The sequence below is a fragment of the Miniopterus natalensis genome, chromosome 1 (assembly GCF_054644295.1).
Source record: "Miniopterus natalensis isolate mMinNat1 chromosome 1, mMinNat1.hap1, whole genome shotgun sequence".
NCBI classification, from domain to species: Eukaryota; Metazoa; Chordata; class Mammalia; order Chiroptera; family Miniopteridae; genus Miniopterus; species Miniopterus natalensis.
The window spans coordinates 197633627-197747487 of NC_142081.1; the positions used below are offsets into that span (position 1 = coordinate 197633627).

At 52.2% G+C, this 113861-nt stretch overlaps 2 protein-coding genes across 4 annotated transcripts in view; one reads left to right on the plus strand and one right to left on the minus strand.

The window, feature by feature from the left end:
* The first annotated feature begins 34718 nt into the window (after positions 1-34718).
* SLC2A9 (solute carrier family 2 member 9) lies at positions 34719-90514 on the plus strand. 3 transcript variants are annotated; one of them, XM_087817057.1, is made up of 13 exons: positions 36990-37106; positions 39344-39369; positions 39606-39744; positions 48545-48705; positions 54545-54669; positions 57929-58074; positions 66899-67031; positions 71309-71496; positions 74594-74704; positions 76925-77026; positions 77663-77738; positions 84301-84428; positions 90213-90514. In XM_087817057.1, exons 1-13 carry the CDS (start codon positions 36990-36992, stop codon positions 90465-90467), a joined length of 1707 nt encoding a protein of 568 aa, XP_087673183.1. In that variant the 3' UTR covers positions 90468-90514. The 3 variants fall into 3 exon arrangements, with proteins under 3 accessions (XP_016059199.2, XP_087673183.1, XP_087673184.1); XM_016203713.2 differs by lacking the exons at positions 36990-37106; positions 39344-39369 and adding an exon at positions 34719-34784 and having other exon boundaries at positions 39646-39744; XM_087817058.1 differs by lacking the exon at positions 39344-39369 and having other exon boundaries at positions 36990-37100; positions 39646-39744.
* Positions 90515-113733: 23219 nt separating this feature from the next.
* DRD5 (dopamine receptor D5) overlaps positions 113734-113861 on the minus strand; it is a 1416-nt gene continuing 1288 nt past the window's right edge. Inside the window, exon 1 of the mRNA XM_087817059.1 lies at positions 113734-113861. This exon is cut by the window's right edge and continues 1288 nt beyond it. Coding sequence (XP_087673185.1) covers positions 113734-113861 — 128 coding nt within the window.

Here is a 113861-nt window from a genome sequence, read left to right on the forward strand (position 1 = left end):
AGAAAAACCAAGGTAGGCCTCCTGCCTCCTGGAGCAGGTGGTCCCTCAAGGTTGGGGCAGATGCTTAGAAAGCCAAATAAGACTCGCGATGTGGCAGTCCTGGAAAAGGGCCAAGGCAGGGTTTACTGTCACCCAGTGTTCTCGCTTGGACTCCTTCCCTCTGTGGAGATAAACAATTACAACCTTGCATTCTTTGACGTAAAAAGCTGTTTTTCCATTAAGCCCTAGATTTCTGGGAGTCTGTGGTTTTCTGACCGACCCCTCTGGCAGACACCAGTACTAGTAACAATTTGGACCAGACGTGCTCTGTTGCAGCATCTGTCTGTACCTCGCAGGGGGTTGGGCAGTGTCCCTGCCCTCCACACACAGGTGCCATTGGCACCCACTGCCCCAGCTGTGACGACCAAAAATAACTCCAGACACTTCCGGTTCAGACAAGAGGGTCCCTTCTCGTTTTGAAAGAGCCAGGGAGGGTTTTGGTGCAGTAGGTACAGCACTGTGATACCTAACAGCTTAATTCTCAAAAAGCACATACGGGAGTTACCTACTTTCACTTTGTTCATTCAGAGTCCACGCAGCATTTAGTTGCTCATATTCAACTAAATACTCATAGATTCTGTTATGAACCAACCACCACACTCAGCTTTGGGGACGCACTCAGCCTTGAGATGAGGCAGGCTGGCCTTGTCTTGTTGCACAGGGTTTACTATGGAAGGATTTAAACAAGTGTTTCTGTTATGGCAGGGGAAGCTGTGGGAAGGAACCTGAATAATGCACATGAGACCCAGCCTGGGGTGGGTGGGTGGTGGGGATGACAGCTCACCTTGCAGGGCTCAAGACATCCTTGATGTGCCCGGCCTCCCACTCCTGCCTCCTCCCCGTGGAAGGCCTCTGGAGACACTGGTTGCTGAGGCCCCTGGTTGTCATGCTCAGCTAAGAACAGCAGAGAGCAGCCTGCGATCAGGTTGGGTGATTAGGCTGGGCGGAGGCTGAGCCAGCCTGCTGGCAGCACTTGAACCTGGAAGGGTACCTGGCTCCTGGCAGAGGGGCCAGGAAGCCCAGTGGCCAGCACAGCAGGCAGCCTCCCCAGCCTCCACCAGCAGGGAACCTGTTACCTGGCCTGACCTCAGAGAAGCGTCTGCATCTGTGTGGAAATGGCCTGTGGACTGAAGAGGACAGTGTCCTCACCACCGGCCTTCACTGTCACCCATTCTGGGCCCAGCAGGAGCTCCACTGAATCTATCACCTGCAAGCCACCTTCAAGAGCAGGGGGAATCCGCTCTGCTGTGAGCTTGTCTAAGATGAGAGGGAGGGAGGGTGCTCCCCACCGGGGTGACCCAAGGCCCCAGCATATCTCCTTTAGCCAGCATGTTAGGTAGAGCATTTCACATTACTCTCAGTGGACGTTATTCTAGCCCAGGTTTGGGATGCAGGGGCTTGGGGAATGGGGCAGTGTCCGGCTTCTTCCCTTCTCAGCCCTTTCAAGGCTTCCCCTTTTTCAGCTGCTGCTCGGAGGCAAAGGAAGTAAATCATGACGATCTGCTCCAAACAGGCGCCCATGGAATATTAGCCTCTCATTCTGTCCTGTTGCCCATGTCACCTGCCCAGCATCTCAGGTAAGTGAGCTCTGCCCCCTGGTAGCCCAAGAAAGGGCAAAGTAAAGGGAATATGTTTGCTCGCAGAGTGGAGTTTCTAGCTTTGTGGTGTTTCTCAAAGTGCATCCCCAGGCCGCCTGCACTAGACACTCCTTATAAAAATGTAGGTTCCTGCTGCGTGGCCGGGTCCACAGAGTTCAACACACCTGTGTCCCGCGGCTCGTGTGTCTGAGAGAACGAAGTGCGTGTGTCCAGCAGAACATCCGATGAGAACATCTGAGCAGCACCGCTCAGGAGAGCCCCAGACGCCCGTCAACAGGACGGCAGGGCTCATCCACACTCCGCCACCCCTACAGAAACCCCGTGGGAGTCGTCTCGTGAACAGGCTGCCGAGCAGGACCTAGGCACAAAGGGGTGGTTCCCTTTGCACGAAGTTTAAGAACAGACTAAACCGATCTTTGCTGACAGAATAATGGTTACCTGGCGTGGGGAAAGGGGTTCTCGAATGGGAAGGGCCTTCGGGTGTTGGAACTGTTCCATTTCTCCTTGTACTGGGATGATGCTCTGACCCCCTGAGCTACCTGAACTGTCTATAGCTTGATCTGAAGGGTTGTCATACAAGTATATACATGCGTGAACAAATATGCAAATACAGATATATACTTAGGTGTATACCTACACATTAGTGTACCATACAGTGTACCAAATATGCTGGGTATATACACATGCATTTAGCTCTATGTTAAGATTTATTAACTTTCCTATGTCGCGCACACACACCAGACTCTCAACCTGGGGCCTGAGAATCTGCACTTCACTTCCTTGATGTGTTTGGTAACATCCGAGACCAGGGTTGTAGGCTGTGTAGACTGTGAGAGAGGTGCTTTTGTCGTTTCCCCCACCCTCAAATCATGCCAGACCCCATTCCCCACCTGGGTTGAAATATTACAAGATTTTCATAAGTCCATCACTGGGAACAAGATTGGCGTGAGATTTCTCACCCATGAACACGATTGTCACACCCAAGACAGAAGCCACACTCTCATGGAAATACACAGAGGCAATTCTTTCCTGCTGGTCTTTAAAAAATGAAAATGAAAACCAACTGCCTTCTTCTAAATCTTACTGGAGAAATACCTATTTTAAACTTATAATCAGTCTGTAGGTGATTTTCGATTCTGTCCCCTTCGCTCCATGGACTCCGGAATCCCCACCACATTCAGCATAATTAACAAAAGGAGGAGGCAGGTGACATTCCTCAAGTGTCCGGAATACACAGGGCTATTGTGTGTGTCTGATCTCATTGGATCCTTAACACAAATCTGTGAGCAGAACTGAGTCTCAAAATGACTCAGCAACTTCCCAGAGGTCTCAGCAAATAGGTGAGGTCACTGGGATTGGACGCCAATCTGTGCCACTGCATAAAACATTGCTGTGGGTGGGAAGAGTCTACTACAGGACTGCGGGCTTGTTGTTTGTCTTACAGCCACAGAACTTATTGTTGTCATTAAAAACCATAGCAAACATCCCTTAACGGTCTGCCTTTACCCAACAAGTGGATTAATTTATTTAAGCACTCCCCTGATATTTATCGCTTCCGTCTTTGCCGGTGCAAATGTCTTGCTGAACATGTTTTAAATCCACCCTTGCATTTAGGATTGTTATTTAGGATAAATTATTATAAGTGGGTAGCTAGAACAAATGTACATTTTTAAGATGTAGAGAGTTTTGCCAAACTGCTCTCCAAAAACATCCTACTCATTCGCCTTCCCCTCTGGGCAAGTGTGTCTCTGCACCCTTGCCAACACTGGGTGTCATGACTCAAAAACAAATTCTGCCAGTATGGCACCCCAGTACACTCTGCATTAGTGAGGGGATCATTTTTCATGTATTTATTATTTTCGCTTTTTCTTATATGAATTTCTTAGTCTTTGGAGTGTCGTGTGAGCCCTCGATCTATATCTCAGCAAGCTGACATTGCTTCATGTTTCCTGGTTAGTCTTTGTCTTCTCATTTTGTTTCGTTTGCCTTCTGATAAAATGAGCTCAGTCTTTAGGTAGTCAAATCTATCAGTAAATTTCTCCATGACTTTTCACTGCTTTTAGGCTTAGAAGTCAGAGGAATATTCCGCTACATCTTCCTGTATGTGGTTTCGCTTTCTACCTACACATCAATTAATCAGGGGTGTGTGTGTGTGTGTGTGTGTGCAAGATAGTGTGTGTGCAAGATAGTATGTGTGTAAGATTGTAAGATAGTGTGTGTGTAAGATAGTGTGTGTAAGATAGCGTATGTATAAGATAGTGTGTGTGCAAGATTGTAAGATAGTGTGTGTGTAAGATGTGTGTGTGTAAGATAGTGTGTGTGTGTGTAAGATTGTGTGTGTGTACACAAGCAGGCCCATTCTTGAGCGCAGACGGAAGCATGGTGTGAGGGGAGGCTCCAACCTCCTATCTTTTCATCGCCAGTTTACTGAAAATTCAAAAAAAGTCACTGTTCATGATGTGGCCTTTAATTTCCATTAGACACTGGGCGCAGTCGGCTCTGTTTCGGGCATCTGCGTTCTGTTTCCTCCCTCAGTCCCTTCTTGCAGCAGGATTCACCGCTTTATTACTCTGGCTTTACCTTATCTTCTAATATCTCATTGGAAAACCCACTTCACGTTTTTTCTTTTTCAAGACTTTCTATCTTATGCTCTACTTATTCTTCAAGGCCAAGTGAGAAGTCACTTCGTGGAGTTAAAGCCGTTGGCCACTTCCTTATCATTATTACAGAGTTAGGTGCGCGCTTGCTCTTGGTGGTTCCAGACCAAACGTGCTGCTGCGTGGTGCTCCGTGGACCACAAAGGAAAGCGCAGGAGGCGCCAAACAGAAGCAGGACAGCGCTTGCTTCTGCGGGGGGGCAGGAGATGTGGTTGGGAAAGGCCCACGGGGGATCCTACGGCGGCGCTGGCAATCTTCTGTGGCTTCATTTGGGTGGTGGCGTATTAGTTATCTATTTTTTGGTAAATAACGATATTACCAACAATTTAGCAGCTTAAAAAATATGTGGACTGTGTCAGGTTTCTGGGCAGCTTAGCTGCGTCCCGTGCACAGCTAAAGTCAAGGTGTGGGTTGAGGCTGGAGCTCATCTGAGGCCCGGCTCGGGAGGGCTCTGCCCCAAGACCAGGTGGCTGTCGGCAGCACTCAGCACCCTGCAGCCTGCTGGACTGGGGGGCCCGCAGGTCCTGGACGCGCGCCCTCCATGGGCAGCCACGGCGCGCGCATCACGGGCTGCAGCCTTATGCCCGGTAAGCGTGCACGGCCATCGCGTGCGTCCCCTCCCGTTGCCATGTCCTCTGTGTCTAGAAGCAGGTCACAGGTCCCACCCACACGCAAGGGGAGGGTCGCACAGCACATGAAAGCCACATAGGATGGAGCCACCTTAAGAGTTTGTCTGCTGTGTCCTGGCTGTTGCGGCTCAGTTAGGTGGAGCATCATTCTGTGCACCAAAGGGTTGTGGGTTCGATTTCTAGTCAGGGCACATACCTAGGTTGCAGATTCAATCCCCGGTCAGGGCACATACTGGAGGCAACCAATCGATGTTTCTCTCTCACACTGATCTCTCTCTTTCTCTTCTTTTTTTGCCCTCTAAAAATCAATGAAAACAAAACATATTCTCAGGTGAGGGTTGGGGAAAAAAGAGTTTTTCTGCCTAGGTAGTTATGCAGGCATTTATTCAATCATTTGTTAAATTATATATATATATATATATATATATATACACACACACACACATATATATGTATGTGTATGTGTGTGTGTGTATATATATAAAGGTTATATATAATGTAAAGATTATATAAATTATAATTATAAAGATTATATATAAATTGTATAATAAATAATAGATTATATATAATTATATAATACATATGCAAATATATTTTTGTAAAATATATATTTTTATACTTATATAATTTTGTAAAAATATAAGCATATAATATTGTTTAATATATAATTGTAATATATAATAAATACATAAGCATATTTTATAAAATGGAATAGTTATAAAATATAGAATACTAATCTATATTATATGTTTATATATTTTATAGATATTTTTAAACCTATGGTGTGTTTGACAGTTTAAAATGTTTTAAACCGTGAATCCATTTTTTTGGTAAATGGGTTTGGAAACGGACGCGCCCAGGCACAGCAGAGCAGGGAGAACCTTACCGCCCCGGGTGGCAGAGTAAAGTGCGCCCTGCGGCTGCTCGGGGTCCCCAGAAGGGCAGACGCTTTACTCCTCAGCTACTGGCAGTGCCGTGAACCCAGAAGTCCCTCGATGCATTACACTCTGAGATCTTTGAAATTGTTTCGAAATTACCTCAATGCCTAATTGTGATTTGAAAAAAGGAGGGAATTATTTTACCTGTAACTAATGTGCAGAGAATGGACGTTTTCACACTGTCCGCCACGCACACAGACCGTCCTCCCAAGGCCCCTGCCTTCTTCAACCCCCTTAGCGCAGCCTGCGGGCACCTTCCTCCGCGCCCCACCTCTCTTGCTAAATCTGTTCCTAGGTGTTGGGTGAGTTTCCTCCTGCTGTGAATGAGCCCTTTATTTTCAAATATGATTTCCACTGGTGGTTGCTTTATTCTAGGAGCGTGACTGGTTTTTGGATATGCACCAAGTCTTCACTAAACTCCCACACTGATTCTGAAAAGGTTATTTTTATTTTCTGAGGTTTCCTAGGTACACAGTGGTGACATCTGGAAACGGGCATTTTTGGCTTCCTGTTTCCCAGTGGCCATGACTCTCTGCAACTTACGTCTCCTGGAAGCAAGGTACTTAAAAAGCTTTAACCATGCCCGGCCGGGCGTGGCTCAGCGGTTGAGCATCGACCTAAGATCCAGGCGATCAGGGTTCGATTTCCGGTGAGGGCACATGCCCGGGTTGGGGGCTCGATCCCCAGTTGGGGGCGTGCAGGAGGCAGCTGATCAATGACTCTCTCAGCATTGATGTTTCTCTCTCTCTCTCTCTCCCTCTCCTTTCCTCTCTCTGAAATCAATAAAGGTATATTTTTAAAAATTTTAAAAAAAGCTTTAACCCTGACTGTCGGGAAATACGAGACTGTTAGTGCCTGCCTTGTGCAAGTCGCCTAACCTCCCTGAGTCTCCATTTCCTTATGTGCAGCCTGGGACTACCATAGAATCCTCCTTGTTGGGTCACTGTGAACATTAAATTATGCTGCTTTTAGCACAGTGCCGGTCTCCAAGCTCTATCAGTGTTAGATAAAGCATGTTTATTTTTTTATCTTCGCCCAAGGATATTTTTCCATTGCTTTTAGATAGAGTGGAAGGGGAAGGAGAGGGAGAGAGAAGGAAACATCGATGTGAGAGAGACACATTGAGTGGTTGTCTCCCACACTCGCCCCAACTGGGCCAGGGATCGAGCCTGCAATCAAGGTACAAGGTACGTGCCCTTGACTGGGCATTGAACCTGTGACCCTTGGTCCAAGGGCTGATATTCTAACCACTGAGAAAAACCAGCCAGGGCAGGCATAATTATTATTAGAGTTTAACAGGAACTTAAAACAATAGGGCAGGGACACCAGGTTGCTAACACCAAGTGGGTGGTAGGAGCAAGCACACAGTGACATGTGACATATGTTGTGTCACCTCCCTCCTGGGGGCTATTAGGTGCTTTCCAAGCATTTTCTTCTCCTTCTCTCTCCCAGCCTGAGGGAGGTATAATGGCCATCCCAACATCCAATAACCCACTTGAAGGGAAGAGAGATTCAAGCCCAGTCCCCCTCACTGTAAAGCCCGTGCCCATCTCTGCTGGTCTGTCCTGGGCAGGATGAGACATTTATTCAGCCCAGAGGCTCTCACCTCTGGCTGCAGGTGAGGACCACCTGCAAACCCCTAACAACCCAATCCCCACCTCACACCAAATGGATCTGACTCTCCAAGGACAGCTCTGACATTTGTATCTTTTCAAGATTCCCCAGGTGACTGTTATGACCAGGGATGAAAGCCACTGGTGGCCCCCATGTGGCATCTATAGCATTGACATTTCAGACAGTAATCATGGAAACCGGGCCCACGTCCCTCTCTTTGTCATAAATTAATTCACCATCACTGCCTGTAATGATTTGTTTTATGTGTCAGCCTGGCTGGGCCACGACTTGCCTAGATATTTGGTGAAACATTATTCTGGATGTTTTGGCAAAGGTGTTTTTTGGATGAAAATCAATATTGAAATCTGTGGATTCTGAATAAAGCAAATTACCCTCCATAATGTGGGTGGGCCTCATCCAATCAGTTGATGTTCTGAATAGAAAAATGACTAACTTTCCCTGATCAAGAAGGAATTTCTCAGCAGACAGCCTGTGGACTCAGACTGCAACTCTGCCCTGGGTCTTAGGCCTATTGGCCTGCCCTGCAGATTTTGGACTTGTAATCTCCATGAATTGTACGAGCCAATTCATTAAAATAAACATATTTTTATACATGCACGCATCCTATTAATTCTGCTTTTCTGGAGAACCCTGACTAATACACTGCCATGATCAAAACTGGCCTCTTGGGGGTAGAATAAGATGGTGGCCCAAGTAACAGCTGCACCTGCCGCCTCCTGCAACCGCATCAAAATTACAACTAAATACAGAACCACCATCACTCAGAGCCTCCTGAGATCTGGCTGCACAGAAGCCCCACAACCAGGGATCTGAAGAAGCACCGAGACCGGGAGGAGGGGCGGAGATGCAGGCGGATCGGGGCTGGATCTAGGAGACGTGGCCCCAGGCCCACATCCAGTGCCACTGTTGAAACCCAGGAGGAAATCTCAGGGTGGAGGTTTCCCAGAGGAAGGAGGGGTCCCAGCCCCCCAGCAGGCCTCCAGCCCAGGGCTCCAGGACTGGGAGGAGACGTCCCCATGGCTTCGGGCTGTGAAACCAGCCCCTGAGGGTCGTGGGGGCTGTGGGAGCCCCAGCAGCTCCTCTTAAAGGGCCCGCACACGGACTCACTCGGACGCTCCCTCTGAGCCCAGCGCCGGGCCGCAGCCTGAAAGGACCTGGGACACTCGGGGAGGAACTAACCTGCCTAAGATCCGGGCGAGAGCTGGAGGGGCGGCTTCCTCCCAGGCAGAAGGGCTGGCAGAGGCCATGGCTCCTTTGGCGAGTCCTCCCCACACACAGCCGGCAGGCAGCCGCCATGTTTGAATCGCCAGCACCTGACTCACACCTTTGGCCCCGCCCCGTGATTCCCGGAGGCCCCCCCCCACCTGCAGGCTCATCCGGGCCATTTCCAGGGGCTTTTCTGTGCAAGTGCCCTCTCGAGCCTCATGCTTAGGACTTTCCTAAAATCTCTCAAACAAGCAGCAGCGGGCCCCATACAGCTTGATAAGCGGCCCCAGGCCTGGCACTAGCGGCAGCTGCACTGGTTCATAGCTTGGCCTCTCCTGAGCACCTCCAAGCCCAGCACAAGTAGCAGCCAACTACGGTTTGCTGTGTAGCTCATGCTGGGTAGCCCTGGGCAAAGCACTGGCACAGGCTGACTTTGCACCTCCAGGGAGACAGTGCACCTGGTGGTCAGACTCGACCACACTGTGGTACAACCCTACCACATCCACGAGTGACACACTCAAGGGGCACACTTGGTGAACACCAAAGCCCCACTAAAGTAAATCCTGCTCCATAGGAGTGTCTCCAGCACAGCAGCTCTTTGGCTGTAGTTGCAGCTGGTCCTCACAGCCAATTGGCAGGGAAGTCAATTCCTCCCAGTGATGCCAACAGCAACCAAGGCTCAACTACCACAGGACAGTGCACACAGCCCACACCTAGAAGCTCTAGGGGAGCACCTAGAAGGTCCAGCTCAGGTGACGGGGGAGACTGAGCCACTGGACCCTACAGGACACCTACTACACAAAGCCACTCTACAAATTCCAGGAGGCACAGCAGCTCTACCTAATACATAGAAACAAACACCTGGAAGCAGCCAAAATGTGGAGGCAAAGAAACATGTCACAAAGGAAAGAACAGAAGAAATCTCTAGAAGAGGAACTAAATGAAATAGACCCAAGCAAGCTAACAGATACAGAGTTCAGAATTTTGTTTATAAGGGTGTTTAAGCTGACTGTTAGGGAAATAACTGAGAAAATTGATAACATAATAAAGTACCAATTTGAAATGAAGGCTACACAAACTGAAATGAAGAATAATTTACAGGGAATCAACAGTAGAGTAGAGGACGCTGAGAATCCAATCAACAATTTGGAATATGAGGAAACAAAAAACACCCAACCAGAAGAGCAAAAAGAAAAAGGAATCCAGAAATATGAAGATAGTATAAGGAGCCTCTGGGACAACTTCAAGAGGCTCAACATTCGAATTATTGGGGTGACAGAAGGGGAAGAAAGAGAGCAAGAAATTGAAAACCTATTTGAAAAAATAATGACAGAAAACTTCCCCTACCTGGGGAAAGAAATAGACTTACAAGTCCAGGAAGCACAGAGGGTCCCAAACAAGAGGAACCCAAAGAGGCCCACAGCAAGACACATCATCATTAAAATGCCAAAGGCTACAGACAAAGAGAGAATCTTAAAAGCAGCAAGAGAAAAGCAGTTAGTTACCTACAAGGGAGCACCCATACGACTGTCAGCTGATTTCTCAGCAGAAACCTTGCAGGCCAGAAGGGAGTGGCAAGAAATATTCAAAGTGATGAAAAACATGGAACTACAACCAAGATTACTCTACCCAGCAAATCTATCATTTAGAATTGAAGGTCAGATAAAGAGCTTCACTGATAAGAAAAAGCTAAAGGAGTTCATCACCACCAGACCAGCACTACAGGAAAAGTTGAAGGGTCTTCTTTAAGAAGAAGCTAATGAACAAAAGAATCTGATGAACTAAATAGATCCAGAAACATTGATGCATGTAACAGACAATCATATTTCAGAGGAAAGAGGGAAGAGAGGTGGAGGGTGGGAAGAGATTAATCAAAGAAGTTATATGCATATATGCATAACCCATGGACACAGTCAATGATGGGGTGAAGGCCTGGGGAAGGGGTGGGAGCAAAGTGGAGGGGTCAATTGGGGGGGGGGATGGGACACCTGCAATACTCTCAACAATAAAGATAAATTTAAAAAAATAAAATAAATTTTTTAAAAAACCTGGCCTCTTGTTGACCATGTTCAACTGGCGAGTGAGTGGCTAGAAGCACAGGATTCTCAGTCCCAGGCAGATCAGTACAGATCACTTGGCCTAACTGAAATAGAGTTGCAGAGATGGAAACACGATTTCCTGAAGCTATTCCATAAACAGGGACAAGACTCAGTGGGATTAAGACAGTGGCTCCCACCTGGGGTGATTTTGCCCCTTGGGGACATTTGGAGAGTTTGGAGACATTCTCGGTTGTCATGATGGGTTGAGGGAGGGGTGGTTCCCTGCAACAGGAACACCCAGCCAAAAATGTAACTATGCCGAGGTTGAGAAATCCTCGGTTTGGATGGGGAAACACTTGATCGGTAAGGAAATTAACTTCTTACCCCATGGAGGGAGGAGGGTTGTGCTCGAATCAGGAAGGAGCCTGAAAGGGCAACGGGAATCTGACCGACAGACTGGAAAAACAGGCCGGGGTTGGGACGGGGGCGGGAACACTGCTTAAAAGACCAGGGAGCTTCGGGAAGTTCTTAAGAGGCCTGCCCTGGAGGTAGGACCAGGAATATAGCCTGTGAGAGTGTCATGGGGCCTTATGTGGCTTGAATTAGGCTCCTCACACGGAGCGTCCTGGCTCCACGTCAGCGGGGGACCAGAGGTGGTGAGTAGCTGTCGTGTGTTTTGTGGCTGCAGCTGTTATTTTTAATTTGGGAAGCAATCTGATAAACTTGTGGGGGTGAGGGGTGCTCCTTGGGGGAGCTAGGAGGACAGAGGCCTGGCCCTCTCTCTGCCATCAGTGATCTTCAGTACTGTCAGTGGGGAGTGGGTGTGGGGAACTCTGGTGCAAACTCTCTCATAGTTCTGCTTCTGGGGACACGAGCAGAACATGCTCTCCCGAAGGCCCTGAGGGGGCAGGGGCCATGTATGAGAACACCTGCTGTGTGGCAGGGCTGCTGGAGGTGTCTGGGTCTCCATCCTTGTGTAATGCTCTCTACGGGCCATCAGGGTTCCTCTCCTCCCTTCCAGTGACACTGGCATTCTCTCCCCATTTGACAATGGAATAAATGGACAGTTGTGGGGTTAAGTAGCTTGGTCAAGATCCTAGTGCTTCTAAACGGCAAGGCTGAGAGTCAGTCCAGCTCCGGTCTGCCAGACACCTGCGTCAGCGTATTTGCCCACGAGACCACCCCCTTCATAATGAGCAACAAGGAGGGGGGAGCTGGAGAAAATCCTTTGCCATCACTATTGACGATCCTTCCATCCTGTATCCCTCCTCCTTCCTCTCTAAAGAAAAGCAACAGAAGAGATGGGTGCTACAGAAAAAGGTCAGCGGGCGCGGGCTCAGGACTCAGTTTGAGCTTCTAGAATTCTGACTTTAGTTCAGGTGCTTACCCGGCCCCACCATGATATGCTGCCGGTAACAAAACTTCTTAGAAGAAAAACAGCAGCTGACATGGTAATGCCAGGCACCGGTCCAAGGACATTACTTGTGTTAGTCAATCCTCCGGGCAACCCAGGGAAGCAGGGAGGATGTTTACTGTCTCCACTTCCTGGACTAAGAAAACCAGAGAGGTGAAGTGACCTGCCCACGGTCATTCAGCTGAAATTGGAGCCCCGGCGGCGTGAGTCTGGGCTCCACAGGTCCAGCTGTGAGAACTATGTGAGGCTGTGTGGAGAGGCCACTGGCTGGTTCGACTCCTGCTCTGCCCACCGCTGGCCATGTTTTGGGTGGATCACTGAACCACTCTTGGCCTCCGTTTTCTCACTGCAAAATGTAGATAAAAACTACATCTCCCTCCTGGGGTTTTGTGAGGTGTAACATCTGCACAGTCATCAATGTCATTGCCATTAAAATTTCATAATCGCCAAATCGCACATCTGCCCCTCTAGGGATCAATGCTGAATGCCCAGAGCGAACCTGGGATGCTGTGTTTGGTGCTTGGCCCCTTTGGGATGGCCAGGGGATCCCTGAGGGGGGGATGTTGGCTGGGGATTGGGAGGGGGGGAGCTGCGTTTTAAGAGGAAAGAGGAGGGTAGGCGAAGACCCTGGGCCTTGGCAGGGGGACATGATGAGCTCAGCCAACTCACCAGGGGCCTGGAAAACCCAGCCAGGGACAGGTAGAGGAAATGGGAGGATCCGGATGCTTGAATGGGGGAAGGGAAGACACGGGAGAAACCGGACTTTGGAACCGGACAGATCTGAGTTCAAATCTCACCTCATCTACTCTCTGCAGTGTGACCTTGACACAGTCCCCAAGCTTTCCTTGCTCAGACATGGGTTCTCGGTGTCCTTGCAGGGCAGTCAAGGGCTCTGTGAGATGGGCTCAGGAGTGCCCTTTGCAGGGTGCCCAGCACGGAGCTGTCGCTCAAGAAGCCACGACCTCCTTTCCCACTGAGGCCCAGGAGCCCAGGGGTGTGGGTTCCGCTGGCCTTGGGACACACTTCCCCTTGTGGTCACAGGCAATGGGCCCCATTTACCTGCCTCAGTTTCCCTATCCTTTACAAAGACAGAAACGAGAACTAGAGATGCATGCTTGGCAAAGGCTCCCAAATATGATCATTAAAAAAAAAAAGTAATAAAATCATATTCTTTTTAAACTTGACTTTTCTAAGATCAGAATAGGTTTCTTTAATGAAATGGTAAAAATAAGCATCAGAAGAAAATGCCAACAGATGAAAGAGGCGAAGACGCTAACATTTTATTTCTTCATTCCCCCGTGCAGACAGCAGGAACCCGACGCGGCAGGAGAGCCTGCAGCTGGCCTTATACATAGAGCCCTGGTCTCCGGAGCCCTTGCCACCTTTTCTCTCCAAGAGGTACCAGTCCTCCATTTTCACACGTGAGTGTTTAAATGGGGGGATGAGAGGAGAAAGGGAAAGGGGTGACCTGAAGCACCTTGGGGAGGAAGGCGGCCTGGGACAGGGCCACGTTGTGGTGAAAGGTGGTCAGGCCTTAGCCAGACGGGCGATGAGGTGAGTTCCCTGCATGTCAGCCCCGGGGCTTCAGGGCAGACTTGCAGGGAAGCCCGGACTTCGTCCCCTGGCCGAGGCCTGGGCTCTGCTCCCCGCTCAGGTTTGCGGGATGACTGCGCAGTCGGCGACCTCTAGCAGCCCTTTGAGCAGACCTGGCATAGAGGTCGTCTCAGCGCGGGCTCCTCCCCTGGCGGCGCCTCTCCTTCCTGTGCCCCCGGCACTGCGCTTATTTTGATGTGTTTAACTTCGTCAGCCGGTGTTTTGGAAACACGGGTGAAGTGCTCGATTCTCGTGGCACGGCCGGGAATCGAGCCCCATTCATGTCTGAGCTCCACGTGAGAACCGCCCCGGGCGGGGGGTCCGCCTGCCGTCAGCGGCGCCTCTGGCACGATCACCAAGCTTTATGGAGAGCTTCCTATGGGCCGGACACCGTGCTGGCCGCTGGGGCACTTCAGTGAGCAAGACACAGTCCCTGCCTGGGGGAGACAGCGAGTACCACGCCGACAGAACGGTTGTGAGGAGTGACACATACCAGGAAGGATGCAAACAAGGAGTGGGTGGGACTAAAGCATAGTACAAAGTGTCCTCTAAGTGCCACAGGGAGCCACCGAGTGCTGGTTCCACAGGAGAGGTGCAGAGAGCTGGGGGGCAGCCAGCCAGAGGACAGAGGGAGCTGGGGGACCGTCTGGACCTAGAATCAGTAAGTGTCACTGATGCATCAATGAGGTTGAAAAGGAGGCAGAAGGAACCCAGCATGCTGCTCAGGTTTCTAGCTAACTGAGGAAACTGGTGGGGCTACTTGCTCAGATACGGGGCAGTTGTGGGGCTGGGGTGGGGAAAAACTTGGGGGAGAAACTCAAGTGTCTGTGAGTCATTAGCTGATAAGAGCAGGTGCTGCTGAACATTCGGGCCTGGAGCTCAGGGGGGCTTCTGGATCAACAGGTGCATTCTGGAGCTGTGAGCCCACGGATGCTGTGACCTGCAAGGTGCATGTGACCTGGTAGGAAACTGTTTGCAATGAACTGCACTGTCACATGACAAAGCCAAGGTTGATATTAGGTACAAAACACCCAGAGAGCAGAGGGAGAACCACTTATTCTGTGAAGGTAGGCGGTGTGAGGAAGGAACATTTAAACTGAGTCTGGGGGGATGAGCTGACATTCTCCCAGTGGGAGAAGGCATCTAGGCAGAGGGACATCCAGGGAAAGACTTGTAATAGAGAGCGACAGGGAAACGAGTGTGTGTGGCATGAGTGGAGAGCCAGGCGACCCGGTGCTAGAGTTAGGCAGGACCAGCTCATAAAGGAGCCTGGTGCACCATGGGTGTGCCTGCACCTCAGGCCACAGCGGGAAGGAAGCTCGGGCCATGGGAGATTTCCTCCAGCCCCTCCCTGTCAGGCCACCCCCAGTGGCTGCCCTGCAGGAGCAGGCCATTTCTGCCTGGCACCCGTACCCGCTGATGCACCCATGAACCGAGCTCGGATCACTTTTCCTCCCTGAGGGAGGCACTCCGTCTCCCTCCCACTCAAGCCACAAAGGCAGGATGGCTCGGAGTCACTTTCACCACTGGGAGAGACATAATAATGCCTGTGATGAGGCCAGCAGCCACGAAATACTGTACGTCACAGTTTTGCTTAAAATGTGTTCAGGTGGCTCCTAACTAACACAGTGCAGTCAATCCCAGGGAGAGAGCATAGCAACCCCAGGCCACTCTCTTGTCTCTGGGGGGCAGCTTGGTGTGGGGAAGATGGAGGGCAATCAGTGCCAGTTCTGGCTGTGTGACCCCAGGCAAGTCACCTGACTTCTCTGAGTCCCGTTTGCTCATCCCTAACCTGGGAATGGCTTGCGGCTGCACTACAGGAACACATGAGACCCCGAAGACAGCACCTGCACAGAGAGGTGCGAAAAGGCCGCTCTTCCCCCTGGGGCGTGAGCCAGCGTCCAGGAAAGCTGTTAATTAATGGCAGAGTGAGGTGTGTGGCTTCCCTTTCAGTTTCCTCCAGTGGCATTGGCCTACTTAAGAATTCATCTTGGAGAGTCATGCAAACGAAACAAACAATTACCATTAAATCCTGATCAATATTAGTTCTCCCAAATAAAAGCTGACTGCCAAGTACTCTTTCAACACCGGTTGGCCGGGTTCCTCTTTGGGCCTGGCCCCAGGCACTGGAATTGAGCATTCTAGGCTCCAGAGGGGAAAGAGAACTCTGCCCGAAACTGCCCCCTGCAGGCTGCTAGGAAAAATAGGGTGGGAGGCAAATCCTAAAACTGGGTAGAAATTGGTCAGGTGGCAAGAGCGGGCTCAGGGCACGCATGGGGGACACCCACGCAGAGGGAGACATGAGTGAGGAAGGACACACTCTCTGTGCCTGGAGTGGGCTGTCTGCAGGACACATGCCAGAAATGAGGCAGGGGCAGGGCAAGACCATGAGGGCTCCGAGTGTCACGGGGTGGGGGCTGGGGAGCCGAGAATGAGAGGGCACAGCGATGCACAGTGATAAGATATTTTCATACACCCCCCGCATGCCGACACTCGGGTCAGGCAGTGTGGAAGGGTGTTTGTGTAGCTCTTCTCTCTTCCAATGAAGGAGGAAGAGACGCTGAGTAGATGAGATCGGCACTTTCTACACTTTTTTCCTACCTTGCAGGTGAGGAGCACAGTCCTCCCTTGATTCTGGTCCTGTTCTAGCAGCACAGCCCTAGTATTGCCTTAACGGCCGAGCTTCCTTGGTCATAGCTCCAGGGATTTAATACTCCCCTTATATGCTTTCTTAGCACTTTGTGTCTCCTTTTAAGCGTTCATCACTGGCCTGGTAGTTATAGCCAGGCGGGTCTCCCGGATGAGACTGTAATCTCTGTGTGATAAGGGACTGGTTCCTTTTTGTTTTATAATCTTCATTTATCCATTCACCAGGTCGTGCATTCAATCAGCCAACATTTATTGAGTGCTTCCTCCGTGTGCGATACCGTGATAAGTCACTGGGCAGATAGAGGGCCTCAATAAACGCCTCCTTTTTTTCAATTGAGATGTAATTGACATGGACTACTGTGTCCGTCTTAGGCACACAGCATACTGGTTTGACACATATGTCCCTTAGTTAGATTCATCACCTCACAGGCACAAGGTATATTTTCTTGTGAGAACTTGTAAGAGAGGCTCCATGATCCCTGTTAATTTTTTTTTAAATAAGCCTCATTTATTTATTTATTTATTTAGATCCTCACTGAAGATATCTTTTCCATTGCTTCCCAGAGAGAGTGGAAGGGGAGAGAGAGGGAGACAGAGAGGGAGAGAGAGAAACATTGATGTGAGAGAGACACATCAATTGGTTGCCTCCCCCGTGCACCCTGACAGGAGCCAGGGATCGAGCCTGCAACTGAGGTGTGTGCCCTTGGCTGCAATCGAACCCAGGACCCTTCAGTTCACAGACTGACTCTCTAACCACTGAGCCAAACTGGCTAGGGCTGAAGTTACCTTTTCAATGTTACAGACGAGGAAACTAAATCTCAGATGAAAGGAAACTTGTCAGGGTCACACACCTTGTAAGCAGTGGGGCTCAAGCTTTTGCTAGCTCTCATTTCCATCCTCATAATTGTTATGCTGTGTTTTTTTCTTTATTACCAACATTGTGAACATGGAAAGGGTTGGGTTCATTGTGAGGTCTGGTTGAACAACAACAGCTCACATTTATCCACATGCTGTCCTTGTGGACTGTGTGAGGCAGTCACGCAGCCGACCTTCCCAAGGATCCCTAAGTCCCTCCCAAGGGCCCATGAGCTGGGGTTTCCTGCTTTTATTCCCATTTCACAGATGCAGATGCCCAAGTTCAGAAAGATGCAATAATGGCTTAGGGCCCAGCAGCCAGGAGTGACGGGGACTGGGACGCCTGCGGCTGACCCAGGGCTGTGCTCCTGACAGCTCCATTCCCCAGGAGGGCGGGGCTGAGTGGGCCCAGGGCCAAGGTAGGCGGTGGGGGGCGGTGAGCCTCGGCCGTGGGAAGGAGGGCTGAAGTCTGAGGTGAGTCACTGGAGGGAGGTGGCACATGGTACCTGAAGGCTCAAAGACCAGGCATCTCGGTGCCACAGCAGAAAAAGCCCAGCCCAAGTGCCTGGGATGCTGCTTGGCACGCCACCTCCCTGCTGCCAGGCCTCGGACCTCAGATATCTGCCGGCCAGCAGTGCTCCTCAGGGTGTGGGGCCCAGGTACAAACCAGATGATTGATAAAAGCAGGCAAAAGGTCCTGCACAGGGCACGAGGGTTTTACACTCAGCTTCACTTATAGGACAGAATACTCTATGCAGAAGGCTTCTGGGAAGGTATTGAGGGTTTCTTGGAAATGGCGAGGCCCAGGTTGGGCTCTGAGAGATGAGGGTGTTGGGAGCAACAGAATGGAGGGAGGAGGAACGCAGTCTGGGGCTGGGGGACAGGGGATTGGGTTTCTTGGCAGAGCCTGGCAGGTGCAGAACAGCAGGGCTGGGGGAGAAGGTGGGAAGACACAACCTTAGCTCTTTGCAGTAATGTCATCCAGGATAACACACTCAAGTCAGCTATAAGAAGCCACTGAGAGAAGACATTTGATGTTCACAGGACACAGGACAAAAAAGGGACATTGAGCAAGACATTCAGAGGCTCTCTGGCACTTGGGAAGGAGGGACAGAGGAGATGGGGTACCCACAAGTGCCAGACTACACACATCTTATTTCACTGTAGCGCTCCACCTGCAAAGAGAGATTCAGATCTTTCCCAAAAAGAAACCATGGTTCGGCATGGCTCCATAACCTGCCTGGGGTCACAGAGTAAGGTCATCAGAATTGGGGGCCTGCCTGGCGTGTCTCTGAAGCTAAAGTCCCTGTGCTACCCACTGCACCACACTGTCTTTCCTCAGGGACTTCCTGGAGAGGTTGAAGGAACATAGCCATGGTGGCCTCTCCAGCGTGGTCCGAGGGCAGGGCAGGCTAACAGGTGACAGCAGCTGAGCCGGGTGTCCTGTCCCCATGCGCCAGGCACGTGTGCCGGACTCAGCGATGTCGTCCCATGTGAACTTTGGAATCATCTCGCGAGATGGTCCCTGTTCCCAGCCTCACCCTGGTTGAAGCCACCATCATCTCTTGTATGGGCCAGACTGGGTCTTCCTGCTTCCGCTTGGTCACCACCCTCCATCTCTCCCAACACTAACAACCCAGCTCAAGAGGCCTTGGTGAAGAGCCAACTTCATCCCCCTGCCCAAATCTGGAAACCTTCAATGCTTCCCATGGCTCTCAGGATTCCACCCCGCAGCCCTAGCCTGGCACCCAAGGCCTCAGCCACGCTGGTGTCTCCGATCCTCACACACAAGCCCCTTCCCACCTCGGCCTTTCTGCTCCCTCCTCCTGGGCGGACACCCATGCCCAGCCCACACCCACAGACGCCAGGTTGACTCTCACTGTCCGTAGGTGAGAATCTGCTAGTATTGCCTCTCAGACCACCTTACACCACTTTCTAGAGTTTTCCGTAATTGCACCTAAACATCTATTCAAGGGCACAGTTGTCTAATGCTTGATGCTCCCCCGGGCGCCCTGCGGTGCCCACCCAGAGGGTGCTTTGGGGTCCCCTGTGAGGAGCCTACCTGCAAAACCTGAGCAGAGAGGCCACCTCACTGGCTGTGGAGAACACAGCCCCTCTCGTTGCTCGGTGCTGGTTAGAAACTGTGAAGCTGATTCGGTCGGATCAATAAGCAAAGCATGCAGCTTCCACGCAGTGAGGCTCGGCCGGGAGCCGGGAGCCCCAGGAACCACGGAATGAGGACAAGTCTGAGCATTGGGGTGCTGATTAAATTTGGCTTCTCTGATCGCAGTGGAACTTCATTCCCTTTTCCTAATCCGAGGAGAAACCAGGAGCTAATGACAGGGGCGAGCGTGGTGAAACCAGACGGCTTGCAGAGGGATGTGCTCCCCGAATGAAGGCCCTTGATCCTGACAACAGCCCGCTAGAAATTCTCTTCTCAGCAGGAGTTACAAACTGGTGCACATATGGAGTCCTGTCACCCCTCCACCCAACCCCACTGGAAGGACGGCCACCCTGACATGGGGCGGAGTAGCTGGAGTTGAATTCTCTGCAAGTAACTTCCGAATTCTTAAAGGATCAGCCTTTGAGGGCCTCTAAGCCTCAGCGTCCAAATCTATAAAACAGGCATGATAGTGACCTCGGGCTTCGGGTTGCTGTGGTGGGTCAGAAGGTCACATGTGAAGTGGCCTGGGGGGCGGGGGTCTAGTACATAGGACAGACTCAGTGAGAGGAATTCTATCTCTTTCTAGATGTGGACCCGAAACACTGGAAGGGCCTCTCATCCTGTCCAGGGGTTCTCAAAGTATGGCACCCAGGCCGCTGTTTGGTTGTATGTAGATGAGTGTGCTTGCTTTAGTTTTTAAAAAATATATATTTTATTGATTTCAGGGAGAGGGAAAGAAACATCAATGATGAGAGAGAAATATCGATCGGCTGCCTCCTGCATGCCCCCTGCTGGGGATCGAGCCTGAAACCCAGGCATGTGCCCTGACCGGGAATCAAACTCTGACCTCCTGGTTCACAGGTCGATGCTCAACCACTGAGCCACACCAGCCAGGGTTATTTTAGTTTTTACGAGTATGTTTTCATGTCTATTTGATTTCATGCACATCATTGCTTAAGGCTGTGGTCTTCACCCATGGCCACACCTTAAAATTGTCCAGGAGCTTTTAAAATGCTCCAGCCCAGGGAGGGGCTAGGCTTTGGGATTTTTATACAACACTCTCCAGGGAGCCATTAATCAACAGCCAGATTGAGAACCACTGGCTTAGGGCAAAGCTGGGTAAAATATATAAGCAACTCTAAGTAATTTATATAAGTAATGTATCATTCGGTGGCGAGCTAAGGCTAAAGCCTGATAGTTTGTTTGAAGCTGCAAATCAGGTTGGTCAGGGGTGGGGTGGGGGTGACTTGTGTTAGATTTCAGATACCCTGACCCATCCCAGATCTATTCCATCAGAATCCCAAGGGGTGGGCCTGGAAAACCCCTGTTCCATGGGCCAGCCTAGCCCTGGCCTTATGGAGGGCGTTTACGAGCCACTCACTTGTAAAGGTCAAGACCATGCTCAGCAGGAAGGAGGCACTCCCCGGTCAGCCCGAAGGCGAGACAGGGAGGAAGCTGGCCAGCCTGTGCCAGTCACTCGCACTTTGACACCTGGGAGGTGCTGAGCCAACAGTCACCCAGGCAGCGAGGGGCACAGAGGCTGCGTCCTGGGGGCGCTGGGGCCCTTTGGGGAAGCGCTGTGCTCTGTGCAGAAGGTGCAGCTTCTCTGAGCATGTGCAGCCCGGTTCCCTGGGACGAGAGGGAGACAGAGAGGCAGGGCAAATGCCCAGTCCGGGTGCGTGAGGTGAGGGTGCGTGTGGCAGCTGTGTTCTCGGCTGGTAACTCGCAGGAAGCTTCATGCTCAGACAGACTGCAAGGCGGTGGGTAACTCCCACATCCAGCCCCTCCAGTATGTGCTGCCCTGAAGGCACTGGTGTGAGCAGCTGGGGAGTCCCACACCTACTTACTCCCCACTGTGCCCGCAGCCTGGTCACAACAGGTGCTTGGTGACTGCAGAGAGCTTGAAGGAAGAGAAATCCCTCTGCACCCGAGGGACACCCCTGGCAGCCCTGGCAAAAGTCTATACGTAAAGGCAGAAGGGCCTGGCAGCCGGTCAGCCACCCCACCCCCTGAGTGTCTGTATCCATCTCACAAACGGATTCTTTCAGGGTGATTAGGGAGATGAAAAGCGGTTTATTTGAGGGTCTAGCGTGGGATAGGCCCCTAATATAACAAGTGGCTGCTTATTATCGGACACACTTCATCCAGATTGATTCCCATCTTTGCTCCTGTACCAACCCCAGCGTAGCTACAGCCCCGGCGAACGCATCGCCGTGGCTCTCTCTCCTCAATGCCTTTAAAACGGTCCCCGTGAGTCGATCCATCCAGTGTACTCTGGCTTGAGGCTTCTCCAGGAGGTGATGGTCTCCTGTGGCTAGAAGGAGAGGAGGTAACGGGGGCCAGGGGGTGAGCTCTGCTCCTTCTGGCATCTCTTCTCAGGGTCCCATCCAGTGGAACCCCGCTTGGCTGGCACAGTGGTGGCTTTTGACTTTTTTCAGCCACTCAGCCTTGGAGGTGATACTGGCCAAGCCTCTGTCACAGGTCGTTGTTGAGAATGGATGAGATCGTGTGAACTTAGAAGTAACCAGAATGAATGGTATTTTTAATCGAATATGGCTGTTTATTTACTTAAATACTGATGGATGGGTAGATGGACGGATTGATTGATAGACTAGCTTTGAGAACTACAGGTGGAAGAGCCTCACGGTCATGGGAGAGGTGAGAAGAGGCCTGGACCAAGAACTAGGACACCTGGCTCAGCAGTGACTCGTTTATGACTCAGTGTGACCAGGAGTTACCTCTCTGCCCTTCAGTCTCCTCATCGCAAGTATGAAGCGTGGCTTGGTCCACGCCACAAAATTCTCAGGGGAATTTTCCCTGATAATAAATGTGAAGGTGTTTTGTAAGTTGCAAAGCTCAACCAAAATGATACTTGTTCCAATTATTGTTTAATTTGTATGACTTGCTGATTTTCCACAGCAGCCTGTGAAGCGGGCTTGGGGAGTGACGTCTGCAAGCCCAGGAGGCCTGGAAGACACGCTCCTGCATCACCGGCCCTGGCGCCGCTGGCCAGGGTCCTTTCTGGGCTCCGCCGCATTCTTGTAACGGTGGCTCTGAGTGTGGGCAGTTCCCGGGGAAGGAGTCAGGAGTCCAGGCGCTCAGGGAAACACCGAGTCCTCCGTGCGAACCGTCTCTAACCCAAGGGTTACAGTTACGTGCCGTCCTGCGTGTCGTGGTTCTTAGTCATGACTTATTCATGATTTCTTACAACATTAGTCCTGCTTTATTGGGTTTCCTTTCATGTCTGTGCCCTGGAATCTCCCTGGAATTAGGCGCCCACAGCAATTACACAGGAGTGGCCAAAGTAGGTTACCAGTTGTTCATATGGAGACTATTACAATAAATAATAAAACACAAGAATAAACTCTGTTTCCTATGCTCATGACTGTAAACCTACTTTTGCCCCAGCCTGTGCGTCAGTGGGAGTAACAGACGAGCCTGGGACGCTGCTGTGGGTTGCATTGTCTTCCCAGCAAGAGACAGTGACATCCTAACCCCCACTATCTCAGAGCGCGACCTTATTTGGAAATAGGGTTGTTGCAGATGCAATTAGTTAAGATAACGTCACAGTGGCCAGATAGGTGTGCCTAGTGCACTGCGACTGATCAGTTTATAAGAAACAGATGCTCGGGCCACGTGAGGGTTGGAGTGATGCAGCTGCAAGCCCAGGAGTGCCAAGGGTGGCCAGCAAGTCACCAGAAGCCAAGAGAAAGGCACGGGCCAGGCCCGCACCTGCAGCCTTTAAGAGAGCGTGGCACAGAGGGACTCCTCCGTTTGCTCCTCTGTCCCCAGCAGCTGTTTCTACAGGAAGGAAAGAGGCACAGTGCCCTGCGGGGTCTCCAGTGAGCAGCACTTGGATTCACTGTTTCGTTTTTTCCCCCCAGTCCCCTTGCCCTGACCCAAGCTTTGTCAGACCCAGAAGAGTAACTGCCCACCTTGGAAGGCTAAGATGCTGTGGGTGTCCCCACTGAGAAGAGTTGTCACATGTCCCCAGAAATGACGGCTGGCTGGCTGGAGGTGGGACAAGCGAGGGAGTCCTGAAGAATAGGTGCTCAGGCCAGTGCTCCTGCTCAGGGAGGACGGTCCCCTCAGCATTCCCTGTCCTTGGTGCGAGGGTGTGAGTCCCCGGACTTTCCTGGAGCAGGGCAAGAGTCTCTGCTGCCTTAGGGCGAGCATAAACCTGAACTCTCTCTGCGTAACCTCAGGGGGAAGGTGGGGCTGGCAGCTGGGGCTCCAAGGCCAAGAAGATCTCAGCCCAGCCGGAGTGGCTCAGTAGTTGAACATGGATCTAGGATCCAGGAGATCGAGGTTCGAGTCCCAGTCAGGGCACATGCCTGGGTTGTGGGCTCGATCCCCAGCAGGGGTGTTCAGGAGGCAGCTGATCAGTGACTCTCTCATCATTGATGTTTCTCTCTCTCTCTCCCTCTCCCTTCCTCTCTCTAAAATCAATAAAGATTTTTTTTTTTAAAGAGGGCTTCAGAGACTTCAGCCATCTGGCTGCGGGGAAGTTTCTGTCATCTTGACCCTCAAGGTTTGAGCCAGTACAGGCAACAGACTTAGAATTCTGCTGCCCTGGCCGGTTTTGCTCAGTGGTTAGTGTTCGCCTGTGGACTGCAGGGTCCCAGGTTTGATTCTGGCCAAGGGCACGTACCTCGGTTGCAGGCTTCATCCCTGGCCCCGGTTGGGGTGCGTGCAGAAGGCAACCAGTCGATTTGTCTGTCTCACATCGATGTTTCGCTCTCTCCCTTCCACTCTCTCTGAAAAACAATGGGGAAAAAATATCCTCCAGTGAGGATTAAAAAAACAGAAACAAAAAAACTCTCTTGAGCACAGAATCCAAAGGGATCCATGGATTCTGCTCACTTTTTTATTTTATTTTTTTAAATTTATCCTTATTGTTGAGAGTATTACAGGTGTCCCATCCCCCCCAATTGACCCCCTCCACTTTGCTCCCACCCCTTCCCCAGGCCTTCACCCCATCATTGACTGTGTCCATGGGTTATGCATATATGCATATAACTTCTTTGGTTAATCTCTTCCCATCCTCCACCCCCTTTCCCTCTTTCCTCTGAAATATGACCGTCTGTTGCATGCATCAATGTTTCTGGATCTACTTAGTTCATCAGATTCTTTTGTTCATTAGCTTCTTCTTAAAGAAGACCCTTCAACTTTTCCTGTAGTGCTGGTCTGGTGGTGATTAACTCCTTTAGCTTTTTCTTATCTGTGAAGCTCAGGGTCAAGGTGGGGTGTGGACAGTAGGTAGAATGGCGATGCCATTTACCTGGAAAGGAAAGGTCCTAGACAAGAAGATTTAGGGGGAGGGGAAAGGGGTCTGATGACGTGGGAGTCGTCAGCATACAGATGGAATCAGAGACCCTGGGCAGTGAGCCGGAGAAAAGGGACGGAGGGGTGGGGGTGGGGCAGTGCCGAGGGAGAGAACCAGGCAGGAGCTCAGTGAAGGAGCTCCAGGGAGCCTGTCCAGGTCTAAGGAAGAGCCAAGCTGGCCAGTGTCTGGTCCACAGCATTTCCTTCGACATCTGAACCATGTGCTGAGTCTCCCTGGGAATCACAAGGTCATCAAGACCCGCTCAGGGTGGCCAAAGGCTCCTATGTTTGTCTTAGTCAACTCTGGTCAAGCCGCACAAGCAACTGGGAGGAACCCTGAATGAGCAACTAATTATAAATGTTTATCTTGGACCCGCTCAATTTCATGAATGATTGACTTGCAGTGCTATAAATAGGTCAGATTCGCAAGTCTCTGCCAGGCATTTCATGTTATTTCCACAAATTATTATTCATCTTCCCACAGGGACGTGTTCTTCCGCGTGTGACCCAGGTAAGGGCGCTGAGCTGAGAGGTTAACGGAGCTGCTCAAGGTCGCCCACTGGTTGGTGGCCGAGTCAGGGACTGAGCCAGGTCCCTGTGGGGGCCAAAGCCGGGTCCTTTCCGCTCAAACCAAACTGAAACGCAAGGAGGAGGGTCTGAATCAGAACATCCCACTCCACGTTTTAAAAAACAGGTGGAGATTTTGAATTTGTTTCATAATGATAACTAAACCAAGGCATTGGTCTGTCATGTCCCACCTGTGAAGTTAAAGCAACAGACTGAGGACTCTGGTCAGACCCTGACGGGTGCCCGCTGAGCTTGAGATCGGTGGAGAGTCTCTTTAATCTCCACCCACTTTTCAAAGTTCTCCGTCCTAATTTCTACATAGCATAGAAAGTGCTTTTGCCATTTGTTTTTTTTGGAAAATGTTTTAGGCAGCAAGATAAGACTGCTTGCTTTCTTTATTTCATTTTTATGAGTGTAGTAGCTATACGCTGACTTATTTAAAATTAAAGGGGGAAAACAGAACTGCTCATCCCTGCGGCTCCCATGACTGGAAACTCATCCAACATTCCTGCTTTTTTAAATGACTGAAGTTCTAAGGGAGTCTCCAGGGCTGCGTTGAGTTCACTGACTTCCCTCATCCAAAAGGATTTATTTTGTGTTTCTGTCCAAGTTGCCAAGCCCACATCAGGACTGACCCAGGGCAAAGTTGCCTGGTCCCATGAGCTTTCTGGTTGACCTTCCAGACAAAGGACCTGAATGTGGAGAGGTCCAAATGCAGCACCTACAGGGAGCTAAATGGACCAATTGAATTCCTGGTTACCAACAAGTCAAACCCACCCTGATGGTCTTGGGTAAAAAACCAGTTCAGTTGGTGGAAGCTTATGAGTGAATCAGTGGAGAGACTATGCGTCCAGCTGCTGAAAACATGCAGAGAGCATGGGAATCAAGCAGCAGGAGAGCAGCCAGGTTAGGAGGTCCCTGACCCACCGCTGCAGGACACATGGCGCCATTGCCACCAGACTCTCACTGGCTGCCACCTCTGCAGCTTCCTCAGTGGCCTCTGCCTCTCTGTGTCTGACTCAGGGTCCAACGTTGGTGGAACCGCCCACCTTATTACCAAGGACCTTCATGACCCGCTTAAGTCACACAGCTGGTTGGCAGCACAGCCAGGATTTGAACCCAGGTTGGGGGTGCCGGAGCCTTGTCCCATGAATGAGCAAGGAGGAAGGTCCGAATCTGGGCCAAGAGAGCTGCAAGTTGGGATCTGATTCTAGGAAAGTCGCTGGAGGCTTTAAGCAGGGTGAGTGGGCCATGTGGTCCGATGTTTGCCATAGGAAGTCGCTCTAGATGCCACTGGATGGAACCATCTGGGGAATGGGAATGAGCAGAGACAGCTGTCAGAAGGCTGTGGCAGGCAGTCCCCCAGGTGACAGATGATGTCATCTGCCCCAGATGGAACTGAGAGCAGAATCAGTGAGAGTTTTGATGTCTTGGACAGGCGTTAGGAGGGAATCCAGAGGAAGGAAGGCATCTTGGATATTTGGGCTGAGAAACTGGGGGGTAGGTGGGGCTGGAACACATACATCGGAAGTTCAGTTCACGACCCACTGTGTTTGAGATGCTTCTTAGCCACGTGAGGGCACTGACTGGAGGGTGGACATATGCGCCTGGGCCTTGGGAGAGAGGTCTGACCAGAGGGACAGATTTGGGACTCAGTAGCATAGAGTAGGCCACTCCTGAGAAGAGCTTGGGTAAAACAGAGAGGAGGGCTTTGGGCTGAGCCCTGGGACCCTCCACCATGGAGGTTGGTAGGCGAGGGGAGCAGCTGAGTGGACTAAGGAGTAGTAGCCAAGGAGAAGGAGGGAGGGAAGACCGGGCCAGTGTGTTGGCTGCAAACGACACTTCTAGCAGGACCCAGAGGAAGAGGAGTGGTCAGCTTCATCAAAGCAGCTGGGAGGTTATAGGAAACTGACTATTGATTCTGGATCACAGATGCCCTGAAAAGAGCAACGTGAGTGGGCAGGAGCTGAGGAGAGGGGGGAAGGTGCAAAGTGGAGGCAGTGGATTCTCTTTGGAAGAGTTTTGCTGCAACAAAGAGCATGGAAACCGGGTGACTGCAGGAGGCCATGGGGTCAGCGTAAGTGTAGTTTTAAATTGAGGTGAAATTCACTTGCCATCAGATTCACCATTTTACTTGATTTATTAATTAACCGTTTTAAAGTGGACAATTCGGTGGTGTTTAGCCCACCCACAGTGCTGTGCAGCCACCACCTCTGTCGTCCACCCCAAAGCAAACCCCTATTTATTATTAAATAGAGGCTCCCCGTTTGCACCCTCCCCCCACCCCTGGCAACTGCTCACCTGCTGTCTGCCTTTGTAGTTTTAACTATTCTGCACATGTCATGTATATGGAATGATAAAATAGGTGACCTTCTGGTCAGGCTTTCTTTCACTTAGCGTAATGGTATCAAGGTCCTTCCACATTGTACCATGTATCAAATGGTCATTCCTTTATATGGCTGAGGAACATTCAGTTGTGTGGATAAACCATCTGCTCATTAGCTGGCGGGCATCTGGCTGTGCCCACCTTTCGGCTGCTGTGAACAGCACTGCTGTGAGCATTCGTGCGCAGGTTTTTGTTCTGAACACCTGTTTTCAGATCTCCCGGGTACACACCTAGGCCTGGAATTCCGGGACCGCATGGCAACTCTGTGTTTAATTGTTCACAGCCCACAGAACTCTTTCCCACGGTGGCTAAACCAGTTTACTTCCCCACCGGCAACGTACAAGGGCTCCAGCCTCTCCCCATCCCTGCCTTTTTAGTTGCTTTTCTTTTAAACTGGTGATATTAAGACATAGCCTGGAATAGAGGTGGAGAGACGGGTGATGCTGAAGATAACTGGGATAGTTGCTGCAGGGAAATCCTCGAGAAGGTGCGAGGGATGAGCCCTCATTCCCACAGGTGGGAAGTTCTCCAAAGTGGGAAGTCTGGAAGCCGGGCTGCCAAAAACAAAAAAGAGAAATGTCTCTGAGAGGCTCGCTCTGATGGGCGCGTCCCCTCTGGGGAGAAGCTTCCCCACAGAGCAGTAGGGAGTGGGGGCAGGGGGGCCTGGGCCCGCAGAGTGGCTGGTCTTACTTTATTTAATTTATTATTATTTATTTATCTATTTTTTATCATCACTCAAGGATATTTTTCATTACTTTTCAGAGAGAGTGGAAGGGAGGGAGAGAGAGAAACATCGATGTGAGAGAGAGACACACCAATTGGTTGCCTCCTGAACACACCCTGACGCAGGGCCAGGGACTGAGCCTGCCACCGGGTTATGTGCCCTTGGCTGGAATCGAACCCAGACGGACTGACACTAACTACTGAGCCAAACTGGCTAGGGCAGTGTTTTTACTTTAAACCTCAATTCTCATTCACAAGCCTTGGTGCTTTGGACAAGTGGGGTGACTTCTAGAGCCCAGGTATGCTCAGCCATAGAATGGAGACGACAGAACTTCAGTAGCTGCTTCTAGGAGTAAGCAAGGCTGTTTATAACCACTGCCTGGCACACAGTAGGTGCTTACTGAATGTAGGCCCCTTACATTGGCTCCTCCTTCCCACTAGACTCTGAATTACCCAATAGAAGTCACAGGTTTACCCTTCTCAGTACCTAGCACTACGTTGGCCACACAGTAGGTGCTCCATAAATTTTTGCAAAAGAGTAAATAAAGCTACAAGAATTAAAAATGATCCAAAGAGGGATCTCCCGATAATAGGAGCCATAGTGAACATTTAGGGGGTGCCTGCTTCACGGCAGGCCATTCCAAGGGCAGCGTCTCGTTCGATCTGCACGTGGCCCTGAGGCAGTCCTCCCTGACCCCAGGGTGGCATGGCTGGGGACAGCAGGCCGGAGCCGAGGTCTGACCCTGAACCCTAGGCTCTCTGTCACCCTCTTACACTGTCCCTCTGGACGCTGCCAGACCAACGGCTGAATAGTCCTGGCGTCAGAGAGTGACTCACTGCGGCTGCAAATGCAACCAAGTTCAAGCTTGTCCTCCTTGCCGCACAGGGCCAGGAGGCGAGTGGCAGGTGCTGGGATGCGCGAAGTGCTTTTTTCGGAACGCCAGCAAGCCGAGAAGAGGGTGGATTCGCGCCACCCTAGGAAAGGACAGAACTCAGGCTCCCTTTATGCAGAGGGGAGTAGGACGCCGGAGGGGCTGAGGTCAGGAGGTGACCGACAATCTGAGACATCTAGGTGCCAGCAAGGGAGAGGAGGCGAACTTTGCTCTGGGCCAACAAATTCCAGTGGCTGTGGTTCTGGTCCCCGTGTTCCCGGAAAATCGTGGGCAAACACTCATTGTTTCGGTGCAGGCTACCTTATCTCCACCGCACAGGGAGGCAGCTCTGAATAAGGGGCTGCCTTTTGTTTTGTTGTGGGGTTGGGTGTTTTTTTTAATAAAACTTGAGCAGCAAGCAGCATTCCTCTAATGTTTATTACATCTGCGTTCAAGGCTGAGCCGCTGAGCAGAAGCTAGTCCCCTAAAGGTGACGGAAACCAGGCAGGCTGGAACAGGACGCGGTCAGAGAGGCCAGGCGGTTCACTGTGGTATAGCGAGGCGTCAAGAGCAAGGTTGAGCCCTGGCCGGTGTGCTAAGTGGTTAGAGCATTGGCCCGCGCACCGAAGGATCGCAGGTTTGATTGTCGGTCAAGGGCAAGTACCTCGGTTGCAGGTTCAATCCCCAGCCCTGTTGGGGCGCGTGCAGGAATCGACCAATTGACACATCTCTCTCACATCGATGTTTCTCTCACTCTCCACCTTCCCCCCTCCACTCTTTCTGAAAAGCAATGGAAAAAATATCTTCGAGTGAGGGTTGACAAAAAAATTAAGAAAAAAAAAAGATCGAGGTTGGGTGGCTGCTTGGGGAATGGAGGGTGGGCACCAGCTGGGTGTTGTGGAAGGTTTGAGAAGACAGGAGAGCAGTACCGCTGCTGGGAGGCAGCCTCCATCTGGGGGTGTCTGCAACGCCTTCAGCATAGCTGAGATCCCCGGGCACGGAAAGGTCATCACACTGGCGTGCAGCTTGTGGGACCTCAGAGGTTGATTGATAAGGACCTCTCGGGCAGATGTCTCCCAGGATCAGGTGATTTCTTCCTGTTCACCCGGCCCACCGCTTTGTCACCATCAACCTTGGGAAGGTTGTCCGGATGCTCTCAATCGGTGCCCGGGGAATCAGACGGACTTGTCCATGTTCCCCACACAGCCTTGTCTCCCTGGGCCTGAGCATGTGCAGAAGCCACACGGCACCCCTCTCCCATGGTGGGAGGGATGCCCGGGCACCCATCTTTCTGTGCTCCATCCCAGAACCACCCTTCACTTCCCACGCCCTTCTCTCTCTCTGGTCGGGTGCCCTTGGCCAAGCTTGGACTTGCTCCGGCTGCACAGACACCCTCTTGGGTCCCTACCATCCTCTCCGCCACTCCAGCCTCTGTTTCTCCCAGGGTCCTGGAGGGAGAGTGGGCTTAGCATGTGCATTTTTCCACGGATGTCCTCCTGCATCCACAGAGGAGCAAGCTAACCCCCAGACCAGTCCTCTGGGTTTCGGACTTGAGCAGCCTGCATTCATTTGTGTCCTGCTTTATATGTCCTGTGTGTCATCTCACCTGACCCTCACCACAGCCCGGGCATGTTGGTCCTATGCGGGTCATATCCTCGCATCAGCAAGAAGGGATCCGACACCCACGAAGGTCAACCCATTCGTCATCAGGGCCTTTGCCGGAACACCTCTGCCTTCGACCCCCGGTCCGGACCTTGCCGACCCAAACTTGGGCACGTTTGTTAATCATTTATCGCCTGTCAAGATAGGCATCATACCTTGTTTACAGCAACAGTCACTCTGGATGCATGCCATGTAATCATTAACATTTCACAATTTCCCAGGTCTGTATCTGATTTTACTGGGAGCTATTCTATCTGCAAAGTGCATTGTTTGCTCTTTAGACTGGGGCAGGCGAGGGAAGCTCCCGGGCGCAGGTAAGCTGCACTCACAGACTTGGGCTGGCTCTGGGGATGGTCTCAGGAATGACTGAAACTCCCACAGAACAGTGGGACAAGGGGCTTGGAAACTGAGGGAATTGGAAATCAACTTGGTGAAGGCGAAGCGAGGAAATGTACATGAAGTGCTCAGCGTTGTGTCCTACCGATGCTAATATGGAAATGACATTGATCCTGGGCAGTGCAGGCTATTTTCCAAGGGCTGGTGGCCGGGGCTGGTAAGCTCCCTCCTACCCTCTTCCTCCCTCCCTCCCTCCCTCCCCCCCTCCCTTCCTTCCCCTCCTCTCTCTGTCTCTTTTTCTTTCTTTTAAAGCTGCTGTTTTCCATGTTCCTTTTCAGCCTCTCGTTTGGGGATTAGCTATAGCTCCATGCCAAAGTCAGCAGAGAATTAATCCTGAACACTCACAGAAAGAGGTCACCGTGTTCATCAGAGTCGGGGCCCAGGGTGCGTGTGGCATTTCCTGTTCAGAGGTGTCAGCCAGCGGCGTTGTGCCCACTGGGCATTGCCCAGGGCAGCAGCTCCCGGCACTTCAGGGAGGTGGCCTCCAGCTGGCATGTGCCAGGTCTGGGAGAACCGGGCCCTTGGCTGTCCTCAACCTTCTGCAGGGTGTTGGTGAGCCAGGGCCTGTTCTTGGCATTCATCCTCTTACCCAACACAGGCCAGTAAGTTAGGGTCTGACTTTCAGCTGTGGGGGCTCAGACCTGGGCTCTGGGACAAGTCGGGTGGGTAAAGATACTTCCAGGCTCACTTGCTTTATTTCTTGTTTTGTTTTGTTTTAATCCCTACCTGAGGATATTTTTTTTCATTGCTTTTCAGAGAGAGTGGAAGGGGGAGAGAGAGAGAAAGAGAGATGTGAGAGAGACACATTGACTGCTTCCCTCCCACATGCGCCCAGACCGGGGCCAGGGATCGAACCTGCAACGGAAGTACATGCCTTGACCAAAGTTGAACCCAGGACCCTTCAGTCCTCGGGCCGACGCTCTAACCACTGAGCAAACCCGGCCAGGGCTCGCCTGCTTTATTTCTAACACAGCAGGCCATGGGTCAGGTGCACAGTGTCTGTGAGGGTTTAATTACTGGGAGAAGCAGCAACAGAGGTAGCGGAGGCAGTTTCCTAGGTGCTTAATCCCACCTGCGGCCTGGGGGCGCCGATCCTTCGGGAGCGGGCCGCTCTCTGAACTGCTGGATGGTGGCAGGCGGCCGCCCAGGGGGCTCGGACGTGGGTGCTCACCAGTGAGCATGGCAGCATTTTTACCTTTCAGGGCTGGCAGGGCCACACCCCGGGCCCCAGCGCAGTATTAAGAGTCGTCCAGCGGGCGTGTTAGCATAGTCACTGAGGATCAAAAGGACAGAAAATGCTCATTTTTAGACCCCCATTCAAGGAGCGTGTATTTATTTTGTTATGTTATGTTATTTATTTATTATCCTATTTAAACCTTAGAGAATTATTATTCTGAGGCGGTTTCGGGTGCTCCGGGTTAAACACCAGATGGTTCCCCTCCCCTTTCTTCATTCTACAAGACCCTTATCTGTGCTCCGCAGGGGCCACTGGCCGGCGTCCGGCGAGGACAATAGTTGGTGATCACTTAGCATTTGGCATGAGCCTCACATACATGAACTCGTTTAATCCTCGCCAGAGCCCCGTGAGGCCTGAAGACGAAGGCCCAGTGAGCTGGAGCGTCGGGTGTGCACTGGCATGAGGCGGGCGGCGCTCTCGGGGCCTCGAGGTCACCCTCAGGCGTCGGTAGCAGCAGCGGGGGAGGGCCCCCCCCCCCCCCCCAGTTCTCGCCCGCGGCTCCAGGGACGGCTCCAGAGCCGCGCCCTCTGCCAGAGGCGCATTCTCCCAGGATTCTGCTGTTTAAGTCTCTTTGGCTTCTCGAACATAAGGGCTCCATTCTTCAAAAAACATTTTTGTAATTTAAAGAAATTTTACAAGCTTTTTCTAGTCGTAGAAGTAGTGTTTTGTATGGTGTGTTTTTTTCAGTGTAGGAAATTGGAAAATGGTAGAAAGACAATAAGAGAACAATCAGCTAAAATATCACAGCCAAGTGGTAACAGCGGCTTTGAGGCAGTTTCTTTTCTAGGCACGTAAACCTGTGACCTGTCCTCTGCTCGTCTGCAGCCCGGGCACCCGCTCTTGTCACGTCCTGTGCTGGGACATGTCGCTCACCACCTGTGGGTCCCATGAGCAGCCTGCACCCTCTTCCTGTCTCCCCTAGAATGGAAGCGCCCTGAGGGCGAGGCAAGGGCTGTCTTGCTCCAGACTGCATCGCCATCACCTCCACATGAGGGGCTTAATAAATACATGTGGCCCGGCCAGCACGGCTCAGTGGTTGAGCATTGACCTATGAACTAGGAGGTCACAGTTCGATTTCCGATCAGGGCACATGCCTGGGTTACGGGCCTGATCCCCCGTAGGGGGTGTGCAGGAGGCAGCCGATCAATGACTCTCATCATTTATGTTTCTAACTCTCCCTCCCTCTCCTTTCCTCTCTCTGAAATCAATAAAAACATATTTTTAAATAAAAAAATACATGTTTAATAAATAATTGAAGCTATAAATATTTTGTTTTAAATTTAATTTGAAATTTAAAAATGCACGGACATAGTTTAAGTATATATGTTGTTTAAGAGTGACTGTTAAGAACACTTATTTTTAATGGTGACTAATGTATATTCTTTTATGGATCTTTCCCGTTCTTGTTAAGTAAGAATAGTTATGAGCATTTTCCCATGATAGTAAATGTTCTTGAACGTGAGGTTTTAAGCGCTATGTGTGTTTCATCCTATGGATGTGCCATCATTTATTTAAGCTTTCCTCTTACATGTTTTTTTCTGTTGTGGATGCTATTTTTTCTAACATGAAAAAATGCTTCCATGACAATTCCTGGCTTAAATCTTGGTGCACATTTTTTTACCGTTTTAGGATAAGTTTCTATAAATGGAGTAGTTGGGCAGCAGGACCTAAATGCTTTCATGGCTCTAGAAAACATATTCCCAAACTCCAGGGGAGCGGTACGACTTTTACTTCTGTTGTGCCGGTGATTCGGGTGACAATTTTGGTAACTGTTTCCAGTTTGACAGGGGAGGCGGGCACTTTGTTTTAATGTTCGCAGCTTTTCTTTTCACATCTCGGGGACAGGAAGTCTAGTGTTTACAAGATGTGCCCACCGTGGGAATGACTGAGCGGGAATGTTCCGGGAGGGACCTGTATTTAAAAGCAAAGCAGCCAGCGTGGGAAACACAGGCGTAGTCAACCATCTCACAGATGGAGAAACTGAGGCCAGAGAGGAGCCGGGGTGCCCAGGTCTCCAGGGGAGCAGGACCCCCACGAGCCCAGGGCCACCTGTCTCTGCCAGCAAGAGTCTAATGGCTTCTTTGTTTTTCCTCTCTCTCAGAAACAAAAAGCCCAGTCCCACATCCGAAAAGAAACCATGAAGCTCAGTGAGAAGGACCCACCCGCTAACAAAGAAAGCGCTTTGGAGAAAAAGAAATTGGTCAGTCCTGGTTTCCTTACCTCTCTTATGTGAATATTCCGGTGACTCTGGGGCTGTCCCTCCTGCCCCCTCCCTCCTCCCGGGGGCCAGGCAGCTTGCGGTGGGGTCAGGCCGGGAGCGCAGGGGCTGGAGGCAGGGCTCTGCGGGAAGGAGCCGTGTGAACGTAAAGTGTGCGCACCGAGGCACAGGCCGCTGGTGGCTCGTACTTGGGTTGATAATACTGTCTGCTGGTGTCCTTCCGGATTTGGAGGGGGCAGGTATCTCTGTGCCAGAGGTCATTTCTCTAGAGGGGACATTGATGTTGAAAGCGATGATGTCATCCTCGAGGGTACCCTGAAACCGATCCTCCACCCCACCCCAGGCCCAGGCCAACTGCCCCCTCCTCCAGGAAGTCCTCGGCACTTAGAAAGCCTCTTTCCCTCCTTGGGACCCTTGGGCCTTGTCTTTATACCAGATGCAAAGACCAATAGCCAATCGGCACCCTCCCTGTGCTGGCCTTTACACGGGGCTCTCTTGCGGCTCTCTCGGCCACACTGGGGTAAGGCAGATTCTACAGGCGTGGAAACGGGGCTCAGACAGGGCTGGAGCCACTTGTCCAAGGTTATGTAGCTGGTCCAAGGAGGAGCCGGTTTCAGACCTCCACCCATTTGGGCCTAGTCTCCTGTGACGGGTGTGGAAGCAGCCAGGACTCAGAATATGTGCACATTTATATAAAACCTCATTTAGCAGGGCAAAGATCAACACAAGGATAAATTGCCAGGGAAGTGTGAACTTGACAGGCTGGGCACCATTATCCTCACCTCCCAGGTGTGAAAGGGACGTCCAGGGAGGCCAGGCCACCTGCCTCCGGTCACCCAGACTCCGGTTAAAGAGACACTCCTCTCGGCTGAGTCATGGCTCCACGGTGCAGGTTCTTGGTGTAAGGCACTGGGCTCCCTCCAGCGCCCCGCCCACACCGTGGGCCCCAACCACTCCAGATGACTTCACTCCCATCATACCCTGGACCTTGGCTCAGTGCCCTCTATGCCACCCTCTTCGTGGCCAGCACACTCCCCAGGCTGTCATCCAGGAGCCACCTCTTCCAGGAAGTCTTCCAGGAAGTCTTCCGTGTTCCAGCCCCAGGTTGGGTCAGTGCCGCCTCCATGTTTCCCCTGGGAATCCTCAGCCATCTCGTGACATGTTGTAACCAGGTGTGTCCGTGTCAGTGTCCTGCCCTGGACCACAGCTCCGCTTGGGGTGGGGGGCTGGTAGTGGGCTGCAAATCAGTTCCAGAAAGAGCGGCTCTCCAAGAGTCCACCTGCGGGATTGCTACGCAGAAGGGCCATTGCGCTGTTTCCTGTGCTCAGTGAACAACTAGCCTGATGACTGAGGCCTGGCTTGTCCCTCTGGAAGTCCTGGTTCCCCGCCGGGCAGCTATTTCACTGCTCTTGTGCGTCGGGCCCAGGCAACCTGCCCGAGACACAATTAAAGCTGCTTCTCTGACATTGGGAATTAATTCCCACGCCGTCCTTGTGTGCACCAGGGATCTTCTCGCATGAGTGCTTCCTCTGAGCCGTTTGGGGGCAGGGAAGCAGGAGGCATCTCGGAAGCCAGTGCTGAATGAGCAGGGCCCACAGCCTCCTCATTTGCTCCAGAGCTGCAGGGCAGCCTGAGTCCATCCCCAGCACGGGCTTCATGGTTTCTATCTGAGCCTCGGAATAGCTGTGCAGGACAGTCGGGCCCGATCAGTCTCCCGTTTTGCACTTGCAAATGTGGCAGCTCAGAGGCGCAAAGCAACTTGCCTAAGGACACACAGTAAAATAGTGGCAATGCTAATAGCATCGAAAGAGAAAAAAAGGAGTGGGGTCAGGGTTGGCACCCCACCAGGCTTCTCCTGCTAAGTCAGTGGCCTTTTCTATGGGTCCCCACCCCTGAGGAGCGGCCCTGGGCTTATGCTAGACTCTCTCTCCCCTCCCTGCACACTGGCCTTGGTAGGAAGGAAAAGTTTCCAAAGGCAGAATCCACAGCCGTGGAGATTCTGAGAAGGCAGGTTTCCTTCGGTACCCCAGTTGCCGTTCTGCCTGGGGAGCTGAGGGAAAATCCTTGTCTGCTTCCTGTTCAAACAAGAGAAAATTACCACACTTCCGGCGCGGGGCCCGCCCCTCCGGTGGACTCTGCCTCCTCTCCTCGGGATGCCCTGGCCCGCGGGGCGGCGGGACGCGGGCCATGGACTCCGGGCAGCTCAGCATGGCTCCCCTCATGCGGGGCCCCAGCCCCCCGGGCCCCCCCAAGGGCGCCTGGCCGAGGACCGGGAAGCCACGTGGGAGGAGAAAGCAGGTAAATGTGCCGCGGGCCCTGTCCCACCACGGGGGGCTCAGAGCCCCAGAGCCCAGTGTGGGCCGCAGCGCCGCCCTGCCCCAAGGCCACAGGGCTTTGCCTCCCGGGCCCCGCGACTTTGGCCAAGGTTCTCGAGCTCTGTGGCCGCAGTGTCTTGGGGCTGAGAGCACCTCCTGGCAGTGGCTGTGCTCACGTAATGAGACCGCACTGGGGGGTGGCCCTCTTTTCCTTCCCTGTCTCCACAGCGGGCACCCTCTGCCCCTGGGGTTGGTGGTGAGTGGTGGTGGGCACAGGAGGGCCACACAGGGGCAGGGGGCTCCGGGGATGGCTCCCACCTGTCCTTCTCCACCCTCGGATGGGTACAGGCCAGCAAGAGTGATGGTCCAGGGGACAAGGCAGGCCCGGGGAGGCAAGGTGTCCCGCACAGCCGGGGGGGGGGGTCAGGAGGAGTGAGGTCAGAGCTGAGACCCAGAGGATGCGTTAAAGACAACAGGCGATGGAGAATGCTGTTTGTCCACAGCGTGATTGTTTCCTCAGTGACTCCCCTTAAGTTCAAGCTGCTCTTACTGCAGAAAGATACAGTCTTGCCTCGGTATCCACGGGGGACTGGTCTCAGGACCCCCTCTAACACCCACACCCAAGACCTTTATGTAAATGACGTAGCGTTTTCACATAACCTGTGTACGTCCTCCCATGTACTTTAAATCATCTCTAGCTTACTTATAATACCTAATACAGTGCACATGCTCTGCACATAGTTGTTACACTGTGTTGTTTAGACGTCTGTAACTGTTCAGTACACATAACCGTGGGACAGGTGACTAGCAAGTACACATCAGCAACAACGTAACTTTCGTGGGGACAGCATTTTCAGTTCGTGGTTGGTTGAATCCACAGATGTGGAACCCACGGATACGGAGGGCTGACTGTATTCCATCCTGAGGTCTATAAACCCTCCACTCGCCCTCCGTTCGCTCATCAGAGCCGCTTCTGCAGCAGGCTCAGTGCCTGGAAGCAGAGAGCAAGAAGCGAGACCTCCATCCTTAGAAAGTAAGACCCCCGCACTGGCCAGCCTCTCCTGCTGACACTCATGGGCACCTGACGCAGGACAGGTGAGGCCCTTGCCCGCTTTAACTCCTTTCCTCAGCATGACATCTTAGGAGGTGGGTTTGATATCATCCCCATGTTATAGATGCGGACACTGAGTCACAGAGCAGCTGTGTCATTGGTCAAAGGTTACACTGTCCTAAGAGCTGGGGGTCAGATGGAGTAGAATCAGAGACCAATGGGAAACGAAGAGGGGGAGCTTTCAGGGAGGACACCTGGGCAATTAGACAGATAGTCTCTAGAAGGGAGGACTTCAGGTGGGTGTAGCCACACAGGCCAGGTCAAGAGAGACCTTGGCGCGTCACTTGGGCAACAGCCATTCTGTATAACTGGGTCGAACGCCATGGGGAGAGGAACAAAGAGCAAACACCCTTTCTGAACACTCACTACATACACACCACACTCTAACCCTCCTTGTCCAGCGACACATCGGCCCCTCAGCTGCCTGTGCAGCCAGTTGTCTAGACCCCATTTCACAGCTGGGCAAGCTGAGCCCCAGGAAGGCCCAGAAACTGGCTCAGGTCCCACAGCAGAGGAGTGGAGCCAAGTGGCCTGGAGCCATGCTAGAGGAGGCACCAAGGTGGGCAGAGCAGGGGTTGGCTACCAGGTCCCACTGCCCATTTCCAAAGAGCACTTGACCAACACAGTTCCTTGAACTCTGGACCTTAGCAGTCTTGTTTATGGCTGTGTCCCCAGAGCTTTGTCAGTAGCTGGTACTCAGAACACACACACATGCATACACATTGAATGATGGCAGAGAATGTGCTTTCCAAGGACTCATGGGTCCCCATCTGGTGAGTGGCCCACACTCCCCTGGCCAGCCTAGGATGGCAGCCCTTCCTGTCTCCAGCTCCTGCCAACTAGCCAGCTTTTGCCAAGGGGCCCAGATGTTTCTGCTCCATGGTTCTGTCGTGGCCGTGGCCGTTCTTGTATGGAGCCACAGGGCAGGATTACATGGAGACAAATGCCTGGATCTCTAGGCCAAGTCCTGTAACTCTCTACAGGTCCTTGTCCCAAGGTGCTCCTACTGGCCTGTAAGATTGGCCCCTCTGCCTGGAACAGGGTGTGCATGGGTGTGCGTGTGTCTGTGTGGCTGTCAGGAGCCTCGGGGCCCTAGACACTGTACCCAGATGAAGAGGCAGGAGGGGGTGACTACATGGGGGCTGGAGCCAGACCACCTGGGACAGGTCTGTGCCTCTGTTTCCTCACCTGTAAAATCAGGATAAAATAGCACTGATCTGTGGGATCCATGACATAATTCCCGGAAAGTGCTTAGAACAACGCCTGGCCCATAGCTCTTAGTAAGGGCTAGCAGCGACTGCTGACAGCTTTGGCTTTGCTCTGTGCTCCTCTCTGGGTCAGAAACTGGCCAAATTCAGCTAAAATTAGAGTGTGCAGCCGAGGGCCTGGTCTGACGTGCTGTCCCCTCCTTCCCCAGGACTGGTCCTGCTCGCTCATCGTGGCCTCTCTCATGGGCGCCTTCGGCTCCTCCTTCCTGTATGGGTACAGCCTCTCCGTGGTGAATGCCCCCGCTCCGGTGAGTGACCAAGGCCGTGGGATGTGCCCAGCAGGGGGCGCTGTGGAGACGCAGAAACCCGCCAGTGTCCCCCCCTGGCGCCCGGTGGTACAGGATTTTGCAAACTTGCACGCAGGTTCTGTGCCAGACTCCTGGACCCAGAGGGCGGGGGGCAGGAGCGGGGCAGAGAGGACACCAGCCCCTGCCTTTGGAGGGGAGGTAGAAGATACAGAAACAGACGATGGTGATGGGGGAGGGCATGTCAGTGTCTGGAGGCTGGAGTGTGGTGTCCTAGGATAGCGTAGGAGAGGAGAGGGGCCTCCGGAGGTGCCAGGGGCAGATCCTGAGGGTCTTCTTCCAGGGCCAGGAGCACGGAGTCTGAGGAGCCACAGAAAGGCCTTTGGCATAAACCTTTCCCTGACCTGTTCTGTGTTCATGTCCTTCAATCTGAGCTTGAGGTCACTGGAGACTCTGGTGGTTAAGATCCATCGCTAGCCTGTTTTCTCTGGAATCGGGTCATTAGGTGCAATTCCTCCAGGCCCCCCAACGCCGCCCTGCTGGTTTGCAGGTGAAGGTGTGGTTCTCACCTACCTGTGCTGTTAGCTGTAGGTGCTACCCATTCCCAGGGGTGCTGGCTCCTACTGGACCTGCCTCCACCCTGGGGTCAGGTGGACGGGGTGTGAGGGAAGATTCCCTGGCGGAGGAGATGCCTCACTGTGTCTTGAGGGTGGAGCGAAGGCACAGAGGCCAGAGATGGGAAACATTTGCAGGAAAGCTGCAGGTATGATGCAGCTGCAGCACAGGTGTGTTTTGGAGAGCACTGGGCAAGAGCTGAGGCCGGCAGGAGCCAGGCTGTGGACATCCTGGGTTTTTCTTTTTCTTTTTTTTTTTACTGTGAATTTTGTGTAAGTTCATTTGAAAAGTTGACTCTGATGCTAAAAACAGTTGGAAAACCAGGGGAGCAATGGTTCTCCTGTCTTGCAGCTGTCAGTGGCTCTGATGTTGTCACTGTGATGTCTCCCTGAGATGGGCATATGATTGGTCCCTATTTGTCTGTAAAAGAGGCCTGGGAATTTGTACTCTTGCTTCATGGTGAAAGCTCAGCTGACGCTCCAACAGAGGGTGGAGAACCTTTGCTTTCCTGGCCTGAGGAGCAGGCATGTAACACTCGAACCGACTGGAATGACGTGGGTGGAAAAACAACAGGCTCAGCAAGGGCCACGGGAGCACGAGCAAGGGGCAACTGTGTCATTGTTTCCAATTCTTTTAAATTAATAAACTTTTTTTCCCAGAGCAGTTTTAGGTTCACAGCAAAACTGAGCAGAAAGTACAGATTTCCGCACACGCTTGAGCCCCCACCTCACACACACACACACACACACACACACACACACACACACACACACACGGCCTCCCCCACTGTCCCGATCCCCCACCGGGCGGTGCATTTGTTGCAGTGGGTGGACCTATCTTGATACATCAAAGTCTATAGTTCACTTTAAGGTTCCTGCCTGGCAGGCGTGCATTCTATGGGTTTTGACAAATGTGTAACGACACGAATCCACCACAGTAATACCTTACAAAACAGATTGGGTTTCTTTTTACTTTTAAGGCTCTGTCTAAATATACTTTTTCCCAAAAGATTATTCATATATGTTGTTTTATATCCTTTTTTGGCTTCATATTTACATTGTCAGCATTTTCCCATGTTGTTGAAAATTCTCCGTCCCAGGATTTCTAAGCACTGTGTCTGGCTGCGCCAGGTGGCTGGCCCGCCTCCCTAACACGGCCTCGTAGGCGGCCTTCAATTTTCTCAGGTATGAGATGCGGCTACACTATGAGGTGTTGCTACATTGTTTCAGTTGGGAGCCTGTGTCATTGTTTGGTTTGGTTTGGTTGGAATCTGAGCTGGCAGAGCTGTAGGCTGATTGGGGATGGGGGGTCCTCTCCAAAACTGAGTGTTGGCATCTTGGTGATCCAGACTGTGGGTGCCCCCCCTTCCTGCCTCAGCCCCAGGGCCCCCAGCTCAGTGGAGCTGGGAAGCCTGCATCTTTGATTCAGAATCCTCTCATTTCACAAAGTTCCTCTGGGAAAGATGCCTTTGTTGGGCCTCATGGGGCAAGGACCACGCCCCTGTCAGAGCTCCGGGAGGCCCTGCATAGCGGGCCGGGGGCAGAGGTGGCTGCCGTCAGACACAGGGAACAGAGGATCAGCCCGCCAGCCACTCGGAGGGAGCGTGCTGGTGTGAACACACCCAGACAAGTCGAACTAGAAACGTGCTGTTTCTGACCCACAGGAGAAAGACGCTGGGATTTATTGAGCACCTGCTATGTGCTGGACATCATGCCAAGGACCACACACCCTCATTTAACTCTTCTGGCAGCCCCACCTGCAAGCTAAGGTCGCTATTCCTGTTTTACACATAAGTTATTCCAGGTGCTGGACACCGTCACCCTGCACGTGGGTTGGGTGAGATGCCCTTTGAGCAACTCTGCTGCCTCCAGGCTGATTCTGAGTGGCCGTGAGCAACGTGAACAGAATGAACATATGCGCCCAGGGGCCACACAGGAGGAGAGGGACATGCTGTCCCCTGCGTGGATGCACGGTCCCCTGTGAACACAGCTCTGCCATCTTCCAGAAGAGTGTTCCGGCAGGAGGGAGGCTCTGGGTGAATGTTTCGTTGTTTTTTAACCCTCACCTGAGGATATTTTTTCCATTGCTTTTCAGGGAGAGAGTGGGGGAGGAAGGAGAGGGAGAGAGAAACATCAGTGAGAGAGAGATACGTCAATTGGTTGCCTCCTGCACACGCCCTACCTGGCCTAGAATGGAGCCTGCAACCAAAGTATGTGCCCTTGACCGGAAATCGAACCCAAAACCCTTCAGTCTGCGGGCGGACACTCTAACCACTGAGCCAAACAGGCTAGGGCGGATTAATGGTTTTTTTAAGTAAGAAAGCTACTTGGGAGCATACACTCTGTCTGCTCCTGCCTGGAGCCAAATAGCAAATGAAAATCTCCATGTTCTGTATCACTAAACCCGAGGTCGGGGAGCCTCCCTCAGCGCAGAGGTGGTGGAGGGCAAGGACCAGGGGGCTCAGAGAGTCTCATCCACGTGACTGTCACCCGCAATTGGTGCCTCTTCTCTCAGCGTTTTCAGTTTTCATTCTGAGAGCCAGCAGTGGGAGCCACTTGTTCTCAGCTGTCTAGAAATCTAGAAGCTTCCTTCCCACCAGGCAGTTAGCCAAGGTCCCGGGGGACCCCTGCAGTGGGGAGAACACGAAGCACCACAAACCTGCAAACTGAGGAGCAAGTCAGACAGGAGCTGGATGTGTTCCTAAGGACCTGGGACGTGTGTCGGGTCTGGGACCCCCAGGTTCCATGCCACGCCCGCGGGCTCACGGGGCCGGGCACCGGGCACGCTCACAGCTGTGATCCACTTCAGCGAAAGGACATGAAGCAGACGCAGCACAGGGAAGAGGCGCGTGGGGTGAAGCCCGCAGGAAACAGGGCTCCAGCTTCTCGCGTCCTGTCCCAGCGGAGGCGCACAGGCACACTTAAGGCCCCGGCGTTGAGCTGTGACAACAGGTGTGATGCGTCCATCGGGAAAGCTCGTCGGAGACTCAGCGTCCAGGGTTTTTACTGGGGGCTCGGCAGGTCCTCAGTTCCCGACTTGCAGTGGGGAGCAGGTGATCTGCCTGTGCCAACCTGTGCACAGGGCAGCCCCGGAGCCCATTCTGGGAATGGTGGGAACCCTCCCAACATCCACGTTCCCCGGAGCCAGCCCAGGGCCCACCCTCAAGCCTGCCTTTCAGTGTAGAGCAGCCTCAGGCCAAGTGTTTCTGCAGAGGAGGCCTTAGCTCTGCTGCTCAGGTGGCATTAGGTGGCACTGCCGGGCTCATGGAATGTTGTCCCTGTGTGCTCGTTACCTCCAAGAGCCTGGTCTGGCCGTGGGCACCTCTGTCAGGACGCCCGTGCCGTTCTCCTAGCTGCGCTGGCCGCTGGGGTGGCCTGTTTACAACCCCGCAGGCCCGTGCGGGGTTACATGGTGTGTGCACTCCGGCCCATCCGCCAGCAGGTTCTGTTTATGTGCACTTTTATAGCATTCCTGAGAGTGATTGTAGATGGAGTTGTCACCGGCTCTGGGTGACTCAGTGAGGAACACAAATGTCATAAAACCACTACAGAGCAATTTCCCTCCCATTGTCCGGCAATTTCCTGTCATCATTTGCAGGTGTCCTGAGCCAGTCTGCCTGGTTATAGATTGCATAGTTCCGTGTGTTGCCAGAGGCCTGATCCCTGAGTCCCTGGTCCCTGATGAGGCCATGGTGAATTATTCATGGATGCATAGGCCTGAGAAATAAACAGTCTAGGACCCTTATTGACAGATAGGGACCTACCAATATCAGTCCTCACATTAAATCCCTGTGGAAACTCCTTCAGGGAGGAAAGGATTTCACAGATGAGGAACCTGAGGCACAGAGAGGTTAAGTAACTTACTTGAGATCACCCAGCAGAGAAGTGGCAGAGATGAGAGTCAAATAAAGTGGATTCCCAAGGCCCTTAACCCTGGAGAACCCTGTCCTCAGAGGCAGAGCGACTTGCTAGAGGTCACAGAAGGACTCAGGGGTAGATGCAAGTCTTGAGCCCAAGACTCTTGACTCTTGGCTCAGTCTCCTGTCCTTTAACCATGTAGCCTCTTATTCATTCTTTGCAATTAGAGCTCTAGTCAATACTAATCATAATAAAATATTCTTTGATAAATTCATTAAAAAACTCTGTTAGCCTCATCATCTGACTGGTCCACTGCCTCCAGTCTAAACTTCCTTACGCAGCCTCCACCCTGCACCTACCTTGATCTGACCCACCAATCAGAACTCGTTTCCACGCGCAAACTTTCCAGTCCCTCCCCAGTGCCCACAGGATTAGGCGAGGAGCCCTTGGGCTGGCAGTTAAGACCAGTTATGGCCAAGCCCTGCCTCGTTTCCCAACCGTTCTCCGGCTGCTGGGCCACCCTCCAACTCACCGAGTCATTCACGGCTCCTCCACGTCAGCGCGTGGCTCCCAGCTCTGTGCCTCTGAGGATTCTGACGACTGCCATCAGCCTGAGCCCGCCCCACTGCCCTTCTTGCTCACCTGACCTGGCCACACGGCTGGGCTGCCACAGCCTTTCTTGCCTTCCTGCCACCGCAGCACCTTCCGCCCGTGTTACAATCGCATGCTCACCCTGCTGCCATCTCCACTGGCTCTCAGGCTCCCGAAGGCAGGGGCTGCACAACTGGTGTCTAGAAGACAGGATGGGCCCCTGGGCCTGGGTGGCAAGGAAGCAGGTTTGCTGAGCCAGAGAGAGAGACCTGAGCATTGGCCTTTGTAAAATCTGGGAAAGTAAAACATGGATCCGTGAGTGAGGCGGCCCAGAGGAGACCTAGCGATTAGCTAGGACAGTGGCCTTAACCACAGCAGGCCTTTGACTATGTCGTTTTGCTCGCTGCCCTTTCGTGACATTGATGAGACGCTGTAGGAACTTAACTCTTGCTTTTATCAATTAGGCTCTGGTAAAATTGGTTTCATTTTATGTCATTTTGCTGTAGTCGTAGAAGCTAAGAATGGTGCTAAGTGAGGACTTGCTGTGTAAATAAGATGTATGGGTTACTTGATTTTATTATTATATGGTGACTGACCCACAGCAGAAATTCAGTTTAAAACACAATTAGAGAACCTGTTGTGAGCCACGCACTCCAAGTCAGTGTCTGCATATATTAGGTCCACAAATCTCAAACTCAGTGAATGTTCCTGCAGATAGTTAGCTGAACGACCTTCACCTCCTGGCTTCCGCGCTCACGTAACCTCCAGGCGCCTTTCGCTGAGGCCTTTGCAGGATTCACACTCTCAAAGACGGCCATCTAATCACCCAAGTCATCACTTTGAAGTCAGCTTTCGGGGACTCTGGAGAAAGGTGCTCCCGCAGGCGCACAGGCCGGCAGCCGGTGCCTGTCTTCCAGCCCACCCCATCTCTAAAGAGACCCCCACAGCCACGCCCAGCAGCGAGCCAAAGAAAGCCACCCCTTTCCCCCCAGGCTCCTGAGCGCCTGGGAAGAAAAAGAGCAAGCTCCCTTCCAAGCAGCATCCTTTCAGTTTCTGCATGTTACTCCCAGGAAACCGGCCGCGGCGGCAAGTGTGTCACAAGAGGCTGCAGAGTGGGGATCGGCAAGGCAGCTGCGCTTGCTTGAATCGGTGCAGGATTGCTGTGGGGCCAAGGTCACATCCCAGGGTGACCTTCTATGCGTAGGGTCTCCTGTTGATTGGGTGGCAGGAGGGGTGCCTGTGAGGTCCTGAGGACCTGTCCAGCTTCCCTGAAGAGTCTCCACCCTGTAAATACTTGCTGTAGCCCGTGGGGCCTCCTGCACCCCTGCCTTCCTGCGGCCCCTCCATCCCCTTAACGTGGAAATTGTCACAGTTTCTCCTGCGACACCCTGTGCTCCTTGAGGGCTGTTGCCGCTGCTCTCGCCAGGGCCACAGAGGGAGGGTCCAGCCCATAACGAGGGCTTAACTGATGCTCAGTGTTAAATCAGTAAGTGCGCGTGTCCTCAGCCGCTTAACTCCTTCCCCTCAGCTGTGAAATGAAGAGCCCACCTGTGGTCGTTGCGTCCGGGCCTGAAGCGGGTGGATCTCACACAAACCCTCTCCCCACATCAGCCATGGGCAAGACTGTGGGCAAGTGACGTAGCTCTTGGTTCCCTCGGCTGTAAACAAAGGTTTCTACCGCTAGGGTTGCCATGAGGATCAAATGGGATAATTTATATGTTTTGGCAGACTTTCAATAGTTGTGAGAGACAGCAATTTTGTCTGAGTGGAGCCAAAATAGAAGTTGTTGAAGAAATAATGACCTGCTCGCAGGATCAGAGGGAGGGCTGGCTGGCCAGGTTCCGGAGCTCTGCAGCCTCGGATGGCACCCCAAAGCATGGCCAGAGCTGGTCCTGCGGGGCCCCCGTAGCCACCCCTGCCATCTACTGCACCCAGCATAGGACTCTCAACTCCCATGGGGGCCACTGCCACCCCCAAAGCCAATCCTGCTGTGGACAATTCCCGGCCCCATTTCTTAGCCTCAGGTGCCTCATGCAAAGTCCGGGCCTCTGATTGGCTGAGCCTTGGTCACATGTCCATTTCCAGCTGCAGGGGATGCTGGGAAGGCAGGTGTCTGGCATTTCCAACCTCGGTAGTGATGAGTGGGCTCCGTTTCCCGCGGGGCTCACGAGGCGGGAAAGTGTCCCAGATGGGAAGGGGGCTTCTGACTCTAGGAAGCGAAAAGGATGCCAGAGGCCAGTAGAGTCCATGAAAACTAAGGGTCAATGTCAATGTTAATGTCCAGCCGCTGACAGGGCACAGTCCCCACTCAGAGAGGCTGCAGGGAGCACCGTGGTGAGTGGGAGACAGTCCCTGTCAAGGTGGCCCCTGGGAGAGGGGATGGTCATTGCAATGCTACCACGGACATTCGGGTAGATGTACCCTAGGGCAGGTGGGAAAGAGGCTTTCAGAGGAATTTTCTATAAATGGATTTTGTGGGTTGTAGTTTAGAGTGTCTTCAGTTTTACTAGATGATGTCAAACTGTCTTCCGAGACGGGTGTACAAACTGAACCCCACCGTAAGTGCAGGAGAGCACACACCGCGGATGGGTCTCTGCTGGGTCTTACAGGCCTGCTCATTTCAGGCCCGGGGGCTGTGCGCTCTGCCTGAGGCCTGGGCAGCCCTGCCCCGCTCTCTTGTTTGACCCTCACGGCAGCGCTGAGACATCAGTGTTATCATTCTCATTTTGCAGATGAGGAAACCAAGGTCCAGCTGGCTTAAATTATCAGCAAATTGTGACACTGGGATTCATGTCCAGGTCTATGCAACCTGAATCTACAATTTTCCCAGTGTCATATGCTGGCTATGGAGAGATCTGTGGGCCCACACTGGGTAGCAGTGGGCAACTATGAACATCTCGGGGATGTAACCCGCTTGGGGAATGTAGTGCCAGGACCTCAGTTTTCGGTTCACATCAGTCACCCAGTCCCCATCCCAGACCCACTGCATCAGAACTGATAGTGATGGGGGTCTAGTGGGCGTGAAGTGGTACCTCGCTGGTTTTACTTTGCATTGTTGACGAATGATGTTGGGCATCGTGCCATTAGCTTACTGGTCACTTGAATTTTCTCTGCAGTCTGTTCGAGCTTTTTGCTCATTTTTAAATTGGGTTGTTTGTCTTCTCAATGACTTGTTAGAGCTCTTCATAGACTGTGGATACAAGTTCTTTGTAATATGTACATTGCAACTGTGTTATCTCGGCCCCTGGCTTGTCTTTTCATTTTTTCAAGGTGTCCTTTGAAAAACAGAGCACTTTAATTTTGATGACATGCAAATGAGCGCTTTGTTTTTCTCTTATGGTTAGTGTTTTTGTGCCTTATATCTTTGCCCACCCCAAGGGGGCAGAGCATTTTTAACACATTGCCCAGGTGACCCTCCTGGGCACCAATGTTGGAGAAGCCCAAGTACCATGGTCACTGTAGGTGTGTAGTTAGATCTGAGCCTGACTCCCAGGTTTGCCACTTACTAAGCAAGTCTCACTTTGTCTCTTGGACCCTCAGTTTCTCTATCTGCAAAATGAGGTAAAAAATCGTGTCCATGCACACACTTTGTTAGGAGGGTTCAGTGAGATAAAGCATACACAGAACCTGGCGAAGCCCTGGCCCGGAGACCGTGCTCTGCGCCCCCCGTTTGTTTGCACACCAGCTGGCTTCCCGCGGCCGAGGGAGCAGGAGTAACACAGTCTGTTGTTTGTTTCCAGTACATCAAGGCCTTTTACAATGAGACGTGGGAAAGGAGGCACGGACACCCCATAGACCCGGACACTCTGACTCTGCTCTGGTCGGTCACCGTGTCCATATTCGCCATCGGTGGACTCGTGGGGACGTTAATGGTGAAGCTGATCGGAAAGTGTCTTGGGAGGTCAGTGGGGACTGTCTCTGTTCGGGGATCCCCCCCCTAAGGTTCACGATATGTCTGTGTCTTAGGCAGGATCCCAGCAGACAACAAAATGCCGCTTAGCTCAAGTGGAGAGATTTGAATGTCGGAAGGTCAAGGGGTGGAAATGGGTCACCGAAGGCCAAGGGGAAGTGAAGCCACGGACAAGGGGCTGCCTGCCCAGTGGAGCTGAGAGTGTGGAGAGGCTGGGCTAGGCCGGAGCTCTACCGTACAAACAGGGAGGAACCCAGAAGACACCCTGGCTTCTCTCCTCTACCCCCCAAATCTACTGCTGGTACCTCTCATTGTTCAAACCCAAGTGGAAACCAGAAAACCCAGGAGATTTATGAGTTAGGTCCAGAGAATCAGGGTGCAGGGCTCAGAGCAGGGCTGGAGGGGGGAGATGGATCCGGGAGCCAACAGCAAATAGCACAGTGTCTTTGCGATTGTTTCATATACACAGATATAGAAAAATCAGGTGCGTATGCCCAGCCGGCGTGGCTCAGTGGTTGAGCGTTGACCCATGAACCAAGAGGTCACCGGTTCGATTCCCAGTCAGGGCACATGCCCTGGTCGTGGGCTCAATCCCCAGTCGGGGGAGTGCAGGAGGCAGCCGATGGATTTTCCTCTCTCATCGTTGATGTTTCTATCTCTCCTTCTCCCTTCCTCTCTCTCTAAGATCAATAAGAACATATTTTTTTAAAACCAGCTGCTTAACCAGCCTTCCGTAAGAAGGCTCTGAACCCAAGCGGATGGCGTAGGGAAAGGGTCCCTGGAATTGGGCTCAGGGTGCCGTGGGCCAGAAAGTCCTGACTCCCCGACGTGCCAGGTGTGTGACGTGGGACTTGGCCACCTCCCCTCTCAGCCAGCACTGTTCCCACGTGTACAGTGAAGGCGATGACAGTGGCCTCAGTGGCGTGGCAGCAATAAATGCAAAAAGAAAGCAAAAGAGGAAACGTACTGAGAGACACTCAATTTCCAGGTGACAGATTCCGCTGGTGCAGAGAGATTCGATCAAAGGTGTGGTGGTTATGCCCGAGCAGCTGTCAGCTCCTCTTTCCATCATGACGGGGGCGAAAGCTGAACTGGGTGAAGTCTCAGCTGGAATCGCAGCTCTGGGGGAGGCGAGGCAGCAGAAACTGGACAGGTGCCACTTGTTCACCTCCTGCTACGTGCCGTGCTCGACACGCGGCGCTCCCTACGACCTGCTGTGTTATAGTCGCCATTCTGCAGGTGATGAATCGAGGCCCGAGAGGCCCAGCAGGTGTCCCAGGCTCCAAAGAACGCACCTGAGCCGAAATTCAGACCGGCGTCTATTTGACCACAACCCGCGCTCTTGCTGTCACATGGTGCCCATTGCGATGCTCCTTGAGGCCTCATCATTTGTCCCCCATGGGGGCCGTCGGCAGGAATAGGAGGCTGAGTTCCAGGTGCAAGGCTGGGGTGGGGGCCGACGGAAGGCGCTGGGAGAGAAGGTAGGCTGGAGCTGAGCATTCGGGGTCAGGGGGCGCAGTCACCGGCATGCGGCCAATCCAGCCAGCGCACGTGAAACTCGTCTGTGGTTCAGGGGAGCCCAAGGGGCCAGGGACCATCTCTGGATAGGAGCCACCCCATTATCTGGTCTCAGGGCTGCAGGCTCCTTGTCTCCTGGACTCTCTGGCTTGGAGAATTCTGGCCATAGAGAATAGCTTCTGGGTCCCAGTCCCTCATTTGGGGCCATTTGTCTTCGGCTTGCATGGCTCTAGTGACAGACCCTCCTTCCCTCGTGAGATGGACGATGGCCATGCTGGTGCACAGACGGACCCTGGCTGCAGGCTCAGCTTCACATCTGGACTCTGCGGCCAAAGATGCGTGCCTCAAAGTCTCTCGGCTCCGTGAAGTTCACGGTAAAGTGAAGACTGAGTGATGGGCTATGTCTGAGCCTTGTCGTGTGGAAGCAAAGTGTCCATCTCGCAGAGTCAGCACCGAGCTTAAGTTCGCTGTCGTCCCTGTTCTCGTCTTATTAGCTCTTCCGAAGACCGTCTTCCCATCTCTCGGCAGAGCCAGTGTGAATGTTCTTTGAACTGCACTCAAATGGACCTCCTTACACATCCCTGCATCTGGGTCTTCCCTTGGGAGCAGAGCAGAGAAAACGGAAACACACAGGCTTTGAGATCAGATCCTGGGTCTGCTTCCAGGGCAGGCCAGCGATCCATGTCACCCACTCAGCAAACACTTCTGAGCATCCGTGGGAGCCAGGCCCCGATCCTGGCACTTGGGTCTCAGAGACCGAGGCGCTGCCCAGGGCTGGGGCTGGGGCTGTGGCTGTGGCCGTGGCCAAGGAGGCAGGCCCTGAACGATTCATTATGAACATCGCCCTGACTCTAGGAAGAGCTATAAATGGACCGAAGAGGCAGGTGCCACTCTCCTTAACTTTTAAATCTGTAAATCTCAGGTAAACAGACCCCCCTGAAGGAACCTCTATGAGGGTCAAATGAGAGAGTATTTATAAAATGTCCCATGTCACTCAGAAGGCTGTGACAGGAACCCAAATCAAACTGGCTTAGGCCCAGATTTCAAACTGGCTCCCATAACTGAAATATAATGCAGTTGAATCCAGCAGCTCATATGGTATCATAAGGAAATCTATTTTTCCCGTCTCTAGGCTCTGCCTCGCTCTGTGTTGGCCGCACACACAGGCGGTCTTTCCCCGTGTCAGGGCGAGACGGCCCCGTCAGCTCAGGCAGGCATTGTTCCTGCTGGCACCTTGGCACAAACACAGTCCTAGTGAACGTCCCAGCCTGAATCTCATTTACGTGAGGCGCATGCCCTCGGGGCTTCTCAACCGGTGGCAATTTTGCCCCATCAGGGGACACGTGATGGTGTTTGGAGACATTTCCGGTTGTCGCCACCAGGGGGGTGCTCCTGATATCTGGTAGAGGCCAGGGATGCTGCTAAACACCCTGCCATGCGCAGGACACCACTCGGAATTTCCAGCTCCGCGTGTTAATAGCGTCCAGGTTGGATTCCTGACGAATAACATTCTGATGTACCTTAAATGACTGTAGCACGTGCCCATTCCTAGAGCGGCCATCTGGTGGAGACGTGACCATCTGGGGACCACCGGCCCCACACTGAGAGTTTCCGGGAGGATGTTCAAGGACTCCCGCAGAAGCAGAAGGGTGGATATGAAACACCAGCAGCCAGCACCCTGTATATCACGCCGGGCAAATGGCAGGTTCTCAGAAGCATCGCTTTCCCCCCTCTTTTTCTATTTCCGTCTTTTAAAACGTGCCTTTACTTTATAGCAGCGGAACGAACCTTAGCTCCCCAGGTGCCTGCTGGAGAAGCATGCGCCGTCAGCCAGGCGCCGTAACAAAGGAACGGAGACTGAGTCAGGGGCTGGGAAGACACTAAGTGTCAGCCGGAAAGATCGGAGCAGACCCACCACGAGGGAGACCTGGAAAGCGAGAGAAAGGAGGTGGCCGGCAACTGTGTCCAACGCTGCCGAGGAGCGAGAAGTGGAGAAGAGGCCTGGGCTCCCGTGGGTGGATTTGGCAACACGGAGGTCGCCGGCTGTCAGGACGACAGCCGTTTCAAGGGCACAGTGGGGGAGACGATCATCGGAATGGGTGTAAGAGCGAAGTGGAGATGAAGAAATGGAGACAGTGAGTCAGATGCTGTTCTCCAGGAGTTCTGCACAGGGAGCAGAGACCACGGCACTGTAGATGGAGGAAGGTGGGGGACCAGGAGCATTTTTACATGTTTTCTTTTAAGACGTTAATGAGATGTTCCAGCAGAGAGAGAAAAATTGACAGTCAGAAGCAAGAGGTAAAACTTGCTGGAGCACTAGCTTTGAGCAGGTGACAGGGGGTGGGCAACTAGTAGGTCACTGAGGGGTTGCCCTCGGAGGGGCGAGGGGAGAGTCCGTCGTGGCAACGAGGGGAGGCGGAGTGTCTGGGCGCAGATGCAGGTGGGTCTGTGCACGCGGGAGGAACACTGAAGGGTCCCTTTGGGTTGCTTCTGCTCTCGGGGTGGAATAGAAAGTAGGTCACCCACTGAGAAAGACAACTTGGGGTTCTGAAGGGAGACACGAATTAGTTCTCTAGGAGCGCGGGAGACCGAACGATCCGGGAAACTTCAGAATGGCCGCTGGGGGCTCTAAAGGCCACTCGAAACTCTTATGCATAAATTTCAAGTGACACCAGTCAACAGAGCGGTGTTTTCTCCAGCCAAGCTGTGCTTTGTGGTGCGTGTGTGAGGTCGACCCATATCTAACTAAGGCTGGGACTTTGCCAAGAACACGTAATGAAGGGGGGTGGGTCAGTGGGTCAAGGAGTTGAGAGTGTGTGACTGTTTAGAATAACGGTCCTTGTGACTCAAGCTGGGTGCGCAGGAATGGAAGAACATGAGGAGGGTGACAAATGGTGGAAACAGGGTACCATCCTGGTTTATAGGCTTGGGGCCTGCACAGGCTAAAAAATTGTTGGAAGGGTAGGTGGTGGGAGCCAGTATTTCCAGAGGTTTCCCATTTCACTAGGGCTTCATGAAAAGTAAAAAGTTCCCTTTTCCCTTCTGTCTTCCAGCCACTCAGAGGCAACCAGTGTCATCAGCTTTTTTTATATCTTTTCCTAGGTTTGTGCCTATCTACAGACACACCTTTATCACACAGACTGTTTCACATTCTACACAAAGTTCTGTACCTTGCTCTTTGCACTTAACAGGGTATCTTGGAAGTCTTTCCACATAAGAATATACAAAAGTATCTCAGATCTAATGTTTACATTATGCACCACTTGATAGACGCACCATAATTTATTTAAACAATTCCTTGTTAATGGATACTTGGGTTGTTTCGGTCATTTGCTATTATAGAGGATGTTACAATGAGCAGTCTTTGACCCATCATGGCTGAGTTGCCTAAGTCATTAACTCTGGGATTTTCCAAGAAGATGCAGGAAGGGGGGAAAAATTAATGGAAAGCCTGAGATAAGTCAAACATAGTTAAAAGAGCTCTGGCCTGGAGAGAGCTAACTCCAAAAAGCAGTAACAAAGTTCCCTTGCAAATCCCAAGCTTCTTACAATTTATAAAACAATTTAATATCTGTTAACTTGAGTCTTTAGGGAAAAAATTATTCTACGAGAGGCTAGGATGTTTCCCCAGCTCCTTGACTCACTAGTTGTATGACCTCAAACAAGTTTCTAACCTGTCCGTGTCCTGGTGAACTTCTCTATAAAACAGGAATAAAAACATTCTCTAGCTGACAGAGTCACTTTGAGCAGTAGATGAGCTACTCCTATAAAGAGCTTATAACGAGGTCTGTCACAGAGCAGGAGTTCGCTGCATGTGAGCCATGATGACCACTTTGCAGGTGGGGAAGGAAAACACAGCAGTAAGGTTCAAGGTTGAGAGAGAGAGCTGGTGCAGGAAGCGGGGCCTAGGCCTCCACACAAGTCATGCTCTAAACCTGAGGTCTAGGGGTGTGTCCGTAAAACAGTGGTGATAGTCCTGGCCCTGAGCGATTCGTGGTCATAACAACCCCAGTGGTGAACCCAGAGGGAGCGAGTGCCTTGCTCAGGATAACGCAGCCAAAGGTGGCCATGGGGGGCCGGTGGGGACCCTGCTCCTGGGGTGGACAGGCCAGTGACAGCCTCGTGGTCAGGCCTCCTCATCGAACCCTTCCTTTTCTTTATTTTTTCTTTATTTTTTATTGAACTTATTGGTGGTGACGCTGGTTAATAAAATCATATAGGTTTCAGGTGTGCAATTCTATAATACACCACCTGTATGTTGTGCTGTGTGCTCACCACCCCAAGTGAAGCCTGAACCCCTCTTTTCTCCCAGGAAGTGCACGTTGCTGGTCAACAACGTGTTTGCGATTTCCGCGGCGCTGCTCATGGCCTGTTCGCTCCAGGCGGGAGCCTTCGAAATGCTCATCGTGGGCCGCTTTGTCATGGGCGTGGACGGAGGTGAGGCTGGGCCCGGCCCGAGGGGGCAGCGACACACTCCCGGGGGGTGTTTCCCATGAGGACACTGAGGCGCAGTAAAGTGGTGAAGGGCGAGGGCTGTGGGTTCAGACCGCCTGGGCTCTGCCACTTCCCCAGGTTAAGTTCGTCACCTGTCTGCCTGAATCAGTTAGGTTTTACTGCATAAAAATAAAAAACAGCCCGAGACAACGGCCTGAAGCAATAACCATTTTGCTGAGCTCGCAGCTCTGTGGGGTGGCGAGGCAGCTCTGGTCCGGGCAGAATTGTCCCTTGTTTGTGGGACACTGTTGCTCACACTCCCCCCGGGGTGCGAGTCCACGTCTGCTGCGTTAGGAGGTCTCTAGTGGACACGCGATGAATGTGTCTAAGTGACCAGGGGACGGAAAAGGAGTCACAGCATGATGACATCCAGACCACGTAAGAACTCTTACAAACCAATAAGAAAAAGACAAAAGCCGTTACAAAAACGGCTAAGAGGTTGAACAGGCATGGACACAGGTGGTCAACGGAGACATAAGGAAATGCATGTTAAAACCACAATGGCTGAAATTAAAAAGGTTGATAATGCCAAAGACTGGTGAATATGCGAGCAAAGGATGTTTCCTATCTCTCCCCTAAAGGCAAATTGGTGTTAAAGTTGGGGAAACTGGCTTTATCTACTAACACTGAACATACATACATAGTGACTACAATGTATATAACAGCTTACGGACGTGGGTGGTGAAAGTCTTGTACAAGAATGTTTATGGGTCACTATTAGCATCGCCCCCAAACTGGAAAGCATTGAAATTTCTATCAAAACTAGAGGAGATAGCGTGGCCAGTGTGGCTCAGCGGCTGGGCATCAACCTATGATCCAGGAGATCGGGGTTCAATTCCCGGTCAGGACACATGCCCTGGTTGTGGGCTCGACCCCTAGAAAGGGGCATGCAGGAGGCAGCTGATTAATGATTCTCTCATCATTGATGTGTCTATCTCTCTCCCCTTTCCTCTCTCTGAAATCAATATAGATAGATATTTTTTAAAAATAGAGTAGGTATATTTACACATTGGAATACTACACAGCAATGAAAATGAAGAAAGTACAGCTCCATGCTACAACACTGATGTATTTCATACACATAGTTCAGTAAAAGAGGTGAGACACATCCTCTGTGTGCCCTAAATCTCTGGTGACAGTGGTCAGGCTGGTGGTGACCTTTGGAGAGGAGGGGAAGACAGTGATTCTAAGGAAATACAGGGTGGTGCCTTCTGGGGTGCTGGTATTGTAGGGTGATTGTTGACTTGCAGGGGTTGCACAGGAGTGTACACTCTGTGATGATTCATCACACTGCACACATATTACTGGGGCAATTTAAAAATGTATGTCATACTCCAATTCTCCAAAGTTAAATCTATATTCAGTGAAATGCGTAGCTTTGGACTGGACTCAAATTGTCCTGCACCCCAATAGAAAAATGCAGATTTCCAGTTGTCTCTAGAGTATTTCTTTCCACAGCTCTGATGGTCCCTGGAGAATGTTCTCCGTGTCCCTTCTGCTTTTCATGCACTGAAACCTGCTGCTGAAATTGGACCGTAGGGGAGCCTGGAAGTCAGCTCGCTCTGTGCGAGGGAGGGCACCCCCAGCTGCTCCTTAAATGCTCAACCACGTGCCCCGAGGACGGGGAAGGGTGTGAGGGCTCTGGAGTCATTCAGGCTGGTAGATGGGAATTGTGCTGATGTTTGAGATGAGTCAGAGGTACTCTGCCCTCTGCTCAGTTCTTGGCGTCTGCAGCACCCCTCAGACCAGGCACTGGGGCCTGTTCCTTAGGCCACAGTTAAAACCGAGTGCCAGCTTGCAGGGGGTCTGCAACCCCGACCCCCACCCTCGCCCTCCCTGTAGCCTGCATGAAATAAATAATAGAGGCGAGATAGTGCCTCAGGGACCCGTTCAATGCCTACTGATCGAGCCCCTGGCCTGGCACGGTGTTCTCATGGACTTTCACTGTGGCTGGAAGAGGGGAAACAGACATTGTACAATAAATACCCAGCAGGGTACTTGTAGAAAGTGCTGGGTACAAAGAGGAACATAGGACCGATGGAGAGATAAAGCTGATGGGAAGGGGCAGATTGCAGCAGGTGGTCAGGGAGGCCTCAGCGAGGAGGGGTGCAGTTCCCCGGGGCTGTTATAACAAAGCACCACGAACGGGTGGCTTCGAACAGCAGGAATTATGCTCTCGGAGCCCTGGAGGCCAGAGTCTAAAACCCAGGTCTCGGCAGGGTTGGTTCCTTCTAGGGTGGGAGGCAGGGCCTGATCCATGCTCTCTCCAGCTTCTGGTGGCGGCCAGCAGTCCTGGCGTTCCCGGCTTGCCATAGCATCACTCCAGCCTCTGCCCCTGTCTCACATGTCCTTCTTCCTCGGGGTTTGCACATGGCCTCCTTGAGAGGACACCAGTGGTTGGATTTAAGGCCACCTTGACTTGGTTACCTCTGCAAGGATTCGGTTTCCTAATATTTAGAATGGGGATAATAATAGTACATTTGTGTATAACTTTCTAAACCATCACCATCACCACCGTGAGCACCGTCACCACTATCACTCCTACTATCACCATCACCACCACCACCACCACCATCACCACCATCATCACCACCGTCATCACCATCATCACCATCATCACCATCACCATCATCACCACCATCACCATCATCACCACCATCACCATCATCATCACCATCATCACTATCACTACCATCATCCTCACCATCACCATCACCACCACCATCACCATCACCACCACTATCACCACCACCACCATCACTCCCACTATCACCACCACCACCATCATCACCATCATCACCATCATCATCACCACCATCATCACCATCATCACCATCATCACCATCATCACCACCATCACCACCACCACCACCATCACCATCACCACCACCACCACCACCACCACCATCATCACCACCATCACCATCATCACCATCATCACCATCACCCTCACCAGCATCACCAGCATAGGTACAACCACTGTCACCATCAGCAGCCATTTTCTTCCACGAAACCCGCCCCCAGCGGAACCTGTGGATTAGTGAGTCAGTGCAGGGTAAAGCACTGGCACTGTGTGCGGAGTGCAGGGCATGGCTCTGCGGCCGCCGTGCTGTTTCTGTCCCGGGAAAGCAGGGGGAGGTGCTGTGACCGGAGCCCTCCCGGAGGCGGCGGCTCTCTCACGCCTGCCCTGCTTCCTTCACAGGCATCGCCCTCAGCGCGCTCCCCATGTACGTGAGCGAGATCTCGCCCAAGGAGATCCGGGGCTCCCTGGGACAGGTGACCGCCATCTTCATCTGCATCGGCGTCTTCACCGGGCAGCTGCTGGGCCTGCCCGAGCTGCTGGGCAAGGTAAGTGAGGCTCCCCAGCCAACCACATCTGTCCTCATTCTATGTCACCATCTCAGCTCCTTATGTCCCTTGCGGAACAAAGGGTAGTCAAAGCAGAGCCCTTCCTCCAAAAGCTCGTCCCCGCGCCTTGGAATTCCTGAGCACCTGAGCCTTGCACTTATTGTTAGGGGAAAGTTATTGCTGAGGACCTTTGATTGGGTGTGATTTTTTTTTAGGACATAACAAACTCGAAGCTTACAGAATGTTCCGATTCACCTGGCCCACAGCTATTGCTGACAGCTGAATTAGTTCATGGAGGCCTTTGCAAACCTTTGTAAACCTCTCTAGTTTTTAATGGCACCGTGCCATCCGCATCGCCCCGCAGCTGGCTGTGTCCCCGAGTGTATGCTGGGCATCTTCCCAGGATGCTTGACTTAGCTCCGCCTCACTCGGCAGCCTCTCTTTCCTCACAAACATGCGCTTGCACAGCCTTCTGTTTGGGGCTTTCTGTTCTGGAAGGAGAAAAGCCTGACTTTGGATCCCAGTCCAACAATTTCCTTGCTGTGCGGCCTTGGCAAGGAGGAGCGCCTCACCTGTCCCGGGTTCAGGTGGGGAGGGCGGGATGGAGGAAGGCTTCCTAGAAGAGGTGGCCTGGAAATGGAGCCCTGAAGTGCGAGCAGTTAGGCGGGTGGTGGCGGGGTTTGGAGGACATTGCAGAGAAAGGGAACAACTGAAGAAAAGGCCTTGAGGTGGGGAGCAGCCCTGTAAAAGAATCGCACGTGGCTTAGGGGCTGAGGGAAGAGCACGAGTGGAGAGGGGGAGGGGAGGCCCCTGTTCAGGGAGCTGCACTTGACATTGTCCCCAGGGAATAGGGAGCCCCGGGTGGCACTAACGCAGGGGAGTGAGCGGGCCAGGTCTGAGCTAAAAGGCGGCTTTAGGGGTGGGAGTGGACCAGGGTGGGGAGGGGGAAAAAGGGGTGTGTGATAAGGAGGGGGGAGGGACTGAGGCAGTGGCCCTGGGGATGGGGGGGTGAGTCCAGGACTTGCTGCCTGATATCAGACAAGGAGACCAGCTGGGACGCTTCTCAGGGATGCAGAGGCTTTTCCTTCCCCTTCATAAGGAGGCCCGGAGGGAGGGGGGATGAAGCCCGAGTGACAGCTGAACATCGAGTGTGCTGGAGCCGAGCGCAGCTGGTCCACGCGCCCTGTGGCCGAGTCCCAGGAGGCGGCCGCAGGGAAATACGTTTTACTAGGCCCAGTGGCCGTTTCAGCTCCTGCATCGCCGGAGCGAATGGAACACGCTGGCTCCTCCGGCCACTCGCGTCCTCACAGCCAGTGTGCGAGCCGCGCACATCGACAGCGGTGGAGGGGGGAGAGGAGAGAGGTGAGGCGTAGAACTAACTAGTAAAGAAGGAACTAACTAGTTCTGGAGCAGAAACCAGAACCCAGTCTGCTTTGAGACCCGAGGCCGGGGTGCAGGTGCGTCTTACACGGCCAGGAGCTGACCGTGCCAGCTTCTGGGAGCATGGGGACGACACTGACACCGAGTGTCTGGAGTATGGGGTCATCCTCATGCCAGCTGGGTGTCCTGGGATTCAGCTCCATCTGACACCCTCCACCTGGACACAGTGTCAGATCCACAGGTGAGGGGCTCAGTTCCACAACACTGTCCCCAGTTCAGACACCAATGGCAAGTCCAGGTTTCATCTGGGCTTCTGACGAACTGGCTATAAACCAGAGGTTCCCACAGCCTCCTTCCCGGGTTGGATTCATTTGCTAGAGCAGCTCACCAAAGTCAGGATACCAGCTTACTTACTGGATCACCAGTTTATTATAAAACCACATAACTCAAGAAAGGCATCTGGCAGAGATGCATAGGGCAGGGTGCGGAGGAAGGGTGCCACACTCCCACGCGGCCTCCAGGTGCCACTCTCCCTGCATCTCCATGTGTCCCCAACCAGGATGCTCTCCAAACCCTGTCCTCTGGGGTTTTATGGAGCTTTCATTACATAGGCATGGTTTATTAAATTATGGCCCAGAGGTCGGGCATGGGACTGTAAGTCCCAACCCACAAATCACCCAGTTGGTTCCCTTGGCCACCAGCCTGGCCCATCCTCAGGGGCTTTCCAAAAGTCATCTCGTTAACTAAACTCAGGTGTGCTTGAAGGGGGCTGTTATAAATATTGATACCTTCATCTCTCCTGTCGCTTAGGAAATTCCCTGGGTTTCAGGAGTTCTGGGCCAGAAATGGAAGAGCAGATATGTATTTCTCATAAATCACGATGTTACAGTGAAAGCCTAGTCAGGGGGGCCCAGGGCCCTTTGGCCTGAGCCTGACTCACCCTGGAGCCAGCTCCTGCCTCATTCAGGGAAAGTTTATAAGCCGAGGAACCAAGCCTGGTGGCCACGTGGTGGCAGGGTGGGTAATGGGAGCTGGATGGCATTTATCCTTCGTAGATTTTTTGGAATGTTTTGCTAACTGTTTTTATTGTGTCAAAATATACATGACACAGGTTTACCATTTTAACCAGCTGAGAGTGTACAATTCCATAGCATTAAGTGTAATATTTTTATTTATTTATTTATTTATTTATTTATTTATTTATTTATTTATTTATTTATTTATAAAATATATCTTTATTGATTTCAGAGAGAGGAAAGGAGAGGGAGAGAGAGAGATAGAAACATCAATGATGAGAGAGTCATTGATCGAGCCCACAACCCGGGCATGTGCCCTGATCAGGAATTGAACCCCGATCGCCTGGATCCTAGGTCGAAGCTCAACCGCTGAGCCATGTCCGGCCGGCCAAGTGTAATATTTTTATATTTCGGCAAATTCATGTCACCTCAGAGGCACCTGCTTCTGATCACTTATTACCTACCCTTTTGGAATATTATGACTACAGTTTATTTTTCACTTTTGCAAAAAAAACCAGAAACAGCTCACACGTCACCTTCGTGGTTGTCACCTGCGTGACGATTTCTAGAGTCCATGCGAGCGTGCTGGAGATGTCTCCTTACCACAATGAGGTTCTACGCTAGAGACACTCTTTTGCCTTGTGTTTTTAAAGCTATTTTAAAATTTTAAAAGTAAACGTTATGTGTGTGAGAGAGACAATAAATAATGTAACAATTACAGCCTCAGCTCCCTAAACATAAAGATGTAATCTAAAGTCAATGAAGAGCACAGCTGGCCTCCGGGGGTGGAAAGTAAGTCAACGTCTGCTTCAGTAGACGGAAAGCGTTTTCTTTCTTGAAAGGGTTTCCAGTCGCTCATTGCTTATCAAGGCCTCTTTGTAAACCAATACAGCGTTACTTCTGCTGTTTGGATTCTGTCTGAACTGCTTCTGGGTGGCTTTTAAATAACGGAAATGTAGCCCTCAGGGTTCCGGAGACTGGAAGTCAGAGGTCAGGGTGCCAGCGTGGTCAGGTTCTGGCGAGGGCCCCCTCTTTCTGACTTACGGACGCCACCTTCTCACTGTGTCCGCTCATGGGGCAGGGAAAGATCCCCTCTCTCGCGTCTCTTCTCATAAAGTCACTGATCCCATTCATGAGGGCCCCACCCTCATGACCTAATCACCTTCCAAAGGCTGCACCTCCTAATTCCATGACCTCGAGGGTGAGGATTTTAACATATAAATTGGAGGGGCAGAAATATTCAGTCCGTACAGGTCCCAGGTCCTTCTTGCGCCTCTGTCTTCTCCGTTCGCTCCTTCAGCACGTTTGCTGATCACTGAGTTGGATGTTGGAGCTGCAGCCTTGAGCAGTGAAGACGGGATTGGATGGCCAGCCATGCCCGGGAGATGGCGCCCAGCCAGCGCAGAGGTGCCAGGGGCTCGGATTAGGTTGAGGCAGCGGGCGCGGGGACGGGCAGGTGAGGCTGCGTAGCGAGCGGTGGGACGCGGTGCCTGTGGGAGGAGAGGTCAAGGAGGCCTCCCGGTGTTCGGCAGGCTGTCCAGGTAGAATGGCCCCCGGGTGCTAAGATGGGGGCCCTGCTGGAGGAGCAGCTTTGCAGACGGTAAAAGGACAAGGTCACTGACGTGCACCGCCCAAGTCACAGAGCAGCTGGAGAGCAGGACTCGGGGACCTGGCTTCTCGGGCGCGGGTGCGCTCTCCCTGCAACAGCAGGGCTCACAAGCATGACACTGGCCGAGGGGCACAGTGCCCGTGCCCGCCTTCTGACCCAAACCAGCTGAGAGGTGTGCCACTGACTCCCGGAGTCTGTCTTTTCCCACGAGATTGGATTTTTTTGAGAGGGTACATGAGTCTGGCTTTCAGATTCGTGCCCCAGGCTCTGGTCCAGGAAAGAACATCAAATGGGAAATTTTCACTCGTCTCTTTGGGGATTTGTGACATTCTGGTCACATGAGATCCACAGTTATTCCACTGTCAGGATTTCATTTTCTCTGTATTAATCTTATTTCTCATTTATCTTCAAAGACAGAGACAACCGAGCTTGTAAAAAAAAATTAAAGAAAGAAAAACTGAGCTTGTAAGAAAATTAAAGAGAGGAAAACCACTTCCATGAGGCCCTGGCTTTGAAATGCGGAGGCTTCGGGAAGTGGTGAGAAAGCTTCAGAAGCGGCCGCCAGAGGCAGGAGAGGGGAAATAAATGCAGCAATTAATGCTGGTGCCACGAATTTAATCAAAGACACGTTGTAAATGTTGTGGAGGTTGACGTTTTATGTGACATTTTATGCTTCTGAAGGATGTTTTTAGAGACATATAATTAGCTGTTTCTCCTGCAATGCTAAAGAAGAGAGGAACATAGATGAAAACTGTAGGCAGACGTTTTTCCTTTGAACACAGGTTTGCCAACATTCCTGAAATTTTAATATGCCGCCTTCTCAGTGTTACTGTTTTCTAAATAATGTGTCCTTTTGGTGCCACATTTAGAACGATTGGTTTAGAACAGCATTTTCCATTTCCAAGTAGATGCGGCTTTCCTGTGGTCATTCATTGACAGTTTTTGGTCGTATAGAGAGAAAGTGAGCCCTCCGTTCTCCTTTGGGGAACACCCTAAGGTCACTCGTGGCCAGCCTGTAGGGACAGCAGGACATTATAGCATACAGACCCTGCGTTACGAAAACCAGTGTTAATCCACAAAATACAAAGGGTCTTATGCCAGAAAAATGTCCCACAAGATTAGAAAAGGGTGAGAAATGTGATCCTAGAATAGAGACATGAAGGGAAGGGCCCGGCGCAGCCCCAGCCGCAGCTCAGTGCGGTGTGGTGGGCGAGCGGTCCCTGGGCCAGGCTGCCCGGTCTGGGCCCCTCTTCCAAGGGCACCTATTTCCTGGGCTTGGAGAAGGGAATATATGTCAGGGGCTTGGAGCAGTGCCTGAAGCTGGTGCACCACTGAAACAGCTAGTATCTCATTTAATTCGTGCAGCAGTACTTGGAAATAAGTATTATTAATTTTTTTAATATGTTTTTTATTGATTTCACAGAGAGGAAGGGAGAGGGAGAGAGAGATAGAAACATCAATGATATGAGAGAATCATTGGTCGGCTGCCTTCTGCATGCCCCCCACTGGGGATCGAGCCTGCAAACCGGGCCTGCGCCCTGACCGGGAATCTAACCGTGACCTCCTGGTTCATAGGTCAATACTCAATCGCTGAGCCACGCCGGCCAGGCAGTATTATTACTTTCTAAGTCACAGATTAAAAGCTCAGTCTTGGGAGGCTTAGCAGTTACCCCAGTGACCACAGCAAGAAGACAACGGAGCCTGACCTTCCTGGCTCCGAAGCCTGTGACCTCCTTGCAGAAGGACCGAAGTCCTGACTTGTTCATGGGGAGCATGGGAAGGTGTCCAGAAAAAGCTTAGCGCCCAGGCGCAGTGGGTCAGTCAGGGAGTCATTTTCCGTCTCACGTTTTTCTCACGTGGACCGAGCCCCTGAGTGCAAGAAAGCTCTTATTTTCTGAGCTTTTGGTCCAGAACTCTCTGGACTTCACTCAAGTCCGAGAAGAGACTAATGTTTGACCTTCCTAAGAATCTAGGAAGAATCTAGGCTTGCATTTAGTGTGAGTTCTCCACTAAATGCAAGCAAGGTGCACGAGGGCAGGGATCCCTGTCTGCTTTGTTCACTACTGGACAGAACCTAGAACAGTGCCAGGCACACAACACGCACTCAATAATTGTCAAATGACTAAATACATCAGGAAGGAGTAAATAAACTGGGCCAAATAAGGGCTTGGACTCCCACCCACTGCGGACACTAGACGGAGCCTGATCACAGGCTGGGCCTGGGTGCAGCACCCCCAAGCACCCCAGACTTTGTGCTCTCAGCCCTGGGCAGTGGATCCCGGTGAAGCGGGAGTGCTGGGACAGACTGCTTTGGTAATAGACGGACAGGGTGATATGAACAAGGTCTGGGCCACGCTGCCTGGGCTGAATCCTGGCTGGGGCCCTGGGCAAGCTCTCCAACCTCCTATGGGACTCAGTTTGCTCATGTGCAAAAGGGGGGTAATGATGACAATGACGTTCTGTAGGACCTTGAGCACTTTGTTAATCTCTCTGTGCCTCAGTGTTCTCATCTGTGGAGTGGGGAGATAGAGATAGCATCTAACTCACAGGGTCGTTGCATGGATCCCATGAGTTAACATGTGGAACAGGCTCAGTGGAGCTTGGTTCACAGAGATGGGGACTGTGGGCTCTTGGAGCCCACTTCTGATGGTGCACGGCTCTGTCTCTGCCTGGCCTTTGCTGAGCTGTCTGCCTTCCAGACCTCACTCCGAGGCAATACCAGCCTGGCTGCCAGGGCCCCAGGAGACACAGGGCAGGACCTCAGGACAAAGCCACCTCCAGAACCAGCCATCTGTCCCTCAGAGAGGAGCTCAGGAAGTTCTCTCCCCCGACTTGGGAGGCAGCTGAATGAGTCATCCTCCCCTGAGGCTGTCTCAAGACAACAGTAAAGTTCAGGTGAACTTCAAAGACTTTCCGTAAAATTCAGATGACATGACTTCAAGAGCTATTAAGTTTATTCTGGCGTCCCTTCAACCTTCCTCGCTGGCGGACCAGATACAGCTGAGCTGGCCCAGGGCCTGCTGTGCCCGAGCCCGGCGCAGGCATCGCCGCCAGCATTCCCCATCAGACCAGAAGCCCATGAGGACAGGAGCCTTGGGGGGCTCTGATGTAGGCCCCTCCTTTTAGCTATGAGGAGCTCGAGGGCAGGAGAGGTGCCTCCCCCAAAGTCACAGCACTGTGTGCTCGGTGGCCTGAATCTCGCCCACTCCATACACATCAGAGCCGGTGAGTATGGGGTTTGTGTTCTCAGAAGCAAAGGAGCATTAGGGAGCATCTCAAGGTCATAGACCCTGCAGTTGGATCCATGATGATACAGAGAGAAGACCTCTGACCTCAGTTCCTGGGAAAGACCAGCAGATGGATGACTACTTCGTTCGACACAGAACGAAGGAAGTCTCTGAGACGGGGCATTGTCTGGGGAAGCCGGGGGGGGGGGGGGGGGAGCTCCCTCGAAAAGAGGTGCAGAAAAGAGGTGCTGCATGAACCATGTCCAGCACACACCTTGCCTGGAGTGAAGCTAAACAGAGCCGAGGTTTTGGGAGTGAGTCCTATGTGAGAGGTATCATCCTAAGAATTGTATGTGTCACTTTGTTGAATTCTCACAACTCAGCGAGCAGTGCACATTTATACCCATTTTACTCTCAAAGATACCGAGGCACAGAGAGGTTAAGTAACCTCCCCAAGGTCCCAGAGCCGGTAAGTAGTAGAGGTGGGACTCACACCCAGGCATTGGTCCAGGGTCCTCACTTTGCAGCACTCTCCCAGGGCCTCCGTTCCCAAGAATGTCAGTAGGCCAAGCCTAGGACACCGTGGTTCCCAAGGATGTCAGTAGGCCGAGCCTAGGACACCGTGGGGAAGCTCTGCCTCCAGGGAAACGGCCGTGAGAGCCGTGCTCCAGGTCCTGTGGACACGCTCGCAGGACTCCTCCTGGAGGCAGCCAAGCCTTTGCCTGAGCGCGTCGCCCTCTCTCCTCCACTGTCCCCTTTGACTTTCTCAGGAAATGAAACGTGTCAGGACTTTGGCACCTAGCACTTTGCTTTCAGCCTTTCTTCCCCCATCGGAACTGCCTGGCAGTGGCACTCTCTTCTTTCAGGGGCACCGGGAGAGAGCTTGTTTGTAAACCTGGGTAAAAAATAAATCAATCGGGCACAATGCTGCTGTCATCAGCATACTAACCGCTCCAGGCTGCACTGGCTGCGTGATAGGTGCTGCTGGAAGTGACTGGCGGGCTCTTGAGAATCACCTCTCACAGCGCCTGCTGGCCTTTCAGAGCCACTGGGAAGTGGAGAGATCCGCCCTCGGGGGAGCTGTGTCCCCCACCCTGCCACCCTCGGTCAGTTCACTGACAGGAGCAAGAGGGTAGGATGTCACCAGCCTCGGAGGCATCGGGTGGTGGCACCAGCATGAGCAATGGTTTTCTCTGTGCACCTACTGTGCGCCAAGGCCCACAGTCAAAGTGTGACCTGATCCCGCTCTCACAGCAGCCTGACAGGTGTCTGGGGCTGTCCCCATTCCACAGTAAAGAGATGGAGATGCCGAGGGACCTTGAGAATGGGTCGCGGCCACACACCCACGAAGGAGCAGAGCACCTTCAGGCTCCCCACGCTGCCCAGGAGGCTTGGGGTCCATCAGCCCCGGGCCCCCTGAGCTCCTTCTCAGAGCTACCCTGCGGGTCACCAGAGTTCCAGACACGCTGGGCCTGTGCGGAACAGGGTCCGATCCCTCCCTCGGCCTGGTGGTGGCGGTCACGCTGGCGCAGAGCTGGAGCTGTGTCATGCCTGGGAGTCACGTCCATTCACTGCCCCTCTCGCCCCTTCAGGAGAGCACCTGGCCGTACCTGTTTGGGGTGATCACCATCCCCGCCGTGGTCCAGCTGGTGAGCCTGCCCTTCTTCCCCGAGAGCCCCCGCTACCTGCTGTTTGAGAAGCACGACCAGGCGGGAGCCGAGAAAGGTAGGGCCCTTGGCCTTCCCCCGGGTCCAGCGTCCCCACAGGATCGCGCTGCAGGGCGTATGGGGCCCTGGTGCCCCGGGACACCCTAAGTCATTTCATCTCCCCAGCAGCCTGCCTTGGGCGGCCCAGGAGGGGACACGGGGTCACGCTGAGAGCCTGAAAGAGCCAGGGCAGGGCAGGATAGGACCCAGGTCGGCTCACATCTGGGCTGCGGTGTCTCCATCACGTGCCCCAGCCATGGAGATGGCGGGAGCGCAGGCTTCTTGGTGGCTTAGGTCTAGGGGGCCCTCCCTGTGTTCCTTCTCTCTTCTTTTTTGTTGTTTGTTTTTGAGGGGTTTGTTTGGTTTTTGTTACTCCTCACAGGATTTTTTTTACTTAGAGTAGAGGGGAAGGAGGGGAGACGAGAGAGAGAAACATGGATGTGAGAGAGGCGCATCGACTGGTTGCCTCCCGCAAGCATCCCAACCGGGGCCAGGAATCGGAAATCGAGCCCACGCCCCTTGGGTCCGTGGCTAATGCTCTACCGCTGAGCCACACTGGCCGGGGCCCTTGTCTCTTCTTTACTGCCCAGTTCTCCTGCCCTAACGGTCACTCATGAGGAAAGGGAGTGTGCAAGCACTGGGTGAGCTCCAGCCTCACAGTAGCACAGGGCTGGGGCCCTGAACCAGGGAGGCAGGACCCACCTGCCGGAGAGAAGCAGGAGGCCGTAGGTCGCCCTCCTGATTCCCTGAGGCGAGGTGGGGGCAGGTGCAAGCCCAGCTCCTCAGTCACAGGCTTTTCTGCAGAGCCCCAGCAGCAAAGTCACTGCCTAGAGGCAGACAACGTAGCAGGAACTCCCGAGTTCCCGGTCATTCAGTTTCACAAAACGAGACACACTTGACAGTGTCGCGGGTAAGCATGAGGGGCCGCAATAACCAGCGCCGCCTGCAGTTCCCGCCCTGCCGCCTGACCCTGAGCAAGTCTTTTAACCTTCCTGAGCCTCGGACCCTCACCTGTCTATCTATCATCTATCTATCATCTATCCATCTATCTATCCATCTATCATCTATCTATCTATCCATCTATCTATCCATCTATCATCTATCTATCTATCTATCTATCTATCTAATCTATCTATCTATCCATCATCTATCTATCCATCTGTCATCTATCTATCTATCTATCTATCTATCTATCTATCTATCTATCTATCATCTATCATCTATCTATCCATCTATCATCTGTCATGCATCTATCATCTATCTATCTATCTATCTATCTATCTATCTATCTATCTATCTATCATCTGTCTATCCATCCAGTATAATTTACTGCCATTACTACCAAGAACTCTGTCTTTTTTAAAATCTTGACCCTGTCCCTCTAATCTAAACTTCACCACTGTCCATATCCAAGAAAAAAGTTGAGACTTAAAGTCTTGTTTAATATAATGGCATAAAGAAATATTAATACTTGCCTATATTTGTCTCGCAGTGGGTGGTTCGGACACCTGTTCTCGTTTGCAGCATTTCTACAACGTGAAAGCAGAGAACATTATCATTACCTTCATTGTTTAAATATAGAAACTGAGGCTTCCAGGGGTGAAGCGACCTGCCCAGGGTGTGGTGACACGGTTTGGGTTTCTAGAGGCCTTTGAAACTGTGATGGAAACAACAGATCTTTCTTAGTAGAGGGGCCTGGATACACCCAATCTGCAAAGCTTGGGGGTAGGGTGCGACTTGAGCCCTATTTCTCCCAGAAACCCACAGGGGACCCAGTAAGTGACAGAAGGACTGGAACAGGAGGGTGACCTTCCTCCCACCACCCTCAGTGGGCAGTGCCTGGGGACTTCCCATGAGGCCCGTGAGGAGGCAACTGTCTAGAAGTCAGGCTTCAGGGAAGGAGGCTGATGGTCAGATGGCAGCAGGTCTGCAGTAGAAAGACTGGCTGAGGAGGGAGGGGACCGGTCCCCAAAGCAGCCTGGCTGTGGGTGTTGGGAGAGGGCAGCCCCTCGGCGCTCTCTCCTGGTGGGGCGGGTGCCCCTTGACCCTCGGCCCCAGAGGGGCGGACCTCCTGGGAAACACATCAGTCAATACAGTTGAAGGGGGCAGCGCGTGTCAGTAAATGCCAGGCAGAAAGAAGGTTTGAAAGATGTATTTCATAGCACGGCAGGGAGCGAGGGAGAGGGCGAGCTGCAAAAAATGGTAAATATTAGATGTGCTCTCTAGAAAAAGAACAAAGATGATGGCCTTAGGTTGAAAGAGAATATTAAAATTTGCTTCTGTGCTAATAAAAGGGCTAATTTCACCCCAGGCATCCAGCAAACAATGGATATTTACTGTGCCGGGCGTCCTGCAGGGGGTGAGAAGCCTGGAGCACGGGTGGGGGTCCAGCCCTTGGGGGGAGGCCAGCTCCAGGGAGATGGACACGCCCCTGAGCAGCTCATCCGGGGTGAGGACTATGTCATTCTAAGCACTTCACCTATATTATCAGACGGTTAAACCCTCACAACAACTGTGGGAAATAGATCGCATTGTTATTTCCACTGTAAGACAAAAAGACAGGATGGGGTAGCCCGACAGCATCAGAGCGGAGCAAAGAGCTGCGCTGGATTTGAACTCTGACCGTGGCGCTCTGGAACCTCTGAGCATAAACAAACCTCATTCCACTGCCTTGCACCATGTTTGGCGCTTGTCCAGTCTGTTGGTAACCTGGGAGAAAGGGGCCCTATAGCAGTTAGCTGTTAACAGAACAAGGCCACATAATAAACCATTTGACAAAAAAATAGGTATGATTTTACTCAGTCACACCGGACGGCTATTGTTGGGCTGGCTGTTGTCATTTTTTATTTGACAATCTAAGGGAAGAGGGGTCAGTGCCCTTGATTAAATAGTCAGATACTGCATGTGCTAAAATTCTTGCAGCAAACGGGTTGCAAATCACCGGGTTAGTGCTTAATGTGGAAACAATACTCATTTGGCGACTTCTCCCCTTTATCCTTAATAAATGCCAGGAAAGGTGTTAGTTAGCTCCCAGCCTACAGAAGAGACTTCCTGAAGCAGTTTTTAGTACACTCTGGAAATAACACCCGGAGGCTTCGTGGGCTTGCTTCTTGGCGAATCTGAAGTTTAATGGCTTTTTTTCCTACTTAAGAAGAGCAGTTTCTCATGCCCTGTGGCTCAGAGCAGTGTTTTTAAGGATGACGCCCACGGCGACTGCAAGGGACTGTCCCTGGGATCCGTCACCATAGCCACCTTCCCCAGTAGGAAGATGACTATTCAAACCTGCCCTTTAAGAGTCTCTCACGTGGTCTGATTGTTATGACCTCGGGGGGCTAATCAGCCAGCCCACCTTCCCGCACCCACCATGGAGGTTTGCGCAGTGAAGGTCTTGGTAAAAAACGACAGGTTCGCCAAGGCGGGAAATCTGCAGCGTTCGGCATGGGAAAGGCATAAATCACATGGGCTGGTCTGAATCCTGGGAGGATTAGCTCTTTGAGATTATTTTCCAAGGTTTCTGTGTTTCAGGGGTTTATGTGGAAGGGGACCTTGGGGCCCTCCTTTCGATGATAGAATTGACTCCCAGGCATCCCGGCCCAGTGGCGATCTGACCTCCGGCCGGACACATCCAGTGAGGACGAGCACGCGGGCCACCTGGAGGTGCTCGATGCTATTTACCGAAAGAGCGCCTCCTGTGTGTGAATTCAGTGTGTGTTAAATAAGTCATGCAGTTATTACAGCAGCCACATGAGGCAGGAACGATCGCAAACTGTTCATCCACCCCGTGGTGGGGATGGGACTTGAACCTTGGGCACACTCAGCTTTGCTGTGGGGCAATCGGGAAATCCTGGTTCTCTCCCGACTCTTCTCCTGGCCGACGAGGTGACCTTGGGCAAGTCACTGCATGCTCTGGGCCTTTTTTCTTACTTTTTGTTGTTGTTCATCTTCACCCAAGGATATTTGTTCCATTTATTTTTTTAGAGAGTGGACTGGAGGGGGAGGGGGAGGAGAGAGAGAGAAACATGGACGAGAGAATCATCGATGGGCTGCCTCCCGCACGCCCCCTCCTGGGAATCGAAGCAGCACCCTTTCTGTTCACGGGACGATGCTCCGCCAGCTGAGCCACACGAGCCGGGTTTGCTTCTCTATTTTTCTATTTTTAAACTCATGGTCTCCGAGCCCTGCCAGGTCTGTCGCTGACAGGGTGTGCGTCTGGGCAATAGGGCCATCCCTGCGGGGCCCAGCGTTAGACACAGTCAACCCGTTCTCTGCTGAAGCCCCTCTTGTCCCTGTGTGCAGCCTTCCGGACATTCCTGGGCAAGGAGGACGTGTCCCGAGAGGTGGAGGAGGTCCTGGCGGAGAGCCGCGTGCAGAGGAACATCCAGCTGGTGTCCGCGCTGGAGCTGCTGAGGACTCCCTCCGTCCGCTGGCAGGTCATCACTGTGATTGTCACCATGGCCTGCTACCAGCTCTGCGGTCTCAACGCGGTGAGCGTCCCGCACCACTGAGGACCCGGAGGGAGACGGGGGTGGGGTGGGGTCAGGGCTTGGGCCCTGGGTGCCCGGGTTCCAGTCCCAGCTCTGCCACCTCCGCCAGCCCTGTGCCATTGAGAAACCGCATACTCTGATCCCCAGTTTCCTCATCTGTAAAATGGGACAACATAATACTGAAAGAATCCACACGAAGTGTTCAGTGCAGCAGCTGGCAGATTTGTCCCTTAATAAATGCTGCCTGTCGTTATCACTACTGATCCCTAGAATACTGAAAGTCATATTTCTTCATCAAATGGCAATTAGGAGGTCATCAGGAGAGATATTGAGGTGATTTAAGTAAAGGTGCTGTGGCCAGGCTGGCTTCAGTGGGCGACTTCAGCCTGAGAAAATCTCAAGGCTTAATCAGTCAGGCTCCTCGGCTGGCCTGACGCAGGCAGGGAAGTGGGAAGAGGCGGCCTTCCCTGGAGTTCCCCAAGCCCCTGAGGAGCTCAGCACCCCTTCTCTCCCGCAGGCTCCAAGATTAGACAGGGAGGCTCGCTTCAGATCATTATCATTGTCATTGCTTCTGGAAACAGTGGGTGGTGAGCTCCCCACACAGGAAGGTGTGCAAGTCGGCCGGCCGACCACTTGGCAGGGGTGTGTGGAGGAGACTGCACTGAGGCACCCAGTGCCTCTGAGGTCACTCATGTAGCTCAGGAGGAGTGTGGCTGGGCTCAGAGGGGACCTTCCAAAGAGCCCAGGTGAAATAGTTCTGCGTTTGCACAGAATGAGCGTGACCTTGGACAAGCCCTGCTGTAGCCTCCTCTTTACAAGGTCAAGGTCATGCTCCAGGGTCTCAAAGCACCCCCCCCATCCCTGCTCTGAGACAGCAAAGAGAGAATATATCTGTTTCTTAAAGCTCAGATTTGGAGGCCTAACAGCCACATACAGAATCTGTATTTAATGAGACATTTTGGTTGAGAACCATGACATTTCTAAGCGGAATTCTCTCCTCCGCTGGGGTGTAATTTCTGATTTGCATACCCTTTATAACTATAAATTCCCCTAGGGTGTGTCTGTAGGCTCCGAGGCATGAGCCTATGGAGGGGAAAGCATCTTGTCTGCTCCCCGAGTCAGCAGGGGTGAGGCCCCGCTTCAAACTGGGCGCCCTTCGTGTTGCTCGCCTTTCCCGGGTTCTTTTATTGTGAGAGCTGCCCTCTTGGAAAGTGTCCGCGTGTACAGTACAGTGCCATCAACCACAGGCACAGTGCTGTGCAGAGGCTGGGAGAACTTATTCATATTCTGCTACGGAAACTACCCATGGAACAGAAGCTCCCGTTGCCCTCTGCCCCCAACGACCTCCCTTCCGCGAGTCTCATAGGCTTCATATACATACGTATATATTTTGTGTACTTCATTTAAGTGGGATCAGGCAGTGTCTGTCCTTCTGCGGCTGGTTGTTTCACTTAGGGTGACGTCCTGCAGGTTCATCCATGTTGTCACATGTGGCAGCATTTCTTGCCGTTTTGAGGCCCATGATTTCCCATTGTGTGTGGGGACTGCATTTTTTACCCATTCACCCCCTGATGAGCATTTAGGTTATTTCCACATCTTGGCTACCGTGAATGATGTTTTATTGAACAGGAGAGTCCTAATATCTCTTTGAGAGCCTGCTTTGAACTCTTTTGGATAAATACCCAGAAGTGGGATTGCTGGGTCATACGGTAGCTCTAGTTTTAATTTTTTTAGGGTCCTTTGTACCGTTTTTCGTAGTGGTTGCACCAGTTTCCATTCCTACCAACACGATGCAAGGGTTTCAATTTCCCCGCACCCTCACCAACGTTTGTTATTTGTTTTTTAAAAGTAATTGCCATTCTCCCAGGTGTGAGGTACTATCTTGAGGTTCTGATTTGTATTTTCTTGATGATTAGTGATGTTGAGCATCTTTTCATATATGTGTTGGCCACTTGCATGTCTTTTTTGGAAAAAATGTCTATTCAAGTCCTTTGCCTATTTTCAGTTGGGTTATTTGGGTTTGTTTTTTTGTTTTATTTGTTAAACTCCTGCCAGGCTAGGAGTAACACAGGTGTCAGAACTGCCTTTGTATGAGGACAAGGCTGCTGTCTGGGGGTGAAAGGCCCCCAGAGACCCTCAGCAATGGAACCAATGGATTGGGGTAAAGAGTAGGGCAGGCGGGTAAGCTCTTCTTATCGGACCCAGAAGCCAGGTCTCCAAACTTGGAATCAGTGATTTCTCATGTCCTGTGAGTGTCTTGTTAAGGTCAGGTTTGGCCTCAAGTGATCTAAATAATGTAGGTTTTCTGCCTCCCATGAAGGACGTCGGGGGGGCTGGCGCAGCAGCCCCAAGACCACACATATTGGTTTGCCCAGGAGAGTTCTGATTGATGCCTGCAGTCCTGGAATGATTACAAACACTCTCAAATGTGTTCAGGTTTGACTAGTAAATTATAGAATCACCCTAGTCAGTAAGGACACAGCCTCCTTTTAGCTTCCTTACTCCAGCGTCTGAACAGGTGGCTCCATCCCAGGGCCAAAGCTCTAGTTATTCGGGTTGAACTCTGCACAACTCTCTGGAGTGTCATTGACATTGTACCTGTTGTAGATTTATTATGACAGTTTTCCAGTGGATGGCAGTCAAGTGTCATGTGGAACAGGGACCTTTCTAATCCCCACAAAGTTTCCACAGGGGCTAGCAGCAGCGCTGTCCTGAGGTCACCTCATGATCCAAGAGGGCTGCTGGAGCTCCAGCTGTCACACTCATCATCCCGACAGCAGAAAGGAGGAAGGGCATAAAATGGGATCACACCTCCTTGATGAGACTTCCTTAGTGCCACTAACATTTCTGTTTATAGGGCATTGCCACACTTTGCTGAGGGCATATCGCTCCTGGTAACGCAGGAGTTCTGTTAGTAATGAAGGAGGGGAAATGTGGGAGAAGGGAGCAGACAAGTGGCCGGCCACGCCATGTACCTCCACCTTGTGACTCTGGATTTAGATGCGAATCTGGGAGACCACCACGTGCCTGATTTTAATTCGGGAAACAGATGGCCCTCACTGACCCAACTCCCTCCCCTTTCTTCCCTGCATTGTAGATTTGGTTCTACACCAACAGTATCTTTGGAAAAGCTGGGATCCCTCCGGAAAAGATCCCCTACATCACCCTGAGCACCGGCGGCATTGAGACTTTGGCTTCCATCTTCTCCGTAAGCAAACTGAGGGCTATTCCCGAGAACAACGCAGGAGATTGAGCAGGGCTGCAGGGACCCCAGCTCTCCACTAACAGAGCGTGTTCTTTGTCACTCCAAAGGTGTCTGAATCTTAGGAGCTTATCATGTAGTTCATCACTGACGTTTCACCCATCTAGAGAATAGTCTTTTTTTAAAAAAAATGGTTTTTTATCTATTTTTTTTTTCGAGAGAGAGAGGCAGGGAGAGGGATAGGAAGATAGAAATGATGAGAGAGAAGCGCCGACCGGCTGCCTCCCTCACGCCCCCTCCTGGGGATCGAGCCCACAACCCAGGCATGTGCCCTGACCAGGAATGAACTGTGACCTCCTGGTTCATGGGTCGACACTCAACCACTGAGCCGCACCGGCTGGGCTAGAGAATCTTCTTCTCTATTTTGTTCCCCTATTGCCTTCCTTTAAACAACTAAAAACTTCCTCCTTTGAACTCTCACCTCTTCACGAATGACAGAGCTGCTGCGCCCCCTCTGAAGAGGGACATATCCCCTGGGAATCCAGGCCAGCGTCCCTGTGAGCCTAAGGCCTGTGACTATGACCTCAGCAATGTCTAGGCCACAAGCTCCCATCTTCCCAGCCCAGAGAGGCAGGTGGCTGCAAGGCAAAGGGAAAGAGAAAGGACAATCCAGCCGGTCGTGTAACACAGAGGGTGGCTTTAATAATGAGCCACAGCCTCCAAGACATTATTAACCCCCAATGTGCAAAATAAACATGTGGGGGGGGCAGAATCCAGCAGAAACTGCCCGGGTCTCGCAGTGAGGCTGCACCGATTGGCCTGCGGCTCTGCACCTTCCTGGCCCTGCGATGCTGGGCAAAGCACTCGCGGTGCCCCATGGGGCTCCTCTCCAAAGGGAAGGGCAGAGGGTTCGAGTCACAGTGACGTTGTTCTTGATGTCACTTCATGGTTCTTGACAGAGCCGTTGGTTCCTCTGCACTCTGGCCCCCTGGTTCGTGCAGGGAAGAGCGACGCCCCTGCGAACGGGGGGCTTCCAGCCGCACTTCTGGCTCCGTCTCAACAGGACACTTAATTTTGCTCCTTGCTCTTAACGAGGCATTTTAACAAGATGCTTTTAAAAACGGGTTCCATGAAAGTGTTGAGACTGGCGTTTGGTCTCCTTCTCCAAACATTCACAGTCTTTTTATTAGAGGGGAAGTCCTTCAATATTCCACAGTCTGGAAGTTTTATAAAATTCTTGTCTTGGGTTACAAATACAGCCACCACCACCCCCTGCCCCAGTCGTTATTGTTAATTTTTTACATTGATCAGCAGAACAGCACAGTCTGGAAAGAAAATGATGGGAAACTACAGGGCCTGTGTTGGCACCTGACGTAGTCTAGAGTGTGTGTTGAACACAGTCTCTCATTTAACACACACGTGCCCTCCGGACAGCCTTGCTGGCGGGTGTTCAGCCCTCCTTGTACAGGCAGGGGCCCGGGGCTCTGGGAAGGGAAGTCCCATGCCAGAGGTCACCCATCTGGAAAGTGGGAGACCCAGGATATAAGACCCAGGGCGGCCTGTCTCTGAAACTTGGCTACAATCACTGTTCTTCAGGGTCATGGGCATTTGAAGGAGCTCAGTGAAGAGCCCTGCCCTGGCCCAACAGAAAGGCAGATACAGGGGCTGCGAATGGAGATCAGTGACAGTCCCACAGCCGCAGGAAGTGGGCTGGGGCAGGGTTTCCAGGGCTGCAGTCACCTGGACTTGCTGGGATCACCCCAGAGTGAAACTGAGGCCCAGGCAGAGCAGAAAACTGCAGGACCTTCTCTGCCCACGCCCGCCCCCGGGCCCCCGCCTTGGGAGTCATCCCTCTAAAATCTACACCATGGGCGATAGAGGAGTAGAGAGAGCATGACTCCAAAGGGGGTGAGGGCTACGACAACCCCTCCTTTCAGCCCCTCTTCCAGACTTCCCAGCAGATAAGCCCATGCCCCTAACTAGGGAGACTCAGAGGAAAGGTGACTGAGTGAGCGCATGGCAGGTGCTCAAGAACTGTGGCTTTCTTCTTTCCTCCTCTCCCATAAAGGTTGTTGCCTGTCAGGTGTGGCTGTGGAGAAAGTCACCGGCCTGTCCCAGGTCAAAGCCATCCTTTAACCACGACCCCGTGCAGGTTCCCAGCCCCGCGCCCCCCTTCCTTGCTGCTGGAAGTAGAGTGGTAATGGGCTCTCTCTGACCCTGACCTAGGGCTTGGTCATCGAGCGCCTGGGGCGGAGACCCCTCCTCATTGGCGGCTTTGGGCTGATGACCCTCTTCTTTGGGATCCTCACCGTCACGCTGACACTGCAGGTGAGAGCACATGCCTGTCGCCCCCTGAGGAAGTCAGCTTGGAGCTGGCTTCCGGCTTCAGTGCCAGGGCCTTTGGCCTGGGAAGGTGGCACTGTCTGCAGACACCTCTTGCAATGTGGCTTCCCCGGGGGTGTGAAGCTGCTGAGGAGGAGGGTTTTGTGATTGGTCCCTGGCCTGGGAGACGAAAGACCTGATGAGCTGTGTGATCTTGGGTGAGATGAATCCCTTCACTGAGCCTCTGTTTACCCATCTATGGAATAGAAAAGATTGCACCAGATGAGTCCTAAGACGTCCGGCTCTGAAGGAGGCACTTGCACAGTTGTCACATCATTGGCTGGTGGTAGCAGCAGGGGCTCTAGGGTCAGACTGCCTGGGTGGGAATCCCGGCTGTCCCACTTTCTTGCCACAAAACTTTTCGCAAGCCAGTCAACCTCGCTGCTCCTGGTGTCTATAAAATAGGCAGCTGGAATGGCATAGGGGTTGTCATTATCACCATTTTCCAGATGCTGAAACTGGGGCTCAGAGGTGTAAAGCAACCTGTCTGAGGCACGTAGATGGATGAAGGAGGAGCTGGGGTGGGAACCCAAGTCCTCACCTCCCCTGACTCCTCATCTGCCCCTTGCTGCTCTTGCACAGGACCAGGCCCCCTGGATCCCTTACCTGAGCATCGTCTGCATCCTGGCCATCATTGCGTCCTTCTGCAGCGGCCCAGGTGAGGCACTCCCCTCCCCCTCCACCAGGTGGCCCAGGGCCTCACAGCACCACCACAGTGGGGCTTTTCACTGGAAGTCGGGGGCTCGGGGAGGGGCCCATTCCTGATTGGGAATGGAGGGGGAAGAGAGAGTTCCCAGCCATCTGAGTTCAGTGACTGCCTTCATTTCCATCCCACAGATGGTGGGCAATATGCTGCCCAAAGACACATTAGTGATAACATACAACAACCCAGCAACAATTCACAGCTGTGGGAGCCGTGAGCCAAACACACGAGTTTGGTGAAGCGGCCCAAATGACATGCCTATAATGCCTGACCATCCCCTCTGTCTTCTTCCTCTTATTAATAACTAGCTAATTACAATGGTATCAAAGATGCAGGGAAAGCAATTCCAGATAACCATGGCCTTGCAGGCTGAAATAACTGGACTTTGTCCTCATGGAAGTCAGCCACCTCTAAAGAATTTTAGGCTGGAACGTGACATCAGACTGGTGTTTAAAAAGTCCATAGTGTAGGGAGTAAATTGGAGGTAAAACATGGAAGATGGGAGAGGTTTAGCAAGTGTGAATTCAAGGAGATAGTTAAGGCTTTTGTATTAGTTAGCTATCACTGCGTAACAAATAACCCCCAAACCTAGCGGATTAAACAATGACCATATATTATTGCTCCCAAGTCTATGGATCAACATGGTAGTGTTGTGGGCTCTGCTGATCTCAACTCATGTCTGCATTTGGCTGGGTGCCAGCTAGGCCAAGGTGGCCTCAACCACTGATATGTCATCGAGCGGGGGGGTGACCTAGCCACATATTTTCCACCACTCATCAGGCTAGCCTGGGCTTGTTTACATGATGGTGACAAAGCTGCAAGAGAAGAAGTGTGCAAAACCTCCTGAAGCTCAGGCCTGAAACTCAAGGCCACTTTTGCTTCATTCTTTTGGCCAAAACAAATCACAAGTCCAGCCCAGACTGAAGGGGGTGGAGAAAGAGACTTTATTTCTTATGTGAGGGGCTGCAAAGAACTGTGGCTATTTTACAGTCTCCCCAGAAGTTATAACCATAGAGTAGGCAAAGGGGTGACAATTATGGACTCTCATTTTAGAGAGGAATATATGTCATGCATTCATTTATTCACTCACCTCACAAATAACTATTGAGTGCAGGTATCCATATAATTACATGGATCAGGCATCCTTCTATGCCTAGGGATACAATGGTGCACACACACACACACATGCACACATACACCCCACACAGTCTCTGTCCTCAGGGGAGCCATCTTAAGTAACAGTTGGGGTCAGGGCTCCCAGTGGGAACATATGGCACACTCCAGCTGGGATAATTTGAGGGGTGTTTGATAATCAGACAAATTACAATGGGAAGGCAGGCTAGAGGGAAATGTCAAGAGACCCTCATTGTTTTGACGGTCTCAACATATGACGCTAACTTCCCCCAGTCCATCCCTTCACCTATTGGCTGTGCAGAAAGCAAAACAATTTACTGCAAGTTAATTCATCCAAAGTCAACAACACTGAATGGTCAGATTGCTGAAACAGATCATAGAGAAAAACAATTTGCTGAATTTGTCTTCTTTCTTTTGGCTATCTATCAAGAATGTACAGAATTTTGTTCAGAAAAGAATGGTTGTAACGGCTTTTATAAATTTCTGTGTTGTCCGTTTTATCTGCAGAAGTGAAGGATTTTGAAGAATTTTCCTCTTTTAGTTCTGTCTGGGTTCCCTGTGGTCTTAGCAGAGGCTGCTGGGGGTCGGGAGGCATAGCTGAGTGGCATAAAGTGTGTTCACATCCACAATAGACTAGCGTCGTCCTCCCTCTCCAAATTCACCTGGTTCCAGAGATTCACATAACCAGCAACAGGGTTGGGATGGCAAGGATATGTCAACACACTTATCTTACTTTATTTGATTCCTGTGTTTAGGGAACGGAGTCCTGGGAGCAAAGGCTCCGGGAGCCAGGGGACCTTGCACATCCACAGGTTGGGCGTCTCTGAGTCATGAGTTTCCCTCTGAATGCATTTGTCATCTTTGGCTTTGGGTGAATTGATCTTCAGCTGACCGCATGACCTTCATGGGTCACGTCTCTGAGCCCTAATTCCCAGCCCAAACAAGGGGTCACCCCACCCCACTGCCCCAGGTAACCCCCAGGAAGGTTGTGGGGCTCGAGAGAGATGGCCTATGGATGGTCTTGGAGCCTCATGGCAAGTATGTCAAGATCTGCGGCAAGTCCTTGTCCCATTCTGGGTCTCAGTGTCCCCATCAGTGAAATGAGAGGCTGGGCCAGACTAGGAGTTCTGATTCCAGCCGGGTGGCTACACTTCAGAAGCCCCCTTCTGTGGTCACACCCCCCGTGCCACTGTGTCCCACCCAGGCTGCTGCGGAGGCAACAGCAATGGTGTTTTAACACATTTGCTGGGTGGTTCCTAAGCAGCCAGCCCAGCCCAGACCACTTTCCTGTCTGTGGGAGCTCCCAGACTTAGCGGCCAGCTCCGTGACTGCCCAGACGCCTGAGGCAGGTGAGCCTCCAGGCTGGGCGCCGACCCGACCCTCGCTGCCCCGCACAGGCCCTCAGGGCAGCAGTAGAGGCCGCGGTAATGACGGCAGTGGGACCGGGTGAGCAGCTTTGTATCTGGCTGGCACTTCAGGTTCTGTGCTGGGTACTCCGCCCAAGCTCTGTCCCTTGTCCCTCACAGGATCCCCTCTCGGCAGAGCGGCATGTTCCCCGTTTACAGGGGAGGGAGGTGAGGCTCCAGGAGGCCACACCGGGCAGAGGGCCCTGAAGTCAATGGGATGGCAGTGTTTGTGCTCTAAGCTACGGTGGGCTGTGAATAGTGTCCCCCCAAGGTTCATGTCTACCTGGAACCTCAGAATGTGACCTCGTTTAGAAACAAGGTCTTCACAGATGTAGTTGCAGTGATTGAAAATAAAGGTCCTGGATCAGGAAGCCTCCCAGCTCTCATCACCACTCAGGACAGGGAAGGGACAAAAGAGTGTGGCTTTTTTCTTTCTTAAAGATTTTTATCTGTTTTGTTCATTCCTGTATTTCTAGCATCTGTGAGGTCCTGCTCTGTGCCCAGCTGTGACCCAGATGTTGGGAGCCCCCCCCCCACAGAGCTTATGCTCTTAGAGAGGGAGTTAGGCATGGCCACAAGTTATATAAATATAAAGCCAGCTCATTGTAAGTCCCATGGGGAGAGGGGACCAACGCAAGGAGATGAAGAGACAGGACAGAACAGTAGGGGGCGCACTTTAACTGAGGTTGTAAGGAAAAGGCCTCCTGGTGCAGGTGACGCTTGAACAAAGATCTACACCAAGTCAGGCACAGCCTCAGACACCAAGGGGACCCTCCCAGGCAGAGGGAAGAGCTGAGCCCAGAACCCACCAAGCACAGTCTATGACAGGCTGCCCACTAGAAATATAATTCAAGTCACATGCAGAATTCTAGATGTTCTGGTAGGTAGCCACATTCAAAAAGTAAAAAAGAGGCAGGCAAAATTCCTTTTAATAAGATACTGTGTTCAGTCCTATATCCAAAACGACCATTTTTGCATGTTATCATTATATGAGGTGTGTGCATGGGTACTTTAAATTTCTTTTTTATAGGGCATCCTTGGAATCGGTGTACAGGTTACACTTAGCAAACATCTTGGCTCAGACTGGCTGTGTTTTAGGAGCTCCACAAGCACCTGTGACAAGGGACAGGAGCGTGGGTGAGGTTCTAGGACGAGCGGGGAGGCATGTGGCTGGTGGGAGACAAGCAGGGCAGAAGGGAGCTCAAGTCAGAGAGTGGGGAGGAAGCCCACCCTGCAACCGTAGTGAGTGTAGCTGTTCAGCCCAGGGGCAGTGGGAAGCCGTCGATGGGTTACTCCGAGTACTGTCCTAACCTGACTTCTATTTCAAATGATAGTGTTGGCTGCTGTGTGGATAACAGACTGGAGCCTGTGTGCCCCAGATGTCCTCGGAGAGCTGCTCTGAGATGAGTCTTTAAATAAAATAATAATAATAATAACAGTAGTAGTAATAATACAACAGTAATAAGCAGCCACTTTAACATCCATCATCCTGTTGGGTCAGTGCACCAGTTTCACAGATAAGGAAACTGGGGCTCAGAGAGTAAGTAATTGGCCCCACATATCACAGTTAGTATCAGAGCAAGGGCTGGGCCGAGTCCCTCCCACCCTCCTGAAAGCCCTGGCTGGAGGCAGGGGGCCCCAGGCGAGGCTCTCAGCAGGCCCTGCCTCAGTCTCTGAGTCACATCTTCACCGTGGAGCCACATGCTCTGAACTGCTCTGTTTGCTGAGATGGCAAAGCACGGGCCCTGGGACCAGATTCCTGCAAACCAGCATCACTGCAGGGACCCGGGGCTGGCAGATCTCCAAAGACCGTCAGATGGGGATCCAGCAGTCACTCCCCTCTTTTATGTTCAGGAAAGAGTAGGGTACTCGCCCCTGCCACATGGCACCCAGGGAGAGGCCTGGGCGTGGGTCAGAGCAGGGGGCCACTCCTGTTCCTGTGACATCCCCGGAAAGTCACTTAGCTTTCCCCAGCTGCTACCTGGGACCAACAGCCTCCACCTTGTTATCCACCGGGACCTGTTGAGCAGCACTCACCATGCCTGGCACAGAAGGTGCTGGGTGAACTCTAACTTCCTTCCTTATTAAGGCAGATTTCAATATAGGACGCACCTTGCTGGAGAAAATTCTAGAACAGGGCTTCTCACCCTCAGCACTCCTGGTGGTAATTGGGGCCAGATAATCCTGTACATTGTACAATGTTGAACAGCATCCCCAGGCTCTCCCCACGAGCTGCCAGTGGCATCTCCTTTTAGAGTGAGAACCAAAAATGCCTCCTGACAGAAGCACTCCTGGTGGAGAACCATTCTCATACTTGCTGGTTTGGTTCTTAATTGATTTGAGAGAGAGAAAGAGAGAGACAGACAGACAGACAGACAGGCATTGGTTTGTTGGTCCACTTATTTATGCACCATTGGTTGCTTCTTATATGTGCCCTGGCCGGGCATCAAACCTGTATCCTAGTTGTATTGAGACGATGCTCTACCCAACTGAGCTACCCGGCCAGGGTCCAACTTGGTGTTTTGAAAATAAGCATAAGCTCAAGACCCAAACCTACTTGGCTCCATCTCTTACTGTGTACTTTGGGGCACGTCTCTCTCTCTTTCTCCCCACCCCCCGTCTCCCTCACTTCCTCACCTCTTTCCTCATATCTAAATAACAGTTCATTTTATCAAGTGTCCACTCTGTGTCACGTATTAAGTCCTGTGACTCTCACCAAAAGCCTGTGTGATTGGTCTCCGTTTTACAAATGGAGAAACCGAGACACGAAACGAGAAGGCGCTCACCGCGGGCCCCACAGCCAGTGCCAGGCGAGCCGCTTTCAAGCCTGGCCTGACCTGAGCTGCGGGCCCAGCTGGGTGTGATGCTGACGCTTCCAGGCGCGGCAACCTGGGCGCCCGGGACCTACGGGCTGCTCTCAGCACATTCCTCCGTGTGACACGGCAATCTGGGCACCCGTGACCTACGGGCTGCTCTCAGCACATTCCTCCGTGTGACACGGCAATCTGGGCACCCGTGACCTACGGGCTGCTCTCAGCCCATTTCTCCGTGTGACACGGCAATCTGGGCACCCGTGACCTACGGGCTGCTCTCAGCCCATTTCTCCGTGTGACACGGCAATCTGGGCACCCGTGACCTACGGGCTGCTCTCAGCACATTTCTCCGTGTGACACGGCAATCTGGGCACCCGTGACCTACGGGCTGCTCTCAGCACATTTCTGGTGACCACTGCTCTTACGCACCTTGGCAGGTAGCTTAAAGATGTGGAGAGTCCTCTTTCTTTGTAGGAAACAGCACATCAAATCTTTTCAAAATCAGATTTTGAGTGTTTCGTTCAAGTAAGAAATATTGATGGAGTGCCTACTATGTGCCAAAGATGCCAGGCAGACGGGGGTTGGGGGCTGCCTGCCCGGGGGAGGGGGCTCACAGTCAGTTGGCGGTGTGGGCCCGTCTGCTCCGAGTCATTTTTGATGTGTGGAGTCCAAGGCTTACGGCAGCAGAGTGGGGTGATAAGGTGAAAGCTCCGGAGAGGCACAGGCTCGAGTTGGCCCTGGCTGTGACGCTGGTTGACCTCGAGGATGAGTGCGGTCATGTGAAATGTTCGCACTGGAAGCCCGGTTGGGGCGCATGCAGGAGGCAACCAACCGATGCGTCTCTCACTGACGTTTCTCTCCATCCCCCCTCCTACTCTCGACCTAAAGAAGGAAAAATTGACACATGTAGTCTTGAGCTGGGGCGGGCAGCTTGGTTCAGAGGGCATTTGGGGAGCCGAGAGGGTGACGAAGCCCTTGGTGGGATGAGGCAGGTCAAGGACACTTTTATGCCGCTAGGAGTCCCAGGCTGCCTCCAGCGCCCCCTCCGAGGCCGTCGCTCGCGGGGGCAGAGTGGCTCTCCCCAGGGCGCGTCCCCTGCCGTGTGGGGTGAAGCTGCACGGCCTCCTTCTGGGGTGATTAATTCTGCCCCCTACCTGGCTGCAGGCGGCATCCCCTTCGTCCTGACCGGCGAGTTCTTCCAGCAGTCCCAGCGGCCGGCAGCCTTCATCGTGGCAGGCACCGTCAACTGGCTCTCCAACTTCGCCGTGGGGCTCCTCTTCCCGTTCATCCAGGTACGGCTGACCGGGGTCCCTTCCCGCGGGTCCCCTCTGAGTGAGGGGCGAGTCACAGAGCAGAGGCTGGGCCTCTCTCCTCAGGAAACTCACGCTGTTGGCCTATGGAAGGGAGAAGCGTGCTTTGGCCAAAACCCTTAGATTTTCCCTTAGATTGCCAAATAAAAAAAATGACAACAGCCGACACAATAGCGGTCGGTAGGAATGAATCAAAATTATACCTGTTTTATTTTAAGATCGGCAAAAAATATATTTTTGGTGCGCCACAGAATTTTAGTAGTTAGTTTACATGTGCCATGAGATGAAAAAGGTTGAAAATCACAGGTTTATAACAATAGAAATGTATTCTTTCCTACCTCTGGAAGCTAGAAGTACAAAACCAAGGCGTGGGCAGGATTGGCTCCTTCTGGAGGCTGAGGGAAGGACCCGTCCACGCCCTTCTCGCTGGTTGGAGGTGTTCAGCTTTCCTTGGCTTGTAGCTGCATCGCTCTAATCTCTGCCTCCATCATCCACACCCCCTGTGTATGTTTCTCTGCCCCTTTTTTTAAAAGATATGCTTTTATTGATTTTTAGAGGAGATGGGTAGAGAGATGGAGACATTGATGAGAGAGAAACATCATGGATCCGCTGCCTCCTGCACGACCCCTACTGGGCATGGAGCCTGGAACCCGGGCATGTGCCCTGCCCAGGAACTGAACCCACAGCCTCTTGGTGCAAGGATCACGCTCAACCAACCGAGCCTCGCTGGCCAGGGCTCTCTGTCTCATTTTATAAGGACACTAGTGATTGGCTCTCAGGCCCAGCACAGTCCAGCATGACCTCATGTTAACTTGATCCCATCTGCAAAGACTGTTCCCACACAGTGCCACAGTCACAGGCGCCAGGGGTTGGGACTGCAGCACTCACAGACACCCGTGGGGAGGGTCACAATTCAACCGTCACCTTCCCTGTCTAGGGTGACCAACTCATCCCAGCTTGCCCAGGACTGTCTCTGTAAGTCCTACATCCCAGAAAAACCCCTTGGTCCAGGACAACCTAGGACAGTGGTTACTCAGTCCCTCCTCACTTCCGAAGAAGCCACGCGCCCTCGAGTGCCCCTCAGGCTCCGCATCTGGGGACCCCAGCCTGCTTGGTAAATGGCAACTTCTGTGTTAGTTTATTGCTCGTATTGTCCTCCTTTGCCAGGCACTGTGTTAGGCACAAATGACACACAGGAGAGCCTGCATAGGCTCGGGTCCGCCGGCCTAACTCTGTCTGACGTCGCTTGCTCTTTGAGCCGTAATGTTCATGCCTAGAAGACAAGACAGTTGCCCCCCATCTTGCAGCAGGGCTCTCAAAAGAATTAGAGGCGAGTCCAGGCCTGAGCTCAGGGTCTGCCAGGGACACTCAGGCACGGTTGCTACCTTGATGGTCGTTGGTCCCGTAAAGGTCGTTTCCTGCGCGGGCTCCTAAGGGCCCACAGGAGGCAGAGACAGGCCAGCAAGTAACTCAGGCTGTCAACGTAAGAAAACATTCAAGCCTGTGAAGAACTTTTTGTGAGTTTATTTGGGCCAAACTGTCGACACATATGCTAGGGAGCCAAAATCTCAACAGGTTGAAATAATGCTCCAGAGAATGGCAGTTTTGCACTTTATTTTATATATTACAGAGGAGAGGTGGGAGAGAGCAAAGTGGGGAGCGGAGGGGGCCCTCTGGGATTGGATAAAAAGTAAAATGAAAGACATATATTTCTCTTACAGAGGTGGGTACTGGATGGTTAACAGTCAACAGTTAACAAGGTAACAGCCCGGCCGGGCGGGGCTCAGCACTTGAGCGTCGACCTAGGATCCAGGAGATGGGGGTTCGATTCCCGGTCAGGGCACATGCCCGGGTTGCGGGCTGCAGCCGATCAGTGACTCTCTCATCATTGATGTTTCTCTCTCTCTCTCTCTCCCTCTCCTTTCCTCTCTCTGGAATCAATAAAGATATGTTTTAAAAAAACAACAACAACATAATAACAATGAGAGGATTGTGGTCCGGGTGCACTGAGGGCCAGGAGAAAGGGGAAATTACTTTGTTTTGCAAAGGCATGTTAATCAGGTGTGTTATCTCAGATGCAAAAGAGGACAGACCGGCATAGTTAAGGTGAAAATTCACCTTTGTTAGGGGAAAATACTGCCTTAGAACATGACTACTTACCATACACTGCTCTTAGTTAAGAAGAGTTTTAATTTCAGACCATTCTTGAGGTCACTTTAGGTCTTTGAGTTTGCAATGCCACCATGCAGGCCTGCCCTGAGCTTGTCAGGTTTAGCATGTGGCCCCTTTCTGTCCGCATCTGTAAGAGAAGGTTAAGAAGCCCTACGTCCCAGCTGCTGTGGGGGACACTGTAGGACCCTGGGAACCCTTCACTTCCCCACCCCACCCCCAGCAGGGAGCGAGTGGTGATAAATTGTGGAGGAGAGGGCCTGAGCTCCCAGGCAGGCAGACCGCACTGGGAGTCCCGTCTCCCGTTAGTGCTCCTGCCCCACCACCACCGAAGCCTTGGGCATGTCTCAGGACCTCTCCAATCCTCTATTTCTTCTTTTGAAAATGGAAATAAAGCGGCTCTATCACAGGGTGGCCCTGGGGAACAGATGAGATAATGTCTGTAATATCTCGGGCCCCCAGGAGGGGGTTAATAAGAACGTGTCTCTTCCCAGATTAAACCCAATCACACACTGGCAGTCACTCCAGGTCATGAAATTATCTGGGGCAGACACCGCTGCATGTCCTTGGGCGGCCAGCAGCAGGGGGAGGCTCCTTCCATCCATGCAGCTCCCTCAGCCCTTCTGCGGGGCTCGCCCGACTTTCTGGTGGAGCCTCTGGGCTTGGAGCGGCCAAGGGTTTTCCTTCCCTGTTGATTCTATGGCCAGGTCTCTCTTGTCTTCTCTCGCGTCCTGACTCTCTAAGCTGTGAGCACAGTGTGATGAGCAGGGGCTCTGCCAGATTTGAATCAGCTTTGCCTCTCAGCCCCGAAACACTGGCCTGGTAACTTCAGCCTCTCAGTCTTCCCATCTGTAAAATGGCACCATTGGATGGTGCGAACAAAATCAGTCAATGTCAGGTAGACAGTGCTGTAGGCTCACTCGCCTCATTTCCCAGCTCAGGCCTCATTGCAGCCCCGCCACGTCCTAGCAGTGTGACCCCAGGCAAGAACTGTGACCTTCCTTAACCTTGATTTTCTCACCTGTAAAGAGGGACCAAGTAGGCCTGTTTCCCTGAGGCAGCGAATGAGCGCTCATGAGAAAGACTGCAGCCCACGGGGGGGGGGGGGGGGGGGGGGGGGGGGGGGGGGGCATGAAGGACACTCAGTCTGCTGAGCTCCTCCTCTGCTCTCACTAGTTAAGCCGCCTCCTGCCAACACCGCTACTCAGAGCAGGTGCCTGCAGGGCCAGCTCTGGGGTTCAGGTGAGGCAGTGAGCATGTGTCTGCTGCAGCTCGGTCCCACCGTGAGGGTGGTCACCACAGGAGGAGACCCAGCAGGGCTTTCCATCCGGGTGCTGAAGGGGTGGAGCCTGTGCCCAGCAGGTGGACCCTCTCACCCCCCTTTCCCATAGCTTGGCCTGAGAGGGGTAATTTCTTTTCCCAGGATGACTGCAAGAGCCTCCTGGTTTTTTACTCAATTCTATAAAATTATGAGGAAAATCCTAGTGATGCCCATTGGGTCTCTTGGGAAAAGAAGCCAGGTGGAGCTGGAGCAGAGAAAGGGAGAGGGAGAGGGAGGTCAGGGCACATGGCCAACGGCCTTAGAGGACATGGGAAGGACTTGGGCTTCACTTAGTATGACTTAGGGGGTCACGGTGGGTTTTGAGCAGAGGAGTGAGAGGCTCTTCCCTTCGCTTAACAGGATGGCTCTGGCTTCTTTCTTAAGAATCATCTTAAAGGGGACAAAGGGAGAAGCAGCGAATCGGCTGAGAAGCTATTGTAACAATCCCAGCAAGCGGGTGGTGGCTTGGGCCAAAATGACAGCAGTAGAAGTGGTGACGAGTGCTCAGGTTTGGGATATACTTCAAGGTAGAGCCAACAGCTGCGGGGGTGAGAGATGAAGAGGGGCCAGGCCTGCCTCTAAGTGCTTGGGTGGCCTAAGCCAATGGAAGGACAGAAGTGCCATCGACCAGAGCGGGGGCAGGTTGAGCGGCTCCTTCTGGGGCTTGATATATCAGACACCCCATTCGGCATGCAAGTGGAGATGTCGAGACCAAGCTGGCTGTATCTCATCTCATCTTCAAAACAACATGTGGTCTTCATCGCCCTGTTGGAAATGAGGGCGCCCCAATCAGTGGGTTAAAGTTCTGCCTTAAATGCCACGTTTCAAGTGTTGACACAACTTGTAAATAGTGGAGCCAGGATCGGAATCCTCCCCAAGTGATTACAGAGCCCACCCTCTCCTTCTCCACTGCCCATGGAATCTTTGTGGACAGGAAAAGGTACCCATCTTCGGAGCTGAGCTCTCCCAGGCCTGGACCATGTCCTACACCCAGAACCGCTCTATGTACTTTAAAAGGAGCATCTCAGGCAGTCCTCCCAGCCACCCTGCAAGAACCATTATTATCCTCATTTTACAACTGTGGAAACAGAGGCACAAAGAGCCTCAGATTCAGGAAAAGGTAGATCTGGGATGTGATCCAAAGATCGAGCTCTTGAACCATATGTCATCCTCCAAAAACAAATGTCAACTCAAAGAATAGCATGGAATTTACTAAAATCAAGACATTGCTTCTTGTAAAGTACCATTCGAAGACAGTGTCACCTTATCTTTGAATCAGCAGATGTTTATTACATGAGAAAATCACAGCCCCGACAGCTGGAACCCATAAAATATTTTATTTAACAAACATTTATTGAGCAACTACACGAGCCGGGCACTGCAGGGCACGGGAGCTACCGAGGCGACTGCGGCGTCGAGAAGCTCAAGGCCTGGCGCACCCGGCAGGGCATCTTCGCCAAGCATCAGGTGCTACAGTCAGGATGCATGAAACAGGGGACTGCTTTCAGCCGTTCTCTTTTCTCTGGTCTCTCTTATTTGTACAAGGCTCTATCGGTATCAATCCGTGAGTTACCTCTTCTGCATGTTAGGAAAAAAACAATGTTATCTGAGCCTTGTCAACGGCTCCCTATTTTTCACATGAACTGTGGAATTTCACTTCCTTTTGACATCACACCTTTCTCGTGTGTATATTGGGGGGAGGAAGGGTGTGCTTAATGGTAACTATGAACGTAAGATAAAGTTAGGCGGTATTACGCTGGGCTTTCATAATGATTAAGTTTAAATGCCTGCTTTTCTGAAAAAATAAAGACCGCTGCTCCCTCGTCTTTACTGGGGCTTGGAGCTGATTCGTTCGTGCCTCATGGGAGACGTCTCGTGTAGACGATTGTAAGGGACATTTGCCTACAGAGCCAGCTTCACGAGGACATGTGGAGCTGTATTCAGGAGTGTAGGTTTATAAATGGGGACCTGTGAAAAACAGTGTGGCCCGGCCAGCGTGACTCAGGGCACCAGGAGGTCACTGGTGTGATGCCCCGGCAGGGCACAGGCCCGGGTTGCAGGCTCGGTCCCCAGTAGGGGGCGTGCAGGAGGCGGCCAAAGGATGTTTCTCTCTCTCCCTCCCTCTCCCTTCCTTTCTCTAAAAAAAATCAATAAAAACATTTATTTTAAAAAGCTTATTTCTTTAAAAAAAAACAAAACCCAACGGTGTGTTGAGAGGTGGTTTCCCGGCCAGCGGGGTGAGTACGATCTGATGGTTTGTCTCTGCCTTTCCACAGAAACACCTGGGCACCTACTGCTTCCTGGCCTTCGCCGCGGTCTGCTGTGCGGGGGCTCTCTACTTATACTTCGTCCTGCCCGAGACCAAGAACAGAACCCACGCCGAAATCAGCCAGGCCTTTGCCAAAAGGAACAAGGCCTACCCACCAGCGGAGAAAACGGACTCGGCCGTCACTGACGACAAGACCGTCGAAAGGCCTGAACCGGACGCCTCACCCACGCGGGACAATTGCGTCAAAAATGGCACTGTCTAACCCTGGCCGGCGTGGCTCAGTGGTTAGAGCATTGGCCCATGCACCGAAGGGTCCTGGGTTCAATTACCAGTCAAGGGCACATACTTGGGTTGCAGGTTCAATCCCCAGTGCATGTGGGAGGCAACCAATCGATGTGTCTCTCTCACATCGATGTTTCCGTCTCTCTCCCCTTTCCTACCTCTGTTCGACTCTCTCTAAAAACCAATAGCAGGGAAAATATCCTCAGGTGAAAATTAACAAAAAAAGGAATTGGATGGTCTCACCATTTCAGAAAACCGAAGATCCCCCTACACGTTGAACATTATGAAGTATTTAAAAATAAACCTTGCTAATCTAGCATTTCAACCATTTGGGCTTTATTTGTGGCCGAGTCCCCCAAACTCTTCTGGAAGCTGGAAGGAACCACCGTACGTCTTAGCAGACCCAATGTTCTTCTGTGTGGATCCATGGCCTGCCTTCTTCCTGTCTTAGCCCATAGTTCCAAGATGAAACTGGGGAAAGAGCCCTCAAAAGCTTTCTCGAAGGAAAACAGTGCAGTCTGACACAGGACTTGATGGACTGAGAGGCACTGACTGTGGTTCGAGTCCCAGCTCGACCGTAAGCAGCCGTGAGCTTCCCGCAGTCTGGATCCTGAGTCCTCAATGAACCCCTGGCTTCGGCCCTGGGTGAAGGTGTTCAGAATTCAGGTGAAAGACTCTTCATACTGCCTAACAAATGCCTGGTTCCCATCTTTGGCTCTGCCGTGTGGAGCTCAGGGGAACCTGGTACCAACCCACCACCCTCTGCTCTCTCTCATGGGGCTCAAGACCTCCCACCCTGAAGCACCGTCACCTCAGAGCACTAGATGCGTCACAGAGAACAGAAAGATCAATCTGTGGGAGACCCAGAAAGGCAGAGGCAAGAAGTAACCTTCAGCCTTGGCCGGCATGGCTTCTTTGGCTGGGTGTCATTCCCATGTGCCAAGAGGTCTGCACTTTGATTCCTGGTCAGGGCACATGCCTGGGTTGTGGGCTCAGTCCCCAGTAGGGGGCGAGCAAGAGGCAGCTGGTCGATGTTCCTCCCTCCCTCCCTCTCTCTCTTCTCCCCTCCCCTCCTCTCTATCATAAAATCAATAAAAACTTTTTTTTAAAAAAAAAAAAGAAGTAACTTTTCAATAGGTGGGGCAGGCCCTGCAAATTGAACTCTTTTCAATGGAAAACAAACATGTTAAGAATGATTCTGAAGCTGGTCATAGGCTTGGTGGGAAAGAACATTGTGATCGATTAGTGACGTCTACTACACCTGTGCTTCATGTCTGCCAATCCTAGAAGAGATTTCTCTCGAAGACAGTGTATTAGTCAGGGTTCTCCAGCAGAACAGAAATATATACGCAGACACGTCTCGAAGATGCTGCAGGTTCGGCTCCAGACCACCACAATAAAGCGACTATGGCAATAAAATGAGTCAGTTGAGTTTTTTGGTTCCCCAGTGAATATAAAAGTTATTTTTACACTCTACTGAGTCTATTAAGTGTGCAATAGCATTATGTCTAATAAAATATGTACATCCCTTAATTAAAAACTATTTATTGCGAAAAACGCCAACCATCATCTGAGCCTGCGGTGAGCCCCCCTCTTTTTGCTGGTGGAGGGTCTTGCCTCAGTGTTGATGGCTGTGACTGGTCGGGGGGCGGTGGCTGAAGGTTGGTGTCTCTGGCAATTTCTTAGACAACAGTGAAGTTTGCCGCCTCAACAGGCTCTTCCTTTCACGAGCGATCTCTCCATAGAGTGCGATGCCATTTGATAGCGTTTTATCCGCAGTGGAAGTCTTTGGAAGTTGGAGTCGGTCCTCTCAAACCCTGCTGCTGCCTTATCAACTAAACGTATGAAATATTCCAAATCCTCTGCCGTCGTTTCAACGATCTTCACGGCATCTTCCCCAGGAAAAAAGGTGTCGATAGATGTAGGGCTGCCGCAAGCCTTCAGTTTCTGAAAAGCGCAATCTTTCTGGAGCACAATAAAACCAGGTAGCCTGTATGTGACTCAACACTGTCCCAGCCCAGACCAGCCGTCACTCCCATTACTCGTTGTCTAGAACTCCCCTTTCCCCCCTTTCCTCGGGATCCCCAGGGTGCTGACTCTTGGGTCCCACACATGCAACCCCTTTTATTTTCCTGGTACATCCTCGGCACCAGAAAAATTGCCTTTATTGGAGGAAGGAGCAAATGAAAGAATGGGACAGGCACACTGGCCACCCACCTAGACCATGAAGTTGAAGGGGACCCCCTCGGGGTGCAGGGCAGCGAGCGAGTGTGCTGGGGCCGGACCTCCTGGAGCAAAGGGGCCAGAAGAGCCCCGACCTGCCTGGCCATGGCCTTTGCTTAGGAGTCAAAACCTCTCTTATCTGGGGCTTTTCGTGCTCATGACTAAACCTAAGCTCAGTTGAGTAGGAGGAACCCCAGATAACAGGAAAGAGCCCAAGGCAAAGGAGAATATAGGAAGCCAGTCGGATTCCTTAGATGCTGCTTGGCAAGCTGTGTCCTGGGGCCCAGGCGCACCCAGTCAAACGCGGGGACTCCTGTCCGTGGGTTCTCGGGGCGCAGCAGCGGCGCCTCGGAGCTGTCTGTGGTGCTGACCTGCGTTTTCTGCCCAACACTCATCTTCCTTCTCAAGTTTGCAAAACGCCTCCACATCATTGCCCGTGGTGCTGGAGAAAACTTGTGAAGTAAACATCACTGGATTCCTTTCATTTGATTCAGACCCTGCGCTTCCAGCTCTAAGTCCTGCCACGTTTCACGTTCCTATCACCACTCCACAGGGCCTCAGAAATTTGGCCCAGCCCTGTCCCCAGAGCAACCACCCTGCAATGCATCCCCACCTACGGACCACACCCGTACACTGAGCCCTTCCACTGCGACAACCTGCCACCCGCTGACCTATGGTGGACTGAAGAATTAATGGCCCTTGTGTCATCCCCTATCTCATCGAATCCGGACTTAGCCAGGCCACGTTCTTTGGCCACTGAGACACCAGGAAACGTGTCACGGGCAGAAGCTCAATGAGCGCTGGTGCTCCGGGCTTTCCCTCTTAGATGCTAATGTCATCGTGCGAGGAAGCCCCAGCCGGCCTCCTTGGGAATGAAAGACCCCGCAGAGGCTGAGCCCAGCTCCCGGTGGCCTCCAGCTAAGTGCAGCTGTGGGAGTGGGTCCGTGAGAGTGCAGCAGGAGACGCCCCCAACCAACCAGAGTCACGAGAAATAATGAATTGTTGCTTCACGCTGCCAAGCCTGGGCATGGTTTGTTCAACCAGGTACAGAGCTGACGCAGACCCGTTACGCGCGGCTTCGTTTTCTCACTCGGTGAGTTACGCAGCGCTGCTGAGAGACGATGCCCCGGACGAGAGCAGAATCAGCGTTCTCTGGAGTGGAGTCTAGTTCATTCTTCCCACCAACTTCCATTGAGCACCTACTATGCACCCATCCTAGGTAATGGGGATACAGAAATGGATGAAACCAAGCTCTCCCTTCAATAGGCTGAGAGGATGTCTGGAGAGACCAACCACTGATGGTCAGCACAAGTCTGGTGGCCCCTCTGTCTTTCTCTTCTCTCCACTTGGATGACTTCTCTTCATCGTTAAGACTATGCTGAGGTGCCCCCGCCCCCAGGACACTCTCTGTGACCCTCCCAGGGTGCCCTGGGTTCTCCCCTTTTGAGTCCCACAGAAGCCCATGTTCACCTTTCCAGAGGACTCGTCAGTGCAGTGGAATTGTGGGGCTCTTTCTCTGCTTGAATGTCTTCCCTGCTAGACTCCGAGATCCTACGAGAAAATGAATGATTCATCTCAGGTCCCCGTGTCTGGTAAATGCTCACTATGTGTTCACTCTGCAACTAAACGCCATGCGACAGATACGAGGGGGCTGCAGTGGGACCCTCGGGAGAGAATGCCTGTGGCTTTGGGTGGCCAGGATAGAGGCTTCCGAGAGGTCGCATGTGAGCTGCATCTCAGATGGGGATTCGAGTTTCACCCGCCCGAGGAGGGGGGTGGGAATTGGAGACAAAAGGGTCAATGCCGAGGGGGTGGCGAATTCAGAGACTAGCAAACTGTCGATGTGGCTGTGGGGGGAAGAGCCGGAGGTCAGGCTGGCCAGTGGTCGGGGTCTAGACTGTGAAAAACCCTGAGTGTGGCACCAACACCCTTCCTGAACATGCCCGGCACCGAGCCCGCCCCGCACCTTCCGTGACAGCTGCTCACGGGCCTGTGCAGAAAGCGCCCCATCCTGACGCCACTTCTTACGTGAATAAGTGAGGGGACGCTGGGGGGTCAGACCGTTGTCACCCGTCTTCTCGTTTCGATTCCACTGAACGTCCACTAGCTGGTTGTGAGGCTGCGTAGGGTGGAGGGGGCTTGGCAGCTGCTCAGGGTTCCAGGCATGTGCTGTGATTTCTACTAAGATGTGACTGTGATTATCTTTGATCAGAATCACTTCCCCTGCAAATCTGAACAGCCAGTCAAGTAAATTTCCTCTCATTAAATCACAGCATTCGGAGACCGCAGTCTGTCTCAACCGAGAACTAGGGCTTGGAAGTAATAAGGGCGGAGGAAAAAGAGCCTGGGTGCCCAGCAGGCACCGTGGGTGCCGAGTCTGAGGCAGGGCCAGAAGCCCGCGGGAGCCCAGAGCCCGCAGCTCCCGGCCACGTGCCTCCGCTCGCACTCGGCGGGTGGAGACGGCTGCAGTCCCGTAAGATCTAGAAACAGCAAAGAACATCTAATAGGAGGTATTTTCAGTGATGGGAGCAGAGGCTTCAGAAACAGGCTTATAGTTTGATCCCATGAGTGAAAATAAATATTTTTCTGCTGGAACTGTCTTAGGCGTTCTCACACCTATGACCCCCTTTGGTTCCCACATCAAGACCACAGGGCAGGCGTGCACACGCTCACAATGACTATTTCTTCTTCTTCTTGGGATTCAGCACGGTGCTAACTAAATTGCCTGGATTGGAGAGTGGGGACACTGGGCATGTCCTGTCACCTGCTACGTCCCCAGCAGTTACCAGAGTGTCTTACACACCGTAAGTACTAAACAGATAGCTGCTGAATGAATAAATTAATTGTAAGACAAAATTGTTGTTGTTAATCTCACCCGAGGATATTTTTCCATTGATTTTAGATAGTGTGGGAGGGAGGGAGGGACAGGGAGAGAGAGAGAAACATCGATATGAGACATATCAATTGGCTGCCTCCTGCAGGTGCCCCTATTGGGTGGGGACTGAACCTGCAACCCAGCTGTGTGCCATTGACCAGGAATTGAGCACGTGACCCTTTGGTGTATGGGCTCTAACCACTGAACACACCAGTCAGGGCAGTAAGACAATTTTTTGAAACCAGGGAACTTTGATAGAGGAACTAAGTTTAAAGATATTAGAAATCACCAGGCCAGTGCAACTTGGCTGAAACCCAATGGCATAGAGCACATCCAGTGAATGGATGTGTATTAGTTAGTACACTTTCCACTGCAGGTAACAAAATCCTAACTCATACTAGCTTAAAAATTTTAAAGGAAGCTTTTCACTTGCTTAACTGGGAAGTCTAGTGAGGCAGCCACCTTCAGTCTTGGCTGGATGCAGGAGCTCAGATGTGTCATTCATGACCCCACTCCATCTCCGCCATCTCTCAGGCCTGCTGGTCCCTGCTGGGCTTTCTCTGCCTGAGTGTCTCCAGATGGCAGCCCCTCGTGGTACCAGCCAGGCGCCTGCTCAGTTGGCCGCCCACTGGGGGAAAATCTCTGTCTCAATGTAGTAATTATCTATTGCTGTGGAACAAAACACCCCAAAATTTAGTAGCTTAAAAGAACAGCCATTTTTCTGTTCATAGTTCTGTGGGTGAGCAAACTGGGCAGTTCTCTGGGGGCACGTGGTGTCCCCTGGATTCCACCCGGCATCTGTGTTCAGGTGGTGTCAGCTGGGGGCCAGGTGCCCTCAGATGGCCTCATTCACATGTCAGGGACCTAACCTGGATTGCTAGAGCAGCTGGGATGGGTGGGCCCCTCTCCACATGGTCTCTCTCTGCATGAAGTGTTTCATTCTCAGGGAGGGTCCAGCTGGCTGGCTCACAGGGCAGAGGCATCCCAAGAGGGTGAGAACAGAATCTGCAAAGCCCCAGAAGCTGAGGCTCGGAACTCACACAGCATCCTTCACCTGATCAGTCCAAGTCACAGGGCCAACCCGGACCCAAGGGGAGGCGAAACAGATTCCACCTTCTTACGGGACGCATCTAAAGTCACATGGCAAAGGGGCATGTGGGATGGGAGGGGTTACTGGGCCTGCCTTGCAGACAACCTACCAGCTGCAATGTCCAGGGATCAATTTCAAAGACTGATTTACCCACCCAGGTCTTTTCCTCTCTCTCTAAAATCAATCAATAATTTTTTTTAAAAAAATAAAAGAACACCTTTTATTTAAAAAAATAAATCATAAATATTTGGTCCTGGAGTGAGTAAGCCTGGCCGGTAAGCACTTGTCTCCTGCTGAGAGAGCCCATCATCACGGAAGCAGGAGCAGGACCGCGTTTCACAGAGCGGGCGGCCTCCCCCGTGAGCAGCTGCAGAGAAGCCAAGACCTCCCAGCCCCGCAGCCCAGGCAGCCATTCAGCCAGGCTGCCGTGCTCACTGTCAGAATGAACCCCGAGCTAGGTGAGGAGTGACCATGACGACACATTCTGTTTGGCAGGCACGCACTCTCCGTCCATTCTCCTAAGGCGGCCTCCCCACCTCGGATCCCCACTGCTCACTGCCCTGACCACACGGTGACAGCGATACCCAGCCTGCTGTAGATGCCACCCGCCAGCACCTGCCACACATCCTCTGGGCCCACCACTGGCTCCGCCGCTGCGGGGAGAGACAGTTCCCGAGCGCACTGATGGCTTCTCACCTCAAGGGCTGTCTGGTCTCTCACGTCTTCCACCTCGGCTTTCTCGGAAGCCCTGGAAGCTGGCTCAGGCCTGTCGCCTAGGAGTCCAGGAGAGTGAATGCCCACGGGAACGACTCCCAACAACAGTGGCTGGGCATGGCTGTCCCTGGGTTACCATGTTGACATAAAGTCTACACAGCTTCCTACAGTGTCTCCTGCGGGGCAGAGCCCACAGTGGTACCTAGCTCAACAGCACCCTGAGCCGGCTTTTTCTCTAAGTGATAGCTGTCCTTGAGGAGCTGTAGCTATAAGAAACCACACTAAAGTCTTATTTCGCTCAGGAGTCTACCGCTCAGGGGGAGGTTCCTCTGGGCTGATCTTGGCTGGGTTTGCTCTGCATCTGCCATCAGACGGCAGACTGGCTGCGAGAGGTTGGTCTAGGATGGCCTCACTCACATGCCAGGTGGCTGGCTGTCAGCTGGAGCAATAGGGGTAACTGAGCCATGTGTCTTATTTATGCAGAAGCAGAATTTCCACAAGCAGCAAGTAGGCAAAGCCCAGCTGGCACGTGCCTTCCAAGCCTCTGTCTGTGTCGCGTTGGCTGATGCAGGACCGTGAGAATGGGCCTCGCAGACCTCCTGTTGTAGGGGGTGTAACCAACTATCAGTTTGCTAGGGCTGCTGTAACAAAATGCCACCAGCTGGCTGGCGTAAACAGCAGAAATGTGTTGCCTGGCAGTTCTGGAGGCTGGAAGTCCAAGATCGAGGTGTCGTCGGCAGGGCTGGTTCATTTTAAGCCTCTCTCCTTGGCTGTAGATGGCCATTTTCTCCCTGCGTTTCCTCGGGTCTTCCCTCTCTTCGTGTCTGTCTCCAAATTCCCCCTTTTCATAAGGACAGCGGTCATATCAAATTGGGATCCACCCTAATGGCCTCATTTTAATTTTATTAACCCTGTGAAGACCCTTCTCCCACATTCTGTGGGTACTGGGACTTCAACAGGTGGATCTGAGGGGACCACTCAGCCCTGCGGGCAGCAAGGAGGGATCACAGAGGCTGCATTTGCAGAGCCACCTACCTAAGACCGAGAACACGCCAAAGAGTGGGCGACGTGAGATCAGGGTAAGTTCTCTCTCCCTCAGCTCCACCTTGCCGCTTCTGCTGGTATTTTCCATCCGTCTAGAGCAGGGGTAGGGAACCTTTTTTCTGCCAAAGGCTGTTTGGATATTTATAACATTCGCAGGCCATACAAAATTATCAACTTAAAAATTAGCTATGTAAAAATCTCCTAGATCTATCGAATTTTGAGTTCCACCTGCAGTTGCCTTGGCAGGGCCAGACCAAGTGATTTCGAGACCAAATGATTTCAAGACCAAATGATTTTGAGGGCCGGACATCCCCCCCCCCTCAAGTCTAGAGGAACAAGGACTCCTGTGTGATCCTGCTGATCCTGTTTCCATGAAAAATCAGAATGAGCCCCACTGTTCTCCAGCAGCAGCCTTAAGCTCGTTAAAGAGACGTAGGTGACGAGACGAGGGCGGCAATCCCGGCACTGACTCCTGCTGCGCTGTTACTGTAGCACCGACACAGGCCGCTGCGTACACACTTTCTATCCCTAATCATCACAGAGTCCACACTCGCCTCCCCACTTCCCGGAAAGGACAATTCAGGCCCCAAAACACCAGGCGGCCAGCTCAAGGTCACACATGTTACACGTGATGAAACCTAAATTAGAACTGGGGACTCGGGGTAGCCTTTTTCATAACTATCTGACTATCTGACTTCAGCAATTAATCTAACTTCTTTTGTTGTTGCTAATCTTCACTGGAGGATATTTTTTTCCATTGATTTTTTTAGAGAGGGAAGGAGGGAGGGAGGGAGGGAGGGAGGGAGGGAGGGAGGGAGGGAGGGAGGGAGGGAGGGAGGGGGAAACGTCAATGTGAGAGAGACACATGGATTGGTTGCCTCCTGCACTCACCCTGACCGGGGCCAGGGATGGAACCTGCAACCCAGGTACGTGCCCTTGATGGAGAATCGAGCCCGCAGACCCTTTGGTGCGCAGGCGGACCTCTAACCACTGGGCAACACCGGCCAGGGCGATCTAACTTCTTGATCCTCAAGTTCTCCATCTGTAACATGAGACAGTTAGACTAGAAAATCTCTAAGACCCCCTTTATCTTTGGGGCTTCTTGTCTCATAGGATAAGAGTAAAGAGATTGCTTTGCCTTCAGCACTTTCTAATTCGCAAGTCCATTCACTACGTCTGAGTGCCGCAGCCAGAGCTTCAGGTGACGGAGAGAGGGGGGAACACCCCCTGGGGGAGGGAGGGGAACACCTTCTTTACATAACGATTCCCACTATGATTTGGTTATAAACAACCCACAAGGAAAATTAGGCTTCTGGGCAGGCCCTGAATGTGGCGGGTGTGGGGATGCCTGACCGTGACCGTGGCCGCCCGTGACTGTGCAGACGCCCTAGACTGATCGGGAAGCCGCCACCTCTGACCCGCCTGGGTAGGCGCTTTGCATAGTGGAGTATTTGGGTGAACGCTAAAGCCAGCAGGTAGGACACAGTAAACGTCAAGGTCGCTTCTCAGAAGAGAAAAGACAAGGGCATCCCACGGCCACAGTTTACTGCGGCACCCAAGGGAGTTACTCCCCTGTGCCTGCAGCCTGGGCCACTGGTGCCTAGGTGCACAAGCCCACCCGGGGTTAAAATCCCTCCGAAGGATCGGAGAGGGGATGGAGACCAATGTAAACCTCAGCTTCCCTCCCTCCCGGGGGCTCAGCAGCCTCTGGTGACCCCCAACTCATTCCTTCACTCATTCCAAGCACATCAGCCCCTGCTCAGGGCCTGCCTTCTTCGCGTTTGATTCTTGTGAGCATGTTGCCGTGTTTCATGGGAAATGGTGGAGATGGGCGAAGGCTCTCCAAAGAGAGAGCTGAGCGTGTCTAGCACCTGGGGAGCTCATCCAGGATCCAAAGGCGAAGGGGAGACAAGGCAGAGCGGGGCCCCCCAGCTCAAGTGCACGTCTACATAATTAAAAAGAAAGGTGAGGGAAAAGAGAGCCGGCGTATATAGAATTTTTAATTGCTGTTTCTTCTGGCCAAAAATACTTTGACGTGATGGGAGGAGGTGGTGAGGGAGGCCTGAGGGAAGATGCACGCAGTGCAGGCTGGAGGCTGGAGGGAATTTGGACTCTCTGAGCTGAGTGTCACGGCAGGAAGCATCTCTCCAAAGAAGTGTGCAAATTCAGGCAAACCAACCAGCAGGGGCAACGCGCCTCTGAGTTATCGTGACTTCCCTCTGGGGTCTCATATTTGTTACTAGTGATTTATGGCACTAGACTCTGAACTGCTCTGGCAAAGAAAGCTTGGGAATAGTCCTGGCCGGCGTTGCTCAGTGGTTAGAGCATCTGCCCTCGCACTGAAGGGTCTCGGGTTTGATTCCTGGTCAAGGGCACACACCTGGGTTGCAGGTTCAATCCCCCGCCTGAAATGGGGCGTGAGCAGGAGGCAACCAATAGACGTGTCTCTCTCACATCGATGCTCCTTTCTCTCTCCCTCCCTCCCACTCTCTCTAAAAATCAATGGAAAAATATCCTCAGGCAAGGATTAACAACAACAAGCGAGAGCTTGGGAATAGGGGAACCCACCTCATTCTGCTAAACGGCCAAGTGTCGAGGGAGGGAGGCTGCAGGGGGTGTTTGGGAGGCGCGATCCCAGCGTAAAGGAGGCCCGCGGAGCCCACACGGAGAGGACGACTCCTGCTGTGCGGGCTGAACAGACCCAGCAAGCGGGGCGCCGGTGCCGCAGGCACAGTGCACTCTGCTGGAGCATCTTACATAAGGTCGCCATCACATGCACGCAGGACGGTCGGGTCATGGACGGGACACCGAGACCTACCAGCCCTTACCCGACACACCTGACGGTGCCAGGACGTCCCGGTCACACTGAAGGGACAGTCTGCCGCACAGTTAGCATAAGCGGTGTGCGGAGTCAGGAGCCAGGCAGCAGCTGCTCAGCTGTGATTACCTGCCTATCGGGACAACCTGGGATAACCCCTCCATCGCCAGATCTGTAACTTAATCACATCTTTTGCCACATAAGGTAATGCTCGCAGGTCCTGGGAACTGGGGTGTGAATGTCTTTGGGGCCCACTGTCTAGCCTGCCATGGAACCAAGGCTATGTTGGCAGCCATGCCCCCGCCCCCACCATGCTTTTTACTCTCAATCCTAAAACGCAGCAGCCTCCCTGTCACTTTCCCCATCACGAAATAAATCTGGCCGCAGGGACATCTCCCATCTCCCTAATTCTTCCTCTTCTGGTCCGTCCTCTAAGTACCCTGCTTGGTTTATCTGCCTGAAGTCCGGGGTCCTGCCGGGTGAGCCTCAGTGGCTCTGTTGGCCGCGGTGCAAATGAAACCAGGTGTTAGACGGGTGGGGTCAGCAGGACCTGGGGTCAGCAACCTCCGTACAGTGCTTGGTTCTGGCTAAGACAGAATTCAGAGGCAAGACCCTAACTGAACATTTGTTTAGAAAAATCACAGAGGTAGAAGAAGTAGTTCGTAGAAGAAATGGGCTTAGGAAATAGGTTATAGGGGCAGAGGAAGGGCCTCAGAGCTTAGAAGTGAGGAAGGTCAAGGTGATGCACGGGGGCATGGGGAGGGAGGGGGGAGGGAGAGGGGGAGAGGGGGAAGGAGAGGGGAAGGGGGAGGGGAGAGGGGGAGGGAGAAGGGAGAGGGGTGGGCTGTGCTCCCTGAGGGTGAGGGAGAGCAGGATGGGTCCTCCTTCCTAAGGGTTTTCAGGGTGGAGATTTTAGGGGAGGCCCCAGGGGAAGATCTCAGCAGAAGCTTCAGCAGCTTTCCAGGTGTGTCCTTTCAGGTCTCGGTCTCCACTGACTGACTGGTCGGCGCCGGAGCAGGGGGTCATTCATTAGTCAGTGCAGCTGGGCCTGAGGCAGTCATAGCATCACTTGTGTCTGGTTTTGCTGCTTTTCTGGGCCTGGAGCTGAACTACTACTGGGTCCTGGATGTTATCTCGGGAGGAAAGGTCAGGGGGTCCAAACTGCACGAGCAGCGATATGCTAGGGGAGGAAAGGTCACCCTGGAGCGAGGTCCCACCCTACAATTGTCTGTTGCTAGGCACCCAGGGCTTTCCGCCCTGGTGACCTTCTGCACCTGGCCCACTACCCTTGCTCTGCTCCTGTCTAGCTGCCCACCACAGCTCCCCCATCCCCAGACCTCCTGGGCTGGCATTCAAGCCCACACGATTCAGCTTCCACTGCCTTCCTAGGCTGACTTCCTTCAGACACCTCACACTCCAGCAGAGGAAAATAACATGACTCAGGACAAGAGACAAGGAATGCAGCTGCAGGATAAGGCTGGGTCAACGCCTCAGACTTCCCGTGGGGTGCCCTGGAGACCACAGATGATACACATTCCACCGAGGTATCTGGTCAACCCCACTCATGTTCCTTTCCACTTTGTGCCTCTGAATGAACCAGGGCCCCTGTGTTTGTGAGAGGCAGTTAGGCAGACATGAGCAGAGCAAGGACGATGGCCCAGGTCACCCAGGTGACAGAAGGTCTCCAGGGTGGAAAGCCCCAGGTACCTAGCAAAGGACAAATGTAGGGTGGGACCTGGCCTCCAGGGCGACCTATCCTTCCCTAGCATATCGCTGGTCATACAGCTTGGATCCCCTGACCTTTCCTCCCTACAGTTAACATCTAGGCTTCAGTTGTACTTCAGGTCCAGGCCCAGAAAAGCAACAAAACCAGCCACAGCTGCCCTGGGGACCAGCTGCCTTGGATAATGAAGGCCCCCCCTCCGCCCCTGCCCTGGGGCCAACCAATCACTGGAGACAGAGATCCTGAAAGGACACACCTGGCAAGCTGCTGAATATTCTATTGAGATCTTTCCCTGGGGCCGCCCCGAAAATCTCCACCCTTAGGACCCTTAGGACCCTTAGGACTGAGGCGCTAGAGCGAGCTCCCTCCTGGGAGCACACCTGTGCCTCTCCCTTCCCCTCCTCCCCCCTCTCCTCCCAGGCATGTTACCAACCCTTCCTCACTCCCAAGTTCCAAGGTCCCTTCCCTTCCCTCTATAACCTGTTTCCTAAACCCATTTCTTCTAAAGATTATTTCTTCTACCTCTGGATTTTGACAAATAAATGTTTTCTTATAGTTGGGAGTCTTGGGTTCTGACTAAGAAAGAATTAAGAGCCAAGTACTGAGGTTGCTGAACCCAGGTCTGGTCTGACTCCACCGGACCAACACCCAGTGTCATTCCCACCACCCACAACAGAGACAAGGAATGCAGCTGCGGGATAAAGCTGGTCAACGCCCAGACTCCCCTTGGGGTGCCCTAAGAGGCCACAGATGACACACGTTCCACCGAGATATCTGGTCAACCCCGCTCATGTTCCTTTCCACTTTGTGCCTCCGAATGAACCAGGGCCCCTGTATTCATGAGAGCCCCGGGCCCAGCACAGCTGTGGGACATGGGAATGGTCGGGGGAACAGCTAAAGACAATGTTACGGTCAAAAAATGCTCTTAATAACCTCAAAGAGTTGCTGACAAGGGCTGCTCAAGAAAAGACTAAACGGATGGGCCTGGATGGGATATTTGAGGGTCCTCCCTGGACCCCCAGGACCCAGGACTAAGGGAGTAAAGAGGAGCAGAGTTTGTCACCCCAAAATATGCCTCTTTGGAATATTGATTATCTTAAGCTGGTTATTTTTAAGGCCCCTTAGGCGCAGGAAGAACCTTTGCCCTCCCCTCTAACTGCCTAAAAGAATGTGAAATAGAAACCTGCTCCAGCCGGGAGCTATCACCTAGATAACTGCGTTCAACCTGAACTAGGTGTGGCGTCGGGAGGAACCCAGCCAGGCCCATTTGATCAAAGTCCTTCTGTAGCCCATTGTCTCTAGAGGGCCCAGCAAACATTTTTTACTAAACATTAACTCTTTTCATGTCCCTGTAAACGGCCTTACTTCCTTCTTAGAAGACCTCATTTTGCCTTTGGAAAATATGCCGTCTTTGTCATTCTTCATGGTTATGTGAATCCCCTGTGCATACGTATTATATTACATCTCATTTTTTTCTGGTTAAGCCACTTCATTTTAATTACTCATCCAGCCATAAGAACCTAGAGGAGAAGGGGGTTCCCCTCCCCCACAGGAGCAGGAGCCACGTAGCCACGACAGGCAGGTGTTTGGTGGGGAGACTGGGCTCTGGGCTCTTACCGCCTGGGTCTGAGCCTGAGTCTCAGATCAGCCACACTGGCTGGGTGACCGTGGGCAAGTCACTGAACCTCTCCACTCCTCAATCTTGTCATTTGCAACGTGGTGGTATGAATTGTGCTTGCCTCCTGGATTTGTTGTGAGCATTACGTGAATTAATACTTATAAAGTGGTTAGCACGGAGCCTGTGCATGTAGCATGTACCCAATAAATCACTGTTACTATGACTCCAGATGCTCTCTTGTGCCCGTGAGGTCCTCTGGGGACACAAAGCAAGAACATGACCTGTACTTGGGCAAGGAAACAAAAAGTGGGGGGGCAGTACCTATGCAAGGGCCTGGTCAGTGCCTCCTTTAACATTCCCCGTGGCAGATCCTTTCCTGCTATCTTTTTGATCAGGAATCAAGGCTTTCATCCCTCCTACCGGCATGCTATAGACAAAAGCAGGCCACATGCTAACCCTGACAAGCTCAGGGGTGGCCCTCGTGGTGGCCTTGCAAACTCGGAGACCTAAAGTAACCATAAAGTGAATCATCTGAAATTAAAACTTTTTAACTAAAAGCAGTCTATGGTGGGGAGTCATGTCCTAAGGCAGTATTTTTCCCTAACAAAGGTGAATTTTCACTCTAAATCTCTTTTAGCATCTGTGATGACATGCCTGGTTAACGAGTGCCTTTGCAAAACAAAGTATCCCCCCCAATGCACCAGGGCAGAGCCCACGAATCCCCTCACTGTTGTTGATATCTTGTTAACTGTCGGCTGTTAACTGTCCCACACCCACCTGTGTAAAAGAAATATGTGGCCATCATTTTACTTTTTACCCAACCCCAGAGGTCCCCGCCCCTGCCAATTTGCTTTCTCTCACCTCCCTAATCTATCACCAGTAGGTTCCCTGCAACCCACCGATGGCTCCTCTTTTGATTGTAACGCAAAACACAAGGCGCAAAACAGCCAATCTCTGGAGCATTCTCTCAGTCCGGTGAGGTTTTGCTTCCCGGCAACTGTTGACAGTTTGGCTCAAATAAACTCACAAAAATTCTTCACAGGTCTGAATGTTTCTTATGTTAACGATGCAAAGGTATTTTCCTGAGGTCCCTCAGTCCAGCCATCAGGAAGAGACTTCCCAGCTCCCCGAGCAGGAAGACCCGGGACTTCCAAGGCTGCTCTCCTGAGGGTCTTGCTTTTGCCTGCACATGGCCGAGAAGCACGTCCCCTCACTGCTCCGCACAGTAGGGACCCTGCTAGCTATGTCACTGTGCCACTGTGAGGACTGCATGGGTCAACACCCCGAAGCCTGTGGCACAGTGCCCAGCACAAACTAAGTGGCCAGTCGATGTTGGCTGTGACCCTTGGTGGGGATGGTCCCGGGTCCAGACCTCCGCTCTGGTCCTCCCCTCACACACCTACCTGGTCGGCGCACATGCATCTTACCCAGGAGTCAGGATCTGAGTCTCACAGCATCATCCCCCCCTTCCACCACCACCAGACTCCTTTTCCTCCAAGACCACTGAGGGCTCATGTGACAGCGGGCCCGTGGGAGCAGAGACCAGGCTGCTGACCCACCTTCAACTCTGAGCTCCTAGCACCAGGCACCAAGTAGGAAATCAGGACGCCTTTGGGACTTGTGGGTTTCGTTTTGTTTTGTGATTTGTTTTCACGTCACGTTCTTACCACGTGGGATAGTGTCAAGCCAGACAGGCATGGGTTTGAATCCCCACCTCGTTACTTCTTAGCTGTGTGACCTGAAGCAAGGAGCGTAACCTCTCTGGGCAGCATCTTCAGCTATAGAATGAAAACAAGCAGACCTGCCCATAGGGCAGTGTCTTAGTCCACTCCGGCTCTTATAACAAAACACCACAGACTAGGTGGCTTATAAACAACAGAAATTTCTTTCTGGAGGTGTGGAGGCTGGGAACTCCAAGATCGAGGTGCTGGCAATTCAGTGTGTTTCTAAGACAGCCCCGTTTTTGCTGTAGCTGCAACTTCACATGGCAGAGGGGACGGAAACTTCCTCAGATCTCTTTCATAAGGGCGCCAATCCCAATCCCGGGGACCCTGGCCTCATGACCTATCACCTCCCAAAGGCCCCACCTTCTAACACCATCACTTTGGGGTTTAGAATTCCAACCTGTAAAATGTAGGGGGACACAAACATTTAGACCATAGCAAGCTGCTATAAAGGACTTGGGGGAGGGAGGAACTTCCCCCTACCCTCCTAGGTTCTTTCGGCTGGTCTAATGAGGCAGATCAACAAGAGAAAATGAACCAAGTGTAATTACGCACGTACATATGTATGGGAAGCCCAGGTCCATGACAGGCTCAGGGCAAATGAGGCCCCCATCCCATGCGGAGCTGAGCAGGAGGTAAGGCACCTCAGGGCTTCAGAGGGGAGGAGGGGAGTGATCGGGACCGTAAGAGCAGATGTTCAGTAATTTGTAGTTTGCACTACCATAGAGATAGTTCAAAAGGCTATCTCTGATAATCTCTTATTATGGGCAAGGCCCTAATTCAAATTATCCTAGGCAGTTAAGGGGTGGGGGTATAGGAGCAGAAGTTTCTCTTGTGTCCACAGGGTTTAGGTTGCCTTTAGCTCAAAATAATCCACATGCCACAGAGGCACACCTTGGGGTGACCTGTTCTGAGCCCCACAGGATCAATGAGATCCCTGGGTACAGGTCCAAGCATGGCATCTGGTATGGGGTAAATTCTAGTAAATAAGCACTTTTTACATTAATAACAACTCCGTGATGTAAGCACGATGGTTTTCATTATTAGAGATGAGACGGAAGTCAGACATGTTGAATCATTTACTTAAAATCATACAGCTGGGCCCTGGCTAGTGTGGCTCAGTTGGCTGAGTGTTATCCGGTGCACTGAAGGGTTGCTGGTTCAGTTCCCGGTCAGGGCACATGCCTGGGTTGTGGGCTCAGTCCCCAGTAGGGAGCGTGCAGGAGGCAGCCAATGGATGTTCTGTTCTCACATTGATGTTTCTCTCTCTCCCTTCCTCTCTCTCTAAAAATCAATAAAAAAAAATCTTTTAAAAATAAATAAATAAATAAATAAAACTTTACAAATCACACAACTGGGACTCAAACCCCAATACTTGCTTCCTGATCCGACCCTCCTTCTGTGTTGCCTGCAATGTCCAGATCATTTTACCAGAAGTTTCTTCAATTTTTTATTTTATTTTAACAGCCTCTCTCCCTGTGGGAGTTAGTGATGGAACCCAGAGCCTTTGAGCTGGTCTTCAGCTCATTTTTAAAGTCTTCTTTTCCCCTTTAGTTCTTTGAAAATGGCTTTCTGCCACTTTGCACAGAAAACACACACAGAACTGCTCTTTCATGAACTACCAAAACCAAACAAAAACCAGGCCTTTGAAATGCTGTCTTGTCCTAAAGCTAACCATTGTCAGTTGTAAATTACCATCTCCACACTTCTTTCAATCAGGATTAATCAAGGACCTAAGCATCCCTGAGTGGCTGTATTTAATCCGCAAGCGGGTAAACAATGTTCCATCTTAACGGGAGATACTGTGGGGAAAGCATAAAGGTCATCAACATCATTTACCTGCCGAGGATGATTGGGTAGGAACCTTTCTGTGCCCCTGATCTCTTTTGGAAATGGATGTCCGAGGACAGGGAGCGTCCCCTCCCCACCCCCAAGTCAAAGGTGCACAGTGCTTTCCTCCCTTTTCTTCTGTGTTAGCATCTGTTATTCAGGAACAAATGAGCTCAACGCCTAGCAGCTGAAAGCAGCAGGAATTTATTATCTCAATGTTTCTGTGAGTCAGGAGCCCAGGCTGTGCTCCGCTAGGTGTTCCGGTTCAAGGTCTCTCCCAGGCTGCGGTCAGGGCGTCCACCTGGGCTGCAGGCTCATGTGAAGACTCGACCGAGGGAGACTTCACCTCCAAGTTCATCCATGTGGCTACTGGCAGGCCTCACGTCCTTGATGCCTGTTGGCCGGAGGACTCACCCTTAGTTTCTTGCCACTGGCCCTCTCCACAGGACAGCTCAGGACATTGCAGCAAGAAAGAGCGGGTGAGATGGGAAGAACAGTCCTTTGTCACCTAAACTCAGAGCTGTGGTATCCATCACATTTGCGATATTTGGTTCATGAGAAGCCAGCCATCAGGTTCAGCACACAAGTGGAGGCAATGACATGGGAGAAGCCAGGAGGCGGTGGTCACCGGGGGCCATCACAGAGGCCGCCTCAAGCCTGTCCTTGGGGGTCCAACAGTGCCCGTACCTCCTGCGTGCAAAACACGCTTGTCCCCTCCCTAAAAGCCTCCTGTCACCGGGGTGCCAGCTCTGTCCGAACTTGTGAGTGGGGACACTCATGCTCCTGTTAAGTGCTTCTCAAGCTGGCCTAGAGCTCCGGGCTTTCCATCTGACCACAGGAACATTCTCCTTGGCCCTGGCCGGGTAGCTCAGCTGGTTAGAGCGTTGTCCTGATATGCCAAGGTTGTGGGTTCAATCCCCAGTCGGGGCACATAAAAGAATCAACCCGAGAGTGCGTAAGTAGGTGGAACAACAAACTGGCATTTCCCTCTGTCTCTCTCTCTCCCTTCTCTCTAATCAATAAATTTAAAAAAGAAAACAAGAACATGCTCCTCTTACCCCGCCCCGCTCTCAACCGTCGGTCTCCTTATCAGGCCTGGCATCTCGTCCCGTTTCTTCCTGTTCCAGGTGTGGCCACGTCTGGGTTGCCATTGATTCATTCCCTGCCTGTGCTGGATCTGGGCCCCTGAGCTCCTGGTCCCTGTGCTGCCGGGACACAGAGAGGTCTGCCCTGGGCTCCCAGGTCTTGAGGGACCCGATTACAGAGCCGATGGTATTCGAATTCTCAGCGTGTGCATAACCTTACTTACACATGCCACGTGCCATGTCACAACCCTGCCGACGAACTACAGGAGAGTTGTCACTCCCATTTTAATATGGGAGAAAAAAAAAACACAACTTGGCAGGCAACTTAATTTCTTTAACTTCCCCATCTCGTGAACTAAGAAATGAAGGGAGTCAGGATGTGAACCGGGGTAATTATTTTAAAATATGTCCATAAAGTATCAGAATGAACCCATGGGGCTTAATATCCGTACCCAGCTAGGCACAGAAATATACGTGGGTGCTTACGGACGCGTGCATTCGCGCACATGAATGTATCTAGATCCCAGCCCTGTCCTCTGAGGGGGCCTAGGAGCGATGTCACCTCAGCAGCAATGGCACCCCAGTGCCCAGGTCTAGAGTCCTACACGCCACCCTCTGCGGAGAGGAGCCGCTGTTCCTCGGAGAAATGGCTGATTCCAGGGCTCAGGCGGGGAATATACAAGGTGAGCCTGGGGTGTCTTATGCCAAAAAACAGCCAGATGCTCAGAGAATAATGGGAGCGTCTCTAAAGGACACAGGAGCTGGCTTACAAGGCCTCCCACGGGCCAAGTCTGGGACCGTTTAGACATAGTAACAGACATGGAGAGCAAAGGATTACAACCTACTGGAAAAATTAGGAATCCAAGAGTCTACTCTGCTGTTTAGAAAAAGAAAGAAACACCCTTCCTTACAGCAGAAAACCAACAATAAAAAGACGGTGGAATTTTTAAAAAACACCATTTGGCCACCATGATAATAACTGATTCAGGGAAGGGTCATTAACAGATGTTAAAACCAATGGGAGAAAGTCTGAAGAACAGGGTACTTTCGTAGCTTCACAGTATCTCCCCAAAGCACCCTTACTCAGTGCAACTCTCTAGGGGACACCACCGTAACCCCGAGACCGAAGTTACCATCGCTGACCGTGGATTCCCTGGCTGCGTGCGCCCCAGTGGGTGCTGAGTGGTGTCCCTGCCCTGGGGGCCGTCAGAATCTCCTCAGGAGGAAACACCAGACAAACCCAAACTCAGGGACATCCCCCCAAGGGCCTGGCTGGGTGTTCTGCACAAAAGTCAACGTCACGAAAGACGGGCAGGCACTGTTTCAGAGTCAAGACGGTCCAAAGAGATGTAACAGCTCAGTGCAGCACGTGGTCTTGGGTTACTTTGCTCTAAAGGACTTTATCATGAAATCCAAATACAGTCTGTAGATTAGGTAAGAACATTCTTTGCTTGTAGGAAAAATACTCTGAAGTATGAAGTGTTCGGGAGTAAATGGGCATCGTGTCTCAGAGAGAGAACAGCAAGTAACATAATCGAATATTAATGTTTGGGAGACCTGAATCAAGGGCATTTAGGAATTCTTTTGTAATATTTTGCAACTTTTCTGTAAGTCTGAAGTTACATCAGAATAGTTTTTTGTGTTTTTAAACAATATTACTTTATTGATTTCAGTCATTGACGGGCCGCCTCCTGCACGCCCCCTGCTGGGGATCGAGCCCGCAACCCGGGCATGTGCCCTGACCGGGATTGCACCGGGATCGCATGGATCCTAGCCCCCCAGCCACAGGGCCGCCTCTCTTTTCCCAGGTGCCAAGCACCGTCCCATTCCCAGGCCTCAGCAGGTGCCGTTCCCTCTGCCTGGCGCCCTCTTCCTCCTTGACGTCAGCGTTGCTCCAACCCTTTCTTCTTCCTCTGGGTCTCTCGTCATCTCGCCTCTTCCAAGCAGCCTTCCTGGACCGCCCTGGATAAACAGCAGCTTCATCACTGAACTCGCTCTCTTTCCTTTCCTGGGACAACACCCAGCACATAGTAGATGCAAATCATCCAAATGATTGATATTTCGCAGAAGGGGTTTCCAAAGTCCTCACATAATCCGTATTTCCTGTCACAGGAATTGCTTGAGCTGGGGTCTAGAACAATGTTTGCCACAGAAGGTTTGGCTTCTAACAACCTGTCTAGAACAGCTGCATTTTCAAGATTTCCAGATCAACTGGAGTTTCTCAAACTGTGTTCCCTGACGCTGTGGTCTCCTGAGAGCCGGCAATAAGGAATTTCACTTTTCACAAGGATCCACCGGGTCAAAGACATTGGGAAACAGTGCAGAACTCTCTCCTGCGTGGGGTTTCACGATGCTTAAAAAAAATCTCCAAGACGCCCTGTGGAGAAAACAGACTCCGTGCCTGGTGTTTCGCCCTAGACTCCATCCGTTTCCATCTGCACCATGAAGCACGACTGACAAGTGCAGCCGGAACCTGGGCCCAGAGCGCTTCACCGGCTCCCGCAAGGTCACACAGCCACTTCCAGAAACACACAGCAGGGCCCCTTTCTCCGCCCCAGTGTTTCCCTAATGGCTCACTTCGCTGTCAGTTCACAAGGGGTCAAAAACTGAACACAACCCTCAGATTCCAGCATCGATTAGACTAAATCATATATGAAAACGAACATACCAAGTAGGATTTGCTTTCAGTCTCGCCGTCCCGGGAACAGTCAGTTATTCATTCAACAAATACTTATCTAAGCGTTACGTGCCGGGCACTGCACATTTCTCAGTGAGCAAGACCACGGCTGCTCAGGAGACTGACAATAAAATACCCCTAAAGGGAGCCCGACTGATTGAAGGGTTCCTGATAACCCTGCTTCAAAGCAGGCGCCGGCCCTGCGGGCTGCATGCTCGCATTTCTCTTGTTAGGTAGCAACGCTCACACGTGGAGCCAGCGGCGGGGAGTGAGCGGCTCTGGGCAGGGACGGCCCTGGAATAAGACGCTCCCCTTGCTCTGCAGGCGGCAGAGGAGGCGTGAGATGACTGGAACTCGTTGGGCATTTTGTGGAGCCCCTCAATCAACAGATTGTCCAAGTTTGCTGCGATTTCATCTCCAGCTCCTACAGTTTAGTTAAAATGCATCCCCTCACTTCTTATTGTCTACAAATAAAAACTCCTACTTAAAAGTAGGATTTGTTTTTTAAAGCATATCAGCGCACACATTTCAAAGTCCTTCAGAACATGCTCTTCATCAGAAGCCTTCACCTAGCATTTCACGTGACCCTGAAATGCTGAAGACGAGCTAGGCGGAGAAAGATCTAGGTGTTATGCCACATGATCTCCTCACTGAACTGCTAGAAACCGTCTAGGAATCAGAGAGTTGGTTTGTGTTCTGTTATTTTTTTAAAAAGATTCCAAATCAGAAAAAGAAAAATTAGAATCCCAGGCTTGAGACGTTCATGGTCGATGCCTTGGCCTCAGAGCTAGCTCTCAGCGTGGACTCAAGATGTATGTGTCTAATAAAAAAAAATCTAAGGCATCGGGAGCTCTTCAAGATCCGTTGGCCAGTGTGGCTCAGTGGTAGAGCATCGGCCCACGCACTGAAGGGTCACAGGTTCGATTCCCAGTCCAGGGCACGTACCTGGGTTGCAAGTGTGTTCCCCGGGCTGGGTTGGGGTGCATGCGAGAGGCAGCCAATCGATGTCTCTCTCACATCGGTGTTTCTCTCTCTCTTCCTCCCTCTCTCTCGCTCTAAAAATCAATGGAAAAAAATATCCTTGGGTGAAGATTAACAGAAACAAACAAACAAACAAACAGATCCCTGGGCCCTGAGCGCATCTCTGAGGCCAGGCGGCCTGTAAAGGAAGCTCCCAGGCCGGGCGGAGGAAGTCTCCCTGCTCTGAAAGGGAAAGGGTGCGACGCTTCCTCCAGGAGCCGTCCTGAAAACAGCCTGGCAAAGCAAGATAACCACCCCGTCGCACGCATAATTCATGTTTATTAGGCACCGGGACAAGTCAGGGAGAATTCCTCGGCTGCAGGGAAGACACACTGAGAGCAGACGCTGCATAAACACGGGCCGCGGACGCAAGGTACAGGAGAGCCGCAGGCCCAGCAGCACTGCGCGCACACCGGACCTGTCATTTAAAAAGCCACCCGAGCACCAGTCACTGAACCACCCATTCGGTCAAAGGGCAGGGGAGAGTATATAGTTTTCAGACCAAGTTCTGAAAAGTCCTTTTTGGTTTTTGCAAGGACCAAACACCACCTCTAAAAGGACACATCGGTCCACGTCTGCCAGGCTGGGGTATGTTTGGCCAAGGCTGTTCCAGTAGCTTCTGCCGATTCTTTCAGCAACAAACCAAGCGAGTGAGGTTTCTAAGCACAAAGGCTACTACCAGAGACAGAGGAAAGACGATAGACCGAGCGACACTGGAAGCGCGTGTGCCCGCGTGTGTGTGTTCCACGTGCCTCTCCATGTCTGTGCGGGTCTCTAGATCCACGAAGGGCATTTCCTACATAGTTTAATGGAATCCATTTGGGGTGAAAGGTGTTATTTTGCCTAATGAAATCTCCGCCTCGCAGTGCAGCTCCCAGGCAGCCGGGCCACCATCTGGGGACTCCTGAGAAATCTGGGACGTGGGATGGAAAG

Bases quoted from the DNA above. Each gene is read 5' to 3' on its own strand.
- SLC2A9 (XM_087817057.1), top strand. From the start codon at position 36,990: ATGGACTCCGGGCAGCTCAGCATGGCTCCCCTCATGCGGGGCCCCAGC. The intron at 37,107-39,343 runs GTGCCGCGGGCC...ACCCAGATGAAG, and splicing joins GGAGGAGAAAGCAGGTAAAT to AGGCAGGAGGGGGTGACTAC. The intron at 77,739-84,300 runs GTGAGGCACTCC...ACCTGGCTGCAG, and splicing joins GTCCTTCTGCAGCGGCCCAG to GCGGCATCCCCTTCGTCCTG.